The 142,495-nt window shown below is 42.4% G+C and overlaps 10 protein-coding genes, 1 long non-coding RNA gene and 2 pseudogenes across 19 annotated transcripts in view; 9 read left to right on the forward strand and 4 right to left on the reverse strand.

Annotated features, from left to right (window-relative positions):
* Positions 1–2,861: 2,861 nt before the first annotated feature.
* On the forward strand, positions 2,862–4,578 carry LOC103699150 (phenolic glucoside malonyltransferase 1-like). Its single transcript, XM_008781204.6, has one exon. It carries the CDS (start codon positions 3,052–3,054, stop codon positions 4,441–4,443), a length of 1,392 nt encoding a protein of 463 aa, XP_008779426.2. The 5' UTR covers positions 2,862–3,051; the 3' UTR covers positions 4,444–4,578.
* A 1,652-nt stretch (positions 4,579–6,230) lies between these two features.
* On the reverse strand, positions 6,231–8,159 carry LOC103700032 (RING-H2 finger protein ATL16 pseudogene; annotated as a pseudogene).
* A 6,677-nt stretch (positions 8,160–14,836) lies between these two features.
* Positions 14,837–23,272, reverse strand: LOC149752759 (uncharacterized). The gene is made up of 2 exons (XR_016396718.1): positions 21,667–23,272; positions 14,837–15,214 (listed from the first exon to the last, which is right to left on the reverse strand). It is a non-coding gene; the product is annotated as an uncharacterized LOC149752759 (long non-coding RNA).
* Positions 23,273–27,742: 4,470 nt separating this feature from the next.
* Positions 27,743–28,818, forward strand: LOC113462179 (ethylene-responsive transcription factor 14-like). Its single transcript, XM_026802050.4, has one exon. The coding sequence runs from the start codon at positions 27,783–27,785 to the stop codon at positions 28,155–28,157; it is 375 nt and encodes a 124-aa protein (XP_026657851.1). The 5' UTR covers positions 27,743–27,782; the 3' UTR covers positions 28,158–28,818.
* Positions 28,819–34,502: 5,684 nt separating this feature from the next.
* LOC103707018 (ethylene-response factor C3-like) lies at positions 34,503–37,869 on the forward strand. Its single transcript, XM_039115633.3, has 2 exons — positions 34,503–35,184; positions 37,167–37,869. Exons 1-2 carry the CDS (start codon positions 34,627–34,629, stop codon positions 37,446–37,448), a joined length of 840 nt encoding a protein of 279 aa, XP_038971561.3. The 5' UTR covers positions 34,503–34,626; the 3' UTR covers positions 37,449–37,869.
* Positions 37,870–52,468: 14,599 nt separating this feature from the next.
* LOC103707017 (serine/threonine-protein phosphatase PP1-like) lies at positions 52,469–61,499 on the forward strand. Its single transcript, XM_008791348.5, has 4 exons — positions 52,469–53,001; positions 57,705–58,264; positions 58,348–58,569; positions 61,099–61,499. Exons 1-4 carry the CDS (start codon positions 52,824–52,826, stop codon positions 61,120–61,122), a joined length of 984 nt encoding a protein of 327 aa, XP_008789570.1. The 5' UTR covers positions 52,469–52,823; the 3' UTR covers positions 61,123–61,499.
* A 2,078-nt stretch (positions 61,500–63,577) lies between these two features.
* On the forward strand, positions 63,578–65,111 carry LOC103707033 (low affinity inorganic phosphate transporter 1-like; annotated as a pseudogene).
* A 1,159-nt stretch (positions 65,112–66,270) lies between these two features.
* LOC103707016 (uncharacterized) lies at positions 66,271–76,695 on the reverse strand. 4 transcript variants are annotated; one of them, XM_088706001.2, is made up of 5 exons: positions 76,559–76,695; positions 74,296–75,748; positions 68,333–68,727; positions 67,954–68,014; positions 66,271–67,001 (listed from the first exon to the last, which is right to left on the reverse strand). In XM_088706001.2, the coding sequence occupies exons 2-5, from the start codon at positions 75,649–75,651 to the stop codon at positions 66,519–66,521; spliced, it is 2,295 nt and encodes a 764-aa protein (XP_088562127.2). In that variant the 5' UTR covers positions 75,652–75,748; positions 76,559–76,695; the 3' UTR covers positions 66,271–66,518. The 4 variants fall into 4 exon arrangements, with proteins under 4 accessions (XP_088562127.2, XP_008789567.3, XP_008789568.3 ...); XM_008791345.6 differs by having other exon boundaries at positions 74,236–75,748; positions 76,559–76,691; XM_008791346.6 differs by lacking the exon at positions 76,559–76,695 and having other exon boundaries at positions 74,296–76,055.
* Positions 76,696–97,018: 20,323 nt separating this feature from the next.
* On the reverse strand, positions 97,019–98,786 carry LOC103707015 (lysM domain receptor-like kinase 3). The gene has a single exon (XM_008791342.6). The coding sequence runs from the start codon at positions 98,550–98,552 to the stop codon at positions 97,281–97,283; it is 1,272 nt and encodes a 423-aa protein (XP_008789564.2). The 5' UTR covers positions 98,553–98,786; the 3' UTR covers positions 97,019–97,280.
* A 6,476-nt stretch (positions 98,787–105,262) lies between these two features.
* ZR3 (Zim17-type zinc finger protein) lies at positions 105,263–107,867 on the forward strand. The gene is made up of 2 exons (XM_008791341.5): positions 105,263–105,420; positions 107,148–107,867. Exons 1-2 carry the CDS (start codon positions 105,342–105,344, stop codon positions 107,624–107,626), a joined length of 558 nt encoding a protein of 185 aa, XP_008789563.3. The 5' UTR covers positions 105,263–105,341; the 3' UTR covers positions 107,627–107,867.
* Positions 107,868–110,743: 2,876 nt separating this feature from the next.
* Positions 110,744–124,029, forward strand: LOC103707012 (OVARIAN TUMOR DOMAIN-containing deubiquitinating enzyme 12-like). 5 transcript variants are annotated; one of them, XM_008791339.5, is made up of 13 exons: positions 110,816–110,956; positions 111,660–111,766; positions 113,989–114,265; positions 114,359–114,454; positions 114,558–114,727; positions 115,636–115,709; positions 116,374–116,428; positions 119,022–119,096; positions 119,245–119,318; positions 119,403–119,451; positions 122,580–122,664; positions 123,411–123,467; positions 123,703–124,029. In XM_008791339.5, exons 3-13 carry the CDS (start codon positions 114,124–114,126, stop codon positions 123,762–123,764), a joined length of 939 nt encoding a protein of 312 aa, XP_008789561.2. In that variant the 5' UTR covers positions 110,816–110,956; positions 111,660–111,766; positions 113,989–114,123; the 3' UTR covers positions 123,765–124,029. The 5 variants fall into 5 exon arrangements, with proteins under 5 accessions (XP_008789559.2, XP_008789560.2, XP_008789561.2 ...); XM_008791338.5 differs by having other exon boundaries at positions 110,804–110,956; positions 113,989–114,454; XM_008791340.5 differs by lacking the exon at positions 111,660–111,766 and having other exon boundaries at positions 110,817–110,956.
* A 939-nt stretch (positions 124,030–124,968) lies between these two features.
* LOC103707011 (ruBisCO large subunit-binding protein subunit alpha-like) lies at positions 124,969–134,339 on the forward strand. 2 transcript variants are annotated; one of them, XM_026804617.3, is made up of 9 exons: positions 125,216–125,506; positions 125,697–125,859; positions 128,705–128,826; positions 129,001–129,208; positions 129,367–129,512; positions 129,592–129,898; positions 133,153–133,604; positions 133,764–134,086; positions 134,239–134,339. In XM_026804617.3, the coding sequence occupies exons 1-8, from the start codon at positions 125,453–125,455 to the stop codon at positions 134,049–134,051; spliced, it is 1,740 nt and encodes a 579-aa protein (XP_026660418.2). In that variant the 5' UTR covers positions 125,216–125,452; the 3' UTR covers positions 134,052–134,086; positions 134,239–134,339. The 2 variants fall into 2 exon arrangements, with proteins under 2 accessions (XP_008789558.2, XP_026660418.2); XM_008791336.5 differs by having other exon boundaries at positions 124,969–125,506; positions 133,764–134,339.
* A 2,693-nt stretch (positions 134,340–137,032) lies between these two features.
* Positions 137,033–142,495, forward strand: part of LOC103707009 (P-loop NTPase domain-containing protein LPA1) — an 11,328-nt gene continuing 5,865 nt past the window's right edge. Inside the window, 4 exon segments of the mRNA XM_008791333.5 lie at positions 137,033–137,171; positions 137,399–137,566; positions 137,988–138,304; positions 142,313–142,394. Of these exon segments, the coding sequence (XP_008789555.5) occupies positions 137,411–137,566; positions 137,988–138,304; positions 142,313–142,394 (555 nt within the window). The 5' untranslated portion in view covers positions 137,033–137,171; positions 137,399–137,410.

Raw genomic sequence — 142,495 nt, forward strand, 5'->3', positions numbered from 1 at the left:
GTTTAAACCAGGCATCGAACTCCGTATTCGGTATCGATGCCATACTAGCATAGTATCAGTAAAGTACGGTACAAAATTTTTTTTGCATACCGAAAGTCTACGCCATACCAAACCGGTATGATACGGTACAGTCGATATTATTTGGTTTGGTATGGTACGATATATCATGGTTTGAACTGAAAATAAAGGAAGGAGCATACATTAGTTAAATCACCCATGAATTTTGGATGGGAAAAAGAAATGGAATGGAAACAAAGCATGTACCAACGTCGACTTCTGGTACTTGTAACTCCCAAATGCGAGGACACAAAATTCATGACAAGGTCATATTTGGGAGCTAAGGCCTTAGATGACGGCCCACCATCAAGTCCAAATTCAGAAAAACTGAACAGACAACTAAGCATTAGTACAAACCAAGATTGCCTAAAAATCAATCATATTATAATCAGCTTCCTGACAGGTTACATGCAAAGCCAACTGACAGTCAATTTTTAGCAAAGAAAGGTAATTATCAAGTGAGACAGAAATAATAATCGGCATAGAGATTCAAGAAAAAAGGGAGGAGCTTGATATTTCCCTTTGAATACCTACTTTTCCCTCATAAAGTTGCAGTCAGCAATTGAAGCTTTAAATGATCATTCAAGAACTTCAAGCAGACCAAGACTAAATAACATTTTCGTACATCACTTACCACATGGTCTAAGATGGCGAAAGAGCTAGAAAATGGTCTTTGCCCTTTCTTCTTCTCATTCTTCCCATAAACAGGGATTACTTCAAGATTTTCCCCTTTTTTGTAGGAGAGGTTTCAAGATTTTGAATGAATCTTCTCATCATAGAGCATATGCCATCCCATAAGAGATATGTTGTTCCTCTAACTCTCATGTTCTCCTTCTTCTACCAATGTAGGATAAAACATATAAAAATGATTGATTCTTGAAAACTATGAAACATATAAAACTTTTTGATAGGTATCAACCTTCCAACATGAGCAAAATAATAAAGTAAAAGTAAGATATAAAACTTTTTGATAGGTATCAACCTTCCAACATGAGCAAAATAATAAAGTAAAAGTAAGATAGGTTCAATTGTAAAGAACCCTGCAAAATGTGACGATGTCTGGCTTTCAAGAAATTAAACCAAGGGCAAATAGCATGCTTTTGATCTCATACTTTGCAGCACTACAAAAATGAATTCATCATGCCACTACCTCTACGAACATGACGGGACCAATTAATTTGATTAAACAAAAAGATCATATTTGATTGAGGAATAATTCTGAGCATATGGCAATCTATATGTCACAACGTCAATCAAGTGAAATCCACCATCAAACCAACAATAAGCATCATCCTGTCCTAAAAGACCTCCAAACCTGGCGTACATCCATGTTACGGCAGAGATTTCAGAGACTCTAATAAAAGTTTGTAATCTAATACAAAACTCAGGATCTAAAATAAGCACGGAGCTTTGTGGTTTAGCTTCTCGACTTTTCGAGTGATTCCAGATCCATTGGTATTGTCATATTGGAGCTTGTTATGTTCATGTTTCTTTTGTCATGAACTAGTATGTTGCTGGGATCACATTTGGTGATAGAATATGGTAGGTAAAGGCCCATTTTATCTGAGTTAATTTGTTTACTATGCCTGATGTTGAAGGTATTGACCGTCTTCAGCTGGTATAAACCTAGATATTAACGTGACAAATATGTGACTTTGCCAGTATATCAAGGTCACCAGCACTTGATGTCCTTGCTATTTGAATGAATGCAGTTACTGTCGGTTTGGATATTGGATAGGCTCATGGATTGAGAGTTGGATGGATTTGAAGCTGACCCGACAAGCCTGATTTTTGCATGAATATCTAAAAATGTGCACAGAGAAAAATTGAATAGAATCATCAATCATCTCATACAATATGAGAGGGTGCTTTGCGTCCTAAATATAGAATTTTACATAAATATCTTTTAAAATCGGTATTTTCATGTATACTTTCATAAAATATTTATTTTACTATTTTATCTTTTTTTATTTTTGTTTCTGCATATGTACGTGCCTACGTCATCTAACGTTGTTAAAAATTTAACGATTTTAAATTAAAATAATTAAAATATTTTTAATGGATAAATATGCAAAAAGAAACATTTACAAGGCAATTGCGATGGAAGACAAAAAAAATAATTTTAAAAATTTATTTTATTTTTAATTAAAATAAATATAATTTTTATTAACCGTATTAGAAGAACCGTTATATTAGAGATATATGTATAAAAATAGTATTTTACGATAGAAATAAATATAAAGTTTAAAAAAAAATTTAGACAAATTTAATTCTTTAAAAAAATATTCACAAAAAACCTATATATATATATATATATATATATATATATATATATAATGTGAGTTCTATCTATAATCCTTACTGCTCCTTAGAGGTATCTTTTTCCATCTATCTTTCCATCATGTTCAAAAATTAATTTTTGAAAACCCGATTACATACCACTAAGGTAGTAGCACGGTTGGAACGGGGCTTAGATTGCACCGGAGTGACCTTACAATTTTAATTGTCTTTTCGATTTGTTTCTCTACCACTGCATCGAACATTTTCTGATAGAAAGAGGTCCAGTGAGAGCTGCTATATGGATGAGGTTTTTTCTCTTTTTTTTATTTTTGACCAAAAAAAAGAAAAAAAATTGATCCCATACCCCAAAAAAAAAAAAAAATATATATGATGAAGTTTGGAAGAATAACAGAAGCAACTCAAAATATTTATAAGGTTTTTTTTTTTTTTTTTGAGAAGAAAGATAGGCTTGCACTTGTCGTTAGTGCGCTTTAAACTAACCCACTGGCAAAATAAGTTGGATTGAATATGTGGACCAGATTGACGCTCCTACCTACCCCATGTCTCACACAGCCGTCCAAGGAGTAGAGAGGATGATGAGACGCTAAGAATTCAACTCCGTCGCCTAACTTGAAACCTTTTATTATTAGCGGAGGCGTCGGTGTGGGTGCTGCTCTCGTCGGGACAAGCCGAAGACCTTTCCTCCCTTTGGCCATGGCGTCCTCACCAACTTCCCTCCAAATACTCGATCAGTTCCAGATCTCTCCTCCACCGGGCTCCGTCCCTGAGACCTCCCTCCCCCTAACCTTCTTCGACATCGTCTGGCTCTTCACCGGCCCCGTCGAGCGTGTCTTCTTCTACCCATTTCCCCACCCTACCTCCCACTTCGTCACCCACCTCCTCCCCACCCTCAAGTCCTCCCTCTCTCTCACCCTCCAACACTTCTACCCCTTGGCCGGCCGTGTCAGGCCCTCCCCTGACCCATCCTCCGATGCCGAGTTCGAGATCTGCTCCTCGGGTGGCGATTCCGTTGCTTTGATCTTGGCAGAGTGCTCCCATGATTTCCATCAATTGTCAGGCGACCACCCTCGCAACTTCGGGGAATTATACGAATTGATCCCCCAATTACCCCATTCTAACGATGGCACGATTCCGCTGCTAGCCCTGCAGGTGACTTTGTTCCCGGAGCACGGCATCAGCATCGGCGTTGCGATCCACCATGTGGCGTGCGACGACTCCAGCTCGATGCATTTCATCAAGTCATGGGCAGCTGCTTGCAGGCTAGGAGGCTCGGACTCTCCAGTCACGCCGCCTCCCTTGCATGACCGGAGCGCGATCGCCGATCCCGATGGGTTGTACTCGAAAATACTCGCAGAAATCGAGGGACTAAGGGCCGGCGGACCGCCGCCGCCGCCCCCTCCGGAATCGCCATCGGTCGGTGCCGAGCGACCCTGTGTGGTTATTGCCTCGTTCTCCCTCACCCGAGACCAAATCGAAAGGCTCAAACAGCTTGTACTGGAAAAATCCAGGAAGGGCGAGGCGTCGCCGATTCATTGCTCGGCCTTCGTGGTGGCTTGCGCATTTGCCTGGAAGTGTCTCGTTAAAGCTCAGGGAGGGTATGCGAGCGCAAGCAAGAAGACTGCCCATCTACTGTTCTCGGTGGAATGCAGGAGCCGCTTGAAGCCGCCGGTCCCCGCCGAGTACTTTGGGAATTGCTTAAGGCCTTGTTTTGTGGAGCTGCCAATGTGCGATCTTGTTAAGGATGATGGTGTTTTGTTTGCAGCTGAGGCTATTGGTAGAGCTATCAAGTTGTTGGAAGATGGAGTTCTCAAGGGTGCAGAGGGGTGGTTTCAGAAGATTGTTTCTTTGATGCCGGAGCAGCCCATGTCGGTCGCCGGATCGCCTAAGTATAGAGTCTATGATGCTGATTTCGGGTGGGGAAGGCCGAAGAAGGTCGAGGTGGCATCGATTGAGAAGACGCCCGGCACGATATCGCTTGCAGAGGGTAGGGAAGAGCAAGGAGGAATTGAGATTGGTGTGGTGCTACCGAAGGATGAGATGGATGAATTCAGCTCTTGCTTCTCTAGTGGCTTAAAACTTCTTTGAATTAATGTTCTAGTTGCTTGAGTTTGATTGTTGATTTGTTATATCAGGAAACTGTTAAGAGCTACATTGAATTTTCCTCAGTTTGTCTCGAGTTTCTGAGTTTATAATGGCAATTAGTGAAGTGAAGTGGACTACTAATTCTGAGATGTAAAGCAGAGAGAGAGAGAGTAGATTGCTTAATTATACTTGGTTGTTGGAAAACAAATAGGAAAAACAATATTAAAGGTGGACTGCAGTTCATCATGGATTTGAGAATTTTATGCGACACTATGATTTATATGGTCAAGCAAAACTAAATCACGGACCAGTGCATTCAAATTGGGACTTAATAATTATAATGCTCATAGGTTTCTCTTCTATCTTGCAAAAAGTAAAAAAAAAAAAAACAACTCTGTTGTCTCTTCTCCTGCCTATAGATGTTGTAATCTTTAAATAAAATCACTTTTCGGTCAATTCTTCCATCATGATTTTTTTTTTTTAAAAAAAAGGAAATTAGATCCTCATGTTTCGCATGGCTATAATTTTATCATTAGTGCAGTTGCTGGTCACAAGTTAGTCTAAAAGTTTAACTGCATAAAGTTTGCCTAAGAATGGTGCTTGTTGTTTGTGGATGGCTGCTACTTAGGTTTCTAGGTCCAATTCTTAGGTGTACACCTTGGTTATTGGTCCTCCGTAGCTTAACATGCGCTCTTTTAGGGGTGTAAATGGGCCGGATCGGGCCGGGTCATGAGTGACCCCGACCCAATCTGATCTTACTCGGTTTCTCATATTGGGCCTAGATCCAACCCAATAGAAGATTGGGTAAGGGCGGGGGATGAGGGAGTCGGTAGGGCCATGTGAGAAGAGGGTGGATAGAGACAGTGTGGCGGAGATAGTCGTTGTCGGTTGTTTCAGGGGGAGGGAGTCCCAAAGGAAGCTGAAAACGAGGATTACAATTTTTAATGTGTAACCATGTTATATATCGAAAGAAGATCTAATTTGCTCATCACCAAATAGAATTAAGAATCATTGACATCTCTAGAATACATTTTTCCTCAAAAAATCACAGGATTTATTTGCACCCCTGCAGGCTGTGGCCCGCGGGCCTAAATAGTTTTACAAGTTCGGATTGGGTTGGATCCGAGCGGGTCATAGGATTAACAACTCAAAATTATCCAAATTTTAAATGGGTTGAATCGGGTCGGATCTGAATTCAATAATCCAAATCCGATCTAAAAAATAGAATGGATCCAATTTTGAAATCCGACCCGGCCCTACAGGTCCTCCAAAATGGGTCGGATCGGATCTAAGCAGGTCGGGCCAGGCCATAGGTCAACCCGACCCATTTGTACCCTTACTCTCTTTTTATTTTTATTGGAAAGTTGTTGCTCTGTGTCTACACTTGATAAGCATTGTGGATCCCTAAATAGCAATATCTCTTTAGTGGTACCAAAAAAAAAACTATTTGGATATTCTTTATTTTTAGAGCATAAGAATGCCATATAAATCCGAACTATTCCATTTTCAAGGATAAAAAATATAACTAAGATGTTGGAAATTTGAGTTATATACATTCTCTATTAGCTACATCAGTGATTATCTTCACATGTATACAATTGCAGGTGCACATGATACGTATGAGATATATCTAAATTTTAATCAAGTTTTGCCAGCACATTTTCTTTGGGTTTGCTTGGAGGTGACATATCCCTGAGCTTGTTTGGGATGTTTGATATTTTGACTTAGTATGAGCTAATGGTTCCATATCCAGGTGCACTCTTATGGCCCATAATATTACTTGAAATTTGTGAAGGAGCTCATAACTGCAACCTCAATGTTGACCTCTTCTTAGCATTTGGTGGTGGAAGAAGGTTGGATACCCATCAGGGCTAGATGTATCTATCATCTTGCTGGTGAGAATGATTGTTTCTGCTTACTAGGAGGTGAGAAGGGGGGATCTCTTTGGTTGTTGTGTTGTGAGAAAGATGATCTGAGACAGTTGAACTCATAAGATTCGAATTGCTGCAAGTGACTAGATCGACCCTTTGAGTCCTTGGGAATCCTCCATTTGCAAGACAAGGAGATATCTCAATTTTTTTTGGGTATTGAGGTCCCCTCATTTAACATACAGGCCTCAAGCTGCTTGGAGAAGGGAAAGAACCATATAAACTGAGGTGTTGGGGTTCAAAAAATGCGAAAGAAATTTATTGGAGAAGGGAAAGAAAGAAGGAAACAAAGAAAGAAAGGAGCAGAGCTTAGTAAAAACAGGGGAAGAAAACTTTTAACCTATTATGATTCAGGCAATGCTGCCATACAAAAACATAACTAAGCTTATACTCTGCATTATCATCAAAAAAAAGAAAAGAAAAAAAAGCTTATACACTTCATCTAAAGTTCAGTTCCAATATGAGCTCGCTTTATGTTCATACGATAGTCTATTCCAAAGCCTGATAGGAGGAGGAGAAGAAGCAGGAGAAATCTCTTCGATCACCCCTCATTTCGAATCGGAAGAACAGCGCTCCTTGAAATCCGGCACGGGCCACACGAGAAGAAAGATCGCCGGATCCTCCCTGAATTGCTGCTGCTGCTGCTGCTTTCCTCGGTGCTAACCTCTTTAAAGTGCGGGTTCTGCTGCAAGATGTTCTGCACTGCCATGTAGAGCTGCCTATCACTTGAAGCGTCCATAGAGAAGGACCTCCTTATGGGCTGGATGGGGAACTGCTCATCTTTTTCCCTCGCATCAACGCACTCATCCCCCATGCTGCTCGTGTGGTAGAGCTTCCTCCCCTTCTTGTGCCCAAGCCCCTGCTCCGCCTTCATGGAAGAAGGATCAGTATTGGTGCAGCTACTAGCTGCTTGAACCTCATCACTGCCATCATTACTAATTTCTATCACGATATCCCCACTATGTTGAAGATTCTGGTGGGAGGCAAAGTCCATTAAGCGGTCATCAGGAATTGGGCTGGTGGTTGTGATGTCGGACCTACAGAGGGGACAATTCGCGTTTGTTTGGAGCCAAGTATCAATGCAGTCTATGTGGAAGACATGAAAACAGTTGGGAAGTACTCTGATCTTCTCTTCATCTTGAAACTCATTGAGACACACAGCACACTCGTGGAAGGAACTCTTCCCCTGCTCGTCGCCGTCACCGGCTCTCCGATATCGGAATGTCGGTATTGCCCGAATGGCAGATTCTTCGAGGCCACGGCTTTGGATGGTCGTCGGGAAGACCATGAGTGAGTTCTCGCTGCGCATCCAGGAGCGAGAGCGCCGGGAGATGACGTCGGATCGGCGCGAGTTGTAGAAGCACTTGATCACAAAGAGATAGTAGGCGAGGAGAAGGATGGCTGCGGCGAGGATGCCACAGATGGCGGTAACTAGGACGGGAAAGCTGCTATTTGAAAGAGTTGGGGGTGGCGGTAGAAATTGTGGTGTTTGGGGGCGGTCATGGGGCGGCGGATCCATTGAAGAAGGGAAAGGAGAGGTTTCAGTGGGAAATATAAGAAGGGTGAGCTTAAACTAGAAGCATGGGAGATTGCCGGCGTGCGCTAAAAGTCGTGAACATGAAAGCAGAGAACGTGTTCAAATACTCAGAGAAGAAGATTTGAGATTTGCTAGAAGAGCAGGGGAACAGGATTTTACTGAAACCTGGGAAGGAAGATGTCCCAAGTAGAGTCAGTGAATGAAAGTGCACTGAGAATAATTTAATGGAGAAGAGATGGGACGGGAGTGGGACGAAGAAGATGTCCGAAGAAGAGAATGATTCGTGAGGAAGAGAGGGAGGTGCGGTTTTTAATGACAAAGAAGAAAAGGAGATAAGAAACTTGAGTCGATGGAGAGCAGATTGGGAACAAGGAAATAGGTGGGGTTGGAGGAATGAGAACCAGTGGGAAAGCTAAGAAGGCGATGGAAAAGGTTTGGAATTCCTGGACTGGAAACTGAGAGGGAAACCGAGTGGAATAGAGGGAATTTGAGTCTTAATGGTTGGCTGCTTGGACTTTTTGCATCATATTTGGCAGTGGATCCGAGAATCCACAGGCTTTCTGAAGTCCTTGGTCAACAAGATTCTCTTTCTATTATCTCTTGATGAGACAGTGAGATGACCCGATTTTTTTATCGGCCGGGTCCATTTGAATAGAGATGCCACGCCACACTGTAACATTGTATCTCGTAAATTTTAGTCTGGAACCATGGCCATTTGGCCAAGAGGGTTGCTAAGTGCCAAAAAATTTAGAGAGGTCTTACAAGAGATAGAAGCGTGTCTTGTTTCGGACTAGGTCCACGTAAAATTGGGTCAAATTGATTTGATCTTTAGACTAATAAATCTAACAGACTGTGGTGTGGATGAGACATTTTAAGTCTAATCAAAGAAACTTACAAGGTTTTGTAGAGAAAATTGTACATGAAAGTGCTATGACAAGTAGCCGTGTTTGATAAGTTGCCCTACCATTTACTTTTCAAAAAAAAGAAGAAAGAAAACTTGCCCTACCATATAAAAGTCGCAGTTGTAGATATCGGAAGTGCACATTCTTGAGTCAAGTCAATTTTTCTTTAGGCTGTTTGGGTTTTTCTTTTTATTTGTGAATCATCTCCAGCCTTTACATATTAAACCCTTTATTATTGAAATTTGCAAATCAAGCTTCCGATATTCATTCTACTTTTGCGTATTAGACCATTTGCTAGCCTTCCCTTCCATGACTTCACCTCTGTTTATGATTAACCTAACCAAAGATAGAAAATAGCAATTCTACCCATGGTTAAGTCTATTAGAGTTTTAACTTACAAAAATTTAATTTTTAAAAAATAAATATACCAGCTTTATCTCATAAATTTTACATATTTAAAAATTTTAAAATTCTTATCCTTTTTTTTCTGATGTTTTTTTTAGAAGAGGAAATAACATTAGTTCTGACTTCCGTAGGGATGTGAAACATCAAATATCCGTCATCGAACAGAGTCTATAAATAGACTACGGATCTAATATTTTGAAAACCGAAAAAGTCAGTCGGATCAAGCCTTTCAGCGACCGTGCTCGTTAGAGAAGGATCATATTGAGTCGGATTGTTGTACCTTGTAAACAAGATCGCTGCAAACTTGCACGTAGGGGGCGAAGCACGTTTTTAGGGCAATGTCTATTACATGTCTCGATCCAGGCAAGCTTTTTTCAATCTTCTAATTTATTCTAATAAATTATTCATTTACAATACTTCTATAAAATAAAGACATAGTAATTTTTAGATAAAATATTTTTAACAAAATCTACTTTTTTGCTTGTCATATTCCCCAGCTGGAAATTTTATCTAGCTCCCAAAAATATCACCAACGTCGTCACAAGCTCCCCCAATTGCTGCCACGTGTGGCATTTCTGCACCGTCGACGAGCTTACCATTCGACCCATTGTTGCCCAAGGCAAGGTTCTCCACCTCCTACCTTGAGTGCGGGTATGCGTCCCACTTTCCCTGCATTCATGTAAAGCTTTGGTCTCAAGTCAACTGCCACACTTCATGTGCCCATCATCTCCTGGTCGCTCATGGCAAGCCATCCATCCAACTATGATCATGGTATATTGGAGAAATAAGATTTGGTGGACCCTGATGGGTTTGAAGTTTTTATGATGAGATCCAAGGGTAGGATCAAGTCCCGCTTGGGGGACAGACAAAGGTGAGCATCTTTGACTAGATGAAGTAAGCTACAGTGATTTTATAGTGGAGATAACACTATTGTTGCCCTTTAAGAAAGCATTGGTTCGCCCCAGCAGCAGAAGTATCCTAGTTTAATATGTAGTTTGTTGGCTCAATTTACAAACTCCAAAAGCATGAGAATTAATATATAATAAAACCATAACATAGGTGGTGATTTGCAAAAAAAAAAAAAAAAAACTTTCAATTTTTCTACCAAGGTTTAGTAGCTTAGTTGAGGTGTAAGGTTTGTCGGCGCATAGCTTGATCAATTGACCCTGAACTGAGCATAACTTTTCTAAGAAAGGCAGTTTTCTTTAAATGTTGGATGGTGCATGTCTAAATACTTCCAATCTAGATAGTATATAGTGGGTGGTTTCATCGTGTTAATTCCTTTCTTTCTCTCTCATATAAGAAAAGAAAAAAATTGATTAACTAATTATCTCTTTTTTTACCTAGATTACATAAATTCATCATGTCCGATAAATTTGTAGCTAATTATTTTTTACTTATTCAGTCTATAAGATAGTTGCAATTTTACATGCTAACAGGTTAAATTTTCGCAAAGAAACTGCTCTACTATTTAAGCTACAACCATTGGCCATGATATCTATAGCTATATCAGTATATTTGTTATTTTGTCATTCTTTATTAATTATAACATGGCGTCATAAGATACTTTTATTATTTTAACATAGTTTTTTTTTACAAATTTTTTATAAATAGCTTCTGCAAACTTTATTTTTTCTAATAAAAATCGGATGGCTTTGCCTCTTTTTTTTTCATAAAAAAAAAATGTGGTTATTCATCTCCATCCTCGTAAAAATCAAGAAATATTGACATTATCTACAACATAATAAAGTTTTGGAGTTTTATTTTATTCTCAAAAAATACAGAAAGACCCTCCTAAACTTCTAATAACACACCCTTAACAAACTTCTAATATCCTCTTCCCTGCACAAACTCGCAGTTCATGCAGAGAATTTCTCATGAGACGATATAAATGACAGGGAGATCCGTAAAGGTCGAAAAGTATTCATAAAGAAATCAGCATGCACCCAAGTCCACGAGTATACCTCCGAGCACGATTGAAAGATAGGCCTTCTGATCAAGTCAAAGGCGTGTGATCAGATAGAGAAGTAGGAAAAAAATACTAATACGACACCAATCCCTGCCTCTCTCTCCACCCTGGACTTGGTCTCCGGAGCCTTTCAAGGGCAAAGACCTCCTCCTGCCTTGACTTGTTTACAACTTGTTTACCAAGTCCGGCCTTGTTCGAGGACTAGCTTCTTTTTTCTTGTCCGATTTTAATTCTAAGTTCTCATCACAGTCGTACAAATGAAGAAAAATAAAGTTCTTTTCTCTCATCGAATCTTAGATTTGATTTCAAATAATTTCAAGGTCAGAGATGATACAAAGGTGACTAGAAAATAAAATCTTTAGCCATTAATAGGATAAAAGATGGTTGAGTGCATGTGGTAAAGCAGATATTATAATTCCTCAATGCCTTTTTCCATCCAAAACCAAAAGCTTGTTATTTGGAGAAATAATTTGGTGGATCAGGCCTATTCTAGATCTTGATCGATGAAATCATACTACGTTGTATTGCTATTAGACATAAAAAAGAAGAAAGAAAAAAAAAAATAAAGTGATGTCATCCTAGATCTATGGTGGACCGATCTACTTAATAATTTCTTTGGGCTCTTGTTCTATATTCCAAACAACATGTTATTTCTTTATGGTATTTTGGCTCCTCCAAAAGAGAAATCATAATTATAGTAACAATGATTTATTTAAAAAATATTTTTTAATTTTTTGTCTTAAAATATTGATCATTATAACGATGTTATAATAAAAATGATGGACGTCAAAAAAAGAAGGCTGTTAATTTTTATTTAGTTAAGATAATATGGTTTTGAATCCTATATTTATTTTTGGAAGAAGCTTTGAGAGAAGAATTTGAAATTTGAAAAAATTATTTTATTCAAAAGAAAGTACAAGTGAAAGAAATCAGCGTTAATTATGTCATCCCAGTACATTCTAACGGAAAATGACAAAAATAATAAAAAAAACAGTAGCTATATTTTTCTGAGTTATTTTTCTCAATAAAATAACATTGGCGGCCCAAATTATTATACCGGCTGTTATGATGGTTATAATACTATTATTTAAAAACCATGCTCGTGCTTGGAAGAAAGAAGAGGTAATGAGGTGAAGACGAAGGAGATAAACTGATATTAATCCAACAATTAATATTTACATATATTTGTGATATGGATTCAACGTAAAAGACTATTGAACTATTGTTGCTTAAGAGAAGATTTTATTTTCTTTTCTTTTTTCCAAGAGATACGGAAAGAATGCCATCACCCCGTATTTGAATGCATGATTTTTTATTTAACACCAAGTGCTAGAAAGAGGAGCCAGGAGTGCCAACCAAAAGATCCAATCTAACTGAGTATGGTTCATCTGACTTGCTCTTAATTATGTGATGGAGAAAAAAAATTAATTTCAAATTGCATCATGATATCGATAGGTACCATCAGGGTGTGAAAAAGTTTCAATGCCCTGATCTTGTGAGACAAAGACTAATATATTTCAAGTTAGCCGGCGAGGACTTTGCTGATAGAGATACCAATCTTTTTTCCAGTATGTGATCTCCTCAGTCGTTTAATATCTGATGAATGCCCCTTCAACCCATCAGAGTATTAAATTAGTTTCATGCTCTAACGATTGATTTCCTGCTCCAGCGGCCGACGCACGGATGTCAATGGAGTGAGACTGTAAATGGCAGTATAGATTGTATTTGGGTCTTACGTTGTCAACACACGAGGACCAAAATCCTATCAAAGCAATGCAATTTCAACTGGAATGGCAAAATATGACCCGATCTGCCAATCTGACCCATGTTCGATCCGTCATAAATAGGTTTGGGTTTGACCTAAACAGGTTCGGGTCATAAACATGTTGACCCGTTTAACCCGTTTATTAATTGGGTCGGATACAGATTTAAGATGTCTGATCCGTTTAACCTGTATAACCTGTTTAATATATGGGTCAGGTTGGATAAAGGCCACAGCCCACAGCCCACAAAGATAGATCAAGCTGTCACCCGTTTAAAACTTTCTCTCCAAGTTCACCTGGGCACCGCTGCCCTTTTTTTTTTTTGGTTCAACCTCTCCGGCTCTCCTTCTAGTCCACCTTCTCCCCCACCCTCGAGCTCGCCGCCTTCGACCCCTCTGACGGCGCCGACGACCACTCCTGCCTCCTCGACCTCCTCTTCCGCCCCCGCAAGCGGCCTCCTCCCTCCCCTTCCACCGATTCGTCGCCGAGCCGGTCGCTGCCCGGTCCTGCTCCTTCGTCGGCAGCTATGAGTACATCGCCCACGAGGTCACCGCCGACCACTCCCACAGTCCCATGGCAGTGCCGCATCCTCCTCTACGAGCTTCTCTACAGCCGGACCCCCTTCGTCGGGATCCTAACTCTAGATCTCCTCCAAGGATCCTGATCTTTGCAAGGTATGAAACCCTAACTCTAGATCTCCTCCAAGGATCCGGATCATCCCTTGGTCCGTGATCTTTGCGAAGCCATGGCGTCTGGGTTCCCGGGGCGCAATCTCCGCGGGGGCTTCGGGTTCGGAGCCGGAGCTGCGATCCAGATGCCGCCGTTGCCAAACCGATCGAAGCCCGCCGGCGGCTGGAGGTCTACTAAAGCGGTGAAGCAGAGGACCCATCTCGCCTCTCCCATCTCCTCCGACGGGCCATCCTTCGAGACTCCGATCCAGATGCTGCCGTTGCCGAACCGATCGGAGCCCGTCGGCGGCGAAGGAGAAGCCGCGACGGCCGGAGGTCTACTGAAGCGATGAAGCAGAGGACCCATCTCCTCCGATCGATGAAGCATAGGACCCATCTTGCCTCTCCCATCTCCTCCGACAACGGACAGTCCTCCGAGACTCCTCTGTTGAAATTTTTCAAGCTGCCGAGGTCCCAAGCACAATTGTTAAACGGGTCGGGTTGGGTCGGATAGGTGGGGATGAGTTGGGCAGTTTATTAAACAGGTTACTTATTTAATAAACAGGTCGGGTTCAGGTTTATGATTTTCTGACTCGACCTACATCTGACCCGACCCGATTGCCACCCCTAATTTCAACGCCACTTCATATAGATCCTCTTCCTCCAGGAGGAGGAATTGGAGGAATCACGGAAGGAGTGGGAGTCTATGATCGTGCCTGGGTCAAAGTATGCCCGTCGAGCAGGTGGCGAAAGAGGGGGCGAGCACCAGTGGACTGGGTGAATAGCTGGGAGGGGAGTGCTCTCGTGCGACAATATTCGTGCTATGAGTAGACATTCCATCGAGCATCTCGACGCCGAGACATGGGCGACCACAGGCCAGGGAAGGAGCCACTGGGTGACACTATGTCGAAGGCCGAGGTGGTGCGCCAGCCTCTGAGGATGAACACCACCGGACAGTCGTGGGCAGAGGTGGCTAGGGCGTTGTCTCGACAAGCGACCTGAACTCGGCACAGCATCTCGGATGATGAGTTGAAGGTGGCACAGTAGATCTTTACCAGGGTGGTGGTGGTGTCGCCGAAGAGACTGGAGAAAGCCAGAGAAGCTTGGAGCGCCACCACGTTGATCTCGTGGAGAATGGGTAGGAGTGTGCCGATGGATTGGGTGGCCCGGGAGTTCCGATTGAAAGGGAAGCTCGACTACGACCCTAAGGTCCTTCCCATGACGGGCGAGCATCTCCTTCTCCAGTTTAAGGGTGAAGCCGATCGGGAGTCGGCCTTAGCGGGTGGCCCATGGGTGGTCAGCAAGCAGCTCCTCGCGATGGAATGGTAAGCAACTAGACTTCGTTGCTGGAATTAAGCAAGTATGTAAGGCTACGGCGTGGGTTCGGCTCCCAGGGTTGCTAGTGGAGTTCTGGAAGCTAGAGGTGGTGATGGAGATAGTGGCGGCAGTAGGCAGGCCGATCGCAGTAGATGGCTCCACGGAGCAGCGTTGCCGGCTGGGGTTCGCCCAAGTCCAAGTTGAACTAGATGCGAGGTTACCTTTGACGTTGGGGTCTTCGTCTAGGGCATGGAGTGCTTCTAGCAGGCTTTCGTTTATGAAAGCCTCTTTTTTTTTTTTTTTTTTTTTTTTTTTTTTTTTTTTTTTTTTTTTTTTGGTAAAAACGGCTACTCATATCATATAGATCGGACGTGAGTACAGCCCTCCAAATCACGGAAAAGCAAAAAATACAACTGTGAAGGGACGTCTGCATCAGACGTCCACAAAAAGACACCTGAGTGCCGAGCGACAAAGGAGGCGACCCAGTCTGCTGCCCGGTTCGCCTCCCTAAACACATGTGCTGCATGGAAGTCAACCATCATCTGAGCCACCCTACGGGACTCTCGGATGAGGGGATGGCCATCCCCAAACCGATCCACACCCCGAATCAAATCAATCACCACCGCTGAATCACCCTCGAGGTACACCCGCTCGGCCCCGGATATCTGCCTCGCATAGGAAATACCCTCCCAAGCCGCCTGCAACTCTGCACCCACCACTGTAAATCCAGGCGTGCGTCGTCCACCTGCTGCGATCAGCCTACCACGATGGTCCCTGATGACAAATCCAACCCCTCCATACAAACCATCTGCCGACCTGCTACCATCAAAATTCACCTTGAGATAGCCAGGGAGTGGGGGTGCCCAAGAAACAAAGGCAAACCATGGCGCTGAAACAGCGTGATGAGCACCCCAGATGTCCCTGACCTGCCCAGAGGTGACTACCGAAGTCGCCCCAATAACCTCCCTCGCAAGCGCCATCGCCCGATCTACCACCATCCTCGGAGGCGCCCTCCTACCCTCAAATATACCGGTATTCCTGTCCAACCATATCTGGTAAGACAGGTACGCCACAAAAATCCCTACCTCAAGAGATCTGGGCCGCCGCACGGAATCTCTCAGCAGATGGATCAGATCCTGCGCCAGCACCACCGAGGCCGGTAACAGTACCGATGAACTCCTCCATATGTCTCGAGCCCTAGGGCACTGCAGCAGAACATGCTCCATAGTCTCCTCGATATCTGCACATATCTCACAATACTGAGAAATCCTCATACCACGCCGCACTAACACACTCCTAGTCGGAAGGCAGCCCCGCGCCACCTTCCATATGAATAGTGCCACACGCGGGTGAATCCGCATCCTCCATATCCACCGCCCCTCCATCTGTCACACTGGCTCCCTACTGAACACTGCATGAAGATCCCTAGCTCGCACCCGAGATCGTCCCGTCGGTATCCATACTAGCCTATCCGCCTCCCCCCCCCCGGGGTCGCTCGGGCTAGGACCAACTCTGCCAACTGCTCCCCAAAGACCTCCCGAACCAACTCCTCTCTCCAACACCCTCCCTCAGCATCCAATAAGTCACTGACTCTCCACCCTGCTAATCTCGTCGAGTCCACCATGGTCGGCATACTGCATAGCGGCTCCGCAAACAACCACCTATCCTCCATCACATCGATAGACTGACCATCGCCAATAGCCCATCCAATCTCCGGAAGCACCATCGTGGCTCTGGCACACATCTCCCTCCACATCGGGGAATGACGCCGTCCCACACGCACACCCGATACCAAGGCGCCATACTTAGCCCTCATCAACGAGGACCATAGACACTCGGGCTCAAGCACAAATCTAGCCGCATGTCTGGCTGCTAGAACCTCACGCCTCGCTGCCAAGGCTGGAACCCCCAAACCACCACAGCTGGTAGGCTGGCATACCACCTCCCACGACATCAAGTGAACACCACCTCGGCCGCTACTCCTCCCCCATATAAAGTCCCTGAACAACCGCTCCAGGGATCGCAGGAATCTCATCGGGACAATGGCATTGGTAAGCAGATAGATGGGGACCGATGAAAGAACCGAACGCACCAAGGTGATCCTCCCTGCCATAGATAGAGTGTGCATCCGCCATCCCGCTAATCTGCGTCTAATACCAAGCTCACAAGGCATACAATCCCCACTCCGCAACCGCCGAACAGACAATGGAATACCCAAATACGTCATCAAGCCCACCTGCTCACCGACCCCCAAAGTCTCCAATATCACATGCTTCATAGCCAGTCTGATCTTCGGGCTGAAAATGATAGCTGACTTGGTCAAATTGACCCTCTGTCCTGATGCTGCACAGTAGACCTGAAGAATCTGACCTATAACCCGTGCCGTCTGACGCGTCGACCTGGCAAGAAGCAAACAATCATCGGCGAATAGCAAGTGAGATATCGCAGGGGCCCCAATCGCCGGCCTATAAGCCTCCAACTCCTGAGAATCCACTGCCTGGCGTAGGGATCTAGACAAGGCATCTGCACAGATAATAAACAATAGCGGGGAAAGGGGGCATCCCTGGCGCAACCCTCCAGATGACACAAAGTACCGGGACGGCGTACCATTCACCAGAATGGCAAAAGAAGGGATCCGAATGCATCCCATAACCCATCTAATCCACCTCTCATGAAAGCCAAACCCCTGCAAAGACTGCTCCAGGAAATCCCATCTCATCCTATCATATGCCCACTCCATATCAAGTTTGATCCCCATCAAACTTCCCCTCACCGGGGCCCTACCGAGATCAAACATAAACTCCTGGGCAATAAGCACATTATCAGATATGCTCCGCCCCTCCAGGAAAGCCCCCTGCTCCGGACCAATGAGTCTAGGAAGAACAACTCTCAACCTGGCGGCAATGATCTTAGCCGTAGCTTTGTACAAAGTCGTACAAAGACTAATCGGCCGGTAATGACTCGGCTCCGTAGCGTCCTGCCGCTTCGGAATCAAGGTAATAAAAGTCTGCTGCCAATCTGCCACCATCACTGCCGTGTCGAAAAACTGCTGAATGGCCGCCGTCACATCTCGTCCTACAATCATCCAATATCTCTGGAAGAACAGCGGCGGGAACCCATCCGGCCCCGGGGCCTTGTCCCCCTCAAGGGACCACATCGTCTCTCTGATCTCCCTCTCCGACACCGGTCTGATCAATGCACCAGTCTCATCCTCAGATACCCCTGTCGACGGCGGTGGTATGCCCACAGTACTCCCTCCTGTAGTCTGCTCGGTCCATCTGGCCCTGAAGAAACTGACCATGATCCTCTGAATCATATCCGGATCCTCTGTCAACTGCCCATCCTCACCCCTGATAGCTCTGACCCTGTTCTGATGCCTTCTAATAACTGTCGCCTGGTGGAAAAATCTGGTATTTCTATCCCCCTCCAAAATCCACTGGACCCTCGATTTCTGTCTCCAGAAAATCTCCTGCTGTCTAAGAAGGCAGTCATGTAGTGACAGAAGCGACCTCAGCTCTACCATCTCCCCCTCCATAAGGCCCCCCCCTGAGCCTCCTGCACCTGTAATCTGGCAATAGCCTCCTCTGACTCCTCGATCCTCCTAAAGATATCTCCAACCTCCTCGCGATTCCATCTCCTCAACCGCCTCCTCGTCAACTCCAATCTCCGGGACACCCGGTACATCGCGTCCCCCCTGACTGGTGTCCTCCAGGCCTCCCTCACCATCCCCCACGACCGCGGATAGCATAGCCACATCTTCTCAAATCTGAATGGGGGTCGAACTGGAATGTGTACATCTGTGCTAATCAGAAGAGGACAATGATCAGACGCTATCCTCGGTAAATGACTCACCCGGTGATCCGGGTAGCACTGAACCCATCCAGCGGTCCCATAAGCTCTATCGAGTCGCTCCCACACTCTAGCCCGACCCTGCTGATTATTGCACCAAGTATACCTAGGGCCCACGAATCCCAGGTCTATCAAACCAGTCGATGTCAGAAAATCCTGAAACTCCGTAATCTTCCTCTCAAAAGTAAACTGTCTACCCCCCATCTTCTCAGAAGGATCTGTAATACAGTTAAAATCACCTGCAACTAACATAGGGTAGCCCACCCTGATCAGCTGAGAAATCTCCTCCCACAGTATACGTCGCACCCTGAAATCAGTACTAGCATACACCGCGGCAAATACCCACGGCCTCATACAACCCTCCGAAATCACCATAATCACCTCCTGGGAACAGACATGGAAAATATCCACCTTACATGGCCCCTGCGCCCATGTAACAATAATACCACCTGATAGCCCTTGAGACTCCACTGAGTAGAATCCCCATGACCTCGGAACCGCTCTCCTAGCTTTCTGTAAGCTCTGTCCCGACAACCGGGTCTCCAAAATTACACAAATGTCCGGATTATGCTGCTGCACAACCCTCCGAAATGCCGGGGCAAAAGAAGGCTTCCCCGCGCCACGGCAATTCCATAGAAGAACCTTCATAAATCACCCATGGGTTTATCACAACCCCCTCCCCCGGGGTTGCAATCATGGAAAACCACCTCCTCCAAGGTCCCTCCACTAGCCGGCTCCACTGGACTTACCTGCATAACCGCTGCCTTTAATTGGAATAGAATGTGGTTGTGATCCCCTCCATCAACGGATCGTGCCACAGTACCCGATTGCTGTGCCGTGCCACCAGCAACATTGCATCCCGCCACAGTACCCATAACCCCCTCCGTCCCCCCACACGGCAACACACTGGTCCCCCCAGCTCTTCCACCGCCATTAAGGTCCTCACTAGAGCATGGATCCCTCGCCTCCTGTCTCCCAAGAGCACACTCCCCACGGCTTGACATGGGTGCCGTGCCGTGGCCCAAAGAACCGGGCGAAAGGGAAACAGATAACGAGTCAAGCACAGGAGCCTTACCTCGCCTGACATTGTCCGAAGCCGTCCCACGCCGATCCAGCCCGTCCTTACGTCCCACCTCCTCGATCGCACAAAACGGAGGTCGCCGTCCGGCTGCCGAGAGGCCTGCCGCTGCCGAGCTTGCCCTCTTCACTTTCCTTCCAGAGGCCGCCATCATCCCCCGCCGTGATGTGTCGCCGGCCCCCCTGCCATCGCGCTCCGCCCGCGGGGGGCGGTTGCTCGTCGCCGAAAGCGGTGGAGGAGAACTCCAGCTCCTCCGATGGCCCCCAGCGTCCGGCCGACCATTAGCATAGCTCCCCATCGCACTAAGCCCTTTTGACCCAAACCCACGACAGGGGCTTCTGGACCTCTTCCTCGGACTCGGCCCAATCCCACCACAGCCCGGATCAGCATCCGACCCATCCAGTGTATCAGACACCCGGCCCGGTCCAACAGACAGCCCGCACTCACCTGGGCCAGTTCCCCGACCCACAGCCGCACCGAGTCGACCCCGCCCCGACCCGGCGCCTGGCTCGGTATCTGCTTCGGGTTGACTCAGCTCACCCGTGGCCGTCCCCGCACCAGCCATCGTGACGTCCTCCGGCGTCTTCCTCCGCGCCACCTTGGAAGGCTTCTGCCACCCTTCAAGGTCGACCGTGAGGATACCCCAGAAGAAATCTCACTGGAGCGGGAGGGAGTGGTCACCGGATCCGGCCGAGAGCCCTCCTCAGCTGCCTCCTTCCTCGGCACCGGCTTCTTGGCCACCGACTTATGCCAGGTACGGCTCGTCACCATCCATGGCCCATACACCGCCGGCTCCTCCACAGCATCCGCCACCCCAAGCTCCGGTTCAGCAGCCCCCTGGTCATCCACTCCAGTACCCGTCATCTTCCTCCCCCCTGTCTCCATCGTCTCCCCCAGACCTACCACCGGAGGGAAACGCCCGCACTCCGGCGCCGCGTGCCCGATCCGACCGCACTTGGAGCACGGCGCCGGCAAATTCTCATAGACGAAGCTTTGCCAAAAAGCCTCATCGACACCGCCGGATCTTCCCCTCACCAGCGTTCCGGGTTTAAGGGGGCCAGAACAGTCGAGCTCAATTTTGATTCTTGCGAACCCAAACCTCCGCCCCTGCTCCGTGAATCCATCCAGTGCCAACGGATTCCCAGCTCTAGCAGCGATCTTGTAAATGGTTCCCTTCCTCCAATAGTCGACTGGAAGCCGTGGCAGCCGGAGCCAGACGACCACCCTGCCTACCCCCGTGGCACCGGGCACGAAGTTCGGTCGCCACCTCTCCATCGCCAACAACTGCCCGGCCACCATCCAGGGGCCGTTCATCACCGCAGCCTCGCGATCATTCTCCTTGGAAAACCGGAGAACTGTGACCCCATCCATCAGCGGGAAGACCTCCACGGTATAATCCAACTGGCAAACCCTCTTAATCTCCCTCGCGATCCACTCACCTGGCACTGACCTCCCCAAACTTCTTACAATGATCGCCGTGCTCCTCCATTCCGCACGAGCGACCTCCAACTCCTCCTCCGAGATGTCAACCACCTCGGCGGAAAACCTCGCCTGCAAAACCTCCAGCTCACGGGGAGAAGGCTGCTGGCAGGACCACGCCGGCTGCCGAGCAGATCCCCTTGCAACATCCGCCCATGAGCGCTCCTTCATCACACCCCCCCCACCCTGCGCAGCAGATCCCCCAGCTTCCCCGGCCACCGGTCGAGCCGAAGCCCCCTTCCGAGGATCCATCCACCCCTCTGCCAACCCCTGGTTTGCTTTCGCTGGAAGCAAAAATAAAGAGATGTTTTATGATTTTTGCTATGAAAGCCTATTGGCAGTTTGCTTTTGATGTGGCTGGATCAACCACGGGGAAGGGCAGTGCAAGTTATCCCCCTTGTCCGTCGGCGGCACCACGGGTTGGAGAGTTAGTGGTGGATGGGGAGCGTCCCAAAGTCCGCGACGGGATGGGAGCACTCAGTGTTTGGCCCCTGGCTGACTACGAACTGGGAGAGGCCGGCCAAGGAGTGTGTGGGAGGCGACAGGCCGAGGGAGAGGATGGTGCCACCGGCAATCCGGAGGTCAGCGGCCACGAAGCCGATCCACCTTGGAGGGTCGTTGGCTAAGCCTAGCTCCACCCTGGACTTGGATGGGGGGCAAGTCCCGTCCAAGGTGGCACGAAGGCAACCACCAGCGAAGGATGGGGTGGCGGATGGCTCGGGCTCCGGCAGAGGGTCGGGAGCGATGGAGAAGATAACTCCTAGTCGACTCTCCAATGATTCGGATGCTTCTAGGGTGGGCCAGGGGCCCAGCGGGCTCGAAGCCCATCTAGTTCGAGAAGAGGCGGGCCGGGACCGCCGACTATAGGTGCGGGCATGAAAGGCTTCGTCCTAGAGCTCGGCCAGCGCGATGGAGCGCGCGCGACGGGCCAAGCGCCGCTGCGGATGCAGAGAGGTTTGGCGGATCAATGAGGGCGGTCCGGGAGGAGGGTGTCCTTAGTATCCTGGGCCGGGGTCATTCTGGTTCTGGGCCGAGGTTGAGTATTCGGGCTAGGGCCACGGTCGACTATGGGACTGCTAGGCCTAGGAGTCTGGAACCAGCCACAGTGGTGCCCTCGCTGGTTCTAGCCGCGGGTGCTTGGGGTGGTGAGGCCTCCTCTTCTTCTTCGCCCTTTGTGAAAGTTTCATCTGGGTTGGCTAGGGGCATCTGGGTCTCCCCCTCCACTGCTATAATGCCTAGGTATGTATTCACTTCCTACGAGCCCCCACACCTGGCCATCTTAAGATGAACTTTGATGGTAGTTTGTCCGTCGGTGGAGGAGGCACGAGTGTTCCCTTTGTGATTAGGGATCACGAGTCCAGGCTGATTGCAGCAGGAGGGCGGCGCACCTTCAAATCATCTATTCTGGAGGCGGAACTTAGGGCCGCATGGAAGAGTGTCTCCTATGCGAGGTGAGTTTTGGAGGCCCAGTGCATCATTCTGGAAGGGGACTCAGTGCAGGTGGTTGAGTGGATTCTACGGGAGGAGCCGCGGGCTTTCGACCATCTATTTTTAGAGGATGTCCGACAGTTACTGCGGAAATGTTCTTTCAAACGATGTAAGTGTTTCGGGCGGCAAATAAAGCTGCTGACTGCATCACCTTTTTTGCTGCTCATCATTTTGGAAAGATTTTTTTGAATACGGTGTGTACCTATCTCTCTATCATTATAGAGTATTTTGTCTTCGATTTAGTTGGCCATGCTTACAACCCGTGTACTAAGATAAGTAAGTACTAGCACTCTCTTTCCGGTTAGGTCACTTTGCCCATTCGTATTAATTGATCCAAGTACCATGCGCCACTGTTTTGCGTTGAATCTTTTGCTAGTTGAATGGATGGGACGTTTTCCCGATTCCAAAATCACCGTCCAGTAGTGATGTGAAGCTAGAGCTTTAAAATTGCATGCTGTAGGGCCACAGCTGGTTGTTTGGACTCCGTCTACTCCCATGCAACTACTCGATGCAAATGCTACAATTCAAGGGTAAAGTAGGGATGGCAAACTGGTGAGACCTTAAATAAAGGCCAGAGAAAAAGGAGCACCTCTCAAATCCATCAGGCTGGCTGAGGAAAAGCTTCCGCAGAAGGGAATAACTTTTTTTTCCCCCTTTTTTTTTTGAGTAAAAGGGAGGCTATGAGGAGGTTCACAGTGTTGGTGAATAGCTATTTATATGAAATGAAAAAACTTTGGGAATTGAAATATTTTTTTTAAATTAATGTAGCTAAATTTAAATATGGCTCTTTTATTTATTAGAGAAAATATGCTTTTGATTTATTAAATAAGTATAAATTGACTAATTGTAAGTATATATGGAGATCAATTAAATCAAATTTAAAGTTAAGTAAAAAGTAAAACAAGCTTTCCAATAATCCTACCATGTATAGATGGGTTGTAGATAGTTTGATTAATTTGACTATCATAAGGTCAAAAATTTCTTATATGTTGGCGTTGTTAGCCGAAATATGTAAAGTCTTCAGCGGCCACATCTTCATGCAATTTTACAGATTCTAAGATATATTGTTAAGACGGTTGATTATAGTATTTTATACGATAATAATTTTTCAGTCAAATTAGCAGGTTTTATAAGTACAGATTATGCTGGTGAGGTGGACACATATAGGTCTACCACTCGTTATTCTTCTAACTTGAGATTTTGGTCTTGTGTCTTGGTACCGTAAATGATAATCTACTATTGCACTGTCTTCTACAAAGATAGAATATCACGCAACTGCGAGGCAGTTTTGGAGTTAATCTGGATCATGAGATTAATTAGTAATTTAGGTCAGGATACTCACCATATTCTTCTTCTTTTTTTTTTGATAATGAGAATGGTATCCGCTTGATAAACAATAAAGCACATCGAGATTCATTATCACTTTATTAGACATAAAATTGTAGATAAAAAAAGTTAATTAGCTTTAGTTTTTATAAAAGACCAATTAGCATATATTTTTATTAAAGAATTGATGGTTAAGCAGTTTGAAGTTTTGTGCTGCATGCTCAGCATTGTTAATTTATAATTCACAACGAGGGAGAGCGTTGGAGTCATCAGAATCTCTAAGAAGTTTCTTATTTGTTTTTTATATTTTTATGTGTTAATTTAAGTTAGCTTGGTACGAGCCTTAGCCTCAATTTTTCTTCCTACATCTCTTCGTTATTGTTTTGGTATTTATTCCGAATCATGTGCCGACATGTTTCATCAACTTTTTGGCTAGCATGCCGTTATACACAAAAGAAGTTACCAAAAATACAAAGGCGATATAGACATTTTTCTATCTTTTTGGAAAGTGGTCCCAAAAAGAGAAAGAAATATTTAGCTTTATCCGTACAAAATTATTGTTGGATCGTGCAGTTGTCGCTTTGAAATTTATGCATAAATGTAGAATTTAGAGTGCTTTAAGATTTGTATATAGTGCGATCGAATGAACGATGTTGCGGAGGATACAACCTGAATCGTGTGCCGACATTTTTTTTTTGATTAATTGTGATTTTTCTCAATCATTGTACTTTTTTTTAGTAACTATTGGTTTTGGATTTGATCCTCAAAATATCTATGCTGTGCCTGTGCTCACCGACGAAATAGCAAAACTATAAAAATATAGAAAGCTTAAGAGTCATGCTGGAACAATTAAGGATTTTTTTTGATTAATTGTGATTTGTCTCAATGGTTGTACCATTTACTGTAGTATCCGGACTCTCAGGATTTGATTTCCAAAATATCTATAATTTGACAACTATACTCGAATCATGTATAGGTAGATACTTCTTGTGAGGATCCATATAGGTATGTGTTTAGTCTTATATCGGTTATTTGCTTGGCAGATCTTGGATACTTTTACAGGATCAAAGAACTAAATATTATCTTCTAACTAGTCATTTTGGATGAAATCCTACATTGTTATATATGGTATCAGAGCGGATCGGGCCCATAATCTATCTCGACTAGGAGATACGGCAACACGAATCTATTAGGGTCAACCACAAGCCGAACGTGATGCTTGTGATTAGATTTGAATAATTTTGAACCCTTAACCTGACGGAGACACCAAGAAAAATAACATCAGTAGTATGGACATGAGATATTTAAAACATAACTCATTTATATGGCTAATAATGGACTAGGTTTAGACTTGCCAAGCTTATCTAGAATTCCGCTAGTAGTGATGTTACTATTAGCACCGTTATTTTGTCATTTTTGTTTGCTGCTTTCCATGGAAATGGCAAATAACAGATGATATAGCATCTATCCTCTATCAGGCAAACAGCAAATTAACATTATTTTCTGATCCCTATTATACTAAGACTTGTTAGTAAATCTTCCTTAACATATTTCATAAGAACTATTGAGTAACTAAATTCCATTAGGAACTAGTAAATACTTTTCAATCCATATGAGATACAGCAGTTCTTATCAATTCTATGCAAGGTAGGGAAAGGCATTCATATGGCTACCCTGCAACTCTTAACATTTCGTTGGGAAAGGCATTCAAAGGCATTTATGTCCAGAGTGACTGCCAGAAGAATGATACAATTTTGAGTATTTTCATTGTAGTATTTAGAATGTAGCTTTCCAAACATCATTGTTTTCTTCACTTTCATTTCTGCTAAAATGTTCGAGGTATCGATTAGTGCTGTTCGCTCAACTTTGTATGGTGTATCTCGCAAATTCCCTTGGAGGTACATTAATCCCTTATGCTACTCGACAGGAAGAACTTTGACTGCATGAAATCAGCAGATCCTAGTATTCATCCAAATTAGGGTTTCAAACATTTTGATCTACAAAGTTAGGGTTTATTGATCGTTGATCAAAGATTAATTGTGCTATGAGGCGATCCATGGCAGGCACGATGAACGCGAATATTGAAGTTCAAGTGACAGTTGAGTTGGTCGCAGCTTGATGCTCCACACCATTCAGCATTTCATGAGATAGAGAATGATTCCGAGGAACATGTGAGTGTGAGCAAGCAAAATACCAGGTTAGAGAGAGCCATGAAATCTACCAAGGCCAACATTATCCTCCTCTACAATTTTCGAAATCTTGGGAACACCTGTTCTGAATTGGATCCGTCATATTTCATGTTGAGCAAGCCATTGGGTTGTCTAACTTTTAGTTGGGGATCAAACTCGTAAATTCAACCAAATATTTTGATGAAACCAAGCTGCAGGAACATTTAATAATCCCTCATCTTGCCAATTTGTTACAGGATGATGATTACATATATTCTCATATATATCAACATTACATCCTAAAATTTACCTCTTCTACACTCTTTAATTAATTAGATTTTGTTTATTTCATGCTAACAGGTATGGAAACTTAACCTAGTCATCAATCTAACAACCAGCATTTGACTATAGTATACTTGTATTAAGTATTTAACTACTAAATCTTTAATTATGAGCTTTATTAGATTCCGATGGCCTGTAGAAATAAACTTTTCTGCTAACATATTTACATCGGAGTGATTGGCGCTTCTTCACATCAATGATATTTGCATAGTTGAATAAGTTGTAATCACATTTCAACTTAACATAGATCAAATGAAATGCCAATGCAAAGGGTTTAGGAAAGATATTAAAGAAATTGGATCAGCTCTTTAGCGTGTTCTCACCTTAAGCCACTTACAATCGGCCCATGTAGAAATTGGTCGCATTTTTGTCATTGCATCATGCCATTTACAATCATATTGATAATAATTCCATCATTATTCTGAGCAAATAATTTCAACTTAGCAGCCCGAAGAATAAGAATGGGTTTGCAATCATCTACTCTGTGTGAGTCGAACTGAGACATCAAAAGTTGTGAAGAGTGACATAGCTAGAGTTAGGTAGGGCTTTGCCCTACTCATTTGCTCGCAAAATTAAAATACAAAAAGATAATAAAAAGAGTCGCATGTATAAAGCACACTGTAATTGTTCATAAAAGAATGTTGGTTAGCCAGCCAAATCACACATATTTGCGCCAAATGAGTGTAAATTTATATATATACATTTTATTATCTCATATAGCATATTGTAACATCAAGGTCCAAAGACTGAGAGAGAGAGAGAGAGAGAGAGAGAGAGAGAGAGAGCCATCCAAAAGCCATCACTGTACCCGTCCGGGTTTAGCGAACCCAAATCCAGAGGGAGAGAGCGAGCCTTCCAAAAACCATCACTGTAGCCGTCGAGGTTTAGCGAACCAAAATCCAGAGAGAGAGCGAGCGTTCCAAAAGCCGTTACTGTAAGAGGCTTCCGAAAGCCAGATACAACGAACCCAAATCCAGCCGTCTATTCCCTCCCCTTGGCGTGAGAATCTCCTAGAAGCCACCTGGCCCCACCAGCAGCCCTCCCGATTTAAATCCGAGGAGAGCCGTTAGCCGCCTCGCCCCCTTTCCCCGCCCCCTACCCAGCAGCCAACCAACAATTTCTCATGGAAGAAGAGCCTCCCAAAGGAGGTGGAGGGAATGGAGAGACCAAATACCGAGGCGTCCGGCGCCGACCGTGGGGGAAGTATGCGGCGGAGATCCGCGACTCCGCCCGGCATGGTGCCCGCATCTGGCTCGGCACCTTCAACACTGCTGAAGAGGCTGCCCGGGCCTACGACCGGGCGGCGTACGCAATGAGAGGTTCGCTCGCCGTCCTCAATTTTCCTGATGAAGTCCCTTCTCGGAGCACCGGGTCGGCATCCACAAGCTGGTGCACGGCGGGGGAGCAAGGGAACCAAGTGATTGAGTTTGAATACTTGGATGACAAGGTGTTGGAGGACATGCTGGACCATGGGGAGAAGGGTGGCAAGAAGAAATAAAAGGCTGTGTGTGCGTGTGTGTGTGTGTGTGTGTGAGACACACACAGAGAGAGAGAGAGAGAGCGATTTAAGCCCTTGCTTTTTAGAACTGAATAGTTTTGTCTGTTTGTACTGCACTGTTACTCCTATGTATGTCTACCTCTCTTTCTTTAGCTCTTGGCTGGTTTTCATAATGCCAATAAAAGTTCCTTTCTCCCCGCCAAAGGTTGTGTAATATAACTTGTCAGAATGCTAGCAATTCTGGTGTTTAGACGAATGCAATTAAGGTTGGAGCTCCAGTTACTATCTAAAGAGATATGTGTGCCTGCACGCACGCTTATGCGACACGCATGTCTTTGCATGTGTGCGAGTGCGTGCGTGTGTGTGTGTGCGTGTGTGTGAGAGAGAGAGAGAGGGGGGGAGAGAGTGAGCTGATGGGTGATGGGGTTGTTAAAGCTATGGTACTATTTGAAGAGCTAGGTAGAAAGTCCTTTTCCATTAGATGGACAAGAGACTAGGTGAGACATATATATCAACTTCATGAACAGTAATTAAAGAGCAGAGGAATGCCACTTCCATCATGCTAACCTGCTGGTGGTCTCTCTCTAGCTTTCTTGACTCTTGTCGCATGGAATTTATTTGCACGCTAAGAACGTTTGCTGCAGGCTTTTTATTTTTATTTTTTGTGAGAGTAGGAGGGGCTAATCCCAGAGGTATCCCCAAGGCTTTTAAGCAGTCGTGCATGTAAACCAAGGGTTTACATGCACTTGAGCCAAGGGCAAGAATTAAGAAGGGATTTTGCAAGCTTCAAGCATTAGGTGTTTCCTCAATAAACTTAAAAGCAACGCAATACAAAAGCCCCATGCTTTTGCTCGCAATGGTTCCATATATTAGTTGGATGAGCAAATGAATAAAAGCTAGTTTGGGACGTGAATAACATATGCCTTGCAAGAAGAATTCACGTGTTATAACCTCGCCGTACTACTAAATTCCTTGCTCCACCAAGAACATCGAATGACAAGTTCTGATGTTCAAGATAGAGAAATTCCCCCTACTTCTCACTGCCGTTAGGCTAAAAAAAGGATTCCGAGGCAAGAATATAATAGCCTTTGGTTTATCTGATTTTGAAGAGGCGAGAAACCGTACCATTATTTAATAATACAATAAGAAGAGATGGAGATTATGTCATGCATCCTGTCATTTGACAAGGTGCAGTGGATGCAGCGCGTATCAAATCCTTTGACTTTTGGAAACACATAGGTTGAGAAATTGTATCCTCCGCCATATGCACCTCGCCGGACACCATCAATCACATCATTTTATTTTTATAAATTATATTTATTGTATGCTCGTCTGAATTATTAGCCTATAAAGTGAAAGGGAATGATTAACATGATGCACGATAATATTGATGCATAGGATGCAGGATATAACTTTTCGAATAAATAAAATAGTTGCACATTATTGTTAGATTTACAAAGTTAACATGCTCTCTAGATTTGGAATGTGATTAAAGTTATCTAGAAAAATTCAGTTTCTAGAAAGGTGGGGCATATATTCTTATATGACATTCTAGTTTAGAAAAGAAAATTTCTGCACCACACTATCATATTCACCATTCCATTCTCCATCCAACGTGGCATCTCGTGGATTGATTGGAACCAATCACCTCCTGCCATGTCGCTAGGAATCAAGCCGACAAATAAAATAGTATGTGTAGGATTTTTTTTTTTTGGAATATAAAATATAGGATTACTACTTTGAATAGCACTCACTTTTTCTTAGGTCCATTATATTGAAATTCTAACCTACGAAACCCCCAGCTACCCTCACCTTTATGCGGGTAATTTGGCTTTCAGAACAACGGCTCTTCGAAGCCTTGGCTGTCCCATTAATTAAAGTGGAAAATTATTAAGAGCTTGTTTGGATGATTAGACTGAAAATTCTATTAAATTCATAAAATTGGACTAGTGTAACCAGCAAAATCATAGAATTATAGGTTGGGCTAGGCCTATATTCATAAGAATCGAGAAATAGCTTTGGTATGGGCCAGCCCATCCTACAGGGAGAAAAAGATCTCATCGGATCTGTTTTTTCTCTATAGGATTTGGGTCGGCCCACTCCAAAGTTGTTCCAAGGAAGTGATGAATATAAAGTTAACCTAGCCTGTAATCCTATGATTTTGCTTGTTGTACTGACTCAATTCACAAATTAAGCCAATAGAATTTTCAGCCTAATCATCCAAACATGCCCAACAGTTTTTCTTAAAAGAAGAGAAAGTCTGTTTCCTACCCTCTATCTTATAGCCATCTCATTCCTACCTAGGAAGGAGCTTAGGCCCTGAGTCTGTGCCACTACTCATGAAATAGGGAATTTATATATATGAATGTTGAAGCAATGACTAATGCCTATCGGGCCAAACTTTGATGATTGAAATTGTTAAAGATGTCGGTGAATGTTAAAGCAGATTATATGTACAATGGATATGCCTAAATAGATGCCAATATAAAAAGGAAAAAGCTAGAGATCATCCCTCGTTCATTGTCTTTATATAGAATTCGGTGGTTTCCATCAAAAAGATATGAAATTTGGTGATTAGTTGATGGTAGATGAGGTTGGACTGATGGTATCGACCCATTTTTATATGACCCTAATCTTTGATTGCCACATCAGCCTATTAAACTGAGCAGTGATTTATTAGATGATTAGTAATAGTGCTCGTGAAAAGGATAAACGTACGACGATGAATAGATGAAACATCAAAAATAATCCTTCTAACTTGCAAGTAAAATTTGTACGATGCATTTATTTTTTTCCATGATAGACTAAAATTGGAGATAATTTGGTCAAAGAATCTCATTAGTGACTTCTTTGCAAGCTAGAACAATTTGAACAAAAAAAAAAAATGGATTTATACTCATGCACCACAAGAGTTTTACTTCTTTTACCTCGGCCAAACTTGGAGTTAGCGCTAAACTAGGTTTTGTACACTATACGCAGGGATAGTGGATTTACTTGAGATCATTTTAATGCCCTATTTTCCGAGCAGCTCAATAGGAACCACTCTGTGTTCGACACTAGGATACTGTTTCTTAGGAAACTGTTTTTAGTGATCGATTGAGTTGTTAGTATACCAAATTGATCATGTTGAATAATAGCAGGGATAGGTAGATCGAGACAATGTTCAATTTTGCCTTAGCAAAAGGTGTTAACATTTCTAATAGGACGAGAACATTGCAAAGAAAGCAAAAAAGAGTTGATAATACACATGTAAAGAAAGAAAATAATAAAAATTGATTATATGGAGATTAATTGAGTATAAGACAATAATTCTTCCAGTTGAAATAGTCATAACTTTAAGGAATTAAGATGCAAGAAGTTCATTGAGGCTAATGAAACTTCATTGTGGTTGCAGATAACAATTGGTTTGTCAAAAATGTTGGAGACGTCCCGGCCATGGTTTGATCTTCTTTTTAAAACAAGTAACCACATATGATTGCAAGAAGCTACCTCCAAAGAACTACTTGGAATCATCGGTACCCATGTTTCCGGCAACTATATCTGGTTTCTAAAACTGCTAATCAGCATTTGATCCAACATACCTAGCTTTTACCACATGCACTGCTCATCGAATCTTAGTGCTCGATGGACTTGATACGATCGCTTGCCCTATATCGGTGCTTGAAAACTATTTTGTGTGCGGTAGAATCGGCTTCATTTAGATAAAGGTGAGACTTAATTAGCCTCGTTGATAAGTTAAAGCTATTATATGCTATGTGGCTTAATCAATTTTGCAATAAACATGTATACGGTGGGATGCACAAAACATTTTTGTCCTATGTCCTTTCATGTTGATTTGCTTACGTATTATTGTTTGTGCATGCGATGATTGTCCACATATATAGCTTGCATACATAAAATCTGTCACACTATTTTCGTAGAACATATATGATGAGCGGTTAGTCAGAAGCTATCATGTTAGTGTATGAGAGTATGCATGCCAAGGACTGAACTTGGGCATAACAAGTAGTAGCAGCCTTTTTAGGAGCAATAGAGATGGCAGGCATTGGGTGCGTTTGTAGGAATGGATTGGGAGGGTTATGTACACATTAATTCATACATGGAACCATCATATACATATTTATGCTTCAAGAAGATCTCCTGTGTGGGCCAAAAAAAAAAGAAGAAAAGAGAGATGAAGCCATTTGATTATTGGATGGTGAATATATTCTTCTTGTGGTTAAAGCCTATAATGACTGAGGTCTATGAGACAATGGGCCAATCTACTCTAGAATGTTCCTCAACAAAAGCTTGATGTTTTGGAGTTAGTCTGCTCTCTAAAAGATGACACAATTTTTTTTTTTTTGTTTCTGTTCTAGCTTATACACAGCTAATAGATTGCTATCTTCTTTGCTTTCTCATGGGTTTGTTTGGTTACAACTGACAACTGCAGTTCTGATCTAACAAACTTTCTACTTTCTATAACTCATTCTCTCTGTACTTACCAATTCTTTTAAAAAAGTATTGGATGGCTTTTGCCTAAAAAAGTACTTACCTAAATCTCGTCTGTTTTCTGGATTTGGAAAAGCGTTAATTTTCAAGAACACAAATCTTACGATATGTTGGAAATCTTCTATGATAATCATCCACGCTTTAAACATATCTTGATGCCTGAAAGTTGGATAGACTGGCCCTTACGTAATGACTATATTACCTTAAATTTTTATGAAATACAAGTTGCTCAATGAATGATAAGAAAACTAATGTTCACCTATACGACACAACTCTAGATTTCATTCAAGTCAAGGAATATTTTTACCTTCTATTCTAAATGAAACGGAGTAGCTATACTCTAATTCGTATTATGGATAGGCCTAAAAAAGGCTTTATTGCTATTTTCGAATGTGGAAAAAATTATATCTATTTTGTATGAGCAGAAATAAAAAAATGAATCAAAAGAGTTCTGCACCATAAACTTTGTACCGCGTATATCACTTAGACCGACCTCGGAAAGTGATGTAAGCTAGAGTGAAAAAATAGAATAAATATTTTTATGGTCAACTAAAAATATAAAAATTATTTTTAAAAATATTATATATTTAGGCATCAGCTTTTTATCAAAAAAAAATATTTTAGTAAAAAAAATTACCGCGGACCGGACGAGCGCCCGACTTTTCAACTGAGGGGCCAAAGTTCCACTAATTCCTTTCGGCAAGCCTTGTGCTTCACTTTGGTCCTTTTGCTTCAATCATCAAACTTTCAACACCAGTCTTATTTCCTTGGAAAGGAGCTCTTAGGTCACCATGTTTGTGGCTAAATTAAATAGCCTGCAACGCCCCTCGGACTGAACTTGTACGTACGAGGAGAGGATAGAGGTTATCAAAAAGGTGGACATATGCCCTGCATCTGGCACGCATCAGAGGTGGGGTTGTCACGGTCCAACATCATCGACCTTAGGTTCAATGAACCAAGTAGGAATATTCTAGGCGTTGCGAAGCACTGGGGCCACCACCTCATCCATTAATTGCCACGTCAGGCTACCGATAATCCTATGCGGCCACCTCCCACATATGTCGAGGCTTAAAGCCTCCATCCAACTCGGTATCTCTAGTTAAGATGATTTCATCAATTATATGAAACAATCTCATGATAGATCATATTCTTTTTCTTGGTGTCGTGTTCTCCCTATCATATAAGCGGCTGTGGATGGATATCCACTTGGATTTGGTTTCCTCTCATCGAGATAGGGACAAGCAAAAAAAGAATTTTCATAATTTATGAATTATTTTCAGTGGTGAAGTCTTCCAGTGACATATTTCGATCCTCTTTCTCGTTATTTAAAAAAAATGAGCCACCAATTCAAATACAAGATATTATTATTATTACCTGAACAGTTAGACATTCAATCCATAACCACGACGGCTCAATTGCAATAACGAAACTCTGGAGGTTAGCTGCTACGGTATAAAAAAATTTCGAATAGTTTATAATGAGTGCGATCGTACTTTATTTAATGTTGGCATTTTAATAATTACGAGATGGTCAGGTGTCATTCCAGCATTCCTGCAAGATATCTAAGCTTCCCCAGTTGCAGTCTCGAAGAAGAACTTAAAATATTCTGCTTTACTGGGACTAATTTATATGTAAGCCAGCCAAGATCAACGCTGTTGTTAATTGTATTCCTTAAAGTATGGCTTGCCGTGGTGTCATGATGACGGCGATGATGGGACGTGTTTCGTTGTCGGACCCGGCCGCCGGGATTCATTGACCCACGTGCGCTTTTAGAGTCCTCCGGTCCCGCTCCCCATGGCGGCGACCTCAGCAAGCCTTTTATTTTTTCCTTTGTCCCTGCTCCCGTCCCCATGTTCATCTGTTCGGGTATAAAAGCCGCGGGCTTACAGCGTTCGAAAAAACCCACGCCAACCATCTCAAATTGGAGAGCAAAAGAGAGAGAGAGAGAGAGAACTGGTTTCCCCTTCCCTTTTTGCCGATGGATCCTTCCTACTTTCAATTGCAAAGCTACGAAATCTCGTCCGGATCCTCGGCAGGACCGCTGGACCCTTTCTCATGGTGTCGGCTCGAGGAATCGCTTCCTTTCGATGCGAACGATTCGGGGGAGATGTTCTTGTTCGATGTGCTGATGGAGGCAGCCACAAAGGAGCGAGAGCCCCTCAATTTGCTTCCAGCCAAGGGCGATGAGACCGAGTCGAAGAGCGGCGACGAGCACAGGTCGAAGGAGAAGCCCTACCGGGGGGTGAGGCGGCGGCCGTGGGGGAAATTCGCAGCGGAGATAAGGGACTCGACGCGGCACGGGATGCGGGTGTGGTTGGGGACGTTCGATAGCGCCGAGGCCGCGGCCTTGGCCTATGACCAAGCGGCATTCTCGATGCGGGGGTCGATGGCCGTGCTCAATTTCCCGGTGGAACGGGTGCAGGAGTCGCTCCGGGGACTCGAGTGCGGGGAGGAGGGCTGTTCCCCGGCGGTGGCGCTGAAGAAGAAGCATTCCATGAGGAGGAGATCGGCGAGCAAAAAGAGTCAGCTGAAACAAGTAAGTTTAGATGATGTCTTTGGAGTTGGAATACTTGGGGAGCAGAGCTTCTAAAACCATCGGAGATTGAAAAATTTCTTAAATTTCTCTCTCCCGTTATTCTATTCTGAAATTTTGGGAACCGCTTGCATTTGATGCATGAATGTTTGTTAAATATTTGTGTAATTAGATCCGTTTTGAGTTTTTTTAAGGCAACTAGCTTTCAGCAAAATAAGGACTCTGTTTCATGGACATATTTCTATAGACCGCCAACAATAAAAAAATATAATTTCAAAATACGATGAGACTTTAGTGGCATTGGCATGAGCATTCAAGTATTATCGCAGTCTATCAAGATAGAGACAGCTTATATATAAGAGATTTTTCTTTTCAATTAGAAAGACCGACGGGGTCCCAAGTAATCGGCACCCTCTGTGCCAAGGTGATGTTGCAATTGTATATTATGAGTCTTCGCATCCAGTAGCTAACTTGTTGATCTTAGCATGAGGAAGGAATTGGGATTTCTTTTTGCAAAAATTGTGTTATGTAATAAAATAAAAATCATTGCAAAGGATTTTGCTCTCATGAATAGTGAAAGAAAAGAAAGTATCCTGAAGAGCATGATATCCAGCTTGGTATATCAATTCGCTCCATCAACGCTTATCGTCAAATTTGTAACTTATTTTTACAACTTGTGCAGATATCCAATTTTGATAGGCTAAAAGAATCTAAATGACGTTTCTCCATTTAAAACCAACATCTAACATCGTTGCCTATTGTTCTTTTTTCCTTTAGCTTGCATTAACGATCATATGAAATCAAAATTATTTTGTGACAACTAGGGGATCTAAATGCAAGAGATATCATAAAAAATGGCCTACATATTCACTCTAATGATTTAGCCTGGATTCCAAACAGGCCACTTCACTCACCTAACTTCGATGGTACATGGATGTCCAAGTGAGGTGAACCTCTTAAGGTTGTTGGAGTAGCCTTGGTCCATTGTACGTTAGCTTTCATTTTACCTTGTGCTGATCACATTTTGAATGAAGGAACATGACAGTGCAAGCATTATTGAAACGTTAAATGTTGATTGCGTGCTAGTAACGCTTCTAAAATGCTTCTCAATTGAATAAATTTTGGATGGCTAAGCCTTCCTCATCTCAAAATTAGAAGAAAAAAAAAACGTTTCTAAAATGCATATAAGTGATGATGTAATCAAGAAGACCGGCTCAAATCCAAGAACTTTGGACCCCGGTGTTTTGGTTGGAAAGTAGTGGGCTCAAAAGGAACATGAGGGTCCTTTTCCGGTAATACGGTTTGGCACAAGCATGAAAATTACGTGCGCGCATGCGTGGGTTCCAATACAACGAATCCAATATTGCCTGCTTCCCTCGGCAGTCGGGCAATCCACATTGACGATAAGGCTCATCTGTCAACTCGATAAGACAGCCAAGTAGAGCTTCAATAATGCAGGACGGCAGTTTGGACCCCTGCAATTTGGGATGACTCTGAGAGCATTATAAATAGCATCAAAGCGACCCATCCTATAGTACAACATAGGTTTGTTGAATTTGATAACCAATTTAAATATTTATAATTAAATTTAAATAAATTTAAATTTTTAGTCTGATAAAAATGTCAGAACTTAAAAAAAAAAAATATACGAAAATTCATACGAACATGTATTTATGGATGCACCTACATGAAAGTTAATTAGAAACAGCTAGTGCTCTACTCCAATGCAAACCTCTTATTCTCTTATCTTTCAAACCCTTGTATTATTTAATAATTTCTAAACATGTGTTCCACTTGTCCAGTTACTAATATCTTATGTAACTAATTGATGTCATCCTATCTCTCAAACAAAAAATTATTAGAACCCATCTGTTGGTTCCTGTGAGTTTCCTAAACCAACAAGAAGCCACCAGAGTTCTCACTTTTCAGGCTTCATTTAGGCCATCCCATAATCAAGGACCTTCTTTTCTTATTTTTCTTGGCAGATTCATGCCCTATGGTTGATCTTCTGTCAAGGGGATTGTGTCAATCTTCCATCAAGAAAGGGAATTCAAGTAAGTCAAGCATTAATTCCCCATTTGTCCTCCTTCGACACCCCAAAAACTGGCCTGATGCCCCACATCAGCACAATAATTACCATCCTTCTGCAGTTGAAGCAAGCCTTTAAATCACCTCCACCAGGCCCCCAAGTGCAAGCCAACGGAATGGAAGACAAGCAAACAATCTCGTTGATCCCCAGTACATGCCAACGGAATGGCCAGAGGTAGAAGACGGCAATTTCTAGAGGGAGCTGCAGCTAATTAGGTACAACTTTACCAGATTTGCACGAGAGACAAAAGAAGAGGAAAGACCGGTCCAGATTTACCAATGTCATCGGAAGATTGAGATCGCTTGACTTGGCAATTCATGGGAAGAAGTTTACCGGTCCAACAACTTAAGGGACAATGGTGTGGATCATTCCTTACTTCGAGACATCTTGGTGATGGTGAGGAATGGGGTAGCTTTCTAGGCTAAGCATACATTTAGAAAGGCAAACGAGACTGCGAATTGGGTGGCTACCTACGTAGTCAGCCATTCCGGAGGCACCATGTAGGCCGGCGAGGGGGAGCTGCCTCGAGCACTCCATAATCTTTTATTTTCCGATATTATTGGATGTATTCATACTCGTGTTGTATGAAATACTCGCTTTAGCGCAGAAAAAGAAAAGAAAAGAAAGAAAAAACAAACAAACAGCTTAGGGGACTGTCCGGTCCTCGTTAAGCTTGGCTGGATGCTCGTCTCCTTTGATGGGGGAATAATAAGGTGACATCGGGCTACAGATTCAAATCAATAAAGCAATTGGCTGGACTCGTACAGAAGCAGAAACATTTGAAGGGGAGGTTCACCGAGAGAGCGCCTTTAGGCCGAGAGAAATGGGGGTCTCATCCTAGTTTTGTACCAAGTCCGCGATCCAATAGAAAAGGCCACTTCAATCCTATCTAGAAAAGCTAGTGGATGATGAGTAGGGAGCAAGTAGGTTGTGAAACTTGGACTGAACCCATACTCCACTTGGCTCATATCCGAAATCAAGAATCGCCAGTTTAGCATGAGTCCCTGCTTCCATGTCAAGACTCAATTTCCGATCTATATTTAGATATAAATCTCACAGAATCATATTCGGTCCTGAATTGACCTTATATGAACGACATAAATAAAAATTCAAAAGCTTGAACCTAAATCTATAAATCATCGGAGTGACCCACTAGGAGTTGAGTCTAAATCTTAAAGCTGATGCCAGCTTACTCTGGCCCAAACTAAAGCCTGGCCCCATCTGCCCACTCGTACCCTGAGGATGTTATCAAATTGCTCGTTGAACAAAACGAAATGGAACTGGATAGCCTAGGAATCCAGCCATTCGAATTCTAAGCAGGAACGTAGGTGCCAGGCCAGTCCAATTGCTTGAGAAATTTTTTTATTGCAGGGTACCCGGACCATGAAAACAAACACGTGCGCAATTGGTTCGGGTCGCCGTAGTCTCAGACTACTTGTGGTGCAGTGGGCTTGTCGACGTCTGACGGCCCAGCTCGTGGCTCTGAATTAAATCATTTTGGGCTGGACCATTAACTCACCAGCTCCATTCAGGCCTAACATCAAGCTGATGATGAGCCGGGCCTTGGGACTACACTTTGTTCATCGTTAGTCGGATTGTGGATCGGGCCTATTTAAAAATTAATTTTTTCATTCCCAAACCCAGCCTATGATCAGCCGTATCCATGACCTACTCCCTTTCTCCCTCTCTGTGCTGAGCTGAGCTGAGCTGAGCTGTGCAACAACGAATATTCTTTGTTGGGTGAGGAGGAAAGTAATATTCCTTGAAGAGATCATCGAGAAAAGAAAGTAAAGATAAGGGTCCGACCCAACATACATCACTTCTTAGGTAAGATTGTTGGATTCTCATTAGCCTCTCAAAATAGTCCTCGGAGGAACGACAATATGCCCTACCTGAAGAGAGAGGCTTATTCCTTTGTATCAGTTTCTTTCCTCTGATTTGGCAGGCTGTACTCACGTGAGAGTAATATAAATGCCACTTTTACCAAAAAACAAAAAAAAGAGAAAGGCTTAGATGGAGATAGTGCATGGGAGAATCCAACTTCTCCCAGTTGGTTTATTTCTTGGAGGTAATCTTCCATCTTGTACTTCACAAAGCCGAGATTGAAGCCGTTTAAAGAGAAGGATGGGCTCTTCCTTACAAAGATGCCTGCCGAAGGCAAGGAGCAATAGTGGCGGCGAGTGCAATCCAGTGCGAAAGTCAAGGCCCTTCTCAACGGACCACCTCCTCTTCATAACTTTTTCAACACGGATAGCCTCAGTCACAATATTGACATGCAAATTCGCTATATCCCTACACCCCACCAAAAGTTAAAATATGTTTATAGCGACCCATGAGCTCATCCAAACAGGCTAACTGAAAACGTATTATTTAGATTTTTAGATTTTTTTGACCTACAAAACATATATGCAAGGGCTCTCGTATACTCCTCTCCAGTTAAGTTTTAGCATTCTCTCTCTAAAAAAATTTATACTGCAGCACCCGCCGAATCTTAGTAAGGCCTTGAGCCAAGTCCATTATATTACCATTTATCACACTTCAAGACCCTTTTCTAGTAAAAAAATATAACAATCAAATATTAGATTTTTTAGCTTTGTATAATTAATTACAACCAATATAGAGTTAAGAACTTGCTCGCATGGATGCTCGCACCACTTATCGGATTTTTTTTTTTATAATAATGAAAAAAATGGTACGTAGCATAGAGCTCCAGTCATTTGCAAGAACATAATTTAGCATTACTCACATATTTTCCATTAAGATAATGGCTTGTCAAAGGTTCTCATTGTACTAGCAAAGCCAGATACATAGCAGTACACATGGCGATCGAGGCCTCTCTAGCTAGTAGCAGGAAATCATGTCATGCATACAGATACAAGCATTACGTTAAAATTATCAAACATGCCGCGTTTATATTTTATATAACGTCTAAGGAAGCCTCTTATTTGTATATCCAACCCCCATGCATCGAGCTGCAGCACAGCAGCCCTCTCTAATTCAGGTGGTCAGTGGACGGTGGCTTGTGAGGTCCCGGCGGCTTCACATGCACCGGTGGCTTCCCATATGGTTTGGGCTTAGGCTCCGGGATGTGGCCGTACCCGTTTGTAGTTTCCTTGGCATCGGAGAGGGAAGGCGGCTTGTGTCCAGGAGGACCAGGATGCTTGCCACCAGGAGCAGGAGGCTTGTGCTGGTCCACAGACGTCTTCTTCTCGTCGGCAAGAGTTGGGGGTTTGTGTCCGGTTGGAGGTTTGTGGATCGGAGTTGGTGGCTTCGTCTCCGGGGGCTTGTGGCCAGCGTCGGTGGGAGTGGTGAGAGCCACCACTCCTACGAGAAGGGCTAGAAGAAGGTATTTTGGGACCATGGCTTTTGTTTGTCTGGAAGTTCTTGGGTTTTGTGCCGTGAAATGGAGTCGGTGGGGTATTTATAGGCGTCTTTTTGGGCCATGGATATGTGGCTGCATGAGAGTTGGAAAGGTAGGTGGTGGGGAGCATGGTATTGAGAGCGGCACGTTTACAGGACTTTCGCGTCACGGGTTGCATGAAATTGTCAAAAAGGACGGCTATTGTTGTTTCAGGCGTGGACAGTAGGATATTTGAAAAATTGTAGAAGGGTTTAGTGCCGGGTTAGTGCGGTAGATAGGTAGCAAATTCTATGAATATTTTTAATTTAGTTGTACGTGTAACCTTGGGTCTCATCCAGCCTGGATGCAGGACCTCTATCAACATCTTGATGCATCACATCTTCTGAATTCATGTCATACTAGTTGTCATACATATGTGATGAATGTGCCTGAGTATACATATGGATGGGTACGTAAGACAATAGAAAAGAAAAACTAGCGGCCGCAATCCTCATTAGATAAATGCACTTCCCTCTCTGGTTGGTGATTCAACAAAGGTTAACAATATCATAATATATATTTATCTCTTAATGGAGAAGATGTATGAGGATGTTTCAATAAGTTTTCTGCACTGCAAGAGGCTTTCCAGTGATCGACATTTATCTTTTGACTAATCAAATTTCTAAGGTACATTTAGAAGTGACAGGGCTCAGAATCGTTTGACTTGGGAGCTGCAGGTGATCGAGTAGCCTCACAACGAAGGTAGGGAAGAGGGCCAGGCGACGGAACCGTAGCTTTAGAACGTTCCTGTTGCCTGGTTTCATGTCATTATCTGATTTGCATTCCCATGGCGTAGTGTGAGGGTCAACAATTTCCGCACTGAATGGCCCGGAGGGTTCGGCTGGTCTGTCCCTCCTTTCAACACTTTGGTCATCAAGATGCTGCCGGAACCAATCCCCGTGAGGCAAAGGACAACGGAGCCAGAGACGTCTCACAACGCCAAAACCTCTCCTAGTGTGACTTGGGACACGGGGTGAGGCACTTCTTGTCCGTTCTCTCCTCTTTTTCCACGCAGTAGGTGCTTCCATTATTCAAAAGGTGGCACTGAAGCATTCTCGTCTTCACGCCACCGCTTACAAAGTAGACGATTTGGCAACTTTCAGCGAGATTATGTTCTCGAAAGAGGATATGATCCTTTTTTTTAACAAGAAACGTACTTAAATTCAGACCGGGACCATACAATCATCTCAGACTCTCAGTAGTTTAGAAGTTATATGGGATGATGATGGGGAAATTGTATGCTATTTAGATGTTATGTTTTGAATTTTATTATCGTAAGTTGGTTATGGAGCATCACTCTTTCAATATACAGCCCTTCGTAGGCATGCATGAAGTGGTGGGTTGGTTCCCTTGAATTTAGACTAGTAAAGCGCAGGACTACTTGTCCAATTATCAATATTTTAATTCTCGTCATCATCCCCCCGGAAATTTTTCGGGAACAGAACCGCTAACCTAAATCATAAAATCTTCTCCATGATAAAAGTTATGTAACGATGACAGGAAAAGTACTATGTTGCTTTAGAATTTAGATGTTATATTTTGAGTTCCATTATCATAACTTTAAAATATGGTGACGCTTTTTCGTATCTTAAATATAAAGTATTTTTTTAAATTTATTTTAAAAATTATAAAAATCTGCATACAAAAGTATATATTAAATACATACGTACGTAACAGAAGTCATATAATACACATATATCATATATAAAAATAGCAAATATTTATATTATCAAATATGATTATATTTGCGTTGTCAAACATGATTGAATATCCATTACAACTCAAAGTGCTTCCAAAAACATAAAAATATATACATAAAACTCTTAAAAAAAGTCTAAGGCTATTAGTGGTTCATGGCATCATCATGATCATCATCTCTACAATTGCTAGAAGTATCAAAAATCTATAAGAAAAAAAATAAAAACTTTAGAAGTTGAGAATACAAGAATTGCAAAGTATTATAAATCATTAAGCTCATATAAAAATATGCATAATAATTATGTAAAATATTCAAATAGATATAGTTATTTATCTGAGGAGGGACAAACCTTTACAACAAAATTGTAATTTGGTCAAGCTGAGCCATTAAAGATTATATCTCTATCTGATTTCTTTGCCCCATCTTCTCCATCTTTGTCTCCAACCTACGGACGTCTGCAGTGCTACTACTATATCTAACATTATGGGTATATTTGTTCACTCCAGACAACTGAGTGAGGGTAACTCCATAATGCCATAACCCCTCAATCGACCATAACGCTCTGGTTCCATCAATTTGGTGAACACCTAAGATTCGACGTGACTGGTCTCCCCAGATGATGATGAGTCTCCAACACGCTCTGCAATAAGGGATGTAGCCCTCTCCTATATTTTTAAAAAAAAGTCCCATATTAATGTTTGAAAAAATATAGTTGCCATCTCGGTGGGTATGAGTCATCTTGTAGAACTCTACCTCATCAGGCTCCCTCCCATGCTCTTCCATCTACAACAAAAAATATATGTTATATGATACATCATCCATAGTACGTGATATATGGTTGAAGATACACGGTTCATGATACACATTATATGATACATGATGCATGATACATAGTCCAATATGAAGATTAAAATTTCAATTTGAAGTAAAAAAAGTCAAAGAGTTTTAATAAGACTCATAAGTATCATGATACATGGCACACGATACATAATACATAGTTTTATTAAGAAGCATAAGTATTTCAATATAAAACAAATAAATCTAACAAGGAATTTGAAATATGCCAAAGAGTTTAAAAGAAAAATATGAATTTATCTCCACACTTTACATAATTCTTGGAGCTTGATGTGTGAGGAACAGTATAAGATGCTCATGTAGCTCTACCAATTTTGGTAGACAGTGTAATATATTTGATGTGTATATTTGCAATCTATATTAATAAAAAAATAAAATATAAGATATTAAGAGAGTACACATAACTTGTCATCTCTTACAAAATCAGTAGTGAACAAGTTTCCTCCACTTATGAAGGTATACAACAAGAGGACAATTACGAGCAACCTATTCTTCTATCATAACCTTTCCCCTGTACTCCATCTTCAACTTCTCCTTAAATTTTTTCTATTTGTAGTTGAGGGACTTCAGCACCCAGTCATGGCTTTCTAGAGAAAGCGCAAACTTACTCTACACCAAAAGTAAAGAATATTATAAATGTTAAATCAAATTATATAATTACGATATCTAGCAAATTAACATACAATATCAAATTTAATTTTTTACCTATACAACTCGCAGAAGCTTAACCTTATACGAAGAAAGCATATCATTCCATTTAGTATAGTTGAGCGGATACAGCTGATCTTTCCATATAATTGATCCTAGAAAACTTGCTAATATGCTTCCATCGCTCTTGATGGGCTGCCCCATTAGGTTGCATCGAATGACGATCCTCTCACCCTCACGAAGCTGTCATACATCTCTTGCTCGAGTAGATCTCTGTTTTGTCCTCACTCTCCCATTTCCATTTATGAAAAACACATGAAAACAAATATATATTCAAAACTATTAATTATGTATTAAATAAATGAAGTCAAATATTATAAAATATTTAAATTGTAATAGGAATAACACTTTTGATATTTTAATTAAATTATTATGGATCTGAAAGCCATCCATAATAACCTCTTTGCCTAGGTAATCAACAGGAGGCTCGTACTGGGACTGGGGTTCGAGTTGCTGGTCATGTATATTGAGGTGCTAGGCCTAGTGGGACTACTGAGACTATGGGGACTGATTAGAAGATGATCCGGCCTGAAAATCATGAAACTCTACATTTCTAAATACCTATATCTTAGGTATACTACGCGTCTAGCCTCAACCACTACACCAAAAAAGAAAATTACCGACTTTTATTTGCCGACGCTTATTCCAAACGTCGGCAAAAATTTTTCCCCGTCAACATTTATCGACGCTTTTTAAAAGCGTCGGCTAATGACGACGCTTAAAAGCGTCGTCGAAGTTAATATGTAATTGACGACACTTTTAACGACGCTTTTTAGCGTTGTTAAATAACGACGTTTAAAAGCATCGTCGGAAGCCAAAAAACCACCTCATTTTAGTCCCACATCGGCAGATCTGAAAAAAAATAACTGTTTATATAGCCAAACCCAACCACTTCGCACGGATGGAATGAAAGTACCGATCGGAGAGGTTGTTTGTATTTCTGAATGGAGGAAAAGATGCAGATCGTAAATGGTAATTTTCTTGGCAAATGGTAATTCGCGACGCTTTAAAGCGTCGGGAAAGAGGGACGCTTTAAAGCGTCGCTAAATTTGAATTAGCGACACTTTTAAAAGCGTCGGAAAATATTTTTTCCACTGTAGCATAGGCGACGCTTTACCGACGCTTTGGAAAGCGTCGGGATGGTTTCTACCGACGCTTAAAAGCGTCGCTAATAGCCAAAAAAAGCGTTGCTAATGTCCAAGTTTCTTGTAGTGAACACACGTTCTGTAGTTTATATTGTGGACTGCAGCCGATGCCACATTGGACCTTTCCCCCTCATTGACTTTCCTCTCTCCCTCTATGTGCTGAGCTGAGCTGTACAACAACGAATATTCTTTGTTGGGTAAGGTGGAAAGTAATATTCCTTGAAGAGATCATTGAGAAAAGAAACTAAAGATGAGGGTCCGATCCAACATACATCACTTCTTAGGTAAGATTGTTGGATTCTCATTAGCTTCTCAAAATAGTCCTCGGAGAACAGAGAGGCTTAGATGGAGATAGTGGGATAATCCAACTTCTCCCAGTTGGTTTATTTGTTGGAGATAATCTTCCATCTTGTACTTCACAAAGCCGGGATTGAAGCCGTTTAAAGAGAAGGACGGGCTCTTCCTTACAAAGATGCCTGCCGAAGGCAAGGAGCAATAGTGGCGGCGAGTCAGGGCCCTTCTCAACGGACCACCTCCTCTTCATAACTTTTTCAACAGGGACAGCCTCAGTCACATTGACATGCAAATTCTCTATATCCCTACACCCCACCAAAAGTTGAAATATGTTTATAGCGACCCATGAGCTCATCCAAACAGGCCAACTGAAAAAGTATTATTTAGATTTTTAGATTTTTTTGACCTAAAAAACATATATGCAAGAGCTCTCATATACTCCTCTCCGTTTAAGTTTTAGCATTCTCTCTCTAAAAAAAATTATACTGCAGCACCCGCCGAATCTTAGTAAGGCCTTGAGCCAAGTCCATTCTATTACCATTTATCACACTTCAAGACCTTTTTCTAGTAAAAAAATTGAACAATCAAATATTATTTAGATTTTTTAGTTTTGTATAATTAATTGCAACCCATATAGGGTTAAGAACTTGCTCGTATGGATCCTCGCACCGCTTGTCGGATTTTATTTTATATAATGAAAAAAAATGGTACGTAGCCCAGAGCTCCAGTCATTGGCAAGAAGATAATTTAGCACTACTTACGTATTTTCCAGTAAGATATTGGCTTGTCAAAGTTTCTCATTGTACTAGCAAAGCCAGATACATAGCAGTACACATGGCGATCGAGGCCTCTCTAGCTAATAGCAGGAAATCATGTCATGCATACAGATAAAAGCATAACGTTAAATTATCACACATGCCGCGTGTGTATTTTATATAACGTCTAAGGAAGCCTCTTATTTGGATATCCAACCCCCATGCGTCGAGCTGCAGCACAGCAGCCCTCTCTAGTTCAGGTGGTCAGTGGACGGTGGCTTGTGAGGTGGCTTGTGAGGTGGCTTGTAAGGTCCCGGCGGCTTCACATGCACCGGTGGCTTCCCATATGGTTTGGGCTTAGGCTCCGGGATGTGGCCGTACCCGTTTGTAGTATCCTTGGCATCGGAGAGGGAAGGCGGCTTGTGTCCAGGAGGACCAGGATGCTTGCCACCAGGAGCAGGAGGCTTGTGCTGGTCCACAGACGTCTTCTTCTCGTCGGCAAGAGTTGGGGGTTTGTGTCCGGTTGGAGGTTTGTGGATAGGAGTTGGTGGCTTCGTCTCCGGGGGCTTGTGGCCAGCGTCGGAGGGAGTGGTGAGAGCCACCACTCCTACGAGAAGGGCTAGAAGAAGGTATTTTGGGACCATGGCTTTTGTTTGTCTGGAAGTTCTTGGGTGTTTGTGCCGCGAATTGGAGTCGGTGGGGTATTTATAGGCGTTTTTTCGTGCCATGGATATGTGGGTGCATGAGAGTTGGAAAGGTAGGTGGTGGGATGTATGGTATTGAGAGCGGCACGTTTACAAGACTTTTGCGTCCCAGGGTGGATGAAATTGTCAAAAAGGACGGCTGTTTGTTGTCTCAAGCGTGGACGGTAGGATATTTAAAAAATTGTAGAAGGATCTAGTGCCGGGCTAGTGCGGTAGACAGGTAGCAAATTTTATGGATAATTTTAATTGAGTTGTACGTGTAACCTTGTGTCTCATCCAGCCTAGATGCAGAACCTCTATCAACACCTTGATACATCACATCTTCTGAATTCATGTCATACTAGTGCCATACATATGTGATGAATGTGCCTGAGTATACATATGGATGGGTACGTAAGACCATAGAAAAGAAAAACCAGCGGCCGCAATCCTCATTAGATAAATGCACTTCCCTCTCTGGTTGGTGATTCAACAAAGGTTAACAATATCATAATATATTTACCCCTTAATGGAGAAGATGTATGTAGAATGTCAATAAGTTTTCTGCATTGCAAGAGGCTTTCCAGTAATCGACATTTCTCTTTTGACTAATCAAATTTCTCAGGTACATTTAGAAGTGACAGGGCTCAGAATCGTTTGACTTGGATCTGCTGGCAATGGAGTAGCCTCACAACGAAGGTAGCGAAGAAGGCTAGGCGACGGAACCGTAGCTTTAGTACGTCCCAGTAGCCTGGTTTCAGGTCATTATCTGATTTGCTTTCCCATGGCGTAGTGTCAACAATTTCCGCACTTAATGGTCTGTCCCTCCTTTCAACACTTTGGTCATCAAGATGCTGCCGAAACCAATCCCGGTGCGGCAAGGACGACGGGGCCAGAGACGTCTCACAACGCTAAAACCTCTCCTGGTGTGACTAGGGACACGGGGTGAAGCACTTCTTGTCCGTTCTCTCTCTTTTTTCCACGCAGTAGGTGCTTCCATTATTCAAAAGGTGGCACCAAGCATTCTCATCTTCACGCCACCCTTTACAAAGTAGACGATTTGGCAACTTTCAGCGAGATTATGTTCTCGAAAGAGGATATGATCGTTTTTTTTAACAAGAAACGTACTTCAGACCGGGACCATACAACCATCTCAGTAGTTTAATTAGAAGTTATATGTGATGATGATGGGAAAATTGTATGCTATTTAGATGTTATGTTTTGAATTTTATTATCATAAGTTGGTTATGGAGCATCACTCTTTCAATATACATCCCTTCGTAGGCATGCATGAAGTGGTGGGTTGGTTCCCTCGAATTGAGAATAGTAAAGCGCAGGACTACTTGTCGAACCATCAACTTGATCTCATACGAAGACACCTCAATAAGTATTTTCTCATCATCATCCCCCGGAAATTTTAATTTCAGAAACAAAGTCTAACCTAGATCATAAAATCAGCTCCATAATAAAAGTTACGTTACGATGATGGAAAAAGTACTATGCTGCTTTAGATATTAGATGTTATATTTTGAGTTTTGTACAACTCGTAGAAGCTCTACCTTATACGAAAGAAGCATATCATTCTGACACTAACCTTTCCACGCAATCGAACCTAGAAAACCTTCTAATATACTTCCAGCCCTCTTGAGGGGCTGCCCACTTGGTTGCATTAGATCGATGACAATCCTCTCACTCTCACGAAGTCGCCCCACATCGATCCCTTGCTCAAGTAGGTCCTTGTCTCATCCCCAGTCTCCTCTTTTTATCTACAAAAAACACATAAAAAGCAAAAAACATATTCAACACTATTAATTATGCATTAAATAAAATAAAGTCTCATGTAATAAAATATTAAATCATAACAGGAATAGCACTATTAATATTTTAATTAAATTATCCTGAATCTGCAGGTCATCCATAATAACTTCCTTGCCTGGATAATCAGTAGGAGGCTCATGCTAGACTGGGGCTCGTATTGCTGGTCATGTATATCAGGCTGTTGGGGCTCGTGTTGCTGCTGAGACTGCAGGAACTGATCAAAAAATGATCTAGCTTGAGAATGCTGAAACTCTATATCTTTGAATCATTTTTCTCGGCGCATAATGTTATCTAATATGCATAAATAAAAATCAATCAGTTACATAAAAATCAATACTAAATAAATTGCTCATAAGAAACAATATTTATTAAACGAACATGATAAAAGAAGATAATATTTTTCATACAATGTATACAGCGTAAATATTTCTCACCAATAAAAATCAAGCATTATTCTTCTCTCCTTCAACATCCATCCTAACCAAACTTGTTATAGCGTTTAGTTTATCGGTTGGGACAATATTACAAGGCATACACTGAGTATAAGTCTTATATCCTCTTGCTCCAACCCTTTTGCCATATCATACAAGTACCTAGGTTTAGTCTTAATGATAACAGTCCATTCCTTATCCTTTGAGTCTTGCAAAAAAAAAAATACTTATCGAGCTTGAGATGTAAAAACAAATGGATCATCCTTCAATAACACACTAGTATGTATCAACCTTGAAAAATTTATAAATATAAACTCATTTGTGTCTTAGTTCAAACTTCTAGGTGAGTTTATATCCACTCAATCACCTCAAAATAATGCTACCTTAAGCTTTCCATAATAATCAAACTCATAAAAATTTATAAGAGCACCATAATAATTTTTTTTGTCCGCTTCCACCATAACTCTATTGTTTTAGATTTTTCTAATTTTTTCATGCTCTTCGGTATAAAATTTAATACTTGGTGCTTGGACTGGTCCACCAACTCAGCGATGGATCCGGCTCAACTAAAAATTACACTGAATAAAGGGCTGCCTTGCTGCATGTGGAGCATTGCTGGAGTATAGAGATAAGAGGCTTCTCGGAGTCTATATCTCATGTATCATGGTTGCAATATAGTTCCAGTAATTGTACAAGGAGATCCTGACTTGACGAACCATGTTCCGAGAGCTCAAAGCTATATGGTGGACTATTTTCTTGTAAGAAACGCTAGCAAGGCTCTGTGAACTACCTTACCATACGCATATTTCTTCTTGTGTTTTATAGATTTGTGGCTGGCGGACTTTCAACATCAACCTGTTCTACTACTATCTCACTTGAGGTGGAGTAGACTGCTATAAATCTGTATTAAATGCATACAGGCTTTCCTTTTGGTCCATGTTTCTATATGTTACTTCGCAGTTGGACTTGTCCACTTCACGGTTGGACCGGTCCACTAGCTGACCAGTGGACCTGGGCCAACCAATAACTACTCCTCTATTCATGGCTTGTGTGATGGTTTACGGTGCCAAGCTGATGATGACTTGTGTAACAATCTAGAATCTCATCCAAATAATTTGAAACAAGCTACAACTGCTGGATCCCTTATTTTCTTTGCCATTTCACGTGTCAACTAGATGATAGGTTCGGGGCGAAACAACTTATTCATATGTCACGGTAGCTTCTTATGTGACTTAAGCCAAGGCATCGAGATGTACTTGTCAAGTTTGTATCATCGAAGGTTTGGAGCCGGCATTGGAGGTTTCGGGGAGAGCTATGACTCCTAAGAGAACGACTAACTTGAAGCAGATACAATGAAAGACAAAAAAGGCTTCACTATGTTTGTTAGAGGTGGGGGTATGGAGGTTCTCAGCTGTACCGTTCATGCAAAAAAGTGATTGATTCTTTTTTACAGTATTGACCATTGGATCATGCTCTACACAATCTTAAATCACTCCAAACTTTCCATTTATCCACCTGCACCGATCTTGAAGCAACTATCGTGGGATCCAGTAGTGGATTCGCATGAAAAACATGAGTCCTTCTGTACGAAAGATACAACCCCTGTCCAGTTTGGGGTAATAAGCCATGCAAAGGATGGCAGGGGTTATTCACATGCTTTTTGGGTTAGTAGTATTAGTGGGCGACTGGATCCAGATGAGGCACAGATATGATCACTATTATAGGATAAGGATTAAATGTCAAGAACATGTACAATTTCCTGAGTTTGAATTTGGAGTACATTTCAAGAGAAGCACATCAATATGTTTATCGAAAGAAAGAAAAAAAAAAGGTGGATAGGTCTCAGATGTTGAACAATTGTTATTTTAGCTGCTCTCGTGGAGTTGGGCTTGAAATTTAACCTGCAGTTGCAACAATTCTTGCAGCCCGATGTATAGTTTAAGTTGGCATGAGAAATATAAATAATATCAATTGGACATGTTGTGCATGTGTCTGTGAGCATGCCTACATATGCACGCATAAATAGTTGTACTGTGCTTGGGGTATGCATAAAAAGACCTTAGCAGGTCTAACCTAGCTTATAGTCCTATGATAATACTGATTGTTCTGGCCCAATCTACGAGTCTAATAGAATTTTCAGCACAATCATCCAAATATACAATAAAAAGTATTATATTCATTAATATTTGACATAACTAATAGCAATAAGGATATACATATGGTATCGGTGAATGCTTGATATTGAAACAAATCAATATATTAACCAGTAATTCAATCAAGATGAAAAGCCCAATATGAAAAAAGTCTAAATTTTTCATGGCATACGCAAGTATTACTCATCAATCCAATTTTCAACATTACTCTAGAGGGTATGATCATGCAATTATATTTTATGTGCCCAAACCATCCTTCACGTTTTTATTCTCGTTCTAAGTGATTTCGACACACAAAAATCTAGTTCTTAATGCAGAAAAAAAAAACATTAGATAGAATGAACACATGACAATCAAACATTAAAAACTATGCTCTTTATGCATTGATTTTATGCAAAATAGTAATACTGAAATACTCACTTTTCAAACTCAAATACAATTCCGTTTGCCAACCAATTAGGGAGAACCGATTCACTCGTGTGAAAGTTACACGTGCCAAAAGTCACGGACGTTGTACATGCACGCTCCGAAGAGGTAGGCGGGTAGCCGAGCGGTGCACAGTATGTTGATTTTATTGTTCACGTGTCATTTCATGATTAGCTATCATCCTATTTTCCACATGGTCCACTCGGTCCCTCACTGCTCAGCCAGAATATTAATCCACATTCACTCGTGTGAAAGTTACACGTGCCACTGTCACGGACACTGTACATGCCCGCTCCGCAGAGGTAGGCGGATGGCCGAGCGGTGCACAATATGTCCCGCTTGTTGTCCACGTGTCATTTCATGATTAGCTATTATGCTATTATCCGCATGGTCCACTCCGTCCCTCGCTACACCATATCCCGAATATTTATCAGCGTTCGAGCCGATGCACTCGCCCCGCAACTCCGGGCACTTCACCGTCCGATCAATTTAGTCGGCAGATCTGACGGCCACGATAGACTTCCCCATCCCGCTGGCACACCAAACCACTATTAAATTCAAAAAAGAAAAATCTGAATCAACAGAATCACTGCCGTCCAATCACCTCACCTATCTCCGCTCCGGATCCTTCTCTGGTCAGCCGCATCCCCTCCATGCTGTCCGAGTAACTTGAACTCCCGTCATCTAATGTAACGAGCGCAATCCTCGTAGGACTTTGAGTTCCGTGTTTAAGGCCAACAGGCCCAACGCGATTTTTAAGGACACATGTGCGTATGGGACCCCCCGGTTGGAGCTATTGTTTACACCGAACGGCGGACTCGATCTTTCTTCAGTCTCCATCCCTCGCGAGTCGCGACCAAAATAAAAAAGTCGTAAATATTCTCTCGCTCTCCGGTATTCTTCGCAGGAAGCGGGGACGGCGGGGGCGATCTCCATTTCCTCTCTGAGAGCAGGAGAAGCCCCTGCGATCGAGAGAGGAAACGAGGGAGATCGAGAGGAATGCTTGAGGAGATCTCAATCGGAGCGAGGGAAAGGAAGGGAACGGCGGCGGAGGAAAGGGGCCACCTTCTGCCTCCTTCCTCTTCCTGGGTCGATTCGTGATCTTGGCAAAGAGAAATAAAAGGGGCCTCCTTTTACTTCTGGATTTCTAGGGTTTTGTTCGATCTGGGGTCTGTTGTGTGGGGGGATGGATCCTGGTCTTCTGGATGATATCATAAGGCGGCTGCTGGAAGCGAGGGGGATTCGGCCGGGGAAGCAGGTGCAGCTCTCGGAGGCGGAGATCCGGCAGCTCTGCGTCGTGTCCAGGGACATCTTCTTGCAGCAGCCCAATCTTCTTGAGCTTGAGGCCCCCATCAAGATTTGCGGTAAATCTTATAAATCCCTCTCGATGATTCTTGAACGGGGTTTGTGTCAAAATTGTTTCACGATTATGGATTTTGGTTGGTTGTCGATGTCGGTGGGGAAGGATGGGACCTGGATGAATCAGCGAATGCCGTGATTAGATAAATTTGCTCCACTGCGATGTTGAAGGCAACGGGCGTTGAAAACATTGGGGCTCTTCAATCTAAAAAGTTGCTTATTTTTCTGTTTCTGGGTTATTGATTTTTGATATTTCTTGATCTGGGTTTCTTCCGTAATGGCTTCTTGGGAATAGGTTTTGTTTGGTTATTGGTGTCGGTGGGGAAATGTTGGGACTTTGATGAACCAGTGAATGTTGTGATGAGATGCTTGTTTTTCTTTTGTCTATTATCTGAATGTTTGAATGCGTGGTTGGAGACAGGATATGGGATTCCCAGTGCAAAATATTACGGTCCGTTTGGTATTCATTTTGCTTTCTCGTTTTCTTTTCAGAAACCCAAGAATAAAAATGAACTAGACTGAACAGCATGTATGACGAAACCCTTTCGTTATCAGAATTGTTTGTGAAATCCATAGAGATTTTGGTAGCAAGGATTTATCTATCTCAAACAAAAGAGTGAAATTAAAATCAAGGAATAGCGGAAGTTTTGTGCAAATGCTATCTTCAACATCAATTCCCACGTGGCATTCCACTATTTTGTAGAGAAAAAAAAATCACGAAAACAACACCAATGTCCAACAGGCCCTTGCAGATTATCCTTTACTTGGGTTACTAATATTGTTAGAGCTTTCTGCAAAGTGAAACTCTGGTTGCAAAGTCTTTATTGTCGTTGTCTGTCTCTGATGCTTGCAAAACGCAACAGTTTCTCCATTGTTATGTAATAGATAAAGGTAACTAAAAGAAATTTGGAATACTGTTCAATTTTAGTAACCCAGCATATCGTCAGTTCTGTGCATTCTCAGACCCATGTAGGTTCTTTAATGTCAATCATATATTAATTTTTTATTCTATATTGAAGCATATATTAAATTTTTATTCTATATTGATGCATCGTAGGTTTCATTATATGGTATGCTGCAAAATATTGTAACTAATAATTTTCTTTCATTGTATGTGGGCAGAAATACAATGTGTAGACTCAAAATTTTCAAGAATGTAGTCTTAGAGCTAGAGAAAGATGAATCTTCTTCTGCCAAATCAAGTGAAAAATCTAAACTTGTAAACAAGAAAGAGATTCTTCTTGGAGGAACATATGCATGTAGTTTGTAGACCTAAAATGAAGGTGTCTTGAATGGTTCTGTGAAGTATCTGGTGATACTGGGAAAGCTAATATATATAATAAAACCTGAAATTTAGTCTTATGTGGTTCATGAGGAGATGGAACTAGAGCATTTTGTTTTCGAGGACAATAGATGAGAAATATTTTTCTAGTATTGACTTTATACACAGCGAGACAGCTATGGTGTGCTTTTTGAAGTTATGTTTGTTGTCAGATGTCAGAAAACCCAAATGGTGAAACATAAATAAATGATCTTGGTATATTGAAAAATATTTTTTAAGTTCCCTTTTTAGTTCCTTGATTTTCTTTTAATGCCTGACCTGAAAATTCCCCATGGAAAAGACATTTTTAATCAATGTTATTGATCTCTAGTTAAGATACATTATCTATTTTTGATTTGAATGATGCTAACTTTACAAGCTTTTGTTGTTTGTCTGCTTTTATTAGAGAGAATAGCAGGCATGAAACTATGTTATTGCAACTTACATTTATTTACTCGTGATGGAAGAATGTTACTTTGATTTTCAGTGAAGAGCTTATTAGGAGAGGACAAAAAACATTGCAAAGTTATCACAATCCTCAGCTAGGAACTGTGATCTCAGACGTTAATGACCATAGAGCAATGTTTTTGGACTTTTCACATGGCTTATGCTAATAGGTTTTCCTGTATTATCTGTAGTATCATGTGTGGTAATGCATGGTTTGGTAATATGCATGGAAGGATGAAGGAAGTGCTTGTGAGGGAGTGCATGAAATGCACAAGGAGGGGTAGGCCTAAAATGACATGGGTGGAGATAGCCTAGGAGATGAAAAGGTTTTATGTTTGTTTTGTTTTGTTTTTATCTCTGTTTATGCATACTTTAATAGATTTTTCTCGGTATAACTCAACTAGCTTACATTTTATTTTAACTCTTTCAATGTAAGCAAACGGATCAGGTTTCTGCATGTTCAGCTAGATAGTTGCATGGATTGGAAGACAGAAATAACATTAGTCTTGCAATTTTCATGATATTTGCTTAGTTCCAATTCATAAAAGCCGGAATCTTCAACCAAGGTTGCCATGCCAATTCTAGAGCCACAACTCAACTCTTGCACCGTGCTCATAACACCTGCATGTCTTCTTTAGATTAAGTGTTCATCTTAACCATTATTTTGTTATGAGCTGGACATGCTTCTCATAACATATATAATGGAGTTAATAGATCATCCATGTATTGTCATAAGCTTGGTATTTGTGTTGACCTATATGTTTTTGCTATCAATTTAATGACTTTTATCCTATAATCCTACAAGTCTGCCACCTTGGAGGCACCAATATTCATGCATATCTATGGTAAAAAACTTTGAGATTGCATGAGAACTATGTAATAGCTGTAGTTCAATATATGGACATGCATATGAAATGCTTATATAAAGTTGCACATGTTTTGCCTTATATTATACATGTGCTCCACAATAGAACTAAGAATTTCATAACTTTATATTTGAATGAGCAGTGGTGTTGTACTTTTAGGAAATTTCATGTGATAGCAACCATGTTGACTTTTTCCCTATTTTGTGTCATAGATATTATCTTTTATAATGTATTCCTTACTTGCCCGTTCGTGCCTGTTAAGGATCAACATGTAACATACCCTGATTTGCAACAGATTTAGTATTAATTGGGCGTTATCATCTTAGTTTTGTCGTATCATCAAATTATGTGGTGAGGTTAACCAGGATGTTCGGAGTGTCTAACAATTTTTCAGATATCTTGGAGACTTATTGCCTATTGATCAACTTAGTTGTTTCTGTATCAAGTGACCACTAAATGAATGGCTTTTCAAATAATGGAGAAAGAGGCTTGCATTGATCTATATCATGAATCTGTCAGAACCATTGAGATTTTGGTTTACATTTTCTTTTTAGCATGTGTAGATTGTGATAAGTTGTGTGGTATGTGAAGGAAAGTTTCTAAACTAGGATGCTGTACCATCTTTGGAATCTCCTAAGAAACTTGCTCCTGCACGTGCTTCTTAAGTGATCCATTTTCTAACATTTTTTAGGAATTCTCTTCCATGCACCTACACCTGAATCTGCTCTTGACCAGTTTTCACTTCCACACTTGTTTCTGCTTGAAGCAATGTGGAACATCAACTTGGATGGCTTGTGATGCATTTTGGCACTCAGCCTGAGTTACTGAACATTAAGGCCGTATTCTTAAATATTAGGCATACAGGACAATGATTAGACACATTAAATAATTTAAACAGAAACGAACATCCATAAATTGTACTTATTGGGTTAGATCATAAATATGGCACTATTAACTAGTGTTTTATGACCATAAGGGGTTAACTATGTGAATCGTACTGATGGATAAGCCATTACCTGTAACCTATATACGCCCTCAAATTTATAGTCTACCTCAGCCTAGGTCTTCTTCTACCTATTTTCTTAATTCTGACTTCTAGGCAAAATTGGAATAACCCTTATTCATAAGGATTGTTGGCAAAATGTTATTATATGCATTTAGATTCTTACTGATTACCAGATGAAATGAAATAATTTGTGTATTGCTAATTCTCATCTGGTTGTTTTCATAAAATTGTATTCAATTTAGTTGTAATATAAAACAGTCTTTGGTTGATAGATTGTTGGTATTATGAAATTAGTTCTATGTTTGAATTTAGTGTTTAGTTGTATTAAGTACTACGTTGCTGGTCAAAAGTATTATTTTGGTATTGGTATTCTTACATGCATTTTTTAACGTGTTACTAATTAACATGTTAATATATGTTACATCTCCAGTAGAATTTCATTTGGTAGGCTAAGATATCGTATTATATAATCAGTTCTTAGTTTTATTGTTTAAGAAAAGTTGCATTCTATACTTTTAAATGGAGTTTCCAGCGATCATAAATGGCAGTTCGATTATGATTCAATTCAATCCGACCCTTGTTTGATTTGAATCATATGACCTAACCATCTCACTTGTTTTTTTATGACTTTCCCATTAATTGGTCCTAATGCTAGACTCCCTCTGATGTACCTCATCTTGAACTTTATTATTCATCACCTTGATTATTTTTAGCTAGCAAACAAGTTACCGTTGGGAGGTATGATCTCATGCGCTTTGCTTTACTTAAGATCCTTTAGCATTCTCATTAGCTTCTTTTTTTATGTGCTGAGCTATTGTTGTAGGATATTTTTAATTTGCATCTATAAAATGCACATATTCACATATTCCGCCTTGGGAATTTTATCAAATTTCACTTTATGATTGCAGTTGTTCTTGTTCATGGTAAGTTGACATTCTGTTTTAACTTAATCAGTTGTGGAGAACTCCAGAGAGAAAATTTCAGGAATACTCATTGCTTGCAAATAGTTTGGTCTAGTCATTAATTGGGTTTGGGAAATTTGGCATAATGGTTTCTTTGGGGTCTCAGGTGATATTCATGGCCAGTATTCTGATCTCCTAAGGCTTTTTGAATATGGCGGATTTCCACCTGAAGCCAACTACCTGTTCTTAGGGGATTATGTGGATCGAGGAAAGCAAAGTCTTGAGACAATATGCCTCCTTTTGGCATATAAAATTAAATACCCTGAGAACTTTTTCCTCTTGAGGGGGAATCATGAATGTGCGTCTATAAACCGCATATATGGGTTTTATGATGAATGTAAGCGCAGATTCAATGTGAGGCTGTGGAAAGTCTTCACAGATTGTTTTAACTGTCTGCCTGTCGCAGCTCTCATTGATGAAAAAATTCTTTGTATGCACGGGGGTCTTTCTCCAGACTTGACTAATTTGGATCAAATAAGAAACCTGGCTCGCCCTACTGATGTGCCGGACACTGGTTTGCTTTGTGATCTTCTTTGGTCAGATCCAAGTAAGGACATTCAGGGGTGGGGTATGAATGACAGAGGGGTTTCATACACATTTGGCCCTGATAAGGTGACTGAGTTCCTTCAAAAACATGATCTCGACCTCATTTGTCGTGCTCATCAGGTTATAAATGCTTATTTCTTTTGTTTATTTTGCTGGTGCTGAAGTAAGTTCACTCTTTTAATTCAAAATACTTCTTGTACCAGGTGGTGGAAGATGGATATGAATTCTTTGCTAACAGGCAACTTGTGACAATATTCTCGGCACCAAACTACTGTGGGGAATTTGACAATGCGGGTGCCATGATGAATGTAGATGATACTCTGATGTGTTCTTTCCAAATATTAAAGCCTGCGGAGAAGAAGACAATGTTCAACTTTGGAAGCACAACTACAGCGAAAACTGGAACACCTCCACCTGGAGTCAAGGTTAGTGCAACTTTTCATGAAATACCTGAACACTTTCTGTATTTTTTTCCCCTCTCCCTAGTCTGACTTGTTTTTGTCCTGCAACCAGTTGTCAGCCATTATCTTTATGTCATGAACTCAATTCAGTGTCTTCATGCCATGCATCTGTAATTAAGGTTTTAGGTCCCGCTGGTTTTAAATCCCGGCGGGACGGGGTGCATTCAGGCTGTCTCGTCCCATTCCTTTGAGAAAATGGGACTAGGATAGGGTCGGGACTCCGAAACCCAAAGAAGAAGAGAAAAGAAAGAAAAGAAGGAAAGATGAAGAAAAAGAAAAAGTGAAAGGAAGGAAAAGAAGAAAAAGGAAAGAAGGAAGAAAGGAAAGAGAAAGAAGAAAAAGGAAAAAAGAAATAAAGGAAATGATAAGAAAAAGGAAAGGAAAGGAAAGAAAGGAAGGTAGAAAAAAAAGAAAGAAAGGAAAGAAGGAAAAGAAAGGAGAGAGAGACTGAGGTGTTCTATTGAGATTCATGGCCGGGACCACTGCCAGGACAGGGTGGGACAGTAGGATGTCATGTTCAATGGAGAAACTGGGACACCCCCATCTTAGGGGATTTAAAACCTTGTCTGCAATGATCAAAAAATAACTTATAAAACATGAATCTTGAGGTTTGGGATACCAGATGTGGAAGTAGAAAAGATTTAAATGAGTATTTTAAATTTTGGCTATAGATATAGTTAATTATGACAAAGGAGACACCTTTTTTTTTCACAATGGCCCTATCAAGTACTGCTGATAAAATCACTAATGATAAAATCTGATCTGGCTAAGGTCTACTGGTAGGAAAAGCACCTGATGCAGATGAGGATCTCTAAGCTCTGATTATCTGAATTATGACAAACGAGACACCATTTCTTTCACAATGGCCCTATCAAGTACTGCTGATAGAATCTGATCTGGCTAACGTTTACTGGTAGGAAAAGCACCTGATGAGGATCTCTAAGCTCTGATTATCTGAATTGCATGGGAAACTTGCCGAAGTATCTACCGGCAATCCGTTGCAGGTCCATCAACTATCTCTATAGAACACTGGGTTAGTGGATTCTGTTTGGTATCTACTTATATAAGGTGGGATCTATCAATATACCGCATAATTTTTGCACTTGAATGCATAATAAGGGACTTCTAGAACACCAACTAATTAACTTGTGGGGGATTTTTATTTTCTTGTTGGGCTGTCCAAAAGATGTGCCAACTTATCGACATCAAATAAGAGGATTTGCACCATCCCTTGGAAGTGTTTTGGCATCATGTGTTTACCTTATTTTATCTGAAAGATATGGTGATCTGCATTATCCTCAGGAAGGTCAGTTCCTTTTACCTAAGCTGGGAACCACTCAAAACCCATAACTTTTTCCTCTCAATGATTGAAATTTTATATGGCTATTCAATTATGATAATTAGATTTGAAAATTTTCATGTACATGCCTAGATAATAGATCATTAAGCCTCAATATTATTCAATGCTTTATTATCGACTCTTCTGTTTTGGTTATATATATATATATATATATATATATATATATATATATATATATATATATATATATATATATATATATATATTTATACTTGTATGTAGGCTGTGTTTGTAGGTGTCTATTCCCAGAATGATTACTTTTTTGTGTTTTCTTTCATGCCATCATTTTCAAAGTTTGTATTTGACATTTTTCTTACGTCTGGCTGTTAAAAATAGGATGTTAGAAAAGGCTGGAAAGGGAGGAAGTCAAAAAATATGAGTTCAGAATATGTGATGCAGTCATTTTACATTCTTGTAACATCCAACATCATAAAAGCTTAATTTGCTCTGCCAAATAATTTAACAGAATTACATAGAAAGGTCCATTGTACCAGTACGTACTACCCTCTATACCAGGTGTACCTACCATACTAGTACCAACTGATGCGCAGTATGGGGGATAATACCGAGTGTTGGTACATGCCTAATCAACCCCATTTCCATCTCTATGTTTTATTCGACTAGAAAGAATCCTAGTCTATCGAGGAAGTAATAATAGATATGCCAATTATATTAATCTCATCGCCTAAATTTCCAAGGGGTTTGGGTGCTCATGCTCCTATCTTGCCTGCTTCGGATGTTAATTTAAGTAATAAAGATTGGTTCGGTTGGCACTTTATCGATATGATCCTGCTAGCAGAGGTTCCTATGTGCTCGTTTAACCTACTTGAAAAAGATGGGAATTCCAACTCATCTAAGTTGATGGCAATATCGATACTATACCAATAGAGTACTGGTACAGGTCCGATACTAAGATTGTGAACCTTGTAACAAAGTATATAAATACCCACCATATTACAATCAATATCATGATTTTAGAATGCACTGCCCCATTGTGTCCTGCACTCGTGCATCCACTTGATCTTTCATTTAACATCTTTGCCTGTTGGATTGTATATTCTGAAGAAGCTCCATAACCAAATAGATAATTCACTCTAATTTCCTCTTATTAATTCTGACCTTTCTGTGAGCAGTCTTTTCTTGGGGCAAAGGCTTGAGAATGGGCGATCATGGTGGATGCACTGCAATCTGCTATCAAGAGCTGACCCAGGGCTCTTTCAAGGAAGTCTGAGCCTGACATTCCGCCAGCGTTGCTGAATTTTGTTCCTGGAACAGGATAGCTGGCATGCAACACGCCTTGATCTCTATGTACATTAGTTATGGGATTAGCTTGTGTTAATTGTCTCATCAGTTTCACTTTAAAGAGCCATGTGTCATCCTGGGAAATTCTCCCATCCTTCGGAATACCAAGTCTGTTGAAGAAATTAGGACTAATATATAGTCTTGGATAATGTAATAACTGATATTGCTTTGTAGACTTCAGTAAATTAGGACTTGTGAGGGCAACCCAGGGGACGACTATCTTCTCACATTACTTCTTGGCGTTGTCTTTTGCATGGGTCAGCTGTTCATTGCGTATTATCAGTGGCATCATAGGGTAACGGTTGTGCCAAGCTGCCACCTTGGCATGCTGTGTTTCACTCTCATACACAGCAAATGAGTGCCATCCTGAGTTCAGCCTTCATTTGCACCTGCCGGCATGCTGCATCTTGGGTACTGGCATTCAGAAAAGTGACAGTATGGTGGATGAACAGAATCCAGCTGCGGCGCACACGTTGGAATGGTGAAGGAAGTGAGCGGTGCAAGATTATGTAGCTATGTCTATCGCTTATGATGTCAAGTATTGTCAAAATTGGGCTGTGAAAAACTAATAGGATTTAAAATATGCTTCTGCCACCAGAAATTTGGTTCCAACGTAGAACAGGCTGTTCGCTTTCATTTGCTCCAGCGATTAGATTTGATCTCGTCATCAGCCTGCCTTTGTTCCCAATTCCTTATCAGCATGGAGTTGCAGACTTTGTATTATAGGTTGATGTTCCTGGTAATTTGGTATTTCAGTGTGGGTTTGGGTGGGCAGTCCAGTTCCGCGTAGAAATTTTTAGCATCGTTGGTTGCAGGTTTTAGTTAGGTTGGTCCCAAGTAATACAATCTGGCTGTGATTTCAGTGTGGGTTTGGGTGGGCAGTCCAGTTCCGGGTAGAAATTTTTAGCATCGTTAGTTGCAGGTTTTAGTTAGGTTGGTCCCAAGTAATACAATCTGGCTGTGAGCCGCCAGACAAAATAAAACGTCTGGCTGCTAGAAACAGAGATCTACAGAAGAGGGAGAGAATAGATTTGTCCAACTCGTTAGTTCGCCTTTAGTTTAACCATTTCGAGTTGGCCGATGAATAAGAGACATCAAATTCCCCCGTGATGTATAGCTGCGTTTGGGACACCTCTAATATAGCTATATGACTAGTCAACAAACCATGTCACCTTTTTTTTTTTTTGTTTTTTTTTGTTTTATTTGCTGCTGCCTATGCTTTGTGGTACAGGAAGGTTGGTCCTTCGTTAGCCAATCCTTTAAATTGCATGCAACTGCAGCAAGGCCTTCTTGCCATGTAAGCAGCCGTGCAAAGGAATATTCGAGTTTGCGATTTGAGGCCCGTGTCATTATGCTGGGGGCTTTTCTTTAGCGCAAAAGGGGGAGGTGAATTAACATATTAATGAATTAAATGTGTACAAATGATGTATGATACAGAAATGCGGGGAGCCACTGGCAGGGATGCGATCGAGCCAAGTTAAATAGCTAGAGGCCCAAGTTCAATTTAATTCAAAATACTCAGGCTCAAAATCCAATTTTGGATTGGTCGAGCCTTAATATCCAAATTTGAACCGATTCGATAAAAAAAATAATATTCGAGTGGAACTGTGGAACCGACCTCCTCTCGCTTGGGAGAGGGTTACAACTTTCACGCGGAAGATGGATTCTCTCCTCTCTACTCTTCCTTTGTTCGGGTGCCTGTGCTTGCATGGATCTTTATGGTATATAAAACTATGTTTTAAAATGGCCGTCAACCGTCACCAGTTGCAAGTTATTTTAAAACAAAAATCAATGAGATATAAAATATCTTCCAAAAAAAAATGAAATATAGAGTAATTTGCAGGCATATGAGAATGCTAGTACTATAATATTATCAGGCAATGCCTTGAATTTTAATAATTATATTACTATATAGATATTAGAATGATGACGGCTGGTTATTGTTGTGTGCAATGAAGAGGAAAGCTATTTAATAAATGCAAGAGAAGAGAATATTGGGATGGCTCGCACCTTCCTCCGCCGCGTCACTTAATCCTCCTCCTTGATACTGTGTCATGCGAATTTTAGAAAGAAGTTCTCCAACAAGGAATATATAGGGGAATATTACCATGGCAAAATATGGAAAGCTACTATGATGCGAGCTCGACATGGAAAGATTGTACCAAAAAACGGAATTCCCTGCCCTCCGCCGTGAGCGCTCTGACGTGGGCGAGGTCTTGCCGGGAGGGGGTGAATGGGTACGGGGAAGGAGTTGAGAATATTCCGCTGGCACCCACCCTCCTCCTGCGTGTTTATTTAAAACCTCACCGATGCCCTTGTCTCATTTGCCTCGATCTCCTTCTCGTTCCCTCTTCTCTCTCAAACACACGAACTCTCGCTCTTACTCTCTCTGTAACCGCATTCTTTATCGATAAGAGACGAGCCGATCGGTCACCATGGCGAGGGAGCAGCTCCAGGTGCTGGACGCTTTGGACGCGGCGAAGACGCAATGGTACCACTTCACGGCCATCGTGGTCGCCGGCATGGGATTCTTCACCGACGCTTACGACCTCTTCTGCATCTCCCTCGTCACCAAGCTCCTCGGTCGCATCCACTACCACGTCGAAGGCTCCCCGACACCCGGATCCCTCCCCCCCAACGTATCCGCCGCCGTCACGGCGTCGCCTTCTGCGGCACCCTCTCCGGCCAGCTCTTCTTCGGCTGGCTCGGCGACAAGATGGGACGCAAGCGGGTCTACGGCATGACGCTTATGCTCATGGTCCTCACCTCCATCGCCTCCGGGCTCTCCTTCGGCCACACCCCCAAGTCTGTCATGGCCACCCTCTGCTTCTTCCGCTTCTGGCTCGGCTTCGGCATCGGCGGCGACTACCCCCTCTCCGCCACCATCATGTCCGAGTACGCCAGCAAGAAGACCCGCGGGGCATTCATCGCCGCCGTCTTTGCCATGCAGGGTATCGGCATCCTCGCCGGTGGCACGGTCGCCATCATCGTCTCTGCCGCCTTCAAGCACTGCTTCCCTGCCCCCTCCTACGCCGTCGACCCCGTAGCCTCCACCGTCCCCCAGGCCGATTTCGTCTGGCGCATAGTTCTCATGTTCGGCGCCATCCCGGCGGCGCTCACCTACTACTGGCGGATGAAGATGCCGGAGACCGCCCGCTACACTGCCCTCGTCGTCAGGAACGCCAAGAAGGCGGCCGCCGACATGTCCAGGGTACTTCAAGTCCAGCTTCAGGAGGAGCAGCCCAAGGTCGATCAGATGACCGGCCAGCAAGCCAACAGCTTCGGCCTCTTCTCCAAAGAATTCTTGCCTCGCCATGGCCTCCACCTTCTCGGCACCTCCTCCACCTGGTTCCTCCTCGACATTGCCTTCTACAGCCAGAACCTCTTCCAAAAAGACATATTTAGCGCCATCGGATGGATCCCCAAGGCCGCCTCCATGAACGCTCTGGAAGAAAACTTGGTGCGATCGTGGGCTCGTTCGGCTTTCTATACTTATCCCAGAGCTCAGACCCAGCCAAAACCGACCATGGGTACTCTACTGGCATTGGTGTCAGGAACTCCCTCTTCGTGCTTGCAGCCTGCAACCTCCTGGGGCTTTTCTTAACCTTCCTGGTGCCCGAGTCCAAGGGGAAGTCTTTGGAGGAGATTTCCAGCGAGAACGAAGGCAGCGCCCCAGCGGCAGAATCCAATATGGGTGTCGGTTACAGTAGGGCTGTCGCTGCGGTCTAGTTGCCTGCTGAATTTGTTCTAGTTCTGCTGCTGAAGATTGTTAGAATTTATAAGCTAGACATGTTTGTCTTTGTCTCTTTAGCTTGTTAATGTTTGTCTCTTTGGCTTCTATGGTTCATAAACTTGAACTTTCTTGGTTGGAAAGAATTTATTTCTCACGATAGAAAGGCTTGCAAAATTGTAGTGATTTGTTAAAACTGATTTAACTGAATTTTTTCCCCACAATACACTGGTGCAATTGATGGTTTATGAAATACTTGTGGATTGTAACAGGATTGCTGTTATTGTGGGATAATTGAAATCTGATTGCTCTGTGTGGAAGTGCTCAAGCAGCCTGAGGAATGTACTTTTGAAGAGAGAAAAACAGCGATGGAGACTTGGAGTACTGTAGTTACCAAACTCTGGCTTCCACTCTCTGCTTGCCTGTTGCCAATGGCTTTCGGCTGTCTTGAGTACCAAGCAGAGCAAGAACAAATGCATCCACCGAAAAAATTTTATTGCAAGAACTGGGTTCGCTCTCATAATGGAATTCCCTTTTCTCTGACCCTCCATTCAGATTTCAGAGATAATTAATTAACCCTGTTTGTGAATTGATCTGCTAGATGGAGCAAGCCCAGGTCAAGTCATCTTAGCCGAGGCGCATAAACCCAGGCCTGACTCCTGAGCTGAGCCTAAAGCCAGCCTCAAAAGATATTCACTGGAACACAACCCAAGAAACGGACCGCCCCAGGCCCATCTTAGCCCAAGCCCGGCGTGAAGCCAGGTTTCCCAAAGCCTGCGATGAACTTTAAAAAAACAAACCGGGGCCCCTGCCCCCTGCTTATTTAATGTTGACCAGAACTACATGGGACTGAAGGGAGGCCGGCTCGGTCTGAATGGCAAAATGGCAGGGTCTGGCGACAACAGCGCAGATGATCCCTAAGGATTGTGATACAAGGTCCGCATGAATCGTAGGCTGTTAATTTGAGTTAAATTTTTCCCTGCAGACTTTCCACAAGGAAACATGGCACATTGGATTAGAGTAACCATATTAACAGGACAAAACACATCAATTATTTTTTTTAAAAACCCCTTTCTATGTTCGAAGACGGGCTTAAGCATGGAAAGACAAGTTGAGCGGAGCTCTGGAGGATTATCAGCTTCAACATACGTACGCAGCTGATTACAATCCAACCATACGGTTGTATCGCCCCAAAGTTACCATTCTCTAGGACAACCGTGTCAAATATAGTTTCATGCACGAAAGCACCCGCAAGCTTAAGGGCGAGAGGACAGAAGACAACAGAATCTTACAACAGCACTAAATCAGAGAGTATTTGTAAACCACCAAAACTTCAAACGAATAGCAGCATTACAAATCATACAATGGACCTTTCCCCCATCCTACAATACAATTGTCACCCCTTTTCTGAAAACTAGTCTTTGTACGCGCTCACATCTTCATATCTCCACTAACATTGCCAATAGCTGCTCCCCAGCACATCTCTAGCACTCGCAACAGAACAATTCCAACAAAGATCACTCAACCCACAAAGTCACGCAGCATCTGACTTCCAAAGTGCCTCATCTGCTGCTGCTGCTGCTGCTGCTGCTGCTGTCCGCCCTCTTGCCTGAGGCCCAGCGTGAGAGACACCGCTCCAAGTCCTCCAATATCCATAGCACTCTGGTACGTTCCGAAGCTTATCAAGTTCCCATCCATGCTCGTCTGCATCCCACACTCGTCAATCCTTGATCGCTTCTCGTAATGCCACTGCTCCATACTCCGGGAACCCTCATCATTCAAAAGAGGCTCCATAGAGGAACAATGCAATGGCCTGCTACACCCGGATTCTGGCCTTTGCTCGTTAGAAGGTCGCCCTGCATCATCCATGGGCAGCTTGTTAGCATTGTTTCTGTTGCCAGAGTTGAGGTCCGCTCCTTTCATTCCTTTGGTTTCAAGCATGTGGATCTCTTCAACCATTGGCTTCCATAGCCGTACCCGAGCATTAATGAACCAGTTGGAAACCTGCACGAAGGTGAAGCCCCAGATGTAAGGGAAATGTAAGCAGGTGTCAGAGAAGGAATTCTGTCACATTATCAGAGTGAAGCCACCCCAGCCTGCACCTTGCAGCCATAAGGGTGAATGCATGGTTGCTCATTTGTGCTGCAGAGACCATGTCGATGATGCGAAACTAAGAACTACGATATGCAAATTACATCAGCACTGATGAAATTTAAATGCGTCTGGTCTCTCCCATGCAGGCCTCTGATAGTATTGGCCACAAGAGAGCTGCATGGTGAGGGCCACAAAGGATCCATGCTCTATCAGATGATGAGTCCGTAGCCCATCACTCTGATTAAGGTCCTGCCCCCATCACAAAGTAGCAAAGCATGAACAGTACACCGATTCCCAGTCCCCTCTTCTCCATACATGCAAGGTTATCATGTGTCAGGTTTTGTCCACATTGGATTTTATGCGTCAAACTTTGACCAGACCAACAGCAGCTGCCAGAGTCGACACTGGTCAGAGTTTGACTCCTATATCCTGGTTCCTCACGTGTGTTGTGAATCAAACCAACTTAACAACAGCCATGGGTCAGACAAGCAGTTTACAGTCATAAATTAAGTGGGGCCAAAAAGTGGCACATTTCCTGCCATGAATGAAGTCCGGGTCCCATTTCCTGCCATAAACCTAGATTGATTCAATGGATCAAACCAAATTCAGTAAAACCTAGGAAGGCCGGGAAACAGAATCGAACTCACCCTAACTTCATCAGACCTTCAAAATTCCAGGCTAAAAATTTATAACATCCAACCTTTCCCATTGGATTAAAACCTAGACCTGCAATACAAGTAGACCAACCCTCCAACTCAGCCAGCTCCGAAGCTGGTTGCAGGTGACATCAGTGCTGGGATTCATTCATATCGCCCACCTAACAGTATTCACAAGAGAGAAGGATCGGCTCTGAGAGAGTTACCTGGTTCCGTGACAGGCCAGTTTGGGTCGCTAACATGTGCTTGTCCGTATCCGTCGGGTACCTGGAGACACCGAACATACAATGAGCTGTCTCTTTCCCACCCAAAACACCATGCAAGCATTGATGATGGTAATAGTATATGGTAATAGTATATGGGTGAACCAAAGGAAGCAATAGAAAAATCAAAAATTTACAAAACAATGCGATATTAACATTTCTCTTTTTTTCTTTCTTTCTTTTTGAAACAAGGGAGGGCAAAGTAGCCCCCCACAGATTTCATCAAGAGAATGAAATTAGTTACATAGCAAGGTAATAATAGACATAAGAAGAGTAGAAGGAATGAATGAAGAAGACATTAACAGCCAGTGGAGTGACTCACGGATGAAGGAAATGATCGAACAACCAGGCCCTCAAAACAGCCACAGCACGCTCCGGTAGGCCTCTCTGAGGCCTCCACACAGGCTGATTCTGACCCACAAAACCTAAGCTGTTCTCACCTGCCTTTTGCTCGAGGACGCTCTGATTGATGTGTTTCAACTTTGGCGTCATTTCACCTCTACTCGAACTGGGTGATGACATGAGCTCCTCGCCCAGAACTTTGCTTATGTGTCGGAGCTGATCGGATATAGCATTTCTTATGCACCGGAAGTGCTTTGAGACAGTCTTGAGGGCTAATGAAGCATAGGGTGTAGCAGATCTGAGGCCTGCTACAGATTCAAAAGCAGTGACCACCATTTGCACTTGTTGGTGGTATTGCTTGTACCGTCTGCATACCTTCGCAAAAAATTGAATAGCGTGTCTAAGCCAGTTAGATTCTAAATTAATTGCATCAACTGATTGCAATGCATTTTGCAGCCCAAGATAACAAAAATAGTGCGCATGAGAGAGAGAGAGAGAGAGAGAGAAAGCGCGCGAGCGCAACTCCACATTAAATATGCATGCAGGAGCTCCCAAAAATATAAATAATTGAAACACCATATAGATTTTGACCAACACCACGTGTCGTCACTATCTCAAATATTATAAGATAAAGGAGATTAAATATTCCAATCAACAATAACAATAGAGCTGACATGATGATCTGCATGGCATCTTAAGAACCATATACGATACAGTTGACCGGTGGAACAAAATATTTCGAAACACAGTTTAGTCCTCTTACATTCTGCAACTGCCTGCAGATCAACCAAGAATTCCTTTACGAGCAAATTTCAATCAAACTACAAAGTTTGATTGGCATCTTGAGATGTAAACTTCTCTGGTTCTCCTAAGTATTGCAAGCAACGTGTTTATGATACAAATGAAAGCATAGTCCTGAAGCATAACTATAAATTTCCTTAAAAAATCATAACTATGTTAAAGCAAGCTTACGCTAAGTATCATAAAAACATCTCGGAGATTTTCACTAAAAAGTTATTAACAAACAAGCATGAGCACAGTGAAATCTAACAAGAACCAATAGTCGCTATGATTTATCATCTCTACCATTATCTTTTTTGAGCAAATCATGGCAGCTACCTCACATTTTATCTCTACCATAGTTATAAATGCTTCTTTGTCATTCTTGACCTTAAGAGCAAATTTTCATTCAAAGAAAACCGATCTTTAGAACCTCCAGCCAGCTTTCATTATGACAATATTATCTTTTCACATACTTCCAGGTATACCTAATCTTCTACAACAAGTGTCTCTTCTCGTCTCCGGGCCAGAAGACAATATTATACCAGTTAATTCTCCATCAATTCCACCTCTGCTAATGCAATTCATAAGCTTACATCCCAGGACTTTGTCTCTTTTTCCTTTTTCAGTTTCCAGAGCAAACATCAGCCATCTTCCATTACTGTTTTCTTGTCTATGTCTGTCTTACCCACTTCTCCATGTAGCCAAACCAGCATTCTCAACTCAGCCATGCCCATTTTAAAAATTAACAAATTTTCTAGGCATATTCTACTAGCAACTTGAGATATTAACTTCCATTTAAACTGCATACTAAATTGCTAATGTTTTGTTGTTAGAATAAGTAAACAAATGAGCATAAGTTAACTAGCGCCCTTACCAGATTCACCAGCGCCCAAAAACAGATGAAATCAATGTTTTAAATTCTCTGCCCCCAATGAAAAAGATATCACATGATAAAGAGGGTTACATTTAGCTACATGCTTTTGCATCGCAAGATAAATCACCCACATGATGGCAATCAACCTTACACCATGGAAATTTAGCACATTAACAAACAATACTGGTGAACCAAAACTTACCATCTCTAATAACAGCATTTTATTTAATAGATCATTACTGCAAGAAATTTCAAGAGATTTGAATTGATATTTTAATTTTTAAGTTACACTGAAGAACTGGAATCAGTCAAGAGATCAGAAGTGTATATGAGACCAGTACTTCATGCAAAAATTTTCAAAAGTACCCATGAAAAGTTATGCAAAAACTGGTTGACTACAATATGAACAAGCCTGCTCTATTGCATCATCAAAAGCCCCTTTTTGTTTTAATTTTTTTTGAACACTCACTATCATCATTGGTAAACCAACCATAGTCAATTCATAACGAATATTAGATCATTTTAGGCTTTGTTCCAATCTAATATGGAACAAAATACAATATTGAATGCGCCATGTCATACTTAGAACTCGAAAAAACAAGCATGGCTTTATATTTTTTCCACCTTTGTTACTAACTTCACAAGTAAAAATACTAGTGAAACCTGGAGTAAAAATCATTTTCTGAACTACTGACTGGAGCAAAGGGCCAAATACCACTCCTATGTAAAAGGTTCGGAATTCATGATAAATTTCAAAACCTAACCTGTGGAGATTATTTATACTTTATCATAGCAAATTCTTGCTGAAGCATTTCTCACACCACGGGCAAAAAACTTGAATGCATAAACTGTTAAAACAAATTTCAATTTCAATTGTCAAACCATACAACAGAATGTACCCAGCTTTCAAATGTCATTACATGGTACAACGGTCAAGTCGATATTTTGTTACTGGGGTTTGACTGGACCAAGTACAATTTCACCATGCCATATAAATTTGCACTTAGCTCATCAACTTGCATCAGAAATGCCAAGTTGTCAGCTCATATCTCTGGTGACTTACTAAGAAAAGGCAAGCATAAATGACGAACACTGTACCCAGCATTTATAAGGCCTGTCTAGTACAACTTCACATCAATAATTTAATTTTCGTTCATGAAAATAAATTTTTGGAGCTTTTACTCTAATAATCTTTTCATAGGAACAAACTTCTTCAGTAACCATAGAGCACAAAGAAGTTGAGGTACCTAAAAAGGGACACATTGCTCACTTAACTAATTAATCTCATGGCGAACATAAATAGCTATCTCATATCTTCCACCCGACCTATGTAAAATACATTAAATTTCACAGAAAGCCAGCTTGAATATCTATTATTCTTAGCACGGCATCATGTGTTCACTTTGGAGATGCAAAATTGAAGAACATAAAGTCAAATAACCTTTTGAGATGGCAACCTTGCTTGCTAGAAAGGTCTTTATATTAAGAAATACAGTCACAAATTTTGTTTCAGAAGAATGGCATGCAAATTCAGTTATCTTTAATCAATAACTTAAAACAATCGGTCGCAATAGCAATTACAACATTTGATCACTAAAGAATTTCAACACAGCTTTAAGCTTCTCTAGAAGCATAAACAATTTAATGATGCTATCAGAATCCTAAAACTGAAAGGTCAAGATGCTTCCAAGAAACAAAAAAAGTCAGTTTGATGGTATGGTACCGTAAGTGCAGTTTTGAGTTTTATCACTTCTTTGGATTTTCTATTATTTCCAAAGTTATTCATATGTCAAATGAATGCCCGTACTATTTTAATAATCATAAATATGCAATGGCAAAATGTGATTTCTTGTCTACCTTCATGTCTTATAATACAGTTGCAGCGTAAAAAAAAAAAATTGTGAGATCCCACAAAAGTGAAGTTTTGAAAATTTAGCTTCTGGTGTGCACTTCCTTTTTTCTAGCTATGTAAAAATTGATTATTTTGCAGTTGCTACTCCGATTGAACTACATCAGTCATCTTCATCATGCTTAAGACAGGCTGCATGGATAAGAAAATATATAAATCTACATTGAGATAACAACCATCATGCTCCATGTATAAGAAAAGATAGTTCATGTCCCAAAGAGAGACATGCTTATATATTTCCAAGCAAGGATAAACCACGATTTATAATCTTAACGATGAACAAACTCCAGTCTAAAAAATAAATAATGAAATTTTTAAAAAGACCCCATCAAGGAAACTCTTTCGCCCCATTATTGAGTTTGCATTGTGAAGCCATCTTCACTAATCAACGCTACAAGGTCCTCATCTGGTGTCGCCTTCATAAAATGCATACTGTATTAAGTTTGCATTGCAATATCTTTCTAGAGCTCTTCTAACTAATAATTAAAATATCAAAACCATTTGCAAGACAGAAAAATTGGACTGCATCAGGGTCAAATTTGAAACGGTTCATTTGTAATATGGCAGCTAAAAAGTTACAGCCTTGTTCTCTTTGAAATAGTTAAGTGCCACAATTGTAGTGCTGAGCATTAAAGCAACTAAAAAATTGCATTACTCGAAGTTTTATTAGAATTCCCATAAACATAGTATATGGGTATGGAAAAATTAATATTCAGATCTGGTGGAGCTTATGGCTGTGAGAAGGCAAAAAATATCTACTCGCTTGAATGCTTCTGCCTTAAGATATATATTAGCTTAAACTGCAAAAAATGGAGGCTTGCTGGAAATTAACTGGCGGAACTTTAAACAAAGGCTCTAAAAATTGTTTCAGAATTTGACTGAAGGCTTATGGAGGATCACATGTTTGCCAAAAACTTTTGAAAAGCCTAATTCTAATAGTGAAAGTTGGGATGTATACAAGGACTGAACACAGCATGAGAGAACTTAATGATACCGAACTGAGGAGTTTAAGGATTTACATTGGATTAAAAATTTAAGATAAAAGGGAAAAGGTACAAGATATCATCAACAAGATATTCAAGAATAATGTGACTGATGTAGAACCATATACCTAATTAGCAAAAGAGTTGCTCCGAGAGTGGAAGAGCTCGGATAGTTGAACAATGGACTAAACACCATGAAAAAGAAGAAAGTATGCCCTATTCATCAAATTGACAAACTAAAGTAAATGATGAGATACACAGATTGTAAAGGTCCTTGTGGTCTAGGAGCACAAGACAAAACATACAAAAATCTTATTTTCCTGAAGAAGTGAAACAAATAACTGTATTATAATTCTAAACACGGTTCACATACCCTTTTGAAAGTTAATCATATTTGTTCCAAATTTTTCTTTACCCAACTTATAACTAAATTACGGCATATGCGTGGTAACATTTGAAAAATCTAAATTTTTGTAGGTAATAAACATATATGCTACCCAAAATAAATGACCAGGCTATCAATTGAAGAGGCCATAGAGTGAAAGAAAGCAAAGACTGGACACATTGAAAAAACTAAGAGAATTGCAGGAATCAAATAATCAACAGCACATCTTAAAATACACTTGGCCTAACACATACTTACATCTATGGTTGTATCTAAATTCAAATAGACCTCTATGTATATCCATACATATATATCACTCACTAAAGTTCAACAATATTTTTTATTGTTTTCTTTTTTTTTCTTTGTAAAATTGGGAGAACCCGTCGACCACTTTAACACTGTTCATCTAACATACTTTTGGGAAAGGATTAACTCACATTTACAGGTCATTTATCAATTTATGAGGCATGGAAGAGAACAAAAAAGATGACTGCCTCTATTAGTTTTAGAAAAAATTGATCCCTAGGGTTGCTACAACATGGATTGTGTCCCCGCCACAGAAAGAAAAAAAACCTACGCATCAACTCAACCTGAAAGATTAAGTAAAAGCTCCATAGTATGGTGGTCATTAAAGTGGGAACCAAATCGTTTTAGATCAATAAACTACATGCTGCTTAATTAATTAAGGTATCTCAAAAATGATCATTCCAATTAAGCGACAGCAATCTGCCTCTGAAGACATTCATATCATCCTTCAATTTGGGGACATGAATAGTAATGCAAAGTCATCTGCCACAGCATATCAATGAAGAGTCCTAAGCACTATAGAAAACGCTTCATATACCGCTGCAACAATGAAAAGTGGAGCATAAAGCCTATGATTTGACATGCAAAAAGAATTAAGCTTACTTCTAACAGACAAATTAAGTAGGAAATTAACAATAATTACCATGCAGTAAATACTGTCAGCGCACATAGTGCAAGCATTCTCATCTCTTATAAGACTAACCTCTTCCAGCATGTACAAGAGTTTCGCTTTCTTCTGCTGGATCTCGGGGCTATGAATTTGAGAAGCCTCCCCACTCGCACCGGCTTCACCACCGCCTTCCATCGAACTATGCAACGAAGACGACGACACCGCCGGATTCCCTCCCCTCCCAGTATTCTCCTTCTCACCGACCTGTGAATCACCATGATCGGCACTCGCGATCTGGCAACTCCCCCCACCCTCATCACGATACTCGAGAAGCTTGGGCCCCGTCGAAGAGCCACAAAATTCATCCATCAGCTGCTGAGCCGGCTTCAAGAACTTGGAGCTCTTCAGAATCGTGGCGTATCCCGTAAAAGGCCCGAGCGGCCCCGCGCCCCTCCGAGCATCCACCGACGAGCTCACGATGCCTTGAAGCGACACCCCATAACCTCTATCACAGATCGAGAACTTGGGGTGCGGGCAGGAGTGCCCGGCTTCATTTGGAAGTCCAAACCTCTCTCCCAACTGCGCCACAGGGAGATCCGCCACCGGGTTGAGGGATAGCGACAGACCTTGCGTCCCTCCCTCGCTTCCAACGGTATTAAATTCCTCTGCAGCCTTACCCCGTGCAAAACCTCCTTCCGCGTTCCATTGCGCAGGCGGACGACTCGCCCACACCGTGTTCGGCTGCTCACCGTAACTGGGCAGCAGCAGAAGCAGTTCATTTCCACCGTCGACCCACGAGCACGGCTGGCCGGGCTCGCGAACGCTTGAGGGTTGGAGAATAGAGGCCAATTCGTGGCCATGGTTGCCCGCGGTGGAGGGAGAGGAGGTGACCACCCCTTGGAGAGCGTGATGGTAGAATTGGGAAGAGGGGAAGTGCAAGTCCCCATACTGCTGTTGGTGGCTCTCTTGGCTCGAAAGCTCGCTGGATGCGTCCCGACACCCCGAGAAGCCGGACTTCGGGTGGCAAACACCGGGTGAGACCAAAGGGTTTGTAATCATATCCGGAGCTCCACTGCCGCCGGCAGCGACAAAGCTCGGAACGATCCAGTCGCAGTTCGGCTGCCCTCGCCAGAGGCACGGGCTCGGGGGATCGCCGGCACGGGCGAGGCTCCCGGACGCTTCATGAAAGCTTGACGGCAGCGGCCCGATCATGGATGCTTCCGCGCCGGCCAACGGTAAATTATGGGCGCGGGCTGACAAGTCCAGCATGGCGGACGCCGGGTCGTAGACGTCCCGGACCTGGGCGAGATCCGGGATTGGATCGGAATTTCGAGTGTTCGTTCCGGGAAATTCGCGATGGGCGGCGGGCGGGCACGGGCTGTGCTGAACCCGGAGCTTTTCGCGGCGGCTTTGTTGAGCGACGTGGAGCTCCGGCCTCAAGCTGTTCATGCCGAGCAGCGATCAAATTCATGTGTGTTGATCTTCCAGCAGCAGCTCTTTTGGTAGGCTCGCGATAATTTTAGATGATGCAGACATCAGTTTTCTTCTGTGAGAAGTAGCATCGAGATGTTCATGTAAACAACAAACAAACGAAGAAGCATGCTGGAAAAGAAGCTGCGAGGATTTCAAGCAAGGAGAGAAGATGAATCGCCGGAGAGAGGAGGCAGAGAGGCCACCAGTAGAAGCGTGAAGGTTATGCCATAACCTAGGCCTACATAAAATGTATAAAATATGCCCAAGAAAAAGGCAGTAGATAGAGAAAGCAAACCAAACTCCCTTCTCGGGTCCTCACTGTCTCCATCTCCATCCATCTTCCACCTATAACCCTCAGTAAAAAAAAAAAAAAAAACTTCTACGTATAACAGTAATTAAATAGTCTCGTATTCCCTTTTATTTTATACATCTTATACCTCGGGCATGCAAAAATATTTACCAGGTACGGTATTTCTTTCTGGTTCCATCCTGTTGGTTTTTACCGCCGTGGAGGGAAGGGATGCCGCGGAATGGGTGGACAGCACGAACCACAGAGCAAAACGCGGAGAATAAACCGCCTTTTCGATAAAGGAAAAGCTAGACCGAAACGAAAAAATTTTGAGGGAACCCCAAAGTTATCCTTCTTTCTTCCAAGCCCCCCATATAATTCGCCGTAACGGTTAACGGCAAAGGCATCCGTGCCGTTAAGTATATGTTCCCAAGTGACGGTGTATTGTTCCTCTCGACAATCACAATTATTGAACGAATCAACGGATAAGATTGCGATCTACCAAATCCGATCGCCGATGACGGAGCGAGCGGAACGAGAAAACCTACGGGATTTCGAGAAACTCGTTGAAAGGGAAGAAAAAAAACCACTTACCTCGCGTCGGCCGGGTTTCGTCGGAGAGTTACGGCTTCCGATAGCTTCGCCGTTACGTTTTACAGCGTGAGTGCCGCCTGGAAAATTTCGCTCCCTCTTTTTCGTACAAAAAACTCTGCTTCCTTTCTTTTTCATATAAATTTCGCTTCCTTTTCTCCGTCCTCGTTTATAAAGGACCGGAAACAAAGCGGAACCGCATTCCGGAAAAGGGCATGTCAGAAAGTAATTATTACGGCCCCGTGCCACTGGCTGCTTACGAAATGAGGTATATGCGAACCGCCCCTCGCAGTCTACTGGATTGACGCAACTGCCACTGATCGCTGTCGTGGTGGCAGTTTTCGGGGACGTGGCATTCAGGGAATGGTTGGAGGACGCCGTGTCTCGTGGGCGAGTTCGAGTGGCCGTACGGTGTCGGGGGAGAAGGTGACGTCAGGACTGGCACCGGGATTACCGGGGCGGTCACCAGAACCCACGCGGGCTTTTTGTTGTTTCCTCCGGCTACCGCCAGATCTTTTGCTTGAGGCGGGAGGGAATGGTTTTGCCGATTACCGATGACGCCGGTGCCATCAGGCCTGCTCCACGTACGGACTTTCTTTTATTTCTTCTCTTTCTCCTTTTTTATTTTAATAATTTATTAAAATCAAGTAAAAAAAATTACTTCAGCAATGACTATAATATACTTATTATTGTTCCTAAAAAGTAAAACGATTATTAAATAATAAGTTTTAGCCCAATTTATATTTATTTTTTTAATTTGATATAAATATATATGATATATTTTTTTATCTCAACAACTCATACTAATTTTGTATGAACATAGAAAAATAGATAAAAATGGGTCTAAAAAAAATTTCTAAAATGATGAACGGCAAAAAAAAAAAACAAAAAAAAAGCCTACTTCTAGGGAAGGCCCTACTCTCCCTCATTTTACTGTTTATGTTATATAATTGTCTCTAATCCATCGCACTGATAATTATACCAAATAATTACTGCATAACCTCCTTCAGTCGCTTTCTGTCGTACATTACTAGTTAACGGTCGTTGGTTTACAACCGGCCTCAATTTCTACTGAAGAATTTGGTAAGACCTGCAAAGAAATCTTCCGTCAGAGAGTAACTCACGGAAATATCTCGGAAATCGAGAAAATTGGGGAATTAGAGTTACTGAAATTAGGATGGTGGGGTTGGGGCAATTAAAGGGAGATAATTGCATTAAATTGCGTGTGGGTTGCAATGATTCGGATACGCGTGCCTCGGAATGTGAGCCGTGTGATTTTAAGTTAAATGGCGAGATCCCGCAGCTACAGCAGATTCTGTAATCTGACATCCAACTATGTCTGTGCATTGAATGAACCCCAACAGGAACCTCCACCGCAACCCATCAGTGTGTATCAGCCGCCCAATCAATGGTGCTTACCTGATTGGACGGCCGAGATTGAAGACGTACCTTTTAATGCGAGTAGCTTGTCGCGACCTTCTTGAATGGAGGGTTTCAAGCTAGTCGCCCGTCCAATCGTGATTGGACGGCCGCGATCTTATGCGTGTTGTCATCTGATGAAAGGAGACATCGAAGATGGGACACGGTCCGGTGGTCTTCCGGGGCCCATGTAGCGTTACGTGGTCCGACCAATAGGGACAGGGTGGGATTGGGCGGCATTCATATGAGATAACTCGCATCCGTTCCTCTCTCTCTCTCTCTCTCTGCTGTGGGAGGCATTTAAGGAGGAAGGCTTTCTTTGTTTGTTTTTTAACATCTGCACCCAGTTCTGACCTACTTTGTGTTGGTATTTTGTTTTACCCTCTTGGAAAAGAATGGTGTACTTTGTGAGTTCACTCCAGTCTGTAACAGTGATTCGATTTCGGGTCAGGACTTCAACAGTGAGAACTTCAAAGGCGTGCATTCTTGGAATGTCCACATTTGTAGTTGACTCTTCTTTAATGAAGCCAAAAATTTCTTACTCATGCATTAAGATTCTTCATCTTAAGCTTTTTTTATTATTATTTTTAAAGAAAGATTCATCACAGAAGGTGAGTGCTGGATTATAGCATCTAGTGAATCATGTTTTTTTTTTTTTTTTTTTTTGGAGAAAGACTTATAACAATTCAGAACCTCGTTAAAAAACAAAAAAACTAAAAAATATCATTTAGATTTTTTGATCTTATATAAGTATCAAAATTTATTTAGTGCATAACTGATATAGGGCTGAACATATGTTTGCACGAATTCTTATATATTCACTCCATGTAAGCTCCAGTATTTTCGTTAGACTAAGAGTCTAAATCTATTCAAATACACTTGCAAACACCGCGATTAGTTAATGATCAACATAAATAGATCTATATCGCAGTGTTTTTTCATTTATATAAATTATAACCCGGTCCGCTTTGATACCATATGTCGCAATCTACGATCTCACCAAAAAAAACTAGCCTAATGTATTATTTAGATTTATTAATCTTATATAGATACCTAAAATCTACTTAGTACAAAATTGATGTGAATTTGCATATACATCTTGCAAGGATCCTAACAAAACTCCACCTTATGTTATGTGTTGGGGGGAATAAGATTTTTTCCCAAATGACATAAATGCCCCTAAGAAGCCGTACAATTTCCGACCCCGGACGGCCGAAGTCGGCGTCCGACTTCGGAACGCCCGACCTCGAGACCTCCGGCCTAAGAAAAACCCCGATGTTCGAGGTCTACTCTCGTCAGCCACCTACTACGGCCGTGCGCCTCAGAGGTCTGGCCGAGGACCATACCCTGACGCCCCTCTGGCATTTATTGCGCATGGTCGCTGTAACCCTCCGGCATACTCCACTATAAATGCGGATCTCTGGCTTACTCCACAATAAATGCGGATCTCCGGCTTACTCCACAATAAATGCGGACCTCCAGCTTACTCCACAATAAATGCGGATCTCCGGCTTACTCCACAATAAATGCGGATCTCCAGCTTACTCCACCATAAATGCGCATGGCTCCTGTCATCTACGGACTCTCAGCTCTCCACGGCAAATCAGCCCAGCAGAGTCTAGTCAACTATGATAAGTCTCCGATCTCGGCCATACCTCCGACACCAATGCAATAATTCGTCTGACAGCGTGCTAGTTCGGGTTATACGACGCCCTCACCGCCGACATCAGGGCAATGATTCGCCTGACCATGCGCCGACCTGAACAACATGCCGAGCCGTACTACGGCTTCGCCCTGTTACATCGCAGGTAAACCAACCCCCGCCTATAAAAGGGAGCCTTGGCCTCTCAGGAGGGGGTTGGAAGATTGATATACTCTACAGACATTATTTATCTCCCTTTCGACACTATTTGCCCCCTCCCTGACTTGAGCGTCGGAGGGCCGGCGCCGGAAAACCCGGCCACCGGTTCGTGTGCAGGTACCCGGACGGAGGACGCCGCCAACTGACGGATCGCCGTTTCGCCGACTGACCGCCGCCCCACCGTGAGAACTCATCGCCGCTCCCTCTCCTCGACCGAGGACTGCCCCCGGGTCCAATTTCCAGCAACAGTTGGCGCTAGAGGAAGGGCCCGAGTAGCAGTCATGAAGTTGAGAAGTAAGGGAGCCTCTAACATCTCCCGGCGTCCCCCGCAAAGCCCTGGACACTCTGTCCAGAACTCTCCAACTCCGGCTGACCCAGTTCCTCTGGTCCAGCCGGAACAGTTCGACGCCTTGGTACAGCAAGTCCAGGCCTTGGCCGCCGCCGTTCAGAGTTTGCGGCGCGAGGAAGCCTTACCTACGCTCCCCCCACGGGCTCAGGCCCCGCCGGAGTGTCTCCCCAACGGCCCGGATTTCCCAAGCCAAAACTTGCATGGCTCTTCTAGAGCCAACAACGGAGAACGAGCTTCTCCCCGGAGGGAGTTACCGGGAGAAGGTTTCGATCGGAGACCCCAACTTTCTGAGGCGGAGTCAGCCCCAGATCACCGTGAGCCGGCGCAAACCACAGCGACAATCCCACGGGTGGGGGAGCTCGACCGGAAAGTTGAGCATCTGGAGCGTCAGATTGCGGCGCTCCACAGCAAGAAGGCAAGACAAGAGGGAGACTTTGAGTTCACCACCAAGTCCCCCTTCTCCCGCCAGATCGAGGATGAGCCGGTTCCCGCGAGGTTCAAAATGCCTCAGGTGGAACCCTACAACGGGACGACCGACCCTCTCGACCACCTGGAGAGCTATCGGGCCCTCATGGCCCTACAAGGGTCCTCGGAGGCCATACTCTGCAAGGCCTTTCCAGCGACCCTCCGAGGGACCGCTCGGCTTTGGTTTTCTGGGCTGAAGCCGAATACGGTGTCCTCTTTTGAGCAGCTCGGCAGGCAGTTCGCCACCAACTTCGCTGCCAGCCGGCGCCAGCGACGGACGTCGGACTCCCTCCTCGACATCAAACAGAAAGAGGGGGAGTCCCTCAAGGAGTACCTGGACCGCTTCACCGCCGCCACTTGGGAGGTTCGCGAGCTAGACCAGTCGATAGCTATGTCGGCTCTGAAGACTGGGGTTCGCTCCTACCGATTCCTCTTCTCCGTTGAGAAGAGCTTTCCGGCCGACTTCACTGAAATGTTGGCCCGAGCCCGGAAGTATGCCAAGGCCGAAGAGGCAGTTGCATCCAGGCGGGGGGCAATTGAGCCCGCCTCGAAGAAGCAGAAGAGACGCCGCGAGGAGCGTGGCCGACAAAGGAGCCGATCCCCCCGCCGAGAGAAGAACCTCCCCAGACTGAGAAGTCCGCCCCGACAGCAGAGGCGATCTCAGCAAAGGACCCCTCCTCGGCCGAGGTCCCCACCACGGCCTCGGACGTACCCGGGAAAGTACGAGAACTACACGCCCGTCAACGCTCCCCGGGCCGAAATCCTGATGGAAATCGAGGGTCGGGACTTCTTCCGACCCCCGCCTCCTATGCGAGACACGGGATTCCCCCGGAATCCCAGGAAGTATTGCCGCTTCCACCGAGATCGTGGGCACGACACGGAGGACTGCTACCAACTCCGGGATGAGATAGAAGCGCTCATCCGACGGGGGGTACTCAACCAGTTCGTGAGGAACCGACCTGAGGAAAGGAGGCCGGCAGAGAATGTCGCACCAACCGAAAATCCGGGCGACAACAGGCCCATCGCCGGCACCATCAACATGATCGGGCGGGCCTCGGCAGGAACGGCCGCCCTGGGAGCACCCCTGAAGCGCCCACGTACTGGTAAAGTCATCTCGTTCTCGGACGAGGACTTAGAAGGGGTCGAAACCCCCCATGATGACGCTGTGGTCATCTCTATGATTGTAAGTAGGTTTGATGTAAAGCGTGTCCTAGTTGACAATGGAAGCTCAGCCAACATTTTGTATTATCATGCCTACCAAAAAATGGGATTGACAGAAGGGCATCTCCGGAGAGTCAATGCCCCGTTGGTTGGGTTCACCGGAGATGCAGTCCCGGTTGAAGGTGAGGCTAGCTTCCTTGTCACAGTCGGCCTCGCCCCCCGGGAGAGCACAGTGAGGATGGACCTCCTGGTGGTCCGTCTGCCCTCGGTCTACAACGCCATCCTTGGGCGCCCAGGGCTAAATGCCCTTCGAGCCGTGGTTTCAACTCGCCATTTGCTCATGCGGTTCCCCACCGACCAAGGAGTAGGCGAGGTCCGCGGAGACCAGCTGGTCGCCAAGCAATGCTACATGGCGGCCCACACAGTAAAGCAACCAGCCAAGGCGCCGGACCACCCGATGAGCCCTTTGCTGCCCATAGAAACCCTCGATGCGAGGGACACCCTCTGGAAGAAGCAAGTAGAGCCCGGTGAGCTCCTTATTCAAATCCCACTACAAGAAAATTTTTTCGAGCTAACTGTGCAGGTCGGCTCCGGCCTCGGCGCCCGCGAGAGGGATTGCCTCGTCAGCTTCCTGCGGGACAACGCTGACGTCTTCGCCTGGTCGCCCGCGGACGTGCCAGGAGTTGACCCTGAGGTCATGGTCCACCGACTCCAGGTGAGACCGACCAGCAGGCCTGTAAAGCAGAAGAAAAGAGGCTCCGCCCCGGAACGACAATGAGCTGCGGCTGAGGAGGTGGACAAACTCCTCGGGGCCGGCTTCATCCGGGAGGTCTCCTACCCGGACTGGCTCGCCAATGTAGTCCTCGTAAAGAAGGCCAACGGGAAGTGGCGTATGTGCATGGACTATACCGACCTGAACAAGGCCTGCCCGAAAGACAGCTTCACCCTCCCGAGCTTCGACCAGCTCGTCGACTCCACTTCAGGACACCAGTTGCTAACTTTTATGGACGCCTTTTCAGGGTACAATCAAATCCGAATGGCGCCAGAAGATGAGGAGAAGACGGCCTTCATCACCGACAAGGGCACCTACTGCTACAAGGTGATGCCCTTTGGCCTGAAGAACGCTGGGGCCACCTATCAGAGACTGGTCAGCCAAATTTTTAAAGACCAGATCGGCCGGAACATGGAGGTCTATGTGGACGACATGTTGGTAAAGAGCCGGGCGGCGGAACGCCACATAGCCGATCTCAACGAGACATTCGCCAAGCTCAGAAGATATCAAATGAAACTCAACCCGGCGAAGTGCGCGTTCGGGGTCACCTCGGGCAAGTTCCTGGGTTTCATATTGACCCAGCGCGGAATTGAAGCCAACCCGGAGAAAATCCGGGCACTGCAAGAGATGTCGCCTCCAATGACTGTCAAGGAGGTGCAACGGCTCACGGGGCGGGTTGCCGCCCTGGGAAGGTTCGTCTCTCGGTCAGCCGAGCGATGCCTCCCCTTCTTCAAGAGCCTCAAACGGCCGAAAGACTTCCGGTGGACGGAAGAATGCCAGCAGGCCTTTGAGGAGCTTCGGAGCCTTCTGGCCTCTCCCCCGCTGCTCACCAAGCCCCAGAAAGGCGAGATTCTTTACTTATACTTGGCCGTCTCCCCAGCTGCAGTGAGCTCAGTTCTCGCCCGGGAAGAGGACAAGCTCCAAAAGCCGGTCTATTACACCAGCCGGGTTCTCAGGGATGCTGAGACCCGATATTCTAAACTTGAGAAGACCATCTTCGCTCTCATCATCTCGGCTCGGAGACTCAGGCCTTACTTCCAAGCCCACACGATAGCCATATTAACCGACCAGCCTATGAAGCAAATACTGCAGAGGTCGGATCGTGCGGGGAGGATCGCCAAATGGGCGGTCGAGCTCGGAGAATTCGACCTCGAATATCGGCCCAGGCCGGCTATCAAAGCTCAGATACTCGCCGACTTCATCGTGGAGTGCACCCTTCCGGACAACCCCGAGAGGCCACCCGAATCCGTAGGAGAGGCCTCGAGGCAGCCGTGGGTCCTGCACTCGGACGGGTCTTCGACCTCGGAGGGTAGCGGGGCCGGACTTATCCTCACCAGTCCAGACGGAGTGGTGGCCGAGCAAGCTTTGCGCCTCGAATTTCCGGCCTCGAACAATGAGGCCGAGTATGAGGCTCTCATCGCCGGGCTCAAGCTGGCGAAAGAACTGAGAGTGGAAGACCTGACGGCCTTCAGTGACTCCCAGCTGGTGGTGAACCAGGTCCAAGGAGATTTTGGAGCTAAAGAGCCATCCATGCAAAAGTATCTCCAAAAGGTGCGGGAACTCATATCTGCCCTGAATTCTTTCAATATTCAATACATCCCCAGAGCGGAAAACCTCAGGGCAGACCAGCTATCCAAATTGGCAACCTCCCGCATAAGCGAGCTTCCCAAGGGAACAGCGCTCGAGTATCTTCAGATCCCCAGCACGGAGGAACCCGAGCCCACCATGTGCATCGACTCCGAGCCGAGCTGGATCGATGGGCTCGTCTGCTACCTTCAAGACGGAACCCTACCTCACGATGAGATGGAGGCTCGCCGAATCAAGCGCCAGGCTCCCCGGTATGTCTTGTACGAGAATAAACTCTATCGACGATCATTTACTTCTCCCCTTCTCAGATGCCTCCGCCCCTCCGAGGCGGACTATGCCCTCCGAGAGGTCCATGAAGGGATCTGCGGAAATCACCTGGGGGGTCGGGCACTAGCCCATAAAGTCCTGCGACAAGGATATTATTGGCCCACACTCCAGAAGGATGCAACGGATTTCGTCCGGAAGTGCGATCGGTGCCAACGAAACGCCAATGTCCAGCGCCGACCCTCAGCTCTGCTGACCTCGATCATCGCCCCCTGGCCGTTTGCCCAATGGGGGATCGACATCCTGGGGCCCTTTCCCCTGGCCACCGGACAGAGAAAGTTCCTGGTCGTCTCCATTGACTACTTCACCAAATGGGTCGAGGCCGAACCCGTCGCCCGGATCACCGAGCAAAAGATGCGAGACTTCGTGTGGAAGTCCATAATCTGCAGATTCGGACTACCCCATATCCTTATATTTGACAATGGTCGACAATTTGACAATATTCGTTTTAGAGAATTTTGCTCTGAGCTCGGCATTGATCACCGTTTCACCTCAGTCGCTCACCCCCAGACAAACGGGGAAACTGAGGTAACTAACCGCACTATTTTGCAGGGGCTCAAGGCTAGGCTTGATCGGTCCAAAGGACAGTGGGTCGAGGACTTGTACAATGTCCTTTGGGCATACCGGACTACGTTCCGACTGCCCACGGGAGAGACCCCCTTCAACCTAGCATACGGCACCGAGGTCGTCATCCCGTTGGAGATCGGCCTGCCTTCTTCAAGGGTGGAGCATTACGACCCCGACACCAATTCTTCCCAGCTCAGGAGCAACTTGGACCTCGTCGAAGAGACAAGAGAGGTTGCCCGGGTCCGCATGGCGAGATACCAACAGCGAACGGCCCAATACTACAACTCTAGAGTCAAGCCCAAGCTCTTCAAAGTGGGGAACCTCGTCCTCAGGAGAGCCGAGGCTTCTCAACCGACTGAGCAAGAAAAGCTCGCCCCAAATTGGGAGGGGCCGTATCAGATCGCCCGGGTACAACGACCAGGGGCGTATAAATTAAAGTCCCTAGAGGGGACCCTGGTCCCGCGAAGCTGGAACTCCGAGAATCTACGAATATACTACCAGTAAAACCCCTAGGGGTTCAAGACAATCAGGACAATGGACTCAGCTTCCTTTTCGCAAATAATTCTCTTATCTTGATGGCTGTAATTCTCTTCTAATATTGGGTCGTCTGTGATCCTCAGATTCCCCGGCCAAAATCGGGATGCCTCGAGGCTCGACCGTAGAGTCCCAAACTCTCTCGACCTCGGGAAGAATAGCAGGACGACGAAATATCGACTTGGCGCGAAATTCCCTCGACTAAGGTCAGAATGCCCCGGTTCGTCGGGATGCCCCGGCTATAGGGATGCTCGAGACGTCAAGATATGAGTACGGTCCTCTCTGACCAGACGAGCTCGGCTCGTTCTCCATCAACTTCCATCTATGAGCACGGTCCTCTCTGACCAGACGAGCTCGGCTCGTTCTCCATCAACTTCCCCCTATGAGCACGGTCCTCTCTGACCGGACGAGCTCGGCTCGTTCTCCTACCTCGACTAAGGTCGGGATGCCCCGAGGGTCGACCGTAGAGAACCAGACTCCCTCGACCTCGGGAAGGCGCCGTGAGGGGTGGAAAGGGTGGCTCCACCCGGGGCGCCACGAAGTGGACCCCCGGGAGCGGTCGACGATCCCCGATCCCCGAAGCGAGCGATCCCTCGACTAAGGTCGGGATGCCCCGAGGGTCGACCGTAGAGAACCAGACTCCCTCGACCTCGGGAAGCGTCGCAGGTCGGTAGAGCGTGCCCAGACCCGCCGACTTGACGAACGATCCCTCGACTAAGGTCGGGATGCCCCGAGGGTCGACCGTAGAGAACCAGACTCCCTCGACCTCGGGAAGGCGTCGTGAGGGGTGGAAAGGGTGGCTCCACCCGGGGCGCCACGAAGTGGACCCCCGGGAGCGGTCGACGATCCCCGATCCCCGAAGCGAGCGATCCCTCGACTAAGGTCGGAATGCCCCGAGGGTCGACCGTAGAGAACCAGACTCCCTCGACCTCGGGAAGGCGCCGTGAGGGGTGGAAAGGGTGGCTCCACCCGGGGCGCCACGAAGTGGACCCCCGGGAGCGGTCGACAATCCCCGATCCCCGAAGCGAGCGATCCCTCGACTAAGGTCGGGATGCCCCGAGGGTCGACCGTAGAGAACCAGACTCCCTCGACCTCGGGAAGCGTCGTAGATCGGTAGAGCGTGCCCAGACCCGCCGACCTGACGAACGATCCCCCGACTAAGATCAGGATGCCCCAAGGGTCGACCGTAGAGTCCCAAACTCCCTCGACCACGGGAGGCACCACAGGTCAGCAAAGCGTCCGCGGACTCGCCGACCTGACGCAAGATCCCTCGACCAAGGTTGAGGCGCCCGAGGTCCTACCATGGGGTCTGAAACTCCCTCGACCTCGCAGAGAGCTACAATTCAATAAAGCCTCGCCAAATCCTCTCAACCTCGGTGGGCGCTGTTGGGTCCGTGAGAAACCCGAGCCCCCCTTTAAGTCAAAATGACTCCGGAGGTCAACGAGGAAAGGAGGCAACCTACTCCACCATGCGAAGCGTGACTCGGAGAATGCAAGAGGTACATCCAACTAGACGCCCTCCTTGTTAAATTTTATCTACATATTGCTGGGCGGAATCCCAACGTTGGAGTCTTGCCTCGCCCCAAAGTCGGGCCTCTCCAATGGGTCGGCTTAAGATCGACCCCCTAACCACATTATGATGGCTCCGTTCGTCAAGTCTCCGCAATCTGTACGAAGGCTTCATAAATTAGGGCCCAACTCGGCTCTTCTACGTAAACTCCGACATCTAGCTGAGAAAGTGGTCCCGACCACGAGTGTGTCAGCCAAACATGGATACCAAGACAATTTTTGGAAATCCCAGCCTTGCTCACCGAGATCTCGGCAGAGTCCGAGAACGATAACTACGAAAACCTTCGACGATGACTTATTTATTAGCCCGCGCTCCCTACGAGGGGTTCGGAGTTAAGTTCGGAAACCCGACTAAAATCTCCGAATAGCAGCAAGCATAGACCTAGTCCGGTCTTACTTGAAGGGCTAAGGCCCGACCTCGATGCCTTGGGATTTCCCTAAAGGCTAAACGTGATGACTTCCACGATTCTTAGATTCGAGCTATGGGACTTAGAGGAATTTTCTAAAAAACCTAAGACTCGGAGCTCCTTTTGGTCGGAATGACTGGAACCCGAGAAGGCTAAGACATAGCCCGGGAAAAGGGGACAACTTCGTTAAGCAACCCAAAAATGAAGATGTGAAGTTAGAGGTCGTCGAGGCAGTTAGCTAAGGCCCTAGCCTCGTTCGCAACAAAAAAAGAAAAGAAAGGCAAACACATAATGATGAAAGTGTTTTTCATTAACAGAAGGCCGAAGGCCGATTACAAAATTGGAGGTCGACCATTTAAGAGCCGACCTCGGATATAATGAAAAAGAAAGGAAAAATACGCAAAGTCCTAAGCGGCGGGAGCAACGTCCGGGGGGTCGTCCGGCACGTTGATGATCTCGAGGTTTTCAGCCGGCACAGGCTCGGGGTCGGGGGCAGGGGCCTCGGGTACCGCCTCCGGGACGGCGTCCGTCTCGGCCGCCGGAGCCGCCTCTATGGTGCCAACCGCCTCGGCCACCCCCGTCGAAGGCTCGGCGGGGTCTTCTTCGTATATCCCCGCCTCGGATGTCAAAATGGCGGGGAGGGCTTCCACGTCGGACCCCAGGCCCAGGTCCTCCCTCGGACGGATCGTCGAGAGGTCGTACTGAGGGCAGTACCGGCGCATCTGAGCCCGGAAGTTCTCGAAACCTCGGAGGAACCCGTCCATTGTCTCCTCCTCCAACATGTCACGGAACTCTTGCGACTCCTTGAAGAGCTCCACGGCATGTTCGGCTCGCTCGAGTGCCCTCCTCTCCCGGGCCTCAAGTTGCTCGATTCGGAGGCGGGAGACCCCGTCCTCATACCTGAGGGCCGCGACCTCGGCCTGGACCTCCCCTAAGCGCGCCTCCGTGCCGCGCAAGGCCGACCTGGTTAGGGCGTGGGCGGCCTTCTCCTCCCCGAGCCCCTCCGCCATAGCGAGGCGCTCAGCCTCGGTGGCCGCCCACCGAGCCTCGGCCGCGGCCAACGCCGCCTCCAGCTCGGCGACTCTTTTCTTGGCCGGCTCCAGCTGTCGGCCGAGCTGTCGGACTTCTTCCCGACACCCGTGGGCGATGAACGCCAAGGTGTCGAGCTCGAGAATATGCTGAAAAGAAAGAAACGAGGGTATTGTGAGTTGAAAAGCACACAAGTACGCTAGTAACTCAAGGAAATTAAGAAGGAAGCTTACCCGGGCGGTGTTGCAGTAAGCGCTGCCAACGACCTCCTCCAGCGAAACCTTCCGGAACACGGCCCGGTCCGCTGGAAGTACCGCACGCCGCAACATGGAGCGCGCGACCTCGGCATCCTGAAAGGCCGAGCTCCCCTCGGGAATAGGGGAGTCCGGCTCGACTGACTCTTCTCGGAAAGCACGGGAAGAGCTCGGCACGACCGGGCCCGAGGTCTCGGAGCCGCTCGCTTCGGGGCCTCGAGCAAGCCCGGGTTCTGGCTGCTGCGGAGCCATGGACGACTCCCCCCGCTGGGCAAGGGGGGCAGGGCAAGGAGGGGCCGACGGGCTCGCATCACTAACGACCCGCTCCCGCCTCGGGTCGACTGCAGGGGCCCCTGCCTCGGGGCCACTCGTGCCGGCTGAACTGGAGGCGCCGTCCGACCTCGCCCTCTTCCGGGGCTGGGGCCTAGCTCCCCCGGCCTCGGCCTCTCGCCTCCTCAGGCGAGAGAAAAGTGATGTGTTGCTGGTCGGCAGGCGGGCAATATCTGAAATCAAAATTTCGTTAAGTGTCAAACCAGTGACAGTAAAAGCAAAGAACGAAGAAAAAATAAAATAGTGTAACCACCCTTACCCTCGGGGCGCGCCGAGCTCAGACCTACGCTCGCCAGGGCGTCCTCCCGCAGGAGCTCGGTCAGGTCGTTGCCCCTCCCGAGGGCTCGCACGGAGTCCAGGATCCTCAGCTCCCTCCTCGAGGGCTCGGAGAGCTTATTGAGGGTCTGCAACCGAGGGTTCCCCCACCTCGGGTCGAACCCCCAAGGCGCCTCGGACGCCAGAAAGAAAAACTTCCCCTTCCACTCATTAATCGAGGAAGGGGCACCCTGGAAGAGTGACATACCGCCCCGAAAGGCAAAGTATAGCCACCCTGCATCCGCCGGGTTCTTCTTTAACAGAAAACACCGGCGGAAGAGGCCTACCGAGATCGGGATCCCGTGCCCGAGGCACAGGGACAAGAACCCGATTATGGTCCTCCACGAGTTCGGAGCCAACTGCGCCGGGACGAGCTGGTACTCGGCCAGCAGCTGGCTCACGAACTCGTGGGCGGAAAAACGCAGGCCAGCCCAAAGTGTCTCGCGGTAGACTGCGATCCGACCTGGGGGCGGCTGCGTCACCCTGTCCTCCGGCCCCGCAGTTTCAAGACGAAACCCGGGCTAAAAGAAGAACCGGGAGCGGATCAGCTCCAACTCCTCCCCCGATAGGCTCGATCCCACTTCCTCAGGACCCAAACCCATTCCCACAGAAGAACGAAAAAAGCGGAAAATGGGAGCTGGGGAGGAGAAGAAAAGAGGAAACCCTAGTGAAAACAGGGTGGGAACCTACTGGACATCGCCGGAAATCGCTCCGGGCACCGACGGCAAGGTTCGGTTGAGAAAGGAAGCAAGGAAAAAAGGCAGCGAAAATAAGAAGCAGCCAAATAAAACCTTTAGGGCAACCTCGAGGGGTTTATATAGACCCTCCTGACGGCCCAGATCGATGGGGTCGGTTCCCATCCCCCGATCGGGTTGCGCCACGTGTCGACCTCGGAAGCCGAGGCACCGTATTCACTCCGGATTAATAAATCGGGTACGAAATCGAAGCGTTGTCCCATCGGATCTCGGGGCCTCATCATGGGTCTGCAAAATCAAATCGTCTTGAGGAACGAGCGGACGCTGCCCCGCTCCCCTCATTTAATAAGATCTGGGACACGCGGAGCCTCGATGTGGCCTCCACCTCTCCGGAATTGTGATCCAGTAACACGAAATCGGAAGCGTCCGACCTTGGGTCACGCCGCGTGTCCGTTTTAAACCCCGTAACGGCACACTCATTAATGAGCGAGAAGCCTCGATTACGGGATTGAGGCACCGCCTCGACGAGCTCGAGGACCCCCATCATTAATCCGCCGTAAGGCGATCCTGGCGATTCAAGAGACGCCACCTCCGCTTCAAGAAGCGTAATGATACGAGCTTCATCATAAGCTCACTGAATAAAGCAGCCTCGAGACGCCAAAGGGCGCAGGTTTCACCATGAAAGCTCCGAGAAGCGCAAGGGGGCGGACGAGACTCGCCCCCCAACCTCAGTGACAGACTTTACTTCCCACGTCCGAGCCCACAAGTCGCTCGAACTCGGAAGTCGGGGGGTAGTGTTGGGGGGAATAAGATTTTTTCCCAAATGACATAAATGCCCCTAAGAAGCCGTACAACTTCCGACCCCGGACGGCCGAAGTCGGCGTCCGACTTTGGAACGCCCGACCTCGAGACCTCCGGCCTAAGAAAAACCCCGATGTTCGAGGTCTACTCTCGTCAGCCACCTACTACGGCCGTGCGCCTCAGAGGTCTGGCCGAGGACCATACCCTGACGCCCCTCTGGCATTTATTGCGCATGGTCGCTGTAACCCTCCGGCATACTCCACTATAAATGCGGATCTCTGGCTTACTCCACAATAAATGCGGATCTCCGGCTTACTCCACAATAAATGCGGACCTCCAGCTTACTCCACAATAAATGCGGATCTCCGGCTTACTCCACAATAAATGCGGATCTCCAGCTTACTCCACCATAAATGCGCATGGCTCCTGTCATCTACGGACTCTCAGCTCTCCACGGCAAATCAGCCCAGCAGAGTCTAGTCAACTATGATAAGTCTCCGATCTCGGCCATACCTCCGACACCAATGCAATAATTCGTCTGACAGCGTGCTAGTTCGGGTTATACGACGCCCTCACCGCCGACATCAGGGCAATGATTCGCCTGACCATGCGCCGACCTGAACAACATGCCGAGCCGTACTACGGCTTCGCCCTGTTACATCGCAGGTAAACCAACCCCCGCCTATAAAAGGGAGCCTTGGCCTCTCAGGAGGGGGTTGGAAGATTGATATACTCTACAGACATTATTTATCTCCCTTTCGACACTATTTGCCCCCTCCCTGACTTGAGCGTCGGAGGGCCGGCGCCGGAAAACCCGGCCACCGGTTCGTGTGCAGGTACCCAGACGGAAGACGCCGCCAACTGACGGATCGCCGCTTCGCCGACTGAACGCCGCCCCGCCGTGAGAACTCATCGCCGCTCTCTCTCCTCGACCGAGGACTGCCCCCGGGTCCAATTTCCAGCAACATTATGTATAATAATCAGAATCTCGGTCATTATGGAGTGCATGTTGATTTTGCCATTCAAATCAGTTATAGTGATAAAGTATTTCACTTGCTTTAGCCATGATTTTTAACTTGTTCGATTCACATTTACAAAGCACATCAACTGTTTAGGAAAGAGGAATATCACAGTTTCCATGCATGTATACATGTAACGATATGCTAGGAATAAATATCGGGGAATAATTGTTTATGAAAGTTGATCCACAACCCATAAAGTATATTTGTACACTGTCATCTTAGCAAAATATTGAATGTACCGATGATTTTTAATTGTCCAGAGTTGATCGAGTTTCAAGACTAGTGCAACAGATCAGAGCATATCTGACGTTTTATAACTCGATGATACTTCGTAAAGTAAGGATCTAACAGCAAACTCATAAAGGGCTTTGCTGATGCAAATGTATTTATAAAATAACAAGAAGTGTTGTCTGTCAAGTTAATCAACCCATGCGACCTTAAAAAAAAAATCAAACCGGCCTATATCATTCGATTCTTATCCTCATAGTCCCCACCATGTTTGATTCTCCTACTTCATTATTATACAGGAATAATATGATCAATTCAGAGTAAGCGTCGACCTGGATGATGGGAATTTACCTTTTAATTATTGCAGACAATTGACCTAAGCTTTTCTAACTCCATGGCTGGTCATTCATGCAGCTATTTTATTTTCTTATCCCGCTGGCTTGCCTATTTTTCTAATCCAAACAAAATGAAAATGCCTTCAACTTTAGAAGCAGAATATTAGAATATTACTTCTTCCATTTGGAAAACTCTGCTCTTCAAGCTTCAAAACACACACACATGCACACACCGGGATTATCCTTCTGTTAAAGAAGGCTTGAAGCAGCTCTTATTAAAGAATGAAGGCTTAATGGTGCCCGGAAATGCATAAAATTCGTTCTGGGCATCAGGGTACGGTCGCGTCAAACCGGACAGTTCCTCTTCCCGGAAATAACATTAGACGAGAAAACGATGCTTAGATTAAAGATTTGTGGAAGAGTTTGTGCTTCCCAAGGGCCCTCGAGTGGGACGTCCGGCATCCTTTGCTCGGTTTTGGATGCATTGATCTTTGACGAAGGTCATTGTAAAGCAGTCAGCTCACGTGAGAGGAACATCCATGCCTGCGGAGACCTGCAGTTATTGGTGCACTCCTCCGGTACTTGCTCCTTAAACAAGAGCTATGCATGCTAATTATTTAGATTTCAGTTCAGAGCTCGGGCAGCACCGGGGAGATACATACGGCCCTGCAATCAGATTATTTATAATATATATGTGACACGACAGACATAATAGAAAACTACATGGAATAAGTATATCACTAGAGTTATGTATAAATCGGTTTCTTAAAACCAAAGCTAAGCCGGCCACCTATCAGAACTATTTGAAACCGATATGAAAGACTCGGTTCGCTTCGATTCATCAGAATGATGTTCAATTGCATCTTAAACATCATAGTTAGAAATTTGACAATTGTGGCTTCCCTATGGCACAAGAATAATGCGGCGAATCACATGGGATCTACTTTATAGGCATCCTTGACTGATCTTCCTATACACTTTTGTAACATCTTATTTTCTGATTTTTGTGGACGTATCTTCTCTCATTTAATTTAAATCATTAGATTTTTCTAAAGAAAAAAAAATTATCGTACATGTATGGTTAGCTTACACTACAATTTTTAGGGCATTCCCCATGCGTTGAAGGCAAGAGTTTTTGACCTCGCACCATAACTATTTTGGAAAATTTTCACTTATAGTCAAGTTTGCCAAACTCAGTTAATGATCTTATTTCCCCCTCTTAGTGTGCGAGTAAATTTATATCTTTCGAAGACACCTAGCTACGAGTTCCACCTTAACAAATTCGCTAGGTTTCTACCAAAAAAATAATAATAAATAAATATCACCAGTTAAAGGCATTTTGTGAGGCCTAGCCTCACTAGGCCGGCCTGTTAACCCGGCCCAGCATTCGAAGGCCCGTCCGAAAAAGAACCAGGGTAGAGCCCTTGTTAAGCACGATGGTCCTCCTCCTCCTCGAATTCTACCGAAGACTAGGAAACCCTAGTATTCGCTCTATATAAGCTCCACCCCATCCTTCCTCGCTAGAAAGCCAGTCCCAATTGGAGTTTAGTCGCAGGATTTCTTTTCGATTTCTTCCGCAATTGTCGACTGTGTCAGCGCCGCCACCGTGGCCCACTGTCGCCGAAAGCCGGGGAAAAAATCCTTGAAAGCTTGATTTTGGCTGATGATCACCGAAATTTGGATGAGAAGTGGCAAAGCTGCAGTTTCTCCTGTTTGCGGAAAGCAAGCTCTTCTTTTTTTTTATTTTGATTCCGGCATGTTCCACCGACAGTTCTTCTCATTGAGGCTTCCCTCTATTCCTCCGCAGCAGGTTGTAGCCTTGGCTCCAGTTTCTACTATCGGAACACCTCGATTTCGTGATTTAAAAGGTTGAAATCCTTGTTTCTCATGGTTTAGTCGCTGTTGGCCGTCTGTTGCTCGGCCATGAGTCCTTGACCCATAGCATCACTTGTAGCCACATCCTTCCCTTCATCTTCCTTGGTAGAGAGAGAAGCTTGTTTTTTCTCTTTTCTATCTCTTTTCCACCATTTCTTTTTCTTACTTCTCTCTCTACAAAGTTTCTCTCTCTATCTAGACTTTCTCTCTTTAGGGTTGATAGGACTTCGTAAGTACAACTCTTAGTGATTTCTGGATCAACCTAGGTGAAGGACCTAATACAAGGTCGTCAGGCAATATGTCAACCCCCACCCTGATTCTTGCCAAATATTGTTAGATTTGATCACTCTCGGTCGTTGTTGAACCATATGTGCCCTAGTTCGAGCATTATTCGATGAAATCACCTTGATCAAACCGACCTGAATGTTAGGCATTCTTGTTTAATCAGCCCTATAATGGTGTTGGAATTTAGAAGTTTTATTTTTAAAATAATTGATGATGAAATTCTAATAAAATGTAAAATTTTGAAATATTAGGCTTCGAGGAGGATTTTCGGAATTAATTAGATCTACTAGTTGGATTGCAATTGCAAGGTAAGTAATATTCTTGTTTTAGAGTAGTTGCAAGATTTTGAAATATTTTTGATTTTGTAAGACTTTTAATTGTATTATTTAATTAGAATTTGAACGATATTATTTAAATTATTGCTACTATCTGATTATGATATCATGATAAGATGTCTTGCATGCTCATGGAGAGAGTTTTCTATGAATATGCGGCAGTTGCCGTAACTTTTAGTTTGTAATCTGAGTTTGAGGCGTGACACACTTCTTCGTTGAATATAAAACAAAAAAAATTATAGCTGTGTAAGATGACCCATAGCATAGTCGATTATCACCTTTTATGAAATAACAATTTCAAGGCACGTAAATATACTTGCTATGTATAATATTTGTAATCCGCCGCCCAAGAATCTCCCTCCATCATCACATGCTAAAGAAAGTCCTTGACAAGTGGATGCGAGTGGCCCATCGTTGATGCATTAGATGCGATATATAATTATAGCTTTTAGTAGGCGTGGGCTAAGGTTACTGTAGTGACGTGAGGCTGGGAAACATGCATGGCTTGCCATCCGAGGGATCACAGGCTCCTCTCTCCTCGCCTTTTTCTGGATGAATTATTGATTGACCTACTAACTTCACCGTGTTTAGGGATGGGTGAGGGCTGGAATTCGAGAATCTAATTGTTTTCCATTTTGTCATTCGTTACGGGGAGAATCGGATGTCGGAGAACATCTTCTTCAGCTATCACGTCCCGGGTCTTGTTATCATCACCACTTGCGGTTCCTGTCCAACTACTTCAAAACAAAAATATTTTTATTTGAGAAATTAACGAATAAGATATGTTGATGATGATTTTGGGCTACAAGACGGAGGTGAGAAGTGGGGATACCTAGCTTCAACTCTCCTCCAATACTTCCTTGGTCCAACCCAAGTAAAAAAACTAAACTGAATGTCCAACTTGAGCTTCTGCCCGCATCGAACACTCTCCTGGCGGAGCGGGCGCTCAGTGAGGGTAGCTACGCGGGGGCGGACTTGTCCCTTCCTCCCCCCTACCCCTTTTTTTCTACCCAGAAAAAAAAATGTCCAACTTGAGCTCTAGCTTTTACATCATAGGGCCCTATACTACTGCGGATAGCAACCATATCACCTATCTTGAAAATAAAATCGATAAGATGTTATTGGTGTTATACACAATGCATCATGGTGACAAAAGAGAGGTACCTATTTCTCAAATGTATGATTGGCCTCAAAAAAGTTAAAAAAAAAAAAAAAAGGCATCAGCATCTAAAAACAACCGCCATCCTGCTTAATCCCGGTTCTACGTACCATTCACATGTGTTGGTGCGACACCCAAACACCTGCATCCCATTCCTCTTTATTTCTCCCTCCCTCCCCCCGGAGCTTTCCCATCCACTTGTGCTGGTGTGACGCCCAAACACCTCCATCCGGAGCTTTCCCATCCACTTGTGTTGGTGTGACACCCACAAACCCACGGTACGCCCAGCTATGACACCGCGTGATGTACAAGCCAATGGCAAATCCATAACCTAGATATATTTTTTAAAATTATCTTTTTCTTTTGTTTCCCCGCTGCCATATATATGCAGATCTATTTTAAAAATAATAAGTACATACAAACCGCCCAAATGGTCTTTTTTAAACAAAATACAGATCTTTTTTTCCCCCTGATTTCTTGCTCGAGGAACAAAAAAAAAAAAGAGAAGAAGAAAGAAAGAAAGTTCTCTATACTCAAGATGCAGTCATGAGATCGATCCCCAGATATTTTGTGTCATGAATTCTTTAGAGAATTCAAGTAGTTCGAGCCGGGTTTGGGCCATCAACTACTTGTCGTCCAAATTGGGCTTGCTTAATTGAAGGCCTCAGCCTACATCTTCCCATGTTCTTGTTGGCAATTAGTAAACTGGGCCCAACTGGGAATCCGGAAATTAAAGGCTGGCCCATTAGGTTTCCGATTCGGTTTTCGTTTAGGTTGAGACTGGCTTTAGGAACCTGCTTTGATGAACGCAATTTTTATTAGATGGTAATGATGTGGCCGATCACATGTCAATTAATTAAATCATAAACATATCAAAAAAATTCTTATCAGTGTAACCTTTTGTCAGCTCTCTGCTCTTCCAGGGTACAATTAATCCTATGAACACAAAATTACAAAAATACCAACATAAAAAATTGGGGGAATTCGTCCGGTCGCGTGACTCCCGTCAATATCCATGGCCACCACCGCGGTCTCCGACGCTAATCCTCACCGCGGAGCTATGGACACCGAGAAGTCCGCCGGAAGCCTAACCGTCTCCTCCCACGCCTTGGAGTCCAAGAAGATTTTGGATACTTTTCCGGCCACCCACGTCATGTCCGGCCGAAACGCCGCATCCGGCTCCACACACCGCAGCGCCACCCGCATCAGATCCTCCGCCGCCTCCACCGGGTACGAGTCCCGCAGCCTCCGGTCCACCCACCGCCGCACCCTCCAACGCCGATCCTGCTCGGTGGAGTCCTCTTCCGTCCAGATGGTCTTCCTTGCCGTCTCGATGAGGGAGACCCTGTGCAAGTCCTTCTGTTCCTCGTCGAACCGGTACTTGAGCGGCTCGTCGCCGGAGAGGAGCTCCAGGAGCACAACGCCGAGGGCGTACACGTCGGACCGCCGCGAGATGTCCCCGCCGGCGAGCAGCTCCGGCGCCATGTACCCCCTAGACCCCTCGATCTTCATCCGGCGGCTGCCCGATCTTTTCATCTTGCGAGACGGAGGGGACGAGGGAGAGATCTCCCCCGCCGCCTCCTCCTTGTCTTCGGCGCTGGTCGTAGCGGGGACCTCGCCGGCGAGGTCCGCGGCGCCGAAGTAGCAGAACTTGGCGCGGAAATGGGGCTCGGTGACGAGGACGGTGGAGCTCTTGATCCGATTGTGGATGACGCCGGAGTGGTGGTGGATGTAGTCGAGACCCTGGGCGAGGTCGGCAGCGACCTGGATGCGAGACATCCAGGAGGAGAGAGGGGTGAAATTGGGGTTGCGGGGGTTGCGGAGGCACGCCGCGAGAGTGGCGCCGGGGGAGTACTCGTAGACGAGGTAGATGTGGTCGCCGGCGAGGGAGACGCCGAGGAGGCGGACGAGGCTGCTGTGGTGGCTCTTGCAGACGGCGGCGAGGCGGGCGGGGAGGCCGGCGGGGTCGCCGCGGAAGGGGCGCTGGAAGATGACAGCGTCCTTGCCGCGAAGGGAGCATCGCCAGGAGGAGGAGGAAGAGGCGGAGGCGAGGTGGCGGGCAAGGAAGTTGTTGGTGGCGGCGCTGATCTCGGAGAAGGGGTAGAGTGTGGGGGTCTCCGGGAGGGAGTCGCGGATGGCGGCGAGAGAGGCGGAGGAGGAGGCCTTGGAGTCGGCGGAGACGGCCCACGAGGAGGTGATGGACGAGGTGGTGGCGTGGCGGTAGCTACCGGAGTCGGTGACCGGGAAGCTGGCGGAGGAGCGGGACGACCGCCTGGGCTTGGGATCGGAGGCCGCGGCGGCGCGTCGGGTCTTGCACATGGGACGAGGGGGAGGAGAAGAGGAGGAGGAGGGGATGAGGCCTCGAAATCATAGAGGAATCGATCTGCTCGTCGAATTAGGGTAGAGTTTGCGGGAACGGGAACGGAGGAGATCGAGGCGACAAAAGGGTTGGCCTCAGCGGTGCGGGGATCAGTTGTAAACGCCTAGGTGTTTCCTGAAACAAGTCCACAGCTTCGTGAAGGACGTGTGCACGTGGCGTCATACGTGACGCTGCTTCCACTCGAGTTCGCTAGTCCCAGATCTCCTCTAATTAGTTTGAAAATAGGGACCTCCCTCTGTAGCAATATTTTCTACATACACAAGACGTCAAGCCTGCTTAAATCTTTCACCAAATGATGGTATGGTGCTGAAAAATTAAATCAGATGAGTTGAAACCATACAAAAATACAAAAGGCTCGTTTGGTTCGCAGGAAAAGGAGGGAGGAAAGTGTGGTCAACGGGAAAGTAATGAAATGCCTCTTGTTTGGTTGGAGTTTTCAAAGGAGAGAGATGGGAAAGTTGTATTCCCATGGGAATATGATTCCCACATTTCATGGAAAAGTCTTTCCCATGAGAAACATGGGAAAGTTACTTTCCCATGAGGTGGGAATCACTCCTTTTTTATTTTTTCCCAAAAAGACCCTTCAACATTAAAGAAGCATTAAAGAGGCATTAAAGAACTAATTTTTATTAGGGGCATAATAGGAATTATACATAACTTTCCTAGGAAAGTGAATGGTCAACCAAACATAAGCACTTTGGAAATTTGTCATTTTCCAATGGTTAACCAAACATGCCAAAAATACTTTCCTAGGTATTCTCTTCCTAGGAATATGATTTCTGGGAATCATATTCCTAGGAGGAAAAATCCTTCCCGCGAACCAAACGAGCCCAAAAAAAAAACTCTATTAAGTATGTAACAACTCAGCCAATGTGGGACTAAATAGTGGGATCCTATAGATCGAGAAACTTGAATAATATATTTCGACTAGTTATTTTGGTTAAGGCCTTGAATTGTTGCAGAATATAAAACATAAATGAAAAAGATGTAAAAAAAATAAAATTATAAATAGTCATAACAAAAGAAAAATTGATCAATAAGGACTTAAAATGTCAATTTTTCTAATAGCAAAAAATTTTAAAAAATATGAGTGCGGTCGAAATAGGAGTGTATTTAACATTTTAGAAAATACCTAACAGCTTATGACTGAAAGAGGAAAAGAATTTGCGGAGCTTAGCCAATTGCTTGCGAGCCAACCGGATCCTCAGATGATAGCAAAAGAATTTTCGTGGTACTCTATTTTTGAACGTTGAAAGAACTTTTTCTTTAGCAAAAGAAAAAAAAAGAACTTTTTCTGACAAGTTACAATGAGTCCTGTATCGATACGCTGCTTTCCTCTCAAGTCTGGTTCTAAATTCAAAACATCCTGCACTCTGTTTCAAGAACTCAAACATGACCGGGATAACTTTACCTTGGGCCGAGATAACCCCTGTAAGGACCGGTCTGAAACTACCTGTTGCCTAACCTTGCCCACCACCAACATGCAGAAGCTGCAAGACGTCGGCTGGGGTAAAGGGAGTCTTGGAGGCAGCTCATGGCGTTGGAAAGCCAAAAAAAAAGCGGCACCTTTAACGCGAAATTATTAGGTAGGCGGAGTCTACCAACTTAGTTGGATACTAGACCAATAATATCCTGCCACATCATCTAATTTTTTTTTATCAAATAAATTATAAAAAAATATTTTTTTTGAAAAAAAAAAGAGAGAAACGAAACCCATTTCCTTCCCCTCCCTCCACCATGGATTTCGATGACGATCCCTCCTCCCTCCTAGAACGGCTCGAGGGCTCCGACTACCACGGCCTCCACCGGCGAGTCTCCACCTCCGCCGGCGTCCTCTCCATGCTCTTCTTCCCCCTGACGAGCCCTGGCCTCACGATCCCAATGGTCGACATGGCCCGTTTCTTCGCCACCCAAGGCGTCAGCTGAATCGTTGTCACCACTTCGCCCTCCTCTTCCTGCTCCTCTCCTTCTTTATCCTCCACTCCAGCCTCTCTTCCTACCCCTTCCCTAGGGCTTCTTTATCTCGACGGTTCCTCCTCCAATCTTATGCCCTCCTCGACGACACCGACAACGATGTCTTCAACACTGTAGTTGATGACTGCATTGACGAATTCGATATCATCGACGAGGATGATGACCAGTTGTGACCGCCCCCTCGCCGGCGATGCTCCGCTGCCACGCCTCCCGGCAACGAAGGGAGCAAAGAAATGGGAAAAGTGGCGATCTGGGGTAGGTTGGGATTTTGAGAGAAGAAGGGTGGGTCTATCAGTGCTGCCTAGACTGCATGCATTGCATCGCCCCCGTCTTGATCCCGAACCCTACTCAAATCTCCAATGGAGGATTGAATTAATCCTCTAATTGTGTGAATGCATGGGGCTTGTACAATAAGTGGAAGAGGAGGGCTTGGCGTTCTTGATGAGCTCCGATCAATAACTCAAGGTTCCTCTAAGGAGGGAAAGAAGGGGTAAGAATGGTTGGGGATCTTTCTGCCGGAGCCGTGGGAGAGAAGAGACACAAAAAGAGAGAGGCAGAGAAAGAGGGTGCAGGGGTGTTGGTGGTAATGTTCTTCAGGCGTCGAACCCTTGAGCCATTCTAGGAGCGAGGAAGGAAAGTGGAATGTTGTATTTCCGGGACTGGATTTCATATTCGAATGTATCGTCGGAATCCATGGCGGAGGGAAGAGAATGGAGTTCGTAGCTTTATTATTATTATTTTTTATTTTGTTCAGTGGAAAATCAGATGATGTGGTTGAATATTATTGGGCTGGTCTACTTTTTAGCTGGTTGATGGGGTCTAGGGGGATCCTCCTGCTTGGAATGGAGGAGGAGGTTCCTCCTGCTTTGGTTTAAAATTAGAAGATGGGCTTCCTCCTGCCTCAAGTCTCTGCGGCTCCATGGAGTCTAGGCATTATTGATACATAACTTCTGCTTGGAATCCTAAATCTCGCAGCAATTGATACAGAACTCAGGGGCCAAAGATGAGGAGCTGTTATTGATGGTTTTGAGTCATAGGTGGTGCACCAGGGGGATTCGACTGGATAATTAAATTTTGGATGGTTTTCCTTCCTATTGCTGTTGATCTCCAAATTGCTGACATGGAGCGCCTCCATCGATTTCCAAAATAACAACATTTCATAGCAGTTTGCAAAATAGCAATATATCATAGAACTTGTTGAAGTTGGTTTCAGTCGGGCTCTCCTATACTTAAATAAAAAAAAAAGTATTTGGTATAGGAAAGAGACGGAACTTGAGCAGTATTCGGAAAATGGGTTTTTTTTATGCAAAAGTTTTGGATCTATATATAGCAATGGGATCCGATATCACATGAAGGTTATGTTGTAACAAACTAATATCGTATGATAACTGTTGAGAGATGTGTAGTAACCGTCCAGAATTATATTGTAACTATCTCAAGATACGCTATAACCACCTAAAATCATGTTGTGTAGCTGTCTAGTATGCACTGTGACTATCGAGGGCCATCATTATAATCTAAACTTTCAGCATGATGTAAGTGTTGAACTTGCTGATCGACATAAAGGAACTCAGGTCGGCTCGGAATAATCGCCAAGCTGAATAGTTATCCAGCCAAACTATAAGACTTCATCCAATACATCGAACGATGTCTGATCTCAGAGGTCAGTCACTTACAATTATTCGGTCTAACTCTCGGATCGGTTAGAATTGACGTGGCCTGATAATATCAAGGAGTTACAGAATATATCTCAATTGCCATATCAGTTGTGATCTAGATGAATCCGATTGTGCCACATTATCAGGCTCATCTTCTGGTACATTATTTTTTTTTAAAAAAAAAATCAAGGAAAGGGGGCCTGCCACCTTTTATCTTCTTCAATCCAGGATAAAATAGATGTGGAGAGTGACTTAAGGGATGGTGAAATCAGGGAAGTCAGTTGACGTGGGTCAGGGTAGTCAATTGAATAGACTTGTCACTTGAGCTGTCTCTATTCATCTGCTTTGGATTGGCATTAGTAAAAGCTATTTGATTCGGCGCTCATCAAAATTGAATAGGGGGGCAACCTTATCCGTGATATCGGCTCCTTCAAATGATTGAGTTAATTTGAAATAAACATGCATCGTGGTTTGCATTTAGTTTGGAGAGTAATTTGCTTCGAAATTCTGGCCAATTCTAGGCCAAAGAATTGGCTTGATTCCCATCAGGTGAGATGAGTACGGAAACGGAGTCATGTCATGAATTGGATAGCGAAGTTTGCAAGACTCGCACGGCAGATGATGAGATAAGGATAGCTGATGGGTACGAATAAAAATCATGACCCACATTGAATGGATCTCTCCTCCATTCTAAGTTGTGGCTAACAATCAATTTATCCCTTAAGTCAGACGCTTCGAAATTTGGCTTTTTTTTCTTAACTTAGTTGGCGTGTTGTATCAGATGAGGTGACATGGAATCAACTGAGGAAGATCTAAAAAAGCTCCAATAAATATAGATATCTTAATTTATAAAAGAAAAACATGAAATGACATTGTAGGAGATATTGAATAAGGATGCTCCGTGATGAGAACTTGTAAAGTTGGCTTAAGATAATTAGGGCACAACTAATTGAATATGATTATAATTAGGTCGAGAGTGTTCTGGTATACATGGCCCTACTTAATGTTAGGCTAAACTTCTCAGGAGGGGAGAAAGAGATAAGGGCTTGAGAGCCCAACGTTGCCATCATATGGTGTGATAGCCATAACATGGGATATAGTTAGCCAGGATTGAGTCGGAAACTGCCTCTAGGTAATGCAATCAACCCAACATGCACAAGGTACAAAATTACAACTTTGGCAAGTGGAGGAAGCCTAATGGAATGCTCAATTGCTCATGCCATCCTTGTATTTAACTGAAAACCGATAGGCACCAAACCTGGCTTTTTTCATTGCGGCGGAAAATTCATAGATATGATGGGGTTTCGGGAGGCGAGTGCAAAGAGTAGGTAGAAAAGCCCTGATACCCAGTGTAGGCTTATAGAATCCCTCAGGATTCTTTGCAGTGCACGAACTGCACTGCAGAGTGCTGGTATTTCGGGATGGCTGCTATCGGAACAAGGACGACCATCAAACAACATGCGTCATGTATGATATGGTATATGTTGGTAGGCTACTTTGTTTGATGATCGTCCATCTCTTGATGATGGCTATCTATAGCTACACAAACTTTGCAGTGTCATCCGCACAATGCAGACGATCCATGCTTAATCTCAAATTAGACGGTTGGCTTATACACATAGTCTATGGTAAGACTTTGCCCCAAACAAGAGGCCACAAATGAAGAACTGCTACTGACTATTGACTAAGAGGACCGCATGCCACATTTTTATTTCTACATCTGCATCCATGACTTGATCGATGCGGAGACTGACTTATCTTCATGGATGGTTGGTTGAAGAAATCAGAGCAACGCCATAATGTTCAGGCAACTTTGAAGGATCCCCTCGCAAATTACTTTATGCACTCTGACACTCTTCATTCTACGCATTTCTCCATTCCTCGAGGGAAGTTGTTTTCATGGCCATGGATTTTTCAACGTACTATAGACGGAGACCGGGCACTAGATTTAGTAGAGCTTCCTTTGGGTTATTCAAACCTAAATGAGATTAGGTGGAATGCGGACTGCTAGGAGGTTTTGAAGAGAACACTTGAATCAACCTTGTCAAGGATTGGAGTGCAGATGAACATGTCACTGTTTTTTTGAGCTGGGATTAGATTTATGATGCATCCATGGCACTAGGGTTACGGATAAATAGACGTTCTTTTTTTTGGGGGGGGTGGGCGGGGGAACAACTCAACCTCGGGCCAGACCTGCTACTTCGACCCGCATGTAAATCGAGAGAGGTGAGGAGGGTATTTTTTTTTTTTTTGAGCTTATTCATCAAATATAACAAAAAATGCTGATTAATACTAGATAACCAACGAGGTGGAGAATGTTGTCCAGCATGCCCACCAATGACCTCACCAGCCAATCTTGTATATATGCATAGGCCTACATTTACATCACCTCTTTATATATTGTTGCCCAAGTGTTTGACTTTCATAGTTTATTTTGGAGCTTATCTAGATTATAACATTCTTCTTGGGCTTGTCTAAAGTAGATTGGCATTTTTTTTTTTTGCTTTAGAAACTATTATTTATCGCCACTTCATTCACCAACAAGTAAGGCATTCAGATGGGTTCATTGATTTCTCTTCTAGCATGAGCACTTACCAGATCTCATTAACCCTTTCAAATCATATCAGACGCGCTTAGTTCGTAATCGGAATCAGAATGGATTGAAATGAAAATTGGAATGGCCATATTTTTCGACATGTTTGGTTTGTGATTGGAGTCGGAATGAGAATCCGAAAGGAATTTGAATACTAGGAGAGAGTAAAAATTGAGTTTTGGAGAGATTAGGGCATTCGTACTTTTTTTAAAATCGGAATGGGAATAGAATGTTTTCTAATTAAATGGTTAGAATAGGAGTTGTTTATTTTTATTTCTATTCGAGAGCCTAACTTCTTCACCTGCTACATCAGGCCCGGAGCCCGGTAGTTGACGAAACCTTCCAATATTAGTGTGACCAATCATTTATCCGGGCCTTGGCTGGGCCCAAAGTCCAAAACCGGACGGTCCAACATTTGGAGATATGCCAGGCCTCGACTCGACCTCGTGAAGCAAAGTGCGGCCTAGGGACCTAGGGTTTTGGGAACTCCGGCGAAGGCTCCCATGGCCGCCGTTCGTCTCCTCCAGGGGCGGGTCGCCTCCCTTCTCCGCCGAGATCGACTCCAACCCCTCGTTTCCGAGGGTACTCCTGTCATCCCCAACCTTGCATCTATTCTTGCGCTATTCATCAAGATCTACAATCATTCTTCTCTATTAAAAAGTTACATTCTTGAATTGAAATTAAGGTCCCTTTTTTATTCATAGTTGTTTGATTTCGGTCAAAAGCGTTCTTTGGTGGATTGGTGAATAGTTATAAGAACGGTAGATACAAAAGCTTCTTTTTTTTTGGGTGGGGGGTGTCCAATGGAAGACAAAAAAGCTTTTAGAAATTCATTACCTTCATGTTTAGATTTATTGTAGTTCTTTTCTGTTCTCAAACTTTCAGTTTTCGTCACCTTGGTTGTTTTTTTTTTTTAATGTTGAAAATTATGCCTTCCTTGGAATAATCTTGAGGAGGATCTAGGCTTGATGCCAGCAAACATTAGATTGATGGGGTATGTTCTTTGGCCTAATTCAGATTCAGGTTCGATGCTAACAAAGCTTAGAACGGTGGATTATGTTCTTCATTTGTGATTCCAACCAAAGAACAGGCATTAGTTCCCTCATCCTTGTCTGAAGTGTGAAACAAAAATGCCAGTGGGAGCCCAAGTCAGATGGCTTTGTAATTCTAGCCCAAGAATAAACATTAGTTCCCTAATCCTTTCTTGAAGTGTGAAACAAAGATACTAATGGGAGGAATTTATTGGATGGGAAGTTCATGTGATCGTTCGGCATAAGCAACATGAAGGAGGGTTTACTGTGTTTCATCATATTTGACCACGAATATAGCTCCCTTTGTGAACTGTAAGCTCTTCAAAAGAACCATCAAATTTGTGGAAAACGTCCCCAGGATATGTCTTGAAGTCAGGGTCATCATTTATTCTTTGTAAAGGAAAAGGACTCCCTCTTGCAGTAATCCCATAATTTCACAAAATTAATGAAATAATTTACAAATTATTTTTGTATGTATAAATCTTACCATTAATTAGCAATAACAAGAAGGCAACCGTGATATTTGGCCTGCCTAGCATGTTAATATATCAACTTTTAAAACAGCATCACTCTCTTTTAGTTTGCTCCTTCGTTCTCTCCATCTTACTTTGGTGTCTTCACAAGTTTGGTTGAAGGTTCTTCAGTAATGGTAAATTTTAGTACGTAGCTGTCATTCAAAAGAAGTGGTAATAGCAACCTTGATCATTTCACTCTTCCTTTTGGACAACATCACAGATGAGGTTAATTTGCCGATATAATGTTTGAGTGCTAGAACTAATTGGGTTGGTGGTATAATAAGAAAAGTGTACATGGTGAATTATAACCCTGCCTATACGATTGAATTCCTTAACTAAGTATTGCGTGTGCACCATTACTTGGTAATAAAAGATGAGTGGACAAAAGGGGTACGAAGCATTAGGAAATTGTAATAGGAGCCTGAAGCAGGTGCAGCACTCAAGGTTTAATTTTCTGGTAGAGAAACCCTCATGACATTTTCAAATTAACAGCCATCTGACTTTCATTTTGCATCATGACTTGTGCAGCATTCTAGGTTGAATATTCCGGCAGGGTAACTCTCACGACTTTTCCAAATTAACAAAGCACCTGACTTCTGTTTTACATCATGTTGCTTGATTAGTTCGACACCCTTTTCCTTTCCCTTCCACAGTATGCGTATCTGGGTCTTGCATACCACTTTCCGAATGATTCTGTATTTTGCAGTGTAGTTGATTTTCATATAATTTGAAGCCAATATGATAGAACTTACCATTATTGCAGGACTTGCTTGGCCTTCCCACATAACGAAAGGCATTAGAGATATCCAAACAGAGGCAGAATTTACAGATACAGCCAGTGAAGATGCTGGGGACCTGAAATCTTGCCAGGATGATTCAAAACAGGTCTCCAACTTGGCTGAAGGGCTTAGTCCTATTGCTAAGGAGTCCAGTGTGAAGTATACAGCCTTCTTTAACTTAAAAGCATCCAAGAGGCATGATCTTGCCATGATCTTTACATGCAAGGTTTGCGAGACCAGATCTGTGAAGACTCTCTGCCGTGAGTCATTTGAAAAGGGAGTGGTGGTGGTTCGCTGCGGAGGTTGCAGTAATCTCCATCTCATTGCAGATCGACTTGGTTGGTTTGGGGAGCCTGGTAGTGTGGAAGATCTGTTAGCAGCACGAGGAGAGGAGGTGAGGAAAGGTTCGGTGGACACCCTGAATCTTACTTTAGAGGATCTTGCTGGAAGTAGGTCTTCATGATTGTTGAAAACCGAAGGGATCATTCCTCGTATCATATGGGAACGATCGATTACCAGATCTGGCAGTTAGAGAGAGAATGTTTTCGAAGTGCATGTATTTGGTACTTGTATTTTCTTTGTTCTTGTGTGCATGTATCCGTGCTTCAAGTTCTAACCAGAAACATAAACTCACATGAATGGGTAACATTTCGAAATTGAACAGAGTGGAATAATAGCAGAACCACTTCCTTGATGTTACAAAATTTCGTTGATGGACTATTGATTACACAATCTTAGTGTTAATTATATGTACTTAATATCAAATGACATTACACAGATGGCACAACTCTTAGGCATACTTGATTGTGGCCTGAAAAACTTCCCCTAGCATTTTAGTGCTTCATAGCAGAATTAATTATTTTGCACTAGCAGTTCACAAAGTTGAATTACACATTCCCTCTGGGAGGGCATTCAGCTTTCAATATTATCGGTTAAAATTTTCAGGGCAAGCTTTGATTTGTTACTTGTTAGCTGTTCGTACTTGTTAGCAAAATTGCAGCATGTTGAAGTGATCGACGCCAGAGCTGGTTGGACTTGGACCTCAGATATGCTGATTCACAGTGTATTATGTTTCTTCCTGAAGAAAATGCAAATGAAGGCCTTGAGATGTGATTCCAAGTGAAACAACAAATTGTACCAACATTTATCTGCTGTTGTTTAACCTGATAGAGTTCCCAGCATTAAAAATGAGGGATCCATTGTATAGTTTCTATCTTTCATCGAATGGATGATAGATTCTTTTTCTGTAGTATGCTTTGAAAATTTGGATACAAGAAATTCAATAAGCTATTGGGTTAGGTTTGGGTTCTGAAATTAGACCAAAACTCCTTATATTTGGTTTTAAGTAAATTTATACCTAGAAAGGCACAGCTGAAACCTGATCTGGTTATATGCATACACACAAATATTATATAATATATAAATATATGTATATATATATATATATATATGTATATATATATATATATATGTATATATATATATATGTATATATATATATATATATATGTATATATATATGTATATATATATGTATATGTATATATATATGTATATATATATATATGAATATATGTATATGTATATATGTATATGTATATATGTATGTATATATGTGTGTGTGTATATATATATATATATATATACACATATATATATACATACATATATATATATATATATATATATATATATATATATATATATATATACACACATATATATACACATACATATATATATATATAATGTACATTTGTATACTTAGATATATAAATATTCTAGGCATAAACCTATTAATTTTTTAATTAGAAAAAAAAAATCAAATAGAGTAGTGAAACCATAACCAATCTTATTCTATCAAATTCCTTGGTGGTCATTCTTCATGTTTCTTTGATTGCACAGATACTTAGATAACAAAAGTGATAATTGAATACATACCCCGCTTTTAGGTATGATTTGTTCTACTACATTATCATTATTTTGTTTTTATTTCACAGTTTTTAAGGTAATACTTTGGGTACATTAAATAATTTTAAAAATTAATTTAGAAGCATAGTAAAATATGTAACTTGTTAAATACTCGATTTTTTACTTAAAATCCAATCTGACAACTGATTTTTTTTTTTTTTTTTTTACAATATTAGATACAGATATCAAGTTTAATTGGATTTAGATTCAAATAGAAATATTTTGAATTTGAGTAGGGATGCCACCAAATCCAGCCGAACCGATCCACCCAATGTCCTGTGCGAACCTTTTCTGCACCTGGAATTTTGTTTCACCTTCAGCTTTCCAACGGGTTAGGCATCTCTCATTTACGTCACATCCGCTTGTCATTTTTCCAGTTAGTAAACCTAAACCTTTGAATATTGGAACAAGAAAATAAAATAGAAACAAATAGTCAATCAAAGCCTATCTATTCCTTAATCTAGAATGCAGACATGCAGGATCCAAGTCATCTGTGACTACTTTATGATATATTGGACTTATTAAATAATTTTAGACTAACAACATTAGATTCTATACCAAATTCTTATCTTAGTTCAGGTGTTTGGTCAAATCACGACAACAATTAGATGATCAAATTCAAATTGGACACCATCTAACTAGGATTTTATAACAGGCGTTGTCTCCAGATAACATATCCCACTAAAATTATTCTTTATCATTGCCATTTCAATTTTAATATTACAACATTCATTAATTGTCTTAGTCGAAAAAAGATGGACAATAACATAATGTATTCATCAAATATTCCTCGGCATAATAAAGGCTGTTGCGAGAGCAGAAATGGTGATCGTTCAATCGAATTAAGTTGTTTCACTCCATTGTGTGGATTAGGTTGTGTGTTTGATAAAATAATTAGATTTGGGGATGGATTTTTGATTTATTTAATAAATAAGTTGGATTAAAATTGATAAATTTTCAGTCTGCATGAGCCCTTTTTTGTGCGACTTAGTATGTCTCTTAACCTTTCGTCCAACCCATGTGAAACATGTTATGGTTGGCGCTGGTCCAAGCCAGCCCAAACTAGTCAGTTTCCGTCCCTGTCATGCCGACTATGACCAGTCAACTTACAGATAACCATTCCAAAACTTCCAAATGAAATTACGTGCTAGCGAGGCAAATTGCACCTCGTAAAAGCAACCCAAGCTAAAATTAGGTCACCATTTTAGTTCTCGGAATGAATGCCAAACGGGAAAGCAGCGGCGATAACAATGCGAGATCCTCATGTCAGGACCGTCCAATCAAGATCAAACGGCTGATTCCTGGCTGTCCTTCTGGCGTCGCATGAGGCCAGCCTCGGGCCCATCGTACCGAGAAATTATACCCATTGTACCGGCAGAGTACCAGGAGTGGCGGGACCCATGCCTGACAGCGGTCAGATACGATATCAAGGGTGGAGATTCCCCCCGTGATAGAACAGAGCCCCACCAAGCGCCTATACCCCGACGCATCTTATACGTACACGTGTCCAATGCATCCGACGGTGGGGTTCGCGTGCGGCTCCCCGATACGCCCCGCCCGATACGAAAACCGAAACGGCATTTAAAACGCGGCCGCGCCGCTTCCAATCAGGCTTATCAAACCCGTGACGTCCGGGACCGCGACATTCCTCCCCCCTCTCTCTTTTATCGGGTGTCGCGGTTAAATCGTTCGCACTGCATTCCTTCGTGGCGTCTCGAAGCCGCTTTTTATTGTTTTCTTTGATTTATTTCTCTCTCGCTGGCTCGCTCGATCGTCTCCGTTTCAAGAGACGGAGAGACTTCTTCGGCTTATAGATTGGGAAGTAAGTTCTTGTTGCGATCCGTGAAAAAACTAAAGGATTTTTTTGGGTGTGATTTTGCGAGTGGCGTGTTCTTCTTTCATTGAAAAGAATCTTATGGTATAGGGTTGGTCCAATCACTGAAGTTTGATGGATCGTGTGTAGTTTCTTGACGTCGTTCTTTGATTTTATTGTTTTTTTTGTTCTTGATCCTATGGAGGATTGCAGCTTGGAGATCTCGGATTCTCGATAATGCCTATGGTCTTGTTGTTTTGTTTTGTGATTTTTGTCGTTGTTTTGGATTCTTGATGTAGTTCTTGTGATTGAATTGCCGTCTTATTTCACTTCAGATGTGATCAGATTACAGTGGCGATTTTTTTTTTCTATTAGTGCGATGATATATTCTTTGGTTTATGGGGTGTACTGTTACCTGCTTATTTTCGGTATCTTTTACTTTTTGAGTTAATTCTATATATGTCTATAGGGTTTGTAATTTTTAAGATCTGTAGAGACGAATCCTGTCCATGTTGATCTGAAATCCATGGCTGCTAGTTTTGAGGCTATCGAGTAGATAAATAACACCAAAACCTTGCATCTTTACTATAATCTATTTCTCTCGAAGTCCTTGTACTGCTTCCATGTTCCAGTAGTAATTATTGAAATCAGTGATGTGGCTGAAATCACAATTTGACAAACCAATCTTGATGTTGTTTTTTTGATGCACCAGTGAAAAGTCTGATTTTCGTACTTCTTTTGGAGGCAAAAAAAGGGAATTAATGCCTTAGGGGTGTCTAACAAGTGCGTTTCACGAGCAGCTGGTGTTTGGCAAATTTGGTAAATGAGATGAGATTGAGATTTTTCTTTGCTGTAACAGATGAGATTAAGATTTGCCCAGCTTTCTCATGCTTGCTTTGATTAAACTCAAAATATAAATAAATAAGTAAATAATATGAATTTATATTATTTCAGTTAATATTATAAATGAAATTCTTATTTATTATTTAAATGTTTAGACATAAGTGAAAGCTCTGGGACCTCAGTCTCTCACTGGTTAATCCCTTAAAAACCATTTTTGAACAGCTTAAATTTAGTTTATAATTAATTGAATTGAACCTGAGCTTGGCTAAATTATAGTATAAGCTGAGCTGGAGCATGGTCTGTCTTGCTCGATCTTGGATCGTCTCCAGCCCTAGACCAACTCAATAGGGAGGTTTTGACTTCTTTGCAAGCTTGATTTAATGAGATTATATTTCACACTGACTAGCATACTTTTGTAACATTTCCTACCTAGTAATATCTCTAGCTCTGTTTTTTAAGAGCATTTTGTTCATTATTCAGTGTAGATATCATATGTTTTTCCAGAACCATGCAGACAGGTGCTGTGCGCAGTAGCTATTAGGCCTACAGTATGTTGGAGAATTGGGCTGCCTAAATCCATATTCAATCTTCATTGGGCTGCCTAAATCCATATTCAATCTTCATTGGGCTGCCTAAATCCATATTCAATCTTCATTGGGCTGCCTAAATCCATATTCAATCTTCATTAATCCTGCTAATTATGACATTCTTTGCTATTGATTATGTAGAAGATTTTCAGTGCAATGAATAATTTCCAAAAAAGTTAAAAAAACATCCAATTACATTTTGTAGTCAAATATGGATAAAATGACCTGCTAATATGTCATTCATGAAGGATTTTGCCTCCTTTATACATGTCTATTTATAATAGGAGTCATGCGAGGTGGTGCCTGTGTCGGGCACATGAAAGTTCCTCCTGCCATGTTGCATGAGGGGATTGGTCTGACTTGTGGAAATTGGTGTAGTACCCCGGGGGGGGGGGGTGGTGGTGGTTAAATAATCTTCCATTTTGTTGTTGCATGTTTGTGAATTCTTGGGGTTTTCTCTATTTTGTCGTTTCTCAAGTCCTTGCTAATGTTGAAAGATAGAGAATCAGATTACTGAAATTGTCTGATTGATTGTCCAGGAAGTCATTAGTTGCCCCATCTTTCTATTTCAGCGCTTGCAAAAAAGTTGTCCAGTTTTATCAAATTCCACTATATAACTGGGTTTTCTCATATCAACCCAAATTGGACAAAATATACTTCTACCTTATTGGTGAAACCTATTTCTGAATCTCCTTATGTTAAGCAAACATCCTTTAATAATCCTTGGAGCGTGGTGGAGGTTGCTTTTGTGATTTTAGAAGTTTTTTTTTTTTTTTGTGTTTGATAATAATTAGGCCATTGAATTGGGTAATGGTTTTTGTCACCACATATTGCGGTCGGAATAGGGTGGATGGTAGATCGGGGATGCGAGATTGGATCTGATGCCTCCATGTATTGCACTCTTCTCTGAGTGCAATCAGGAAAGAAAACAGTTCGGAGTGGGTGGGGGGTTTGTTGGATCTATCATCCTTGAACATATTGGGATTGCCATATGGCAGGGAACTTGTTTTCTCTTTTAATGTGTAAGAAGTTATCTGTTTTCTGAAGAATAAACCTTTCAGATGACCATCTTATCACAGTGTTTGCTTTCACCTACTGAATTTAACATTTAAACTCTTAACTGGGAGCCTACATCATCTAGCCTTGATCTTCTTCCTCTGGCCCTAAATTCAATCTTTTACCTGATCGACACCAGCTTTCAACTAATTCATGATTGTTGTGCTTCATATAGTCACATTAATAGTTTATATATCTGACGAGCTACTTTCTCAAACTGCAATGCTTCTAAGTAAGCAATATTTTGCTGTTTTAATGTCAACATATTCTTTAATTGTTTTTTTTAGTTCCGATGATATGTTGTGGAAGTATGTCCGAAAATGTCAGCACATAAGAATATGATATAATAGTAATCCTGGAGTTGCAAATTTTTTTTGTCCTGGTTATGAAGTTTTGATTATTCTGTTGATTTAGTTTTATTCCATCTGACATAGTCATGTTTCTAGCTATTTCTTTTGTTTCAGAAATGATCATTTGAAATTTTCTTCATGTGGTTGGTGATTTTATGTATATTTCACCTGCCTATCTGGTGAAGCTAATTTCATAAATGTACAGGGAATGAATGCCAGGGATGATCTTATGCCACCTGTAAAATATCCTCTTAAGCTACAGTAAGATAATCATGTCAGTGTCAATATACAGGATTCTTGTTGTTGGCACATTATTCTGCTAGGAAAACATTTGTTGCTGATGATTATGTACGAGCAAGATTCTGAAGTTCTCCGCTGGGGTCTTGATATCCTTCATGATGATCCATTTTCAAACTGTGGGTATTGTGGAGGAACTACTCAACATGATGCCAGCTTTTATGATAGTAGTTATGCCAGAGAAGGTAATATTGGCACAACAGGCTACACTACTATAGAGAATGATGAGATTATTGCTCATGCTCTTCAAGAAGAATTTTCGCGCCTTGCTGTTGCAGAAGCAACTGGACCTTCACTTTCAGATGAAGAACACTTGCAAGCATCTGTTCTGGCACAAGATTGGTTTGGTCCATCCATGAGGAACTATAGTTCAGGTAAGCAGATTATAAGAAATTTCCTGTTTGGTTGTTCATTTTGTCTCCCATTTCCTATTTTTCTGCTCTGTTGTTTATTATTGTGTCTGTTGTTTTTATGTAGGGAATGAAGGTGGTCAGGAAGAGGCAGATGAGATGGAATCTCCCAGTTCATGTTCAAGTCCTGGGGAATACACATATGAAGGGCAGGAGTGGTCATTAGAGCTCACAGATGACTTTTCTGACATAGATGGTGAAGTAGGCAAGAGATTGAATCAGATGGTTCCCATTCCTGTAAGTTTATGCATACTTTTGAAGCTCAGATTTTCAAAAATATAACTTAACCATCAGTAGCTTAAAGAAACATTTCCTTTGAAAATTGTTTTAGAGGATTAGAGAATGCTAATGATCTTGTAATATGAAAATTCTTGACTGAGCAGCTAAAGTGAGGAAAAATCTCCTATCACTTAGGTGAAACCATGAAAAGTAAGCTGTTGAACTTCCCTCTTAGTTTCAGGTTCTAGCATATGTGCAACTAAAGTAAACATGGTATTCTGCATAACTTTGGTATTGGAAATTCATCTGATTATTTTTTTGCTGATAGGCTAGTTATTCTGGTTAATCACATATCCTAAAATGACAACATTGGATTTATTATCTTTTTTCTCTGAGTAAAGGACTGAACATGGTCTATTCCGATTCAAAATGAATCAGACTTACCTATTATCAAGACTGAAATGTGGTATCTGACCAAAAAAAGACCGACCTAGGGTAACTGAAATGAATATTTATTTAGTATGCATTTTCTACTGAGTGATAGCTCTGCACTATGAGCACACATGCATACACTCTATAGTTTATACACTTTATTTAGTATGCATTTTCTACTGAGTGATAGCTCTGCATGTCTTTGCCATTTGAAATTGCCAGAATACTAGGTTTTTTTTTTGATTCTTGCTATTACTCAATATTGAAGAATTCCAACACTTAAATTCTGCGGCAATACCACTTTAATAGTGTTACTTGTCATCTGCTGAAATTTGAACTATGAATAGTATATTTCTTTTCATTTACGCCATCATCGCTAGCTCTCACCTTTTCCATATATGGGCGCTCCATATTTATGTACTTGAAAGGTAAGAAGTTATAAATGACGAGCATGCATGTTCTCTTTGACATCATAAATTGTTTGGTTTGTGCAGCATGTTCCTAGAATTAATGGAGAAATTCCTTCCGTTGATGAAGCTACTTCAGATCATCAAAGGCTTATAGACAGGTATGGCCTGTACTGTAGCACTATACTTTCAACTTATTATTGTGTGATATTGTGATTTATCCAACTTTGATAAGTTTTATGTAAGTCTATTGGTATGATATGCATCCCATAGTAGTTATTCAAAAGCTCTTTCCATGGGTTCACATTTATTGATTTATTGTTTATGCGTTAAGTTAGTCCATGTTATAAAAATCCTTCAGCAGCTTTAGGTTTGCATCATGGAAGCAGCATAACATGATAAAATTTGAGTTATTGCTCCAGTATGGCAGGTCTCCTAGGTGCACTGGTTTTGACAAGTTGTAATTTTGGTTATGAGCTTACATTGCTAGCTACATAAAGACTGCAGAAAAATTTCCATGGACTAATAAGGGAATATATTTATCTCTTAAATAACTTTTACCTTCTTGATCAAGTACATGTAATATACTTTAATCAATATATGTGAAAAAATTGCATAATTCATCGGTTGACACATGTAATACCGATTGCCCTTGATTGGAGCACTGGCTACTGAGAATTCATAAAGTTGACACCAAATTGTTGGTTAAAAAAAAAGGCTTGATGATTATGGTTATTCATTAGTAAAATACCTGCATGTCGTAAATGGTATTGTCATGTTGTAAATTTTTCTGTATATGATTGTCTGATGCTATATATTCTGTAGATTGCGACTCTATGATTTGATTGAGCTCAAGGTTCAAGGAGATGGTAACTGTCAGGTTAGTTGTGTGTTAGGTCTCTTTTTTCTTCCCCTTTTCCTTTGAAATTAAATGACGTAGGTGTGTACTAAAGAAATTATTTAGCATATAAGCTTGTAATCTGCAGCTAATACATGAGTTCTTGTTGGCAATTGATTATTCTCATTTGTCAACTCAGGTTCTGGGAGGATAGGTATCACTATAGTGTTCCAGTGTCCCACCATGCTATTTTTTGTTTTTCTCCTGATTTGTTGCTATAGTAATAAGATCGTATTGGAATCGATATGTCAACACTATGATTTCGTTCATGGAACTACATCTATTACATCAGTTGAATTCTCACTGTATACTCGGTAATAAATAACATAATAAATTTTGATTATCTAGAGTTTTCAACAAACTAAAATTTGAAATCCATGGCCAGCTTATAGAATGTTGAGGTTGTTTTTTATTGGCCGACTCAATTTAAGGGTCTAAAGGTTAAACTTTTATAAGTTGACTATATCTAATATCCCTGCTGTGCTTTGGGGCAACAAGCATGCCTTCTATGAACAAGATTCTTTTGCACCTTAGATGCATTGATTTTTTTTATTTTTTTCATGTCGCTGGCAAGCGTGTAAGTAGGGTTCTAAAGTGAAATTCAAGTAATCTTACCTGATGATTTGTTGATGAATTGGGTTTGGATTTGAGATGCTGGTTCACAATTCTCACGAGGTTAGATTTGGTCCATTTTGGTTCTTTGCATAATAGACTCCATTTGATTTCAGGTTGAGTTCATATGTTGCCTAGAGTTGTTGTTAAACTTGAAACTTGGTGTGCGCATCAAGCAAACTTGGCCAAGCCAGGTGATTTTAGGTCTGTCCAAACTATTGAAAACTTGGACCAAGCTCACCGAGTGCCTGATCACTCCCCCACATTCCAAACACAGCTCGAAGTGTCATGAGCCAACTTTGTTGATACCTCGACCCAACTTGACTGATATATTCATTGAGCCAATCAGGCTCCAGGGACAGCCTTGCTGAAAACCTGATCGTATGTCCAAAGGTAGATGAGTTTTATGGTTTTGTTCCTTTACCTGGGTGAAGCAAGGCAAGCTTTTGTTTCCTCATCTGCTACCCATCTGACCTTCCCTTCTGTCTCCCCTGTAACCTAAAGTCCTTCACTCTGAGGCAGTCTGTGGTGATTCTTGCATTGCATTATCGCATGCAGCAACATCTTGGTCCAGGGGTTCTTCTTTGGGGGAAGGAGGGGAATAGGATGACGTAACTTTGTGGAGGATACTGATAATTTTGTATTAGGTGAAGTCTGGGTTTTACTCTCTTGGTCTTCATCACTTCTGGTTGATTTGAACATATCTAAAACCTGAACTGGAGCTGATTAGTCATCAAGTTTGCATCTTGATTTTTGATTAGGTCTCAATTTCAAATTCACCCATTTTGTAATGATTTTGGGGTCAAAACTTCAATGAATTTGATTTGAATTTGGTCAGTATATAGCCTTAAATTGAAAGATTAGTCTACATATTATATTGTTAAATTGTTATGTCTGGTAAACTCTTGCCAACAATTTATATGCCAAAAATTGAATGACTATGATGAAAGCAATAAAAACATATGTAGCTCATCAAAATTAAATTTTGAGAGACTAGGAAAGTCCAGAAAAACAAAATTTGTCACAAAAGCATGAAATTATATTTCTCAGAAGTTAAACTCTACATGCTTAGATATCAATATGATTCATGCGTGTCCTAGTTTATGATCCATTTAAAAATTATGTTACAATTTTCAATTTTTAATACAATCATTTTTTCAAGGTTAATTCACAGTAGAAGAAATAATTTGCAAAAAGTTCAAACATCAAATCTGATATGCATGGTGAATTGGGGCTTATCCCAATGGCCACACCCCTAAACTTAGTAATCAGAGGTTTTTGGTTCAAATCTTAGGCGTTGCATATCTAAGTATTTGGGCTTGGGTAATTAATGTACTGGTGAGTCCTCCTCCTCTCTCTCTCTCTTAAAAAAAGAAGAAGAAAAAGACACTGATACTCATGCATGACAAATTGAATGAAGCAATAACCATAAAAGGAGTTCAAAATTTTCATACGAATCAAGCTCGTAACATGAGAATTGCATCTTTTAAGTTCAATCAAACACAAACAGGCATTCTTGCTTCTACCTTTTCAGAATTGGAGTCTTACTCTGAATATTTTCTTGTATGCTTCTTGTTTTTATTCTTGCGCCTCAATTTGTTAGAATGAGAAGATAGAAACAAGGGAAGCTTCTTAAAAGGCATTACATCGTCTGAATTGGATATAACCAGTTTAGATTGGTTGACCTTATATGTTCGCTCCATAAATGCTGGATCTTTCCATAATATAGCCCTGCAATGATAAACACATGCATGTTTGCAATATATTATCCTCTTTTACTATATTTGCACTTGTGCATCAAATGTTCCAAATTATGTCAATTTTCACTTATTGGTCAATCATGTTAGTATGTGTGTGTGCATGTGTACATATTCAAAATTAGCTGTGAAGCCTTTTTTTGACAATTCTTAATCTTTCTTCTTATCAACTGAGATGTCAAATTTCAATTTCATATCCTTCACAGTTTCGAGCTCTGTCTGATCAATTTTACCGTACCCCTGAGCACCACAAGTTTGTGAGGCAGCAAGTTGTTAATCAGGTTTGTCCTCTACTGCTAGTATCATTCTTAAAATTTCTATTGATCTTCATCTTTTTGGTATTTCTAGGGTATTTTCTCATTTCATTTTTATGTTGATCTGCATTTTTCATCATCAATGAATGCATGTCTTTCTTCATTCATTTTTCAGCTTGAGTCTCACCCTGAGAACTATGAGGGATATGTTCCCATGGCGTACGGTGACTATTTGAAAAAGATTTCAACGTATGCTCTATATCTTATAATCTATGATGCCATTTTGGAAATACATATAAGTTTGTAATCTTTTTATATTAATGTGGCTAACAGGGGTGGGGAATGGGGTGATCATGTTACCTTACAGGCTGCTGCGGATTCAGTATGTTTTTTTTCCTTCTTCCAATTTCCACTGTTTCATTCCTTTTCTTTTCTGTTATAATATTGTTTGGCTCTTTTTTCATTTTCTTTTTCCTTTTTTGATGTTTCTGGTCAGTACTACATTTTCCCCTTAATTTGATGTCTTACTATATTGTGAATATCTTAACTTTGATGATAATGTTGGTGTGGGTTTTGTGGAGTGAGGAGCTTCTCCAAGAGTACAACTTCATTTTAAGTTGTGTCAGGACAGTGATGAGAATGAAGTGCAAAACATGGCAATCATATGAATCAGTTTTGGAAACTTTTACTGGATTATTTTATTTCTCTTGTTCTTATTGAATTTGATAGGATTCCCATCCTTGCATTGAGAGGAAAAAGAAGCTCTTCTTTTCAAGAGAGATGTTACCTTCTCAAGAGTTTCGCAAAGCAAATAGCAAATGACAGATTCTTTTCCTTTTGCTGATTCACCTTTAAACAACGGACTTAAATGAGACAAGTTTAGTTAGCCATTAAAAGTGAGAGTAAAATGTTAAATACTACATTTCTAGTTTGGTTTTGTTTATGTTTGATATCATGTAATAGCTTGTACAAGGTATGGATGTTGAAAGGTCTACACGATTTCTGAAATCACATCCCTTAGCTGCTGGACAATCCTGCTTGCAAGGTCTTATTTTTAGTAATATATTTGGCATTGTGAATGAGACATTTTGGTCAAAGACCCTTTATTAGCTTTCTTTCTATGTTTTCGCTTTTAGTGATACTTGCAAAGTAATGATCAACTGTGGGGCATGTTTGAGCAGTCCTGTAACCTCGTCACTGGACTGACTTGGTTCCTTGGCGTGCTTTTGTTGTTATTACCTGAAGCTGAACTGGGGATGTCAATTAGCCGGATCCGGGCAGAGTTTGACAAGACTTTGAATAGGCTCAATTCCTGGTGTATGACTATGAAGTTAGGCCTGTGAATTGTCCTATGGACATCCCTATGCTGAACTATTGCTGGAGCATGTGAACCTGTGCCATCGATCATTGCATTAGTTGTCTGGACTGAATTAAACCTTATGAGTTTGTTTTAGTTATCCTTATAAGTTTAGATTCAGTCTTGGGCCTCTAGCTAATGCCAGATAGGATCTAATTAATGAAATTTTGATGAATAATTTTTATCAGTAAGTTTTGTTTATCACTTCTTTATCACTGGATGATAAGGCATGAGACTGCATCAAGAGTTCAAGGCTATTGTAGCTGATGCATAGTCCGCCATTTTCAGTGGCATTGCTGTTTACTGAGTGCTAGTCGCTTTAAATGGAGGTTCATATTGCAAAAGCAATTTTGATCTTTTTTACTTCATATCTGGCTTGAGGCAAGATGTATTGCTGGTCAGGTTTTGTTGGGTTTTCTCTTCCTTTAGAAAGACTATGAAAGAACTATTAACCATTATTTTTATTAACCAAGACTGTTCTAATCTAATCTGATGGGGCTTGTTTTATTGAAATTTGCTTTATCAACACCCAAATCTTGAGATGAGAACTTTTGATAATTTATGACTTGCCCAAATTCTCTGGTGTCATAATGGTTATTTGGGATGTTTGAGATTCGTGGTCTATACTTTCTTCATGGACTTTGGGGTTAAGTAGGTTGCAAAACTCTCTTTGATACTTCATTTCTGGCCTCTATTGGTATTCTTTGGTCTTTGCAACTTCAGCCACCCTCATTTTTTCTTGTGAAATTCTTCTAGCATTGGGATTTTGGTGTCTCAATATATCAGGTGCTTTTCCTTGGATCTTGGCTGGGTTTGGTTTAGACTTCTTGGAGTTAAAATTTTCGTCCTGTGTCCATGTTTGACCCTTTTCCTAAGTTGGCACCTCATGCTTATGCCTTACCCCATAGCTAGCTTGTTCTTCTATCTCCTATTGAGCCTAATAAAGTGATATCGACTAAGGTATCCCGTATTGGCCTGAATCGAGCAGTACGAGGCGTACCGTACCGTACCAGTTCAGTACCGATATTCGGTACGGATGGTGTGCCAACACTCAGTATGCCAAAAGAATTTCATACCGTATTGTACCGATACTGTGCTAGTGTGGCACCGGTATGGGGTCCGGTACCAAGATGGCGAACCTTGATGTCAACCTTTGGCACACTATTTTGATTGGCCCTTAGTTATTTAACTTAAGGAATACAATTTCCATCTGTCCTTGAATCTCACATTAATTGCTTAAAATCTATATTTAAATGACATCAAATTATGCTGATGAAATGTTTGATTTAGACTCATGGGATTGGTATTTGGTAGGCAATCTTCTTAGGTTGTCAGAAGTTTATTTCTTGTCTAGCTTTTTCTTTCCTGTGGTGTGTGGTTTAAAGCCTGGCTACTTACATTATTTAATAATGATATCTCTACCAGGCTTCAGACATATTGTGTTGATGATTCTTGCCTTCATCTCCGTGAATTTAGATCTGAGAATGATCACTTCTCTGTTAAAAGACGTATCTGTATTTTAAGATATATTCAGTGTAACAAGCTAAAAAACGTGTTAGAACTGTTATATTGGAATTCCATATTGTTATTTCATTTTAGCTTGTTGGATAGAGCAAAAAGTGCGTCACACATGAGAGCTCGTGAAAGTGCATGTAGATAAATGAATACCTGTTTGAGTCTATGAATATTCTTGTTTGGTAGATTGGTTGTCACATATGACTCATGCGTTGGTGATGGGATCCATCTTCATTTCATGTTCATATCGGTGATCCACTTTTTTGCAATGGCTGGATATTGAGCTTCAGCCATAAAAACAAATTAAGCAAACTTGCATATTGACTCATGGATAGAATGTTGATGAAGGGAAAGGCCCAAGGGGTTTGTTCTGTAATATGAACATTATCTCTTTCTTATGCAGATCTTATTCTTAGGGATTGTTATCTGGGTAGTTGTTCTGTCTTACGCTGATAATTTCATGCTCGCTTGATATTGCTTTCATGTTGTATTATTCATATGTTAGTTGATCATGCTTTTCTACCTGTAAGATGTAAATGGTTTCCTTCAATATTTCATGAAATGAAGTAAGCTGATCACCATATTTTATATAAATAAAGGTTTAGTTAGTGATTATCAATTTCTTTGATCTTATGCAGTATGGCGTTAAAATTTTTGTCATAACATCATTCAAGGATACTTGCTATATTGAGATTCTGCCAAATGTTCAGAAATCTAAACGAGGTATGTACAACTGGTTGCTTGCTGTTCTTGTTATTTTTTAATGTATTTCTTCTGTTTAAGAAGTTTTGATTAAACTAATAGGGAACGTCTGACAAGTTATGCAAATCTGATCACACTTAAATGGAGCCTGGCTTTGTAATTATTTGACTTTCTGGAAGCATGCCTGGTGGCAATTACTAATCTGGCTTGATCCATTTAATATTTTATATTTCATGTGTTTTTCTTTAACTATCTAAAAACTGATGTCTTATGAGCTTAATGGCAATTTGGGGGCTTTATTAGTAATAGATGCAGCTCATAGAGACTGAAAATTTGCTGTTGTCTTTATTCCTTCACTGGGAAGACATTTAATATTGTGTCCCATGAGTGCTCTGGTACATGCCTTGCCATGCATGCAATGGATCTATGGGAAGAACATGTTGGGATTTTATGAACTCATTGTTAAAGGATGGGAGAGAATGGTTATTTGCCATCCTGCCGTGCATATGTATGGTTGTATTTTTATGAGCTTGTTACCTGTATGTTCAGCAGTCTATTACTTGTGCAATACAATTAGCTTGTCATGACCTTCCATCGTGCAAATGGATTTGAAATTTTCCTTAACCAAGGATATAGCATTAATTTAATGTAATCCTCGTATATGGACAACTATTTTCATTTTTGGAACTATGTAACGAAAACTGTTTATGTCCCTTCACCTGCTTGGCCATTTAGTGCCATATTAATTTTTTTTCACTGTTTGGCAGTTATTTTTTTGAGCTTCTGGGCTGAGGTGCATTACAATTCGATTTATCCTGAAAGGGGTAAGTAAATGATACTCTATGTTTGACTGCTATAGTTACCCTTCTATCAGTTAATACTTTCGACGACACTGACAATGTTGAGATTACTCGCATTTTTATCACCAATATTTCTACCTCCCTCAAAATATGACCAAAATCTTTGCAGAATCATTCGGACTAGATCCAAAGTGCTCGATCTGGTCTGATTTGCATGTTGTCTGAAGCTTGTTTTTCATTTTCTTCTTTGGCTGTGCAGATCTACCAACACTGGAATCCAAGAAGAAGAAAAGGTGGTGGCACTTTGGAAACAAGCACTAGGAGTGCAGGTTTTTACAGCGGCCTTCATTCGCATCTCTCGTTTCCCAGGAAGAATTTCTCAGAGCAAGCTATTTCTATTTTTGGTGACGCAGCGGGTGAGCACATTGCAAGAGAGGGCACGATCCCTGTGCTATCCACCCTCCTTCGATTCGCATTTGCTTGTACATTCCCATGGGCTGTGGCCTTGACATTCATTTTCTTACCTGACGTTGCTTTGCTATATTTATCTATATAATTCCCGATAAATGGCTGTTAATTTGTCTCATATTAGCCCGTGTAGTGTGGTTACACATGATATGGTTCAGCACTGTCTGAAGCCTGCTGCTGCTTGTGCATTGGTGGCTCGGTCCAGCTCCTATGCTTGGCCTGCACAAGGAAAAGGATGTCACCTTGTTGTACCCATTTTTTTTTTCTTCTGACAGTGCGTGGCTTAGTGCAATGAATGCATATACAACCCAAGCTATCAGAAAGAACGAGGTCCTGGAGCTGTCGAGGAGTTGAAACAGTGTCAAATGGCAAGTTTTCCATGATCGGCTACATTGTTAGTCACCCAGCCTGATGGTCTGCTCCCTTCTCTTTTGAGGAGAGATGAGGTTGAAGGTGTCGTGCAGGAGGGGTGGATGCTCTAAGCCTCTAAATTGGGAGAAGTTCGCTGCAGCCACTTGACCACCGTACTAGAATCGCCCTCCAATTAAATATGATGAGCATAGAGATGTTCAAAGGCAAAATAAACTCTTCTATGCTGCTCGAAGCTTGGCTGGTACATTGGAATTGATTCAAGTGTTATCACTAGCTGCCAATGGTAAATACAGTATCATAACATATCGCGACTTACAAAAGGGATGCCAGTTAAGTATGTCATCAAATTGGATCGAGAATGGGTACCTGCTAATCTAAATTCAAATACATGTAAGGTTTATGTCTAAAATTTTGATCCAACCCCTGCCTATCCAAGCAATGGGTTAGGGCCGACTTCGAGCAGTTGAGATTTCATGAGACCTGGTGTGCAGGTATAATTAAAGTTTTATCTTACCTTTAAGATTGGCTATGGATCGGGTCTGGGTCCAACCGTGAGGAGGGCAGCAATATTAAGTTCAGTCACCTTCACATCTTCAAAGTGTAATCAAGGGTCTTCATGATATGCGTTAGCTATAAATGTAAATCTATGCATCATTTATGTGATAAAACTATTGGTCTGGATCAGGTCTGCTGGCTCCAGGCCAATTGCTAGTGGAGAGCTAAAACTAAAGAAGTCCCTGATGAAGCCAATCAGGTCTTGAGGTTTCTATAGGGATGGTTTCAGTAGCGTAAACCATGAGCCCAAGCCCGAATCTTTTCGCGGCCTAACCTTTCTGTGATTCGCGCCCCTTGCTCCATGCGAGGCGCTCCGTAGCCAGAAACAGTACCGAGATTCCAAGGCTGCGCCAGGTGCGCGGGGTCGGTTATCGTGAACCAAACCCTAGATTAATTCTCCTTCGCGCCGTCTTTCTTTCTCGAAGCATCCAGATCTTGGAGTCTTCTGGAAGCTCCGGCATTCACTCCATTCCCACCCCGGCAGTACATACATAAGTAACAAAAACTCCTCTTTTCCTGTCGCTATTTCTCCGATCCAGGAACTCAAAACTCCTCTAGGCCAAAAAAGCGGCAGCCGCCTTTGATCCAAAGGCTCTCGATCCGTTTCCACGGAAATGGCGACGGCGAATGCGATCTTCTCAGCCTCCATCCTTCGCTCCCCTCTCCAGGTATTTCTCGTTTTGCTAGGGTTTCGGATTTGATTTATTTGTCGTGAGATTTTGTAGAGGGAGAGAGAAAAAATAAACTCGTTGTGGTGGTTAATTTGGTGTCACGATTAATTCCTTCTCTTGTTTATATCTCATGGTTTTTTTTCTTTTCCGTTCTTCAAATATTATTGTTTTGCGTTCTGGTATGCAGCGGGAGGGCTTGAGAAGGAGGGCGAGCCAGGGGCAGAGGCCGAGGCAGCTGGTGGTGCGCGCCAAGGCCAAGGAGATCGCTTTCGACCAGGCCTCGAGGTCTTCCCTCCAGTGCGGCGTCGAGAAACTTGCCAATGCCGTCGGAGTCACTCTTGGCCCTAGAGGTATTCCATGATCTGTATTTTGCTTCGGGAAAAAGATCAATCTTCTATTATCTTCATTCTGCTATGCCATGTCTCGCGCTTCTGCTATCATCATTATATTAGATGATGATTTTCTTATTGGATTGCGAAGGAGATGGCATTTACATATTGGATTTTCTCCAAATTTATTTCTCGCACTTTTGGTTGCGTTGTTTTTGTCACCCTCTCGACCTAGCGGCAAGTGCCAAGGAACATGGCAATAGCTGCACATGCATTAGGTCGGCCCCATGATCATGCAAGGAATCCTGCTAACCATAATTATAAACCCATCCCAGCAACTATCCAACAAACACAGCACGGTAAAGCTTCAAAACTATTGAGATCTAATAACTTCAATTGGCCATACGCCAATTCCAAAGTAACTGAATTAACATCGTCACAAGCTAAACATTAAAACAAACCTACTACCCAACCAACTAAACAATTCATCAAATTCTCCAAGTTTAACAAGTGTTACAAGACAACATTTAGAAAAGGAGGTTTGCAACAGCAAAAACTAAAACAATTTTGTTGGTTCACACACTTTTCGGGTTTTGCTCTAAACTCATCCCCAAGCACTACCTGCCAACCCTTAAGCGTTGGGATCTGAAAAGTGAGGGAATTAGTGAGCTCAAGGACCAGTAAGTAAACAAAAACCATAATTGGAAGGATCAAGCAAGTACAATAAAAGGAGCTTTTAACAATTTATGGATGCATAGAGCAAGAGAATTTAGTTAACAAAAATAGGATTTCCACAATCAAAATTGCACTTGTATTTTTAAAATGCAACCTACAAGACATTTTCTAAAATCAAGATCTCACATACAATTCTAATAAGCAATGCATAAACCATGCAAAAACAATTTTTAACTTATTATGGCCACATCATCCTTGTGAAAAGGCCCAAATTATCTTATTTCGCCCATGGAGATTAGGTCTAAAATCCCGCATTTAATCCTTGTAGGGTAGGTCAAAAATACCGCATTTAACCTCTACAGAGTAGATCCAAAATGGTCAAGTTTTGGAATGTTCAGACTTCAGAGTGCTAATGTATAATCCCACTGGCTAGGTCCAAAACATAACCAAATTGAGAGTCCAAAACAGAAAATTGATTCCAAAATATTCACAAGTTCAGTTTCATTGTGCTTTCCAAATTATAATAATGGCTCAAGGAGTTTACCAAATTTTCAAATCATACATAATTTATCCAAGAGTTTCCAATAGTTAACAAATGTGCATGGTTTGAAGGAAGAGTCCAAAGCACATTCAAAGGTATAAGGTTTCGAAGTTTTAAAGTTTTCGATAATTTCAGTATTCTGTTAAACATGTCTACTAATCCCTAATCATGAACATATAATTTTTGAAGAGATTTAAGAGTTCCGGTGTCACAATCTTTACTTGCACGATCCAAATGTGTGCATGTAAAGGAACATTTTTCAAGAATAATGGTTACAGTTTTTATTTTCGATGTCGTGTCAATGGCTAACTAATATCATGCTGTATTTGACGAGCATGAATGTGCTAACAAGAGAGCGCTGGTATGGATGTGTGCTAGTGGTGGCTCACATCACATGCAAATACTGATTCCTTATCATGGATACAAACCTGCACGGTCCGAAACTCTTAGCATTTAGAGGGCATATATGTATTTCATTTGAAAGAAGTGTTCCACGAAGTATAATCCATAATTTTCAATGCATTCTTGTAAGAAATTAATGTAAGAATGTATTTTAAAGATATGGTGTTAAAACTCTAGTTAGGTAGATGTTAGTTACCAAACAAGTTCGATCCAACAAGCAGACCCCTTCTACTCAATTCAATCTCTCTCTCATATTTAACAATCAAAAATAATTTTACATCAAAATATAGCCTCTAGAGTACTATAATAGGAAGCACCTCATCAAAACACATGTAATTTCTGAAAATTCAATGCAAGATAAAAATTTTATATTAATAAAATGCAATTTTAAAATTTACAAAATTTAATTAGAAATATTGATAGGCCCCAATGGATATTGTCGACTTTAGGTCTAGATTTTTCTAAAACAAAAGGGTCCATAAATATCAAAAATAGATCACTAAAAATTATAATATTGGTTTTATTAGAATCCTCAAAGCATGAGGATTCTAAGGGTATAAGCTATGTCATTGGAAACTCACCAGAGGTGATTGGCAACATGAACCTAGACCTAGGTTTTTCTTCAATCTAGCACAAAGCTACCACAGTCCATCAAATTAAAGGCAATAGAATTGGGTTTGCCTTCATCAGGCATGGGGCCTCGAATTTGACCTCTTGTTGTCCAAGATACCGGTAACCTCTCCTGACACAAGAAAGATGTACATTAGAATTAGATTGATGGAAAGAAGTACTACAATAAAGAGGGAGAGAATTAGTAGAGGGATAATCTCCCCAACATAGATGGAAAATAATAGAAAATGGGAGAAGGAAAAGGGAGAAAGAGGGTTGATCAGAAGAGAAAGATAGAAGGAAGGTGAAGATAAGGCAGCGAGGAAGAGACTACAAAGAGAGATGGAAGTGGAGGTGGGTGGATGATGGTAGAACAACCAGATGGATGGCGATAGGTGGCAGCACTCGAGTAGAGAAGCTAAGAGGAGAGTGAGGGAGAAGAGCGAAAAGGGTTGGGGGGTCCCCACAAGAAGAAAACAAGAGGGGCTCAGGTTATATGGGCTTGGCTAGGTCCAAGTCCAATCCAGGTTGGCTGAATTTTTTGGGCCGGGGTGTTACAGTTTTATGCCTTACTTGCATGACTGGATTCATAAGTTTATACCTGGGGATTCTTTGTTGATGTTTGCTTGTAATAAACAGGGAGGAATGTTGTGTTGGATGAATTTGGAAATCCCAAGGTGGTTAATGATGGCGTTACAATTGCTCGCGCTATTGAGCTTGCTGATCCCATGGAGAATGCAGGTGCAGCCTTGATACGGGAGGTATACACTTTGTTGCATTGCATCCTTCTTCTTTTGTACTGTCTTCTGGTACTTAGGGTGTCATTGCATGATCTTTTAAGGTGTTTTTTTCTCTTTGAAAATTAAATCTTGATAGATTTTAAAGTGCAATTGTATAGGGGTGGATGTTTATATGTTTCATTATCTTTGTTGAAGGTTGCAAGCAAGACAAATGACACAGCCGGTGATGGCACCACGACTGCATCAGTTCTGGCTCGTGAAATCATATTCTTGGGTTTATTAAGTGTTACTTCTGGGGCAAATCCTGTTAATATCAAGAAGGGAATTGACAAGACTGTGCAGGGGCTAGTTGAGGAGCTTGAAAAGAAAGCTCGGCCTGTTAAGGGACGTTCTGATATTAAAGGTGCTGGCAGTCCTTTTGTATGTCTGAGCTGACTTTGTGTGTTTTAGATGCTTGTGTGAACATTAGATGAATAAATCATAAATGTCTTTCTTTTTTTGATAAAAAATTATTAATTCCCAAGTGAAAATTTGCTAAAATTATGTTATCTGTTATTGCAGCTATTGCCTCTATCTCATCTAGCAATGATGAGTTTGTGGGCAACATGATTGCTGATGCTATTGATAAAGTTGGTCCTGATGGTGTTTTGTCTATTGAGTCTTCGTCATCATTTGAGACAAGTGTTGAGGTTCAGGAAGGAATGGAGGTGAGTCATCTTTAAAATCTTTCGAAACTATATGCGTTTGTTTTTCGTGTCTAATGCAGTGTTGTAATCATGCTTGCAGATTGACAGAGGTTATGTTTCCCCACAATTTGTCACGAACCTTGAGAAGTTGATCGTGGAATTTGAAAATGCCAAAGTTCTGGTGACTGATCAAAAGATTTCAACAATAAAGCAAATTATTCCTTTGTTGGAGAAGACAACACAATTGAGAGCTCCGCTGCTCATAATTGCTGAGGATGTAACAGGGGAAGCTTTGGCAACCCTTGTTGTGAATAAGCTTCGGGGTGTTCTCAATGTTGCTGCAATCAAGGCACCTGGTTTTGGTGAGAGAAGGAAGGCAATGCTTCAAGATATTGCAATTTTGACGGGTATGTTTGGAAGACTTTGTTTCTTTCAGAAATAATGTGCATTGTTCATGGTCAAATCATGTCTTGCTTCTTTATGCATGAAGCAGCTATACTTAACTGCACATGTCATCCAATCTTTAAATCTTTTAAATTTGCTCTTATGAGGAACTGACATCAATCTGTGAAAGTCATTCATTAGGTTCAAACTTCAAAGTGTTGTTCCATACTATACTTAAAAAGTCATTCTTGTCTTTGGTTAACTCAGTATGCATCACTTACTGGCTTTACTAGTGAATATGCATCAAATTCTTTATGGACCTGTAAAGTCAAACTAGATTTGATTTCCCACTTTTACTTGATTTTTGTTTAATATTTGATCAAATTGCATGCTTCATACAAAGGACATGCCATTGATCAATAAGAAGAGAAAAGGTGTTATTTTACATCTGAATTATAGAGGAATGCTTTATTAGGAACTAAACTCTGGAGGTTTTTATCCAGGTTTTGACATTGGTAATTTGCCCATTGTTCCTATGATTTGGTTATGTTTATTCTTAAGAAAAATGTAAATCAATGACAATAGAGACTGACATAAGTGCCCTTAAAATTGATGGTCATGAGATACTGTAATTCAATCAATTTGTTATCTTGGGTCCATCAGATGAACGATGGAAAGGTATTGCCAATCACAAATTCCTATATGTTTTAGGACTTTTTGTGTATATTTTTAGTTATTTAGTTAAATGGAGCTGTCCTTTCTAAGGCATATATAGCAGTATGTAGGTTCCTTCATGTGTGTGTACCCATTTCAAATCTCAGGAGGCGTTTGGTATGGGGTGATCATCCCAAAATCAAGAATGATGTGGGTGGAGGTGATGAGATCACCGTGTTTGGTTGTACTACGGTAATCCTACATGGCAGTGATCCCAAATTACTCTCACTCATCAAATCACCGCTCAACTCAGTGATGGGATGTCTGGCCTTGAGATCGGGTATCCAAGATCACCCTAGGGCAATGATCTTGGGCTGAAATTTAGGAACAAAAATACTTCTCAATCATATAAAAAATATTGTTATATCAATACACCATTATTATATTATATCATTATATTATATTGTATTATATTATGTTGATATTATTTATATTGCTTCTATTTGCCTTATTTTCCTAATCAAAATAAATATTAGTATTAAAAATAATATATTATAAATATAAATAGGAATATTAATTCTATAATAACAATTAATATATCTTTATTGGATTAATAATTTATAGGACTCATAAATATATTTTTATGAATATATTAATAATTAATATATGGTTAGTGATCTTGGATTCTTATGGAATACCAAACAAGCTACTCATGGATATTTGGAAATTTTTAATCACTGGAACATAGTATACCAAACGTGATGATCTTAGATCATCGAGGATCAGATTACTCAGGAATAAGAATTATTGGTGATCTAAGATCCCATTTGGGTCACCAAACTTGACCTTAAAGTTTTACAAGTTTTTGGTGATAAAGAGTTTTAGGTAGTTTTGCTATCATGTTGGTCATAAGTTGGTTTAAGGTCTCAGTGTGGCTCAAACTGGAGTTTTTGAGTTTTTGGAAGATGATTTTATGGCTGTTTAGTGAAACCAAAGTAGTGAAACTTTTGTTGGCAGCTTGTTTGGTAGTTGATTTAGAATTTGTTTTGGTGGGAGTATATGTTGGAACAACAACTTATTGTTTGGTTGATATATGATTATTGTCTTCACACAGTTTGTTCGGTATATTCATTGATATCCTAAATTTAAGCTATTTTTGCTTATATTATGTAAAGGAATAGTAATAGTAGAGATGGTGGATAAGGTGTCGAGGTGCTTTTGTGGTGCTACAAGACAAATACAGGATAAAACAAAGCAAATTATATGGTAGCAATAAGAAATTCATTTTCGTATTCAAAATGTTCTGCAGTAGAGTATTCAACTAACAAGATTGACATGATATAAAAGAAAATGTTGAAATGGATGCATGGTAATGCTAGGAGGGAAAAGTGAGGAACAGATATTTTAAAAGAGGCATATGTGTTGCACTATAAACATGACTACTGAAGGAACTGATGATATGAGCATTTGCAACAAAACTTAAGGATGCCTTAGTAATAGGGGGTACTCAGATCCATGTTATAAGGTGGTTGATGGCGAAAGTGATTCTCTAGACGTCAGGTTTGAAACTTTGTATTCACCAAAAAAGTAAAAGTAAAGATGGAGAGTAGAGGGGGCCCAGGGGGCTAAAGATGGACAGAAGCTGAAGAATGGATCTGTAAAGCCTTATATGTCCATTTAAGATTTATGAAGTGACTCCAGAATGGTTGGGACCTAGTATTGATGGCTATGGTTGTGGTCTTTCAATCTCGCTGCTGAGCGAAGTGAAATATATAGATTCTTAAAATTCTTTTCTATCCTTTAGACTAACTGAGATTTATCCTTTTGCAACCATGTAATAGGTGAGGAATACATAAAGCAAAATCTTAGTTCTCCTGAACTTAGGTGAGGCATAACTTTCTCTCTTATAGCTTTTCCGATTCATATTGGTCGGCATAGTCATTGGCTTAAACATTGGCCATGTAGCAATTTTCTATTTCTTTTTGCTCCCTTCATCTTTTTGATGTTGTACTTGGTTTCTTGGGTTCACCTGTTCCAGTTCAGTATAGCTCTTCTCCTTATGTGATAAAAGATTCTTAGTGAAAAATAATAATGGATCTTTGCATATATAACCCTGCAGTGCAAGGAGCTTTACATATTTTGTTTAGAGGAACCACCAGACTCAGTGCATGTGTACTTCAACATATGAACATGTGCATGTTTGTGATACATTAGTGAATATATGGGAATGTGAAACATGTGCCTTCTGAATACCTGACTATTCCGTGCATGCATTTACAGAAGCATGATCTTATAATTTAATGAATTGGCTAGTTTGGCAGCGTATGACCTGAGTTGAACTTTAGAAAAATGTGGTACCTTTTAATTATAATGTTTTATAAAGAAGCTCAGATGTCAATAGTACTGCAATCATCATTGTCTTTTTGTACAGAATAATGCCATTTTTTGTTCCAGGACTGACTTTTTACTTGTTCAAGTTAGTCTGTGCTTATCATGATTCAAATCGTAATCCATTCCTAGTTTAGTGAATGTCCCTATTATGGAAATCTATCAATAAAAATGAGCTCTTTCCATTAGCTTTTCTGATCTGAGTATCCTTATATGTTTCATCTTGTCCGTATAGGTGCTGAGTTCCAGGCCCAAGATCTTGGCTTGTTGATAGAGAATGCATCTGTGGAGCAGCTTGGCACTGCAAGAAAGGTCACTATCTCTCAGAACTCTACAACCATCATTGCAGATGCAGCAACCAAAGATGAGATCCAGGCCAGAATTGCCCAGTTAAAGAAAGAGCTTGCTCAGACAGACTCTGTTTATGATTCTGAGAAGCTGGCTGAAAGAATCGCAAAACTATCTGGTGGTGTGGCTGTTATAAAAGTTGGTGCTGCAACGGAGACGGAGCTTGAGGACCGCAAGCTCAGGATTGAAGATGCCAAGAACGCTACTTTTGCAGCTATAGAGGAAGGGATTGTTCCTGGTGGTGGTGCTGCCTTTGTTCACCTGTCCGCTAGTGTTCCTGCCATCAAGAACAAGTTGGAAGACCCAGATGAGCGCCTGGGTGCTGACATTGTGCAGAAAGTAAGTTATCTGATTCATCTTATTATTCATCCGTTTGTAATGTATTTATAGATGACTTTGCCTTTGCATCTGGATGAATTGTGTTACAAACGATATGCATTGGACTTGTTACTGGAGTAGCTTATTGAATCACTTTGCCTTTTAAATTGTATCGAGCAGGCACTGTTAGCACCTGCAGCTTTGATAGCTCATAATGCAGGAGTGGAGGGGGAAGTGGTGGTGGAGAAGATCAAGGACAGCAAGTGGGAGGTTGGTTACAATGCAATGACTGACGAGTATGAGAATCTCGTAGAAGCTGGAGTCATTGACCCTGCAAAGGTGGCCAGATGTGCGCTACAGAATGCTGCCTCCGTGGCTGGAATGGTGCTAACAACACAGGCCATTGTGGTGGAGAAGCCCAAGCCAAAGGCTCGCCCCGCTGCACAACCCCAGGGCCTTACCATATGAGATCACATTGGCTGCTTTTGTCTGTCGAGTACAAGGTTAGGGGAAGTCACAGATGAATGGGAGTGTCGTTTGAAGTAGCATTATCGGATTTACCTTTAAGTGGACTTTTCATTGTGTTTTCATATTCTCGTTAGTTTTTTTGAGATGCTTAATGAAGTCAACACTTGATATGATCGTACGAATGCAGGCATGCGGTAATTGTTTCACCATAATGAGGTTTTTTCGGTACAAGCACTGTAATGTCTTCCATATTCCAAGTTAATAGCAAGCTTGATTTGCATAATGTCATCACACGAGGTAATGTCTTTCATATTCATATAAGAATTGGCTGAATGGTTGTTTTGCATATGGCAAATCTCTTCATGCTTTCTTTTTTTTCGCTTTTCTTTCCTTCCTTGATCAGAATATGTTTTAACTCTTTATTCCATTACCGGTTTATATACTATTTGCGCCGGACTGTGTTAGTGTGTTGGTGATAATTTGGCTAGGAGCTGAGCCTTTGACCTTTGCTATTTCTGAGATGCAGCACATTGGAAACTTGTAATGGGATAATCAAGGCCTTAGTGTTATCATTTATTGCAATTATATGTTCATGTTTTAGTTTTATCAGTGCCAAAAAGCCAGTAATATAGAACAGTCTTCGAAAGACAATAAGGCACTAATGGAGATTGGGATGGATGGCAAGAACACAATTGCGCGAAGAGTGCTTAATTGGCACCTTGCAACAGAACACCCAACAAGAGGCACATTGGAGAAAGAGTGGTAATTAACATCTCTTTGCTGATCAAAGGCTACATGATTTCCATGCTGCTCCAGGTGGGAGAAATCCGTATAGCACCACGGTAAGATAACTATAGCAGTTCTTTCCATGAGAGAATGGTCTGAAGTTTAAATGGAGGCCATCACAAGCATTCATATTCCACTTTGGGAAGCTGTCAACCTGGACCTCGAATTATTCCCAAAGTTTAAATGCCCGACATCATATTTTTGATGTCCATAGAATTATTCCTTCCATGGGTCTGAAGTTTTGAGTACATAGAATTATTCCTTCCATGGGTCTGAAGTTTTGAGTAACATCCACGATTTGAACCTTTGGACTCTGAAGGCCTAGCCTTGAAGAGTGACAGGCCAACAAACTGTGCTAACAGTTGTTGACCTTAACTAAGGTTTAAATATGTGTGTGGATCTCATTCATTTCTTCTTCTTCTTCTTCTTCTTCTTTGTGAGAAATTTTGGAGGAAGTAAGGCACTTCCCCCAACTTTACTAAAAGTGAAAAATTATTTACAAAATGGTAATTACAAGGAGGAAGGAGAGTTACCGTGGTAGTCTCAAGGAGGTTTTTACATCAATGGAGATGGTGAGACACAAGATTTGTAAGCATCTTATGGCTATGCAGATATTTTCCCGTGCTTAGATTCTTCCACGAGTTGAAAGCGTGGAGAGTTTTCTAAGAATAAGGAAAGAGTGTCTTATAAGAAAGAATCTTGAGTTTCTCTCGTACCAATTGTCAAAAGCTATTAAAAGTTGGTCCCAACCCCTCCTCATCACCAACTATAATGTATTGGCTCTCCAAAACGTCCAAAGGGCATGGATACGAGGTGGCCACCCATCTGACTTGAGACATCATGTCATAAGAGGACCACAGGATTCTTGAAATAGGGGACTTAAGAAAGAGATGGGAGATAGTTTCAACACGTGCACCACAAGCTATAAAAAATATAGATTGGTAATGGATGTGGCAAGCACAAATGTCTATAATCATCAAAACAAAACATATGGTCTTCTCTGTGAGCATCCTTGTGATTGGCTTTTAATAATTGTTGATATAAGTTAGTGTTCAATTCTATATATCCTTGGACCTAGTATGGGTAAACCTTGAATACACTTTTTGTGACTAGCTTTGTCTTTCTAGTTACTTCCATAAACATTTTAGTAACTCCTCCTTAGGTTTGACTCATCATATTAAGTGACTTCTCCATAGTTTCAAGATAATCGAAGAGGCTCATTAGTCTAATTTGGCATAATGCGTTTCAACTGTATTTTCAAAAAAAAACTAAATATATAATTGACTAAGAACAATAGTATTTAGTTCTTAATCATGATAATCCAAAATTTTATTTTGGCATTTTAATTGCTATACAAGTAGATCTCAGACTTTGACAGGACTATCATAACCAGACAAATCTAACTAGTAACTATTTTTTTTCTTCATGAATCTCAAATTTATTGTATTCTCAAAGAACAAAAAAAGTTTACCCATCTCACAATTATGTTGAGTTGTAGACAAATTTTCCAACTTTTCTCATATCCTTAAGCAGGCACTTTTGATGTAATCTCTGGCATATTACTCTCTATAAACAACAACATTAAAAAAATATAATCCCTGTCCATAACGTAACTTTAATGGATGAAAATTATGTGCTCTATTGAATAAATCACGTGATGCGAACGTGCCTATCAAAAGAACAACGTGAAGTATTCATCACAATTTGTCTTCTCTCAATCAAAACAAATTAGAAACATGGAAGACGTGCACCGAGAATGCAGCCGCGACATGGGTGCTTGACAAGTGGACCCCCTCTTGAAACATATAGCTACCACGTGGGAACCACACTTTGTCGCATTGCCAGCGGGGCCCGGAGATCTCCTTACACGTGCGCCGGCGTCCCATAGTCGGGTCCCGATCAAAACTTCCTCTTATTTATTTTAATCTTTTCCCGCAGGAACAGCGGACCAAACTGAACCTTGTCACATAGCCCCCGGCGTTCAACGAAATCTACAGTCCCTTCTAGAACCATTCTCCGACCTCTCATTCGCCCGCCACGCGTCCCATCCGACGGCTGATACTCGAGTATGTCGGCGATGTGAAGCGTGGCTATCATGCAACGGTATTGGAAGTTGAGATTAGTAGGGCTCTTGTAGGAGGAGATCCGAGTAGGACGCGACCGCGTATCTTGAGAAAGGAGGAGGAGAGAGAGGCGTTCGCGGCGAGGCGTGGAAGCCAAACCGAAGAAGAATGGAGAGGTCGTGTTGGAAGCTCTGGTTGTGGCGGATGGAGGCCCCTCTCTTAAAGAAATCCTAACCCTTGGTCCCCCCGTTCCCCCTTCCAATCCTTAAAGGTTAGTCCTCCGATCTCTTGTTTGTTCTTTCGTCTCGATCCGGCATCTGTACCGCGGCATTGCTCTGTTACTTTAGTATTCTTCCCGTCGGTTTTGGTTTCGGATGTGATTCTTGGTTGGGATCTGGAATGCGGGGGAGTTCTTGATTGTTTTGATTGTTTCCTTGGGTTTTTTATTTGGGTTTCTTGATGGATTTCTGGGTGGGTTTTGTGGTGGGGGATTTGTAGGGATTTTTGGAGATGTCGGAGTTGCCCAAGCTGCTGTACATTGTGGTGGTGGACGAAGGAACGACAAGGAGAGGGGACGAGAGAGAGGGCTCGCCGTTCCGGTACACGCGGCCGGTGCTGCAGAGTACGCTCCAGCTCATGGGATGCAAGGCTCGCCACGCCTTCAAGGTTTACCTCTCAAGATCCGGTGGTTGCTTTCAGTTTTGTTTTGTCTTGCAATATTCCCTATGTTTCTTTCTTTCCTTCTTTTTTTTTTCCTTTTGAAGAACAAAAAAGGATTTAACTGGCGATCTCCATGCTTGTGCTTGTTGATTCAGATATTTGTGTTAGGTTGGCGGTCTCTGTGACAAATTAGGCAGCAATTTCTTATTCTTCCCTTGTTGTGGTTACTGCATGCATGATCAAATATTTTCAATTTAACAAAATGCTTGAACTAGTTAGATTAAAGGAATTATAGTAGTCTGTTATAAAGCCCCCAATGAGATTGAAAAGAATACTGAAAATTGTTATTTATTTTAATATATGGATCCCTTTCCGTTGTTAATTGTTAATATCTTGGCATCTAAAATTCATCTCATTTTCTTGTCAGATTAGCCGAAGAGTATTTGAAGTGATGAGAAGTGAAAACATATCGAAAAGTGATGCTTGCGAAAGGCCATCTAGTAAAGGAAATGGATGCAAAAAAAATGAACATTGCCAGGCTGGTTGCTTGAGTCAGGAGGAGGTCAGCAGCCACTTGATTCGAGAGGGTATAGATACAAGTAGCACAATACTGTTTGAATTGTATAAAAGATTAACAACTGTTGTTGTTACACGAGAGAACTTTTTAGACGTCGTTTGTGATGCTCTATCCATGTATAAGTACGTTGGTCCCAATCAACGAGCTGACTTGCTCCTAGCATGCAGGTAAGATGACATCTCTATCTCTCGTCGGGATGCTATTGCCTTACTTGATTTTCCTGAGTAAGAATGCTAATGGATTAGACTGAGATGTTTTGGATCATCAGAGCTATAAGTTCGAATTGTTTAACTATATCTCACATCATTACTTGTTGTTTAATTACATAATAATTCATATACAGCATGCAGACTCCTTGTTATTGTTTACTTAGTCATTGTATATTTTCTCAAAGATGGGCTAATTTACCCTTATGGTTGAACAGTAACCAGACAATTATTATGTGCCCCTGATGCATGAAGTCTTTTTTCAACAAATCAGTATTAGATCAAGCACCATGATATTTCTAATGTTTCTGGTTGAATGTTAAAAATCTATGATGTTTACTTCTATTCTAGGAATAGGAAAGAAAATTCCCATAAATATTGGAATTCAACAAATTGTTGATCCAAAACTACTTTTCTAAGTGTTGATAACATCTCCTTAGTTACCAATATATGCTCCATTTTGTTTGCTATTTTTGCATCTTGTTGTAAAGCTGACTATTGAATTCTGAAAAATAGGATAGGCTTTCTACTTCTGTTTATATATCATGCAATTAATTAAATTAGTATCCACTATTATTTGCCACATTATTGTAGTTAGATATATGTTAAGATTTTTCTTTTGGCAGCCATAGCATCTCTCTCTCGCTCTCTCACTCACTCACACACACACACACAAATTATTGCTCATCTTCTTGTATACTGGTGTAGAAGTACTTTATCTAGAAATTGCTCATCTTGTGTATGTCTCATTTGATTTATTATCTCCATTCATTGTTGAGCTTCCTTAACCTTCCAAGAATAACAATGGGAGTAAGAAATCTTCATACTGCTGCTGTCCTACATAAATCTAAAGAGGACTGTACACATGCTAATACAAGTAGTAATATGATCATATAATATATTCCAATCCGAATCTAGCTAAAGGTTGTCAAATCGCCTAGGCAATCTTAGGCATTGATGCTGTTAAATATATAGGTTTGGCTACATGGTGCATAGGTGCAGCTACACATGGGCTAGGAGGGGCAATGCCCAACCCCCACCCCTGACTTCAAAAAATTACAATAGTTCACATGTATGGGCCTCTATGATTTTCTGTTTGCATCATGCACGGTTCCCATAGCAACCCTGATTTTTTTCTCTTGTTTTATACAAGGCCCCTCTTACCAAATTTGTAGGTGAGGGGAAGCCCTAGAGAGAGAGAGAGAGAGAGAGAGAGAGAGAGAGAAGGTAGACATGAGGGGTAAGCAATGTGGGCTATATCAAGGAAAAGAAAGGGCAGTATGGTAGTTTTTTTCCCCTTTCTTTATTTTTTTTTTGTGAACTGAGGGAAGCATGGTGTTAAGGATGGGCACTATTTAAGGATTTTGGAGAAAATGGAAAGTAATGGAGAAATGGGACAAGTTCTCTCCCCCCACCTCCCCTCCCAAAAAAAAAATGATTCACCTATCTTTCCACAAAAAAGCCTTTCTTTACCTTCCCGATTAGTGAAAGATGTAAATTGTCCTTTAATTTGGAGCATCAACAATTAATTAGGAATGTGCCTTAAACACCTATAGTTTTTTCTAAAACAGTGCAAAGATCCACCATTTCACTAAGCTTATTTTTTGGACTTGCATTTACCTTTAGCTTTTGCTTTTGAAAAATTTCATTTTTATCATTTTTTTAGATTTCTCTTTTTGTTGGTCCTTTTTCTGTTCAAAAAATTTCTTTGTTAATTTTTCTTTTCATATCCATTGTCTATGGAAGTTAACAAATCTCTATTAAATATTCATATATTTTATAATTTTTGTATTTTTAGTTGTAAGTTTTTTTCTAACCTTGTATTGTATGTCCTTTTGACATAATACATGCTTCTTCATGGTAGGTCATAGTGGCTTGGTATAAGCATTAAGGTCATAAATTAGAAAAAGAGAAAATAAAGGAAAAATTACTACTTAATTGACATGGTCTAGCCACCCCTTAATTCTATTTTTAATTCACTTCAATTTCTTTCCTTTTGTTGGTGGAAACTGAATATAGAGTCTCTTGAGATTTCAAAATAAATAATGAAAATAAAAATATATAGTGATTTAATATAATTTATTTTATGTGATAAATAATTCGTACCAAAAAATTAAGTGCAGTCCTTCTATAGATGTTTGGACATCCTTAATATATTATGCCATTTTTTTATAATTAAAAACAACTTCTTTACATGTAAACTTATATTATTTGAATAATGCATTCCTATGGGCCCCCTAGGTTGAAATCCATGCTCCACCCCTAGGTGGGCATCCAAGTAAAAGTAATATTAAAAAATCAATAAAATTGTATGTTTTTGTTACAGTGTTATATATAGTTTACAAAAGGCGCATCAAAGAATGCCATAAATGTAATTGCCAAATAATGACATCTTTGAATTATGTAATAATTTTTCCAGTAAATGTAAAGCTTCTTGGAATGTAACCTTCAAGCTTCAATTAGTATCTTAGGGGACATGTTGTAAACAGACCCAGCTTCTTTATCTCTTGAAGCAAAATCCGTTTTACTCAAAGAGTAATGCCTTTAAGAAATCAATGAGCGAGGTGCTTTCTCGGGAAAGGTGGCCCATAGATGGCTAGAAACCCATCTATGCACTAACCTAAACCGATTTAAGCACTAGCCTAGGTGCTTGGGTGACTGTGTCACCTAAAAAATGCCAAGCACTTGGGTGGTTAGGTTGTCCTAGTAACTAGGCTGGACCTCCTAGGTGTAGGCAGCCACTTACGGCAGCCTTGGATCCATTTGGTGGTTGATTAGCATAACGGTAAAAAAGAGAAAAACGACACATGTAAGGATAAGCTACCTGGCATTTTCTTCAAAGTCAAGGGGAGTTCCTGACAATAAACGGAATTATCAATTTCTTCCTTCCCCTAATTGGCTTTTATATCCTCAAGTCTTATCATATTATTGATGCCTGTTAGAGGTGCACTTGTGGGGTTGGAACTCTAGTTTAATTCAACAGGGATGAAGGTTCACAATATGGAATAATGAGCCTTAAAAAAAAGGGAATAAGGAAAAAAGAATGAAAAAAAGAGAGTATAAATCAACAATTCTTGGATAGATAAATCCGTGCTAGAAGTTTTTATATGGTTAAAAGTTAAAACAGCTTGATATATAGGTTGATTGCTCAGTCATTTTCCTTTTTCTTTTGACCAATCATTTTTCAATGGAAGATTCATTATATACAGTTACTTTTTCTAAAACAGCTTGCATGGATGAGTAATAGGATCTACACAAGGAAAATCACTTGTTAGTTATTAGGGCATACCGAATGCATCCGGGTCAAGATATGGCTTTCAAATTAAGTTCTGAATTAGTAGATGTTGCCAGAGGTCATATTTAGTATAAGAGCATTAGATCTTGTTGCAGCTTTCTTGCTTAAAGTTGTTCTATGTTTTGACCAGCACATATAGATAGCACACATTTTGGCTAGTGCCTTCTGCAGCAACAATGTTTGGTTCTCAATTTTTAACATTCATGTTACAGTTGACACAGTTGATTGCTTAAAGTTCTACTGTATAGTTGGGCACGTGCACATCAAGTGTGAGTCATTCTGACTCTCACTGTTCTTGCCACCGATATTGAAATTTTTGGATGGATAAAGATTTTACTTGTAGTCATGTTGAATTCACATTAATACCTTCTTTAACATAACTTTGCTTTGTGTGAGGGAGTTTGACTAAATTCAAAGCGTTTTGCTGGAAAGTTCTGAATGGATGCCCTATAAACCTGTTTCAATATTAAAATTTCATGAAAGGCATCGATATTGACACCCGTATGAAATGATGCCCAATGTACCATGTTGCATGCTTCTCATTAACTTATGTATAAAGCCAGTCAAAATTTTAAGCTTAACAAAGGTTTTTTTGGTTCTTCAACCTATTGCTTTTGAATTACTTCAATGTGATCCCTAATACTCACTTCTTTCCCCCTCCCTCTCTTTTGTAGAATTCGTGAAAGAAAGGAATCTGTAACAGTTCTTTTGTGCGGCACAAGTGGGTGTGGCAAATCTACTTTGTCTGCTTTGCTGGTACATACATTATGGCCCTATAATATAGAATTTTTCGCCATCTCAAATCGGATGTCTGAATTATATATTTGAAATTCTATAAAAGCTTTATGTTTCTATTC

This window comes from Phoenix dactylifera, chromosome 10 (assembly GCF_051530095.1).
Source record: "Phoenix dactylifera cultivar Ajwa chromosome 10, Ajwa_hap1_PhDact_Kaust_v1.1, whole genome shotgun sequence".
NCBI classification, from domain to species: Eukaryota; Viridiplantae; Streptophyta; class Magnoliopsida; order Arecales; family Arecaceae; genus Phoenix; species Phoenix dactylifera.

Coding starts and splice junctions, on each gene's coding strand:
- LOC103699150 (XM_008781204.6), top strand. CDS start 3,052: ATGGCGTCCTCACCAACTTCCCTCCAAATACTCGATCAGTTCCAGATC.
- LOC113462179 (XM_026802050.4), top strand. CDS start 27,783: ATGGAAGAAGAGCCTCCCAAAGGAGGTGGAGGGAATGGAGAGACCAAA.
- LOC103707018 (XM_039115633.3), top strand. CDS start 34,627: ATGGATCCTTCCTACTTTCAATTGCAAAGCTACGAAATCTCGTCCGGA. Junction 35,185..37,166: donor AAAAGAGTCAGCTGAAACAA/GTAAGTTTAGAT, acceptor TTTTCTTGGCAG/ATTCATGCCCTATGGTTGAT.
- LOC103707017 (XM_008791348.5), top strand. CDS start 52,824: ATGGATCCTGGTCTTCTGGATGATATCATAAGGCGGCTGCTGGAAGCG. Junction 53,002..57,704: donor GGCCCCCATCAAGATTTGCG/GTAAATCTTATA, acceptor TTGGGGTCTCAG/GTGATATTCATGGCCAGTAT. Junction 58,265..58,347: donor TCATTTGTCGTGCTCATCAG/GTTATAAATGCT, acceptor TTCTTGTACCAG/GTGGTGGAAGATGGATATGA.
- LOC103707016 (XM_008791345.6), bottom strand. CDS start 75,651: ATGAACAGCTTGAGGCCGGAGCTCCACGTCGCTCAACAAAGCCGCCGC. Junction 68,728..74,235: donor CTGACAGTATTTACTGCATG/GTAATTATTGTT, acceptor TTTTTTGCGAAG/GTATGCAGACGGTACAAGCA. Junction 68,015..68,332: donor TTCGATCATTTCCTTCATCC/GTGAGTCACTCC, acceptor CGGTGTCTCCAG/GTACCCGACGGATACGGACA.
- LOC103707015 (XM_008791342.6), bottom strand. CDS start 98,552: ATGTGCAAGACCCGACGCGCCGCCGCGGCCTCCGATCCCAAGCCCAGG.
- ZR3 (XM_008791341.5), top strand. CDS start 105,342: ATGGCCGCCGTTCGTCTCCTCCAGGGGCGGGTCGCCTCCCTTCTCCGC. Junction 105,421..107,147: donor CCAACCCCTCGTTTCCGAGG/GTACTCCTGTCA, acceptor CCATTATTGCAG/GACTTGCTTGGCCTTCCCAC.
- LOC103707012 (XM_008791337.5), top strand. CDS start 114,124: ATGATTATGTACGAGCAAGATTCTGAAGTTCTCCGCTGGGGTCTTGAT. Junction 115,710..116,373: donor CATCAAAGGCTTATAGACAG/GTATGGCCTGTA, acceptor TATATTCTGTAG/ATTGCGACTCTATGATTTGA. Junction 122,665..123,410: donor TGTTCAGAAATCTAAACGAG/GTATGTACAACT, acceptor ACTGTTTGGCAG/TTATTTTTTTGAGCTTCTGG.
- LOC103707011 (XM_008791336.5), top strand. CDS start 125,453: ATGGCGACGGCGAATGCGATCTTCTCAGCCTCCATCCTTCGCTCCCCT. Junction 125,860..128,704: donor AGTCACTCTTGGCCCTAGAG/GTATTCCATGAT, acceptor TGTAATAAACAG/GGAGGAATGTTGTGTTGGAT. Junction 133,605..133,763: donor GTGCTGACATTGTGCAGAAA/GTAAGTTATCTG, acceptor TGTATCGAGCAG/GCACTGTTAGCACCTGCAGC.